General features: G+C 40.7%; 2 protein-coding genes and 1 long non-coding RNA gene across 5 annotated transcripts; 1 reads left to right on the forward strand and 2 right to left on the reverse strand.

The window, feature by feature from the left end:
• Positions 1–2,506: 2,506 nt before the first annotated feature.
• On the reverse strand, positions 2,507–13,693 carry LOC128135702 (uncharacterized). Of its 2 annotated transcripts, none has more exons than XR_008233216.1 (3): positions 13,312–13,693; positions 2,803–2,943; positions 2,507–2,586 (listed from the first exon to the last, which is right to left on the reverse strand). It is a non-coding gene; the product is annotated as an uncharacterized LOC128135702 (long non-coding RNA). The 2 variants fall into 2 exon arrangements; XR_008233215.1 differs by lacking the exon at positions 13,312–13,693 and adding an exon at positions 12,033–12,144.
• A 12,068-nt stretch (positions 13,694–25,761) lies between these two features.
• CSRP2 (cysteine and glycine rich protein 2) lies at positions 25,762–30,916 on the forward strand. The gene is made up of 5 exons (XM_052774214.1): positions 25,762–26,024; positions 27,989–28,157; positions 29,169–29,301; positions 29,973–30,066; positions 30,686–30,916. The coding sequence occupies exons 1-5, from the start codon at positions 25,913–25,915 to the stop codon at positions 30,760–30,762; spliced, it is 585 nt and encodes a 194-aa protein (XP_052630174.1). The 5' UTR covers positions 25,762–25,912; the 3' UTR covers positions 30,763–30,916.
• A 4,135-nt stretch (positions 30,917–35,051) lies between these two features.
• Positions 35,052–112,118, reverse strand: ZDHHC17 (zinc finger DHHC-type palmitoyltransferase 17). 2 transcript variants are annotated; one of them, XR_008233065.1, is made up of 18 exons: positions 111,969–112,118; positions 92,880–92,983; positions 83,772–83,894; positions 77,406–77,483; positions 76,033–76,177; positions 69,552–69,616; positions 68,065–68,227; positions 63,295–63,420; positions 61,893–62,035; positions 59,413–59,515; positions 51,681–51,803; positions 48,282–48,344; positions 46,875–46,968; positions 42,928–43,011; positions 42,382–42,539; positions 40,106–40,200; positions 36,832–38,202; positions 35,052–35,316 (listed from the first exon to the last, which is right to left on the reverse strand). XR_008233065.1 is itself a non-coding variant. In XM_052774213.1 (17 exons), exons 1-17 carry the CDS (start codon positions 112,029–112,031, stop codon positions 38,064–38,066), a joined length of 1,869 nt encoding a protein of 622 aa, XP_052630173.1. In that variant the 5' UTR covers positions 112,032–112,118; the 3' UTR covers positions 35,052–38,063. The 2 variants fall into 2 exon arrangements, 1 of the variants encoding a protein (XP_052630173.1); XM_052774213.1 differs by having other exon boundaries at positions 35,052–38,202.
• Positions 112,119–144,179: the final 32,061 nt, after the last annotated feature.

Raw genomic sequence — 144,179 nt, forward strand, 5'->3', positions numbered from 1 at the left:
TCAAACGTTCGGTCTTTAGCTTGCCTGGTCCCAGGGGTAAGCTACACATCTTTGATCAAATACGTGGAGAGTGTCCACAGCAGATTTTTCAGGTATTTTAGGAAACTTGAGTTATCATTTAATTGAATGTTCAAGTGCACAGTGAAATCCAGCATGTCCGTCTGGTCAGAAGCTTTCAGAAATCAGAGAGACACCCTGGCTCTTCAGCTCTAGCCCACAAACCAGCTTCTGTGACTTAATGCAGAGGGAAAACTCCTGTCCTCTCTTGGTATAGCCTTCTGCTATACCTGGTCGTGTTCTCATCCATAGATAAGTTAGGTCAACACGTCCCAGCTAAGTGTCAGGGCTTTGTTTGGGTACGAGCCATTTTCTTCCATACAAAAGTTCTCGAGGAGGCTTCACTGCATGACAAGTTATTTTTGAGCAAAAATACATCAGTACCTGACATTGCTCAGCATTTCAAATCAGAGTGCATTTAAATTACAAGAAAGAGACTCAAACCTTCAAAGTTTCTCTTTGGTACTTTCAGTCTGACATATTGCTGGACAGAGTGGTGGCCACACCAAAGTCATGAGGTGGAGAGGACACCTTAAAGCAGAGCACAGAAAGAAACCCCTTCCCTACGTGGTTAGCAAGTACAATGTATCATGCAAAGAATCTCATTTGCACTATTTTTTGGCATTTAAACACAAAAAGATAATAGCTGATATTTTTATTTTGAAATAAGAACTCTTGTACTGAAGGCCTTTCTAGATTGTCAGAGTTAGTTGCATTTCTTTCTGTGGCTTTATGTCAGCAATGGATTTTTGCCTAATGAATATCATGCACATCTCCCAATTAAGCAGTATCAGTACCTCCTAATTTAGGCAACTTAAAATATCAACAATTATGTTTTTTAGTGACTTGTGCGTACGTGAGGGGAGATCCCAGCCTTTCAGCAACTGGCAGCTGGGATCCCAGCACAGCTAGGACTGGGATGGCGTAACATCTTCTTAAGAGAACTAGCTATGCAGCAGGATGTGCCTTAAAGCTTGTTCTTAATTTTTTAATATATTTTATTAAATAGGGAATTGGGAAATCAAAGCACATTCATACATTTGTTACTTCCTCTGTCAACAGGACAAAACCAGGCCAGCTACACAGAATAAATTAAACATGAGCCAGTTGAAATATTAACTTAAAATAATATTCTGTATAGACATAGATCTTTCATGATGACCAAATATTCAAAAGACTTTCTAATTGTCTGTGAATTTGCAATATTTGCTGAATAATTTGAACAATTAACTTTCCCACACGGTATTACAAATTGTTTCAACCATCCACCAGAATTCTTGTTTGGCTGGTAAATGAAGTCATCTGGTATTGATTACTGCTATTGGAACTTTAAATGGCAACAAAATAAAGCAAAAACAACCTGTGCCTTGTATAAGTGCTCACAATAATGAACCAGTATTGTTAGTTACAATTGGGAAGCCTTCAGCATAACCTCACAAATAGCTGTTCACCGCGCAGTCCAAATGCTATCACTGCTCATGACCTTGTCCATTGCAAGAAAGTATCTGCTGCACAGACTTAAACCTTTACGTGGGAAGGGGTTTGTGCCCATGCGATCTGTCTACAAATGAAGCCATAAGCTAGAAGATAACTTTTGTACTTTTTAAAGAAGAATCAGATGGGAAAGGTAATCATTGATGCCTTGTGGGCTTCATTTGACCTTCATCTAATGTTTTTCCATGGACATAGAGCTGAGCGAGCCCAAATGTGGCCACACACCATAAATTCTGAAAACACGCATAGAAAAGATGCAGTGCAGCGAAGAATGATATGAACAAATCTGGATGACATTTAACATAAGAGTTAATGGTCATATTGTTCTTGGGTTTTATTGAAAATTACCAGGCGGGCTTTGGAAAATATGCGCTGTTGGGAATCTGTTCAGAGTTTTTATCAAAGCTTCTTTGCAATTAGTGGCAAATTATTGTTCATTCCTCTGGAATTCCTTGAAATAAGATCACCCTGATTTCAGCCCGATACTATTCATAGCCTCGCAATCTGCAGCTCTATGGGAAATATGTTTTAATAATAAATGTAACAGCAAGTATTTGTGCGGCAAGCAGCAGTGATAAAAAGTCAGCGCCGTTGAATAGCATTTTCACCATCAAGGGACTTGACTTGCCAACCTTAATCTTTAGCTCCCTATGAGGAGAGTGTGTGAGCAGTTTATCTCAGTAAATGCAGTGGCGGGAGCGGCTAATCTCTCCATCCCGAGGCTGGTGGGTCACACCCTGATAAGCACAGCCCCGGCGTGGCAGGTCCCAGGGCTGGCTCGGGCATCGCAGAGGTAGGCTCTGCTGGATGGAGGTGCCGTTCAAATATGCTGCTCTTTTCTTGTTCAAGTACGTCACAGCCCTGTGAGTTAATTATTGCTCCCTTTTTTCTGGTGGGACTACAGGCACATACATGGGAGTTGCTTGCCTGAGGCCAGGGCATTGGAGCTGAGCCGGGAGCCAGGATTTTAGGGAGCCTGTCGTCCTCGTCCTCGTCCTCCCAGTGCTTGCAAACACCCCGCTGTGAGCACGGCAGCTTCTGGGCTGCTGTCCCATCGAGCCTCAGAAAGGGGAAATCTTTGACTTCCCAAGTCTGATTTCTCCCACGTGGTCGCCCAAAGTTCCACATGGGACTGGAAGTACGGGCGATGGCTGGTGCAGCCCGGCCAAGCTACAGAGGGTGAAGGTCCTTGCTGGAGATATGGTGGACCCCAGCTGCAGCTCCGCTCCACCCTTGCTCCTTCTTTTCCACTCTCAAGGATGGCAGGTAAAGGTGTGGAGGAAGGAGAGCAGAGACATCTGGCTGGCCTTTCTTCCTAAGGGAAGGTTTCCATCTGCGTGTCATCCAGGGGCTGTGCCACTCTGCTCTTTCCAAGGGGACACTGCAAAGTCGCTGCGGTGTGAGAGAAAATTAGAATTACATGTTCCTCTATTGCAGAGCTGCCCAAAGTCTTGATGCAGCGACATCTACCTCATCTACAAGCATGCTGCTGATGGGCCATAAGGGTACACTAATAGAAAAATAGATTATTATTAGCTACCTCATTGAGAAAAAGGTGGCATTAAAAGTATCACAAATAGCTGGTTTTTTTTTTTCAAAGCCATGAGGTATGAGGCAAAGAAGATTAACCATGAGGGAGATAGTTGGAGCAGTGTCACTATCATGGTTGTTCCTAACAGCATAATTGTCAGTAGCATGAACAATAGAAAAGCATTGTTAATTTAAACTGCAAAACATTTCCAAGTAATTTATGCAGCAAAAAAGCCTCTGACTTTTACAACAGCCAGAGTGTAGGCATGCAATGATTTTAAAAGCAAAGTTGTTGCTAACAGTTCCTTTGAATGGATGGGATGCATGCTGTTTCTTTTCCTCAAATAACAAAAAATGTTACTAATTTGATTAATGATTAACCTTCAGAAATTAAAAAGACAGCATGGAAATCTTGATTAGCAATCATTGCTACCGAAGGTAATGATTAATTAACAATTGCTCAAATGAGTTCCTGCAGCAATTGGATGAAATTATATAGGAAATTACTGTGCCATGATACACGAGACAAATGATTCCCCTGGTGTGTATTTATAGAAGTAAATTGCACAAAGCAAGCAGCAGAACAATTATCAAAACTAATCACTCCTGGAACTTGGGATCTTGTTTATCTTTTATCTGGGGCTGTGAAATGGACAGATAATACCCATGAAAAGCCATATTACCAGTGGCAAACCTTAGCATCTGGTGATGGATGCTCACCCAAAGCGCCAGCCTTACAACAACAATAAATGCTTTTCATGCTCCCTCCTAACCTTCTAGTTTTGAAAGAAAGTATAAAAAATTGCACTCTGTTTTCTTCAGTGAACTCTGTCAGGGAGCGTAATGATGGCTTTGTTTCTCTTTAAGGGCTTTATCTAGCAGAGAAACGCAGACAGGCAACTTTATGTGCAGCTGGGTGACCACTGGTTTCAAGGAGCACTACAGATCTATTTGCATTCATCCCACTGCAGGATCTGTTCTTGGTCATTTATTTTACTTAGGTGTGCTTGCAACAAAGTGAAGATGGAAACTGCTTTATGTTACATTGAAAAGAAAATGGGGGGGAGGGGGGAGCTGTAAAGAGGAAAAATGATGCAATCATCAGAAAATTACTTGAAACAGCAATAAAATGTTAATAGTCTAATGAAAAGGAGAGATGGAATACAAACCTACAAAACTTGTCACATGGTTGTATTTAATAAGAGAATTTATTTTTAAGTGAATGGATGATTCACATGGAAAAATATGTTCTAAGTGTTCATCGTCTGTGGGAGAGTACTGTTACAACATGCATAATGTGGTTTCAGAGAGAACAGTTTGGCTTTGTAATAAAGATGTGGGCTTCAGCGGTAAGAAAAGTCTACGTTACTTTAAAAATCTGTCAAGGTTCCAGAAATAAAACTTTCTTTAATGGAAAAATATAGCATCATTATTCCCAAGCTGTTATTACGACTTGGTCTTGTCATGCAGAGAAATCCGTGGTTAGTTATCCATGCTACTGAATCATTTGATAGTCTCCTTGAAAGATACCATCCCATCCATTTTATAACATTCTAGTAAAACACAGCTACGGTATAATCATCTTCCTTTTCACAATATATGAGGGTCATAACACTGCAGTGGGGAAAAATGTCCACATCCTAAAACTTTCATTGCTCCTTCTGGGCTATAAACCCCTTACCTACATCTGCTGTTGTACTTACTTTCCCTTCTCTCCTGCATTCACTTATTCAACATGGAAATCTACTGGCAAATGAGCTTCTTATTCCAGTTTCCAAAGGCAAAAGCTTGTTTCACGGATGTAAAGGGAAGCCCAAGTTCATTGCCTCCTCCTAAACCAGTTCTGTCGATGATTGCATCTGATGGGAACGCTTGGACTGATGTTTATTCACCACAGGGTGTTCGTACATAGCACGTGGGGAAGGTACGTATGGTCCTGGGCATATATCAACATATTGATGTGAGATAACCCCCAGTGCTTTAGGCTGAGGTGACTTGCTGAGATGGGTAGCAGAGACACAAGTAGGATCCAGCCTCTCCATAACTCAGAACTGAACCCAGATGAGTACTGAATTGAAAATAAATGTATCTAGTCTTTTTTTAATTGCCCTCACTGAGAAAAATTGTAAAAGGATGGCATTTATCACTTTGGTTGCTTATTTGTTTAAAACATTGCTAATGAAGTGATTTGCTGTAGCAGAAGTATAATTACTGCCAGTATAGCATAACTTGGGCCAATGTGAATTTCCATTCCTAGCTATGATACTATCTGGAAACAGAGAACTTTTCAGTATTTGCAATTAAACCTAGTTACAAGTACTTAGAGAAATGGATAGATATACTTGAAACAAACAGGTGAGCTGGAAAAAGGAAAAAAAGAGAGAAAGAATCTGTTACTGAAAAACAGCCATTACCACATCCATCATTCCCGCATTTCAGGTCTGCCAGAGCCCAGGACAAGAGAAAATAACTTGTTTAATTCATTAAGAAACAAAGCAAAAATGAAGCATCATTTCTGTTTCTTGATCCTAACTTCCTGAGGAGTAATGTTTATAGGCAGAGCAAAGATGAAAATGTCCATATGCCTCTCATCCAATCTGAAAAATGTAATAAGTTTCATTTCCCTGCAAAAATAAGATGCTAGAAAATCTTCAAGTAGGAGAATGCATCCATTGTCAGGTACTGTAGGCCAGTAGCTATATTCCTTCAACATTAGTTTCCTGTTAAAAGGTATAAAGAATGCACACTTGCAATCTGGCATGACTTTGACCCAGGCTGTAGCTTTGCTCAATAAACATCACTGACCACACCATAATATATATATATCCAAAAAGGCAACCTATTTAATTTGTGGTTTTTGTAAGTAGTATTCAGGAAAAAAATATGAAACTGAAAAGTCCAGAGCACTAGCAGCCACACTAAAGGAGAAAAATGAACCTTTTAGTAATATTTATATTAGTGACTTGTATCAGCAATCCTGATGCAGGCTGAAGTAAAATCTCAGCAGCCAGCTCTAACACATGCTCCATACAATTTGGAAAGATCAATATTTTGACACCTTTCTTTTGGCTAAACCTCAAATTAAGATCCAAATCCTATGCATTACAGAATGTTCTCATGCACTACAGAGTGCTCCCGGTGGGATGCCGTTTGCCCCTGCTCCCAGTAATTCAAAGCCCCCTTTATGGCAGATGTTTGTGAAGATCTATTTAAGATAAAAGAAACACAGGTTCCAGTTTCCTCTTGGATACCGTTCTAGGCCTGGGGAAATTCAAGTCAGATAGAAAACTTTTCTTCTACAGACAGGAGAAATCCCAGTTCCACAAAAGGAAGCTGCACACAAGTCCCCAGACATGGGACAGCTGCTCCAGATTTGGCGTGCAACTGGAGTGCACAAAATGAGCACTGTCCCTAATGATGAAGTTCAAGGACATGGCCTTAATTGGGCCCTTTGAAAATGCTGAAGAATTGAGTAAAACTGATGAGCCAACGATGACCATGGAAACAAGCCATTATAGCCACTCAGCCAAAAACAAGCAGAGCAACGAGTTGGCCAAAACACCGAATCAAAAAGCAGCTGAGCCTTCTTGTACCCGCAATGCTCTTCTGTGTTAAACCCCATTCTAGCTATAGAGCAACAGACCTGCCTTCCTGTCCAACGCCTCACCCCCCTTTTGCCCTTCAAATTGTTTTTTAAAGCGTATTCTTTTGTAAAGCTTTACAGCTCCCTCCCTCACTATGAGACGTCAAATGCCGATGCTCTCGTTCTGTACAGACCTCGTACAGACAAACCCTCTGACGTTAACAGCCTGTCGGAGCAAATAATAGCGTGAGGACTTCAGGACCTGGCCAGGAATTGGGTACGCACGGACCTCTCGAACCCTCATCGATACGCTGCTCGCCAGCCTGCCTCTTGGCTCCGGGATCAAGGAGTGATACCCGAGGATGGTGGAGCATGTCCTCCCTCTCAGGGCCCCCAAAAGCGGGGGAAGTCAGGAGCCCGTGCCTCAGGAGAACGGGGACGCGGCGGTACTGCAGGTACCCGTGCCATGGCACTACCCCCATCAGCTCCTTCAGCTGAGTTTTCAGGAGACCCAGATGCCTAAGCCTCAAGCAACCACTGATGAAGGACTACCTAGTACAGCCCTACCTTTTAAGCAACACCGCAAGCTGATATTTAGCCATCTAAATTGTACAGAGTGGGCACAGGTTGGATAAAAATTTACCTTTTGCTGAAACATATTTTAACCCACAGCAGAAATTCGGAGCTCGCACTCTTTCTTATCCCTCTCAAAATCATTTAAGCTTTTGTTATCAGAGCACCTGCAGCACAGGGCACCAGCGACACCCACTTGCTGCTCGCATGAGGGCTGGAGCAGGATCCGCGTGCTGCTGGAGTGACATTTCCAAACAAATGCTGTCAAACTGTTATAAATATTTCTGACATCAGGTCTCTGTGTTCAGACTCTTCAAACACATGCTAACGCAAGCCAGAATTGTACTCAGCGAGGCTCCCTTGGGACTTAAGGCAAATTTGTGGGTTTGTGTTTGCTGAGTTGGGCCTTTTGCGGCATAACTTGGTACTCAAGATGAATGAGGAGCCGTCTCCTGGAAAACTGGATTCCTGCAGACATTTTCATTGATTGTTGTTTTAAAAAGTGCTTTGAGAAAATATGGAAGTGCTTCAGCTCAAGAGGCTGGGGAGTGCAAGATATTTTATGAGTCTCAAATGCATAAATGTTCTAAGTCTACCATCTCTGCTGAATTGCCTAGAAAGCATGCCATGGCAGGAGGGTAGAGAAAGGCAGCACAGTGTCATTTCTGTGCTATACATCCAAACGGGTGGTCATGTCTCCCATGAAGAATCAAAGCCTGAAACCCTCACTCAGCTCCAAGACCTGAGCCATGGTGTGGAACACCAGCCTGTTCATCCCACCGACTCCGATGCCTGAGCAGGGGCTGCGAAATCAGGTCCTGAGGTCACAGCCCTGTTCTGCAAAGCTGCTAAGGGGAACCTACTTAAGATTCTTTCAAGCTGATGGGACTTAAGGTATGCCCTTAAGTATGCGTTTTACCAGGGAGCTTACTTCAGCCCTGACCAAACAAAAAACATTCTTGGGAACCTGTTCAATAAAAATACTGTAAGTAGGGAGCCCGAATCCAGCAAACTGCTCCAGACTGTCAGTCAGTGGAGCCCACTGACCTCCTGAGCTGCACAAGGGTCTGTCCCAGCCGGGTAACAGGATGAAAGCCTCAGCTGGGATCAAGCCCACAGACCTGGGACCAGCACGGATACTCGGACCCCTACGGCTCGGCAGTGAAGTTGTACGTATGGTGCACACAGGTGCCTCGGTAAACACCGAGCAGGCAGAGCCCTGCTCAGCTCACACACTTGGTGGGTTACTACAGAGAGGTAGAAACCAGGAGGCAAAAAGCAGCCTTCAGCCTAGCCCCTTGGGACCCCGGCTGCACCTCAGGGGCATCCCTTCCTTTGCCCCCATGGAAGACAATTAACTCTATCCCAGCTGAAACCAGGACACCCCAACACAGGGCATTCGAAAACGGAGCAGGGTGCCTGCTTTTCTTTCAAACCACAGCTGGAAGGGATGGATGACAGTAACCGGTCAGAGCGCTTGCTCAGGACTCCTAGGGCACAAAGTCCCACTTTTCTGGTCGGTACCCGAGGAAATGGGCCAGCCCAGGCTGGGGCACTCCTGGTCCCGCAGAGCAAGTTCATGGGGGAAAGCAGATGGAGGAGCTGTCTGTCTGTCCTGCCCCAGGGCCAAACACCACTGACGGGGAAGCCCTGGGCTCCCTGTTCGCCTGGGTAACTGTGCTCTTACAGGGAGCAGTCCCTGGGTGATGAACTAAAGCAGCCCTGGGCAGAAAGAAGAGCAGGACGGATAACCCCTTGCCCCAACAGCTCTCCCCTCTTCTGCACCCACACGTGGCAGCCCCACTCTCACGGGGCAGCTTGGAGCCTGGTGAGGGGGACAGTCCTCTGGGACCGCTGGTGTCCCCTCCACCTGGAAAGAGTACTAAATCCGGGTTTCCCAGACTTGTCGACTGCCCTAATTGCAAGGTTATCGCTCACAATAGCACCAGAAGTTGCCTTCAGGGAAGCTGGCAATGGTATTTCTGCGAGAACAATCCTGCCTGTGTACTAAGCAGAGCGATGGCTGTGGGGCAGGGACATTTTGCTTAGGTTCCCTTAGGATCCTGGCATCCTCCACGCCCCGAGGTGACATCCATGCAAGAGCTGGGACACCTCTGGGTCTGCGTAAACATGCAGGTCCAGGAACCTTAAAATCGGGAACCGAGGAAGCTTTGCAGTCGGGTATAAACATGCTTCTCCTTTAACTGTCCAAGTCCTCTATTGGATTTGACTCCAAGTTGTACACAATGAGGTAACACTTACACGTGTAAAAAAATATGACTTACCTTCTCCAGGTGCTATGGTATAATATAAAAATCATATCTGACACCTAGTGAACATCAGCAACAGTGACAGCTGCTGGTCTTAGACGAATGCAGGAGTGCTGACACTGCAACCTCCAAGTACAATATGGTACATTATCTGCACGTGTCCCCCTCCCACCCACCTGAAATTAAGCCTTCTGGGAAGACATCCAAGAAAGAGTACACTTAATACTCAGGCCTCTTGTCTCCTGTGACAAAACCCCATAGAATGGAGCAGATTTAAGAGCAACAGAAAACCTAAAGCAAAACAAAGAAAACCATTTTTAAGAGCTATGCTGAGTGCCAGAAGGCTAAACAAAGACTTTATCTACTCCCAAAATAACAAACTGGTCCAGTGCCACGAGTAGTCTAGCAGCTCTGGAAAGCATATCACTTAATGCCAACAATAACAGACACCTTCGGTCAAATATGACCCCTTTACAGAAATTTACCATATATGACTAATTCAGACAGACAGTAATAAATCAAAAGTCTGTTCCTCATCTATACATTAAATTATTTATAACATAGTGAAATTCTAACATTAGAGTGGTATATTGCACAATAATTTTCTTTCATATTTATTTATTTTTCCAACATTTCTTCCCTGAGGTATAGTTGAACTAGGGAGAAAAGAATCAAACTATGAAATACTATATAAATTCAACTGCAAACACGCTGCTAAGACAAACTAAAATAACACTCGAACTTGACATGAGTTATCTGAAAAGGTCAGGGCAATAGATGTGAGACGATGTAAACCATGTTGTCCACCCAGTCCACGTGAAAATAATACATTTGTGTATACATGTGTGCGTGTGTCTGTGCACGTGTGTGCATTCTGTACCCACTTGTGGGCTGCTCTCAGGCAAGGAGGAGTGAAATAAGCCAGATAAGGCTTCGGGGTGGAGGTAGTGAAAAGACTGTCGGGCAAAGGGGAAAATAAAGGATTAGGCAACATGGTACATCCTGCATTTTCTGTACGGCGAGAGCAGGAGGAGTGGGGAGGCAATGAGAGCAAAATGATTATCAGGAAGTGTTTGTATATGCAAGCGAGCAACCCCTAGAACCTACTTCTGTACACATTACTGAGACGATCAGGAAAGGATTATGTTTACACAGATTTGAATAGCATATGAAGTTCCAGAAGCTAAAATAAACAACTCCAAGGATCACTGACTTCCCTCACTCGAGAAGGACTGTGTTTGGTTGTACAAGTCTGGAGCAACAACGGTCAACGCTCTCCTCTTGCAGGGCTGGGCAACCCATCGTTTCCCCAATTATAAAAGTTCATTTCAAACAACAAGGGATTAATGATGTGCTGACCCCCCCGGCCCAAACATCCACATGAAAGTGCAGGGTCTCCATCCTCAGTGGTGAAAGCCTCACTGAGCTGGCATAAAGTTTGCTTGAGCACATACAATCCCGCTCCTGAGCTACCAGCACAATGAACGAAATGTGGGAAAACAGGCTGGAAAATGTCCGGCCGAGTGCCCCGCCAGCCTTGCACTTATTACTTAGCTGTGAACCGGTGGGCTGGAAGCAAGGAAAGAAACTGGTAGAAATTTCCGACACCTCCAAGCCTCCAAGGTGTCCAGGTACCCTACAGTTAATGGGATTTGGTGTCTCATCTGCATGACCGAAAGCTGATTTGGTGTCTAACTGGCCTGCCTGTCATCTCTCCAAACAAGAGCTGTACTTCTGAAGCACACCAGCACTTTGAGAACATTTTCCTGAAATACCAAATGGGTAAGAGCAACCCGAGTGTGGTGAGAGAGGAGGCAATCTGCGCATGAGAGGTCGTCTGCTGCGTGCCCTGAATTTGGCAAGTCCTCCCTGAATGCAAAACAGCTGCAGGCTGGTGGAAACTACCAGCATTCATTATCCTGAATGTGTAATTATCAGTAACTGTCTCACCCAATGGTGAAATCTTCATTTCTCAGCTGATTTCCCTATTGGTTTTGGCACCAGACTCCAAATGCGCCGCAGGCAATGGAATCGCCCCATTCCCTTCTCTAACGTTTAGAGAAGACCATTGAAAGTATCATCGAACAGTAAAAATTGTGCTAACTTCCAAAGCAGTTTTATTTTACCTTATATCTCTTGCAATTTAAAAAAAAAAAAAATCCTTTTCTGTTTTGCATAAAATGACTGCTTTTTAGAAGAGCTAATTACTTTCGATTCCTGTTAACCTTTTTGCTGGGAACATAATGTCAAATTGAAAACAGTATCTGGTTGCATGACAACAATTACATGTAAATAAATCAAAACAAATTTTAGTTGTGAATTTCAGGCCCATGTAATTATTCTTAGGACATTAAAAGCTGGTTTTGGAAGGACGCGTACAATGTCAAGGGGCCTTTAAAAGGCCTAGTTCATACCAAATAACCACAGGCTGGAAACAAAACTCTTCTATTTCTGTTGTAAAGCAAACACAAAGGTTAGATTTTGGTATGCATAATTAATACAAAGGCTTTTTAATGCTGCAATACCTGCTGAAATTTTTCAGTGCTTGTTGCACTTCTGCTCCATTACTGTTTCTTTGGGGTTTGGCCTGAGTCGTGCCGAGACTTTGCTGTTGGAAATACTGACGTGGCTCGCTGCAGGAACAAGACTGAAACCATGTATGGTGAAGGAGAGGCAGACAGAAGGCTGCTTGTTAAATGACATAACATTACCATAACAGTAACGCCTAGCATTTCATCTTCAGACTCGTGTGTTGACCTTCAACTGGTGAGAGGATTACGGCTGCAACCAGCTGTGATGGCGATACGGCTCTCAGTAGTTAAAACTTATTGCCCCCAGCGTTGGCTGCTGTTATCCTCACTTTACAGGTGGGGGAGGAAGGCCAAGGAAAAGGAGCGAAAACCCATTCAGACCTTACCGAAATCCATTGGCCTCTTTTAGCTGTCATTAGTGGGCTCTTGATTTGGCCTCAGCCTTGGCTAGGTGAGGGGCTCACCTACTCTTAGTGTACTCTTGGTGTGTACTTGCACTGAGCTCGAATGTACAGAACAAATAATAGAGAGTAAATAACAATATGTGTAACCAAGGATCAAAAATGACCCAGACATCACTATGGCGATATGTATACTTACATACGTATATATATATGGCTATATACATTTCTGACTTGAAAATCAGTCCTGAAAAAAAAAGCACAAATTATTTTGAGTTAGGGGAATAGCTTTTTGGTGGTAAGGAAAAATCACCATTAAATCCTAAAATTTCAATTAATATATTGTTTATTAAAGCTTTGGAACATCTGGACCGGTACAGGAAAAAAAAATATTAGGACAAAAAAAAATCAAAGATAAATCTTACTGTACAAGCAGTACTATGACTTGCAAGAAATACAGAAAATATACATATTTCTGTATCTAGTAGCCAGCTTGAAGTTAATAAACCTCTGAATTTTAAAATAATTTTTTTCAACCTATTACTAAAACCTCTCTCGTGCTGATGACTGTCTGTCTCCTTTGTTCAGTCTTCATGTCTCAAACAGCATTAAATAGTGGTTCTTTGTCCTCATCAGAGACCTTTTCCACTGGGACCTTGCATATTATCTTCCTACTTATCTCTGTTCCAGTTTTCCTTATTACCACTCATCTTTTTTCCCCCACTTACACATTTACCCTTTTTGCTCTCTTTGCTTCCTTTTCTCACTCGGAGCTTCACGCTTTCTCTTCTGCCTGTCACGGTCTCCCCATTTACGCCTAGAAAACAACCTCCAGAATCTTTTTTTTTTTTAAATCCTTGTTTAATCCTTACCTTTTAGACGATAAATCTCAGCCACCTCCACTTCAGCCTCTGTTTGTATGTCTTCTCCAATATCAACTTTTGGGTTAAGCAGGCTGTCTTTCTGACCTCTATATATGCTATCTCTTTTTATGGTGCAATGTATCTTTTAATTAATTGCATGGAAAAATCTGCATCCGAAGGAAGACCAGAAATCACCCTGTGGAAGACGATGGCAATTTGCTCATTTTTAAAGTTTGTGCAGATAGCTATCTCATCTGTGCTAGAAAAGAAAACAGTTTACTGTTGCCCAACATCTAGAAAGATAAACTGACTTTGGACACAAAGGAGAATCAATAAGAAGCACAACAGCCTTGTTTCATTGCCTTGCTTAATGAAGTGTGAAAAACAAACTGACAGCACAACAAAGAGAAAAGAATAATTGATTTTTAAATGTATTCCAAAGGTGATATTTGTAATCCAATTAACGAGAATACTGTAACTTGTTTGGGCTTTTTCCTGACCATGGAATTTCGCTTTTGTTAAAGCTGGATCTTCCTTTCTGAGTGATAAAATATCTGTAGGAATCTTTTTGCCTCTTGCATTGCTTTTTTACACCTATATTTCTCAGCAAAAGAGACCTGTGTTTTACAGGCACTGCTCTATCTTAGCAGGACCGCGTGTGTGCCATTACAGAGTGCGTGTTACGTGGCCATGGCTGTCATAATTTGAATGCAGCATTAAAAATAATGAATAAGCCAAGCTCTGAAAGCTGACCATCAGCACCACACAGAAGAGGTTCTCACACCCTGTAGCCTCCTAGTGCTTCTGTGTTCGTGCCAAGGAAAAGGGATCATTGCCAAAACTGTGTGATGTGCAATAGCTAGCCAACGTGATCTTCTCAAGCACAGCTTGTTTTCACTCGCAGTGTGTGGAAGGAGGTCATAAATTGCTATCCAAAGAAACCACAGAAAAGCAGAGTGCCTTACAATGATTTGTTGCTGCTGGTGGAGTTATACGATCCGCCAAAGCCAGCATTGCCGCTAGAAATAATTTTTGCACAGTTAGTTTTAACTGGGAACCATTGTGCACCCTGATTAATGCTGTGGCCAACGAGAGGGACAGAGCACAGACAGGGATGGGAATAGGAAAGAGCAGTGGGGCCAAGGGACATGGGGAGCACCCGTGCCAGTGCTGGCTGATGGGTATTTCTGCTGATGGTGGAAGGAAGCATCCGAGATGAGCGGTTTCTGCTGGGCAGCTCACATCAGGAACTCACTGTGCACTACAATGGCTACATTTGCAAATGCAAATGCGCTACAATATTAATACAATCACAGAGACATCTACGAGCTCTCAGTCTTGACATCATCTCCTCGCTGAAGCCCCTGCGTATAATCAGCGTTTCCATGGTACTATTGTTATATGTTTTTACTGGTTCAAATAATTATTGAGTGATAGAGGTAATTAAAATACTCCAGCCAGTGATGATAACTGTATTAATTAATAATCAGCATTATCTGATTTAACTCATGAGGTATTCCTTCCTCCTCAGATGGCACTGAGGTGAGCAGTTCAGCTTCAGTTCTTCCCAAAACACGTAGGAAAATGCAGACGTGAGGTGTTACTGTTGTATCACCCAGCTGCTGCCGTGAATCCTGAACACCAGGGATAGGTCAGAGACAGGAATGGGTCCATCCAGAGCTAATGGAAACTCACGTCAGTGGCAGGAGCTAATGCTGCCTCACCTGTAGCCAGTATCCACTGGAAAAAACCACCGCACGAATGCAGTGCTGCTGCCAGTTCATTGCGGGGGGTCAGACTGACAACTGCTACGCACCAAACCAGGAGCTCTGCAGGGTGGGAAGAGCTCTCAGCCACGGATCTTCCTCGGCAAGCTGCCTGCAGCCAGGACACCCTTGCTTTTTGGTCAGTCTGCTGCAGTTGCTTAGTTTCCAGGCAAAGGAAACAGAGGTGGGCTGTAGCTTATGGCTGGCTCTTGGCGCTGCTGCCACATCCAGTCTTAGAAGCACCACTAATAGGTGCCCAGTGCCACCTATTCCCCTTCAATGGGCTGTTAATGAAGCATAATCACGTTTATGGAGAGTGCTGTCTTTCTCCCACCATGAGACTCAACGTCGGATGAGGTATACCTATCCTTTCCTTTTCTACTGCTGGAAAAAAGAGATTTCACAGCATGCTCAGACACTCCCCAGTGACATGGGTTTGTCATTGGCATTACAGTCAGTTGCAAAGTAGGCGTCCGATGCTCATTTTTTTGTTCAGATGAGAACAGGAGCAATATGTAATCCCACCGAGCCCCTCTGCAGACAGTCAGGGTAATTAAAACACTGCTGGCTGCAAGGAGACATGCAGCCCAACCACACTCAATAGCTTATTCCCCTTGAGGCTGCGTAGGTTTCCTGCCAAAACTTCCACTCCCTCTCCCTAGATCTGACGTTCCCAGCCTGGGAAAGGTGAGGCATCATTGCATCTTACCATGTTGCGCTGCCGGGGGGAGGGACACCAAAGACACGTTTTGTAGCAATGGTTTCCAGCAGGCATCGGCACGTTGCTGGCTTTACTGGGTTGACCAGTAAGGCCAACCACGCTCTAGCTGTTTCTGTGGAGTCTGAAATGCTTTTCCTTTGACGTAAGGATGCAGGAAACTTCATGCAACGGCAACACGATGCAACCTGGAAACCATCCACCCTCTTCTTTCTCACAAGAGCTGGCAGGGAGCCCTGGCCCACGACTGGCAGTGGCTCTGACGAAGGTTGCTCGCAGGCGATGTAAGGGAGCCCGAAGCGGTGCTGCTTGGCAGGCGGGCAGGGAACAGCACCATCGCCGTCCTGCCCTGGCACGACTCGCCTTTGAGCTTCCTCTTCTTATCAGGACAAGAAGCTACACGCAGCAGTGCTGGGGCGGTGGAAAAGGGTTTAGGGTCCAAACCATTACTGGGAAAGGGGCTGTTGGGGGAAAAAAAGAATCACAAGGGCTCTTTTTTCAGCCCAACCACTGCTTTTCGAAGTTATGGATTTAGCAAGGCTGCCATCTGCTATCCGGGCAATGTCTTCCCAGTAACTCCCTTAGCAGCCTGATGGAGCTGGAAGCTTTCCGCAAACAGCAGAGTCAGACCATTTCACCTTGCTATCCCCTCTTTGCCTGCTATCTAATATTAAACACATTTCCCTGCGCTCCTCAAAAATCAGTAACGGTATTATTGGAACAAGCTGTGTGGGTCCTCGAATTTTGTCCTGCGCTAATGAAACCCTGTCAGTCAGCAACAGAGCTTCTACATGGCTGAGATTACTGAAGCTCTTGCCTTGCAGGTTTTTCCATGGCACGATGCGAGGGATAATCTGGCCTTGTGAGTGAATAAATCGAGCTTTACTAAAGAAATCAATACTTTCAGCCTAAATTAATGCCTCCTGCCAGGGAGGTGACATGATTACTAGTCCAGGTATTAGTATTCTGCTGAGCTGGCATCTGAAATAGAGCTCATGTTTTGTTAGGCTTTTCAGAAACCTCCGCTCAAAACCTCAGAACGTGAATGTAGTAACTTCAATGTTTTGCTGGGTTTTTACAGTGCCGTCGCCTGATAACATCAACACCGGCAGCCTACACTGTGCTTTACCTCACTAAATGTATTTAGGATCAGATGCAAACCGTGCGTTTCTTTCATCTTTATGGGGTTTAGATAAACCTCACATCAGGCTGAAGCGTTGCGTGCAAGACCCTGGGAACGAATGGGAGCTCTCTGCAGGAGTCCAGATCCATCTCCCTGGGTGACCAGGAACACGCTGGGTCCAGAAAGCTTTCCTGAGCTGGAGAGGGGTCTGAGAGCCTCTGAGTCAAACCCCACTGCTCAGAGCCCCTAAAGCAAAGCCCACAGGGAAGTGGGACCCTGGAAGACAGATATTGCTCTGCCCCTCGGCCCCGCTGAGGCACGTTCGGGGCACGCCAGGCACGAGAGGACTCGCACGTCTCCATCTCCCGAACAACTTGTTATTTGCAGCACTGGCCACATGAAAACCGGGTTCAACTCCTCGGGCTGCAGCAGGGGTTTGAGCCGCAGCCTCCCGTGCGGTGGGAGACAGCCCTGGCTGTCAGGAGGCCGTCGGATACGGCGCATGGCTCCCTCTCAGCCTCTCCCCGTGACACTCTTATACTGGGAGAAATAGCCTGGATTCATAGCAAGGGGAGGGGACCGTGTGGTCAATGCCCAGCACCCTGCCTCCTCTGCACCCCACTGCCGGACGACTGAACCGGCGAGGGTGGGAAAAAGGCTCAGCTGCTGTTCCCAGGCAGGACCTTTCCAGCCCTAACCTCCGGAGAAGGGGAATTCCGTCAGCATCCCAAAGAGCGAGCAGTGCCTGCCCCCCCCATCAGCCCAGACCCCGAGCGCTGGGTCACGGCCGTCCCCAGGGATGGAGGATGGAGCGTGGCAAAGCGTGGCACTCTCCTGGCGCGTCCGCACAACCCTGCTGCCCTGCTCAGGAGGAACGCGGGTGATTTACTGACCTCGTATCACTACAAATCTTATTGGGGTATGTGGTAGAGCTAACCCGAGCAGTGATGTATCCAGGGGGTGCTGAATCCCCCTCTGCAGCCCTTTTTCTGAGTAATATTGGATGTTTCAGTGCTTAAGGTGGGACCGAGAATTCCTCAGTGTGGGAAACACCTGGGATGCTGCAAAAGCCTAATACCTTTGAGGACCTGTGCTGAAGCAAATACATCTCCCTTGGCCATGACTTAGAACAAAGCAAATTGTTCAAATTAAAAGTTTAAATCTTCTTTATTTCTTAGTTTTAAAAATCTGATAGAAGAGAGCTCTTCATTAGCAGTCCCTACATCTTAGGAATCAAATATCATGAGATATAGTATTAAAAAATGAATGCTCTATAAAAAGGAAGGTCTGGAGAGATTCCCAATAGGGTCACAAATCTGGCTATTGTGTTCTATATTGAGAAGGATCACTGATATGAAGACGTAGGTTAGAAAAGATGAAAATACTTACAGTTTTCTTCAAATTATGCTAGCTTACATCATGTTGTTTATTGGACACCCAAATAGCTACTTCTTATAATCACTAGGCAAATGAGGATTTTGTAATTAACTTTATCCGAGAATTAAAATTTCCTAGAGGTAAAATAATGTATCAATATGACTAATGATAAAGAAATCAGTGAACTTGGAAAGCACAGCCTTCTCATACTGAATGTCTCCAAGATCTGTACTTTGGATTTAAAGAGCTGATTAAAAAAAAATCAAAGCTCTGGTAAACTCTAGAACTGTCTGCTGCATTTTCATTAATTTGTGCAAACTCCACTGATTTATCATTGTTATATTTACAGTAGAATAAATGTATAGCACTCTTGAGATGCATGAATGTTTAGATAAGGAAATTAGCTAAACGCATATTCCCTTCTAGGCTAGGGCAAATCTGGGTAACTCTGGGCATGAATAAATTTTTCACTAGCTGACATTGCATACAGCTCACTTGAAAATCCCTTTTACTAGGGGCAAGTTTGAGGGTTGGCCAGTGAGAAATTAACCAAGGTACCACGGGAACCACTGCAAGGCGGCTAACCTCAATGGTTGGTAAACGATAAGCTCTAATGCTAGCTTTAAACCATCTTTCATAATAGGAAAATTAGCTAAATGATGCTCTTTCGAGAACATAATTAAGGGAGCTCTATCAGTAGTAGCACTATTTGGATAAAAGTAAGTCTGAGAAAAATGATGTCAGAATATGACTAAACCCCCTGCAAAGTAAAATCTGGACTATCTAGAATAAACTTTCATAAAAGAATAGCAAGGATTACCAGCAGAGCAAGCAGATTGACTCTGCCATAAGCAGACATGTGGGACCATGCTTACAAGATCAAACGAGGATAAGATAATCCCAGGTGAGTGGAAGGTATTTAGTGGCTGTAAAAGGCCTGAGGACACTGATGTGTGACAAGTCTTTTGAGAAGTAACTAGGTCAGACAAGCTGATGATTTACTCAGCTCCCTGAAACATGGGAAACAACTTTTACATGAAATTATGGCATAGCTAAAACCTGGAGAATTTTGTTCCGAGGTGATAAACGTGCTTTGGGTCGATTCTACAAGTGAAGGGAGAACTGGTTTTGTGTAGAGCCTGTGGGCTTTCACACGGCCAAGGAAGCAGAAGGGAACCGAGGCACACCTCCCCGCTCGCAGAGCTCTCGAATCAGCAGGGAAAATGAACGGGAGCTGTTAATACACTTGAATGCTGTTTCTCAGAAATGAACTGTCCTAATTATAAGCTGCTGAGCTCAAAATGGCAGAAACCAGTCAAAAAGCTGGCAGGCTGCAGGAGCCCAGGTGCCTGCAGGGACCTGGCGTGGGGGCGAGGTGGGAACTGCTCGCCAGGCCAGTGAGAACAAAGAGGCAACGTCTGAGATTTTGGGCAAGCGAGTTGGAAAGAGGAATTTATGGCAGGTGTTAGGCAGGAACACGGGGGAGGATGGGGTGGTGTCAGGAGGATGGTGAGGAGGGTGAAGGGTGCAGTGGGGCTGCTTAGGCGGTGGGAGGGATGCTCAAGGTAACAGGGTGAAGAGTGCAGGACAGCAAGGAGGAATGCGGCAGGGTCGGATGCAGGCTTTATCTTTAAAAAATTCTGAACTATGCCCTCAGGACAGACAGAGACAGAGAAGAGATCTGCTGAGGAGATAGAGGATGTATGTTTATACATAAAATAAGTGTGTATTTATAGATCATAAATATATATATGCATACTGATATTTATAAAATGTATTGATAGAAATAGTCCTTATCAATGGAAATGAAGTATGTGGTGAAAGTTTTCATTCTTGCTTTTGTTTTCCATCATTACAAGGTATTATTCCCGAGTGTCGCAGCAATGTATTCCTTAATATTTTTCCTACAGTAATGGACTTATTGACATTTATGTCTGTCCCTTATAGTTACTCTGCTTCGGACAGACTGACTAAATATTAGACATGAGAAAATTAATTCTTGGATGTCAGACTGTCTTCTAGCTCACTTAGCAGTACCTCACCCTTGAAGAGTGTTTTATTTCATCCCAGCATGGCCCCTTAGTCACAATGAGAATTTCCTTTCTTTGAGTACAGTCAGACCTCGCTAGAAGTGCGGCGCTCCTCTCCTCCTTTTGGGATCTCTGCTGTTTATTTTTTATAGTCTGTAGGAAATGTTATCAAGAGGGAAAATCTAATAGCTTTGGAGGCTACCTGAGGACACTCGGTAAATAACTTAGCATCATCACATACAGTTCCAGCAGGGCTGGGAGCAGGACAGGTTGGACAAGAGAGCACAGGCATTTCACGCAATAAATGGAGTCAGCCTGCTCTGACTCATACGCCTCTTATTTGTCTGACTTGGAGAGATCGTCTCCCTTCATGTAACCTCCAAGTCGTGAAACAACAGTTGCTAATACTTCTGCTTCTTGTTGTGCTCCCTTCCCTCAAAACCTAGACTAGAATTTTTGCTATGATGCTTGAGGTCAGACTCTTGGTCTTACAGCGAACACCACCTTGTTGCACGGGAACCCATACTGGCTTTGCTTATGGAGCAGAGCTGTGAGATGTGCATAAATCGCGCAAAATCTGGTCATTCACAATCCATTGCAAGTGAAAAAAGGAAATCATAAATGGGAAGGAAAAAACCTCAGTGAGCTGTGGCTGCCATTGCACCGTACAGTGCTTGCGCCGGAGGTTTTGTAAGGAGCTGCCTCCACCTGGCTCGAAAAAGTCATTCCTGTGCTGAAACAGAGCAACCTGGCACTCGTATGGGTAATGAGTGGCTGATTTGGTATTTGGTTAATAAAGAGGAGGAGATAAACCTCCATCTCCCTCTAAGCACACGGGAGCCCTGTGCGTGATCTCGAACTGATCCAGCCAGCGCATGACGGCCCTGTGGACTGGGGAGATGGGGCCGCTTCTAAAAAGCAGCTCAAGCGCTGAGCTGTTTTCTACAGCATGGACTGGCTGGTGTGGACAGGCCTAATTGCTGGCCTTTTGTGAAAACTTCCTAATTAGCCCACGCTGGAGCAATGGTTCGGTGGGGAGCTGTGGTGCCGATTCCTCCCCGTGTGCCTGGGCACCTGCTAATTTATCTGAAAAAGGGCTTAAGGTTGTTATCTTCTCAGGGAACAGAAGGAAAAATACCTTTATTTACAGCATCCCCTTGTCCTTGGGGCTTTAATCCTTTCACTGAACCCTACACACCTTCCTTCCTTCCTCCCCTCTGCTCCCGGTGAAACGCGGCCGTGGTGCCCGCGTCAACCTCACGCGGACGGTGAAGCAGTTTAAAACTTAAAGAAAAATCCTAAAGCTGGGTAAAAACACAAGTTGGGGTGCTGTCAGAGAGCGGAGTCGGGATACCTCCTTCGGGATACCACCCTCGGGGTGCCTGCAGCGGGGTCACCCCCCTTCACTCCCTCACACTGGATGTCCCAAAGAGTGTCACGGTGCTTCACGGACACGGGGGGGGGGGGCACACGGATCCCCCCGGCCTGACTCCAGCAGGGATGGGGGCACGTCCCAGGGATGGGGCCGGGGGGGGGAGAAGCGGTGAAAGCACTGCGGCTCGCCGGGGCGGGGCCGGGGCGGGGCCGGGGCGGGGCCGCCATGGCTCCGCCCACGCTTCTTTAAAAACGCTGCGGGGCCGCGCCGGGCGGAGACGCGACGGGGAGTAAGGAGGTGAGTGGCGGGACGGACGGACGGACGGACGGACGGACGGACGGACGGACGGACGGACGGACGGACGGACGGACGGACGGACGGACGGACGGACGGACGGACGGACGGACGGACGGACGGACGGACGGACGGACGGACGGACGGACGGACGGACGGACGGACGGACGGACGGACGGACGGACGGACCGACCGACCGACCGACCGACCGACCGACCGACCGACCGACCGACCGACCGACCGACCGACCGACCGACCGGGAAGGGGGGGGTGAGCGGCGGGGAAGCAGCCGGGTTTTGAAGGCTGAAGCGGCCGGAGCTGTGGCTGCTTGGCTTGCTGTTGTTGAACCGGGCTGCAACGCACTTGGCTTCTCTGACGGATCGCTGAAAAAGCGATCCAGGATCACTGGATGGCCTGAAATTCCTCAGGGGCTGTCTTGGGGCTGGTTTAGGTTTCTTGTAGTTAAACCTGCTGTTAACAAATGGGTTGGAAAGGGCTTTGCAGTTGCTGTGGCTTGTTGATGGTGTTTTGGGGAACGCTAGCTGAATAACATGCTCTCCTCTTGACTGGGTACAAGCTTAGCAGAAGTCAGGATTTTCTTATTAGCTGCCAACAAACCTGCAATCAGAGTTGTTGGTACTGGTAGTGAGATCATCTGGATGTTTAATTACTGCTCTTGAGCTCCCTGAAGGCCTGCCTGAACTAGCCAAAAAGTCTTGAGGGAGCAGGGAAGGCTTAACGCAGGACTGGAAGTCTGAATCTGCTACTTGTGGAGCTCCCAAAGGAGACCTGGGCAGCATGAAGCTCCAGGGCGGTGCTGGGAGAGCGGCTGGTGGGCAGGAGTACAGGCATGTACGCTGTCCTCCTACGCACAGAGCTTCTTCAAGTCATCAGCCCTTTTCCCCTTGGGTGCCTTCTGGGCACCGCTGCCTCAGGGTAGCCCTTGCTGTTGGGTAACTGAAGAAATATTGCCGTTCTTCCCACGTGAGCTGTCATGAGAATGTTATGGGGAAGATAAATGGAAATATCTTCTGTGGAAGAGACCAAGGTCACCTTGAAGTACTGACTTCAATTCCTTTTTGCTTTTCATTTAATGAATCCTCAGAGCCCTTATCAGAAGATTTGAGTCAGCTAATGGTTGCCAGATTGTCTAATACTTTGTCTCCCTTGGGAAGGAGTGTAGCTGCACCCTGTGTTGCCCAATATTATGTGGGAAATCTGGGGCAAATCCAGATCCTCAGCTCTAGTGTGCATGGAAACTAAATAATTAACAAAATGATTAAAATAACTTCGACTCGTGTAAATGCCCAAAAGAGCATGAGCATGGGGATGGTGAGAGGAAAAGACAGAAGTAGTTCTTGTACCAAATACTGTTTATGTTTTGGAAAGCATACAAAGTGGAAAGGAATCTCTTCTCCCTTTTTTTTTTTTTTTTCCAGTCCATGCATTCCTTTTCCAAAGCTTTGTGCAGCCTATATTCCCTTTAACTAAGGACGCTCTTTGCCATGATTGATGTCAGCTGCTGTGCGGTAGCACAGCCAAGCACTTGAATAAAAGAAATGGAATCTTAATTTTTGGACTCTACAGTTGTGCCAAGAATGACAAAAGCAAAGTGGGAAATGTCATAAAACTAATTTTATGAGCTCGGTCAGGGTATTAGTGCTAAACCATGGAGCAGTAATGGTGCTAATCCTGTGGAAGTATTAAACAAAGGGCTATCTCAGTAATTAGTGTCAGTGTGCAAATGGCACTGCTCAGCCGCTCCGAGGAAGTTTCCTAAGCTTTTGCTTAGGAATGTACCTAAGATGCCCCAATTTAGGTTAATAAACTAATCTTATTTTCCCACATGCCACGAATGGCTGGCTGCTTGTCTTGGACAAAGGTCTTGTAGCAGCCTGTCTTGGCAGCATGTCTTACTCGGGAACCGCACAACCTTCCCTGCATCCCTAAAACTGCTGAACTACTGGTCAGGCTGCTTGGGCAGGAGGCTTGTTCTAGCAGCACTAGCAAGATGGGTCACTGAATTCAGGCTTAGCCAAAACTGCTGCTCTGAGATGTGATTTGCGGGTCTGCTCTGCCTTGCCTGGGGAGTGCGAGGCAGCAGCCGGGCGCCCGCGAGACCCCTCGCTCTGCACCGAGGGCTCTCCCGCACGTCGGTGAGAGCCCCTTAGAGAAAGGGGATCTGGAAGCAAAGTGCTCATCTCTGGTTCCCCGTGTCATGGCAGCGCTTCCAGTTTCTCTCTGTTGGCCGGGGGGACAAGTGGAGGTCGGTAGTCCTTGCTTCTGGCTCGGAGGGATGAGCGGCAAAGCTGAAGGCAGCAGGTTGTGGGTGTTGTGTGGGGATGCTGTCGTGTGTCCCTTCTCCCTGTCTGGCCGACATGGGAGAGCTTCTAAGGGTAACTGAAGGTGAGTTGTGCCGAGAGACGTCGGAAGCTCCCGACAAATTCCTTTCTTCCTTCTCTCCCTGATGGCTGACCCATGCTGCTGTGGGGAGCCTGCTGGGAGGGAATGGTGCTGCTGGAGGGGTAGGGTGGCAGGAGGTGCCCTCCGGGCTTCCAGGGGGCAAACCCGTGGTCCTCAGCCAGAAACCCTCTCTGGAACGAGGGTCGGTAAGGGGGGGGGGGGGGGCGATGGGGCCTGAGCAGCTCCACTGGGTTAGACTCACCGAATCGATAACCCTCTCTCTGGCTGCCGTTGGCCTCCGTGCTTACGAGGGGTGGTCTGCTGGTGATGAGCCGCAGGGGAGCAAACCAGCATTAATGCGAGTCAAGGGCAGGTCCGTGATGACTGGGAGATGAGCCTTCAACAAACACTGCTGTGTTAGCTCGGGGTGGTGGCAGGAGGAGGAAAGCCCCAGAAGAGCCAAAGGTGGCTGGCAGCGCTCTGCTTTGGTGCTTTAACCCAGGGCAGTTAATGGGAGGAGCAGGAGGAGCTCCCAGTCGAGCTGGGTGGGAACTGCTGGTGGGGACAGCATGAGCGCTGGGGAGGAGGCAGTTCGGCTTGAGATGGGACAGTTGCTGCTTCTGGCTTAATGTAGGAGACTGTTCCCAAGGCTGTAGTTTGGCATGGTGAGTGATGGTGCCTGTCCCTCCCCGCTAGCCTTCTGAGCGTCCATTGCAAGTAATGCATGAAAGGGAGTTTTGCTTTATTTTAAAGCAGCTGTGGCTCCTCGAGCACAGTTGGGTTTGGTTCATATACCTGTCTAGTTAAGGCATAGTTCATAATAGCAGTGGAGTGCCCCCAAAATAATCCCCCTTAAACTTCTTTGAAGTGCAGGCGTGATCTCAAAGGAGTGCAGAATGTTCCTACAGCCCTAGTAAGTGGTTCTCCGCTGAGGTGAACTTCGGCTTGTTCTGCATCCCAAACGATAGGCCCTGCAGTAAAACAAAATGCCGTTGTTGGCACAATTGGTTTGCTTCCATCAGATGAGAGGCCCAGTGTTAATGAAGCATAGAAACTGAAATTACATCCATCTGGGGGGGGGTGTTCGCTCAAGGTACAGTAAAGCCCTTGTGCATGAAACTGTAATTTGTGCATATCCAATTTATGTAACTTTCAAAACCCCGGGCAGGGACAGGAGGACACGTCTCGTGAAGACCGTGTCTCTGTGTTTCTTGCGGTGCGGCAGCAGCGGTCTCTGTTCCCCTTGCCAGTCCATCTGCTTTTACAAATAGCCATAGAGAGTCCGCCTAAGCCTTTAAGCCTGGTCTGGGATCTGAAGGGCTGAGAAGTTGATCCGAACACAAAAACTTCTCACGCGGCGGAAGGTCGCTTTTTTAACCAGTTGGCGAAATCGCCGGCTTGCGCTCCGATAGACGAACTTCGCAGGCCTGGTTGAAAGGAGCCTGTAACCCCAACCGTCCTCGAGCCGGGGTGGCGGAGGAGGACGCTGTCGTTAACAAACCTCTCCCCTCCCGCAGAGCCACCATGCCGAACTGGGGAGGCGGCAACAAATGCGGTGCCTGCGGCCGCACCGTCTACCACGCCGAGGAGGTGCAGTGTGACGGGAGGAGCTTCCACCGGTGCTGCTTCCTCTGCAGTGAGTATTGCCCTCCCGCTCCCCTCCGAAACCTCTCCTGGCATAGCTGGCGGGGGGGGGTCACAACAGCAAGGTGCTGGTCCACAGGAGACGTGGACCCGGCTGGCACCTGTGATGCGCGGGGGACGGCAGCGGCCAGAGATGGGTTTGTCCATCACGCGTTGACTCCCGCTTCCCCGCGTTTTTTCTGGGCCTGGAGGTGCCGAAGGGAGAGCTTGTCTCCTGGGGGGACGTTATCCCACGTGGGAGGGGTGGGATGTGCCTCCCAAAGCAGAACACATCATGCTTTTCTCCTCCGTTTGCCTTCTCCTCAGGAGTCTAAGGGGTCTTTGGGATGGAAACCTGGCTTAAGTGTTGCTCGTGCAGAGGAGAAAGCTGGGTGGCAGAGCCCCGTTTGCACTGATCCGAGCTCAGCCGGACCTCTCCCGGTGGTCCCGGCGCCGGCAGCAGCTGAGGGAACGGTTATCAAACCCCAGCCCTGAAGTCCTGCGTGGAGCGGGACGCCGGCATGCCTGAGCACGGCCGAGTTGTCGATGCTTTAGCACAGCCAAAAGCCTAGCCTTTCTTGGCACAGGGGCCTGTGGCTTAATTCAGATGAAAGGAGTCCAAAGCATTATTTTCCAGTCCAACCAACAAGCCCAGCGAGGCATTGAAAATCGCTTTCTCTGCTGAAAAGACCTCTGCTTAGATGAAGGGAACAAAGGGTCACTGTGAATCGGAGGCTCCTACTTTGCAAACAGGCAGCCTGTCTGTCTGAATCGGAGAATTTTACCTTATTACAAGCATGAGGTACTGTTTTGTCCCACTTGCTGGTGTTTAGTACCTACGGGCAGAGCTAGGGTTTAGCCCTCTCCGTAGAAGGCACAGTTACAACCGGCCCCCTCAAACTAGCTCGCTCTTAGTCTGCAGCGTAATGTCAGTGCGCTGCGCTGGCATGTGAGCCTTGGCACACCTACGCTCCTTTCCCTTAGCTCTACAGCAGTCACAAAAAAAGATTAGATGTCTCGGCTGCCTCATTTTCAGCCTTTTATGGGAGTTTCTATTAAAAGAAACCTGGAACTTACAGTCAAACAATGGCTCTAGTGTGTCCGAGTATTTGCTTTTCCTTAGTGCATAGTTCTGTTGGGGTTAAAGCCTGTAGACTTAACAAACATGCATTGGTTGATTTACTTATTGGATATTTGTGTCTTATAAAAAGAACTTTGGAGCTAATGAATGCCGTAAGCAAAGGTCACCCTGTATTTTGAAGACTTTAAAATTCTTTTTAAACAAAAAATTCATAAGGCTTTTTTTTTTTCTTTCTCCACAAATTCTTTATCATGGGCATAATGCTGCTGCAGACGGAAAGAGCATGCCAGTTGGGATACAAAAGAAGGTTTAAGAAGGAAATAGTTCTGCCTTCTACTGTAACCTTGAGCAGCGTGCTTGCATTGTGCTGAAGGACAATGTAGGAATGCCAGAGAAGCACAGCCCCTCCGGTGACAGCTGTGGAACAGTCCCGACTCTGCCCCAAACCAGTACTGAGGCAGGGGGGGAAAATCTTGAAGGGTTTGTGGGTTTGTTGGGGTTTTTTTTCCAGCCCCACCCTGGCCAAAAGGTCAGGACAGGGGCTCTTCTGCACCGATAGCATTTCGCTTCATGCTGTATGGCATCTGTCAAGGGAAACTGCTGACTGCACTATCTGGGTTTCTGAGCAGCCTCATTCATCAAACCACAGCAAGTTTCCAGGCTTTAAATGTCACGGTCATGAAGAGGTGGGAGGGAATAGAGCCCTTTATAGGGCTAAGCATAATTCACTAATTCAAATGACAACTTGCTTCCTCTAATCTCTGGTGGTCCCACAGCCTAACAGGAAGAATTGTGGACAAGGAAACCCGTAACATCACTTCTCACTCGATTCTTGGCTTACTACATGTGCTGATGGGAATGGTCCCTTAAGGCAGTTTAACTTTTCTTTCTTCTAGTGGTCTGCCGGAAAAACTTGGACAGCACAACTGTAGCGATTCATGATGCTGAAGTTTACTGCAAATCTTGCTATGGAAAAAAGTACGGCCCCAAAGGTTACGGATATGGCCAAGGGGCAGGCACGCTGAACATGGACAGGGGAGAGAGACTAGGCATCAAGCCTGAGAGGTGAGTGAACCGAGTTGGCGGGGAGAGGGGTGACCCTTGTCCTTCAGGACTGTTTTCGGAGGAGTCTTTCGGGCTGGATTTTGTTTAGTTCATGTTGTCTGAATAGAAATGCTGCAGAATACCCCGGTATAACCAAACGCAGGGCCTTTAACCTGCAGCGCACAAAGCTTCCACTGGTGACTATGTGAGTAGGCACCATGCGGGCAGGAGTTAGTGCAGGGAAAGGTGCACTACCCCGTGCACGAGCCATAGGGGACTGGATTACGGAGCTGCTTATGGCTCTGCACGAGCCTGCAGAGGTGACTGTGGGTCCCGAGTCGCTCTCCTAAATAAGCTGCAGATGCAAATGTTCAACAGGTTCTGGCAGGGATGGATTTGGAGAGCTGAGAATCTGGGCCCACAAGAAGAATGAATTTTTAACTGGCAAATGAAGAACCATTTGTGCTTAATTATAGCCAAAACCAACAAGCCTATTAAATAGCAAATGTTCCTAGTCTGATTAAGTTCTTGCTGTAAAGCAAAGCATGTGGAAAGAAGCTGAGGTATGCCTCACAACTTGCTTCGTACGAGTTCCCAAGTTATTGCTTGACATTTATATGATGTATGCCCTCCAGCCAGCTTCAGTGATCAGTTTAGGTTCCAGATTATGATCAACGGACAGGAGTTTAACTGAATTATTTGTAGCTTACTATCTGATAAATCCATGTCCTGATACAGAATTCAGCATTTCCAGAGAAGTGAAAAGGTGAAGGCTCCTCAGAAAACTAGCTTTTACAGTAGCTTCTTTTTCTCCTATGAACCATGGCCCTTCTCTTTTTTGTGTGTGTGGGCGGGGGTGTGTGTGGGGGGGGGGGGGGGGTGGCGCACACACGCTGGTAACTTACTTCTCCAGTTTTGCAAAAGTACTGTATTCTGTGTGGTGTGTTGGATGCTGCTCAGTTAGTGATGTTAAGAAGAGCAAGAAGTCATTCAGTAAAAAAGTAAAGACAATGAATGTCCTGTTTCTTCCAGCACACCCTCTCCCCACCGACCCACAACAAATCCAAACACTTCAAAGTTTGCTCAGAAGTTCGGAGGGGCAGAGAAATGCTCTAGGTGTGGTGATTCTGTTTATGCGGCAGAGAAAGTAATAGGAGCTGGAAAGGTAAGGAACTGCGTGTGCTGTTTAATACCTGCTATGTGGACTTTAAAGTGAGCAAAGCAGGTTATGTGGGTTCCAGTAGGGAACCAACTGCGGGGCAGAGTTGCCTTAAAATTGCATTTCTTTGCATTGGAAATAGTCAAATCCATCAACTTAATTGAACAAAAAGCACTTGAAATGCAGGGTGATGAGTGCTCACCTTGGATTTCAGAGGTGAAATTTCAATATTGTCCCGTGCCAGAGACTTGAAGCGGACCACAGGAGCGCTTTGCCCCCCAGAAGAGAGAACGGTCTTGCAGTCTGCGGCTTACCATAGAGGCTGAATGTTTCAGCAGAAAGGGGATGTTCTCTGAAAATACCATGTAAAACTGGGTGTCAGTCTGCCAGCTGTCTGACTCGCTACAGAGAGCCAAGATCTGCTCTGAATTGATTAGAGCAAGCGCAAACCTTTCAAAATGCTGCCCTGAGCAGAATGCTGTGTGGAATTTGGGGCTTTGGGCCATGCGCAGAAATGCAGATGCTCTTGTCTGCTACTGGTGCACTTGAACTGTTTTTTATTGCACCAGTCATCTATAAACAATACTGATGCAGGCATCTCCAGTTAATGCATTTTTTTTTTTTTACCAACTCAGGCATTCTGTGTATTTAAACTATCTTTTTTTTTTCCTCCCCAGCCATGGCACAAAAACTGCTTCCGATGTGCCAAGTGTGGAAAAAGCCTAGAATCTACAACCCTGACTGAAAAAGAGGGAGAAATCTATTGTAAAGGTGAGGAAAGAAACAAAGATCATTTGTTTATGGTTCAAGGTAATGTGTTATGAGGATAGGTGCTGAATGTATTCCTGGAATAAGAAACTTTCAGGCTGCTGTCAAGATGGAGGTGCTCTGTAAGTCATAGGAATAGAGGTGAGAAATGAAATAAATATTACTGAAGGTGCTGATGTAGCTTACGTCTGCATCAGGTAAAACATTGCATCCTGAGAAATGCAGCAGCAGCCTGTGCCCTCTGCCTGGGTCGGAGAGCAGATCCGAGTAAGGAAACAAGCTAGCAAGCGTCCTGCCATGAGTTCTTGCATGCTATCATGGATATAAACTTGAGCCCCCAGTGGTTTGATGACAGCATGTCTTCACAGATACCTAGCCACAGAACCAACGTATGAATTGCTTTCACAGAGTAGGTTGGGAGCTGCATGGATGGAACGGCCACAGCTATTGAGTTCAGTCATGGCAGTTAGCAGCTTAACAAAATGTTTTTAAGCATTGCTTCTTAGGGGGGGTGTTCTGCTGACTAATGGGAAGGGGCTGAGGGGCTTAGCCTAGACAGTGGTGTTCTTAATTAACGAGCCAGAAGCCTCAGCTACTTACTACATGTTCATCTTTCTTGCAGGCTGTTATGCAAAGAACTTTGGCCCCAAGGGATTTGGGTATGGCCAGGGAGCAGGTGCCCTCGTTCATGCCCAGTGAGGGGGATGGATGGCTCAAAACCCCTTATGGCTCTGCTGAGATCCTGCTACAAGAAACAGGAGAGTTTCCTAAACGTTACTAACAACTACTGTGAAACAGACACTAGTTACTGTAGTGCTTGGGCATATGTTCAGCAGATGATTTTTTCTTTTTCTTTTTTGAAAAACAAAAAGCACTGCTTTTTCCTTGCTTTGTGTATCATACTGTAACACTTTTAATACTGAGTATCAATTCAATAAACCTTTGCTTGTTGATATATCCTAAAGCCAAGTGTTATGTGCTTTGTCAGCAGTAAAAGTAAGTAAGGGAAGTGGTGTTGGGGTAATTCAGGGTTGGAGAGATGATGCTATAGACTTGGTGCAGACCAAGTGTGACTAAAAGCTGGACATACATAGCACTGGTCATGGCCTTCAGAGGTGAATGACTGTCTTCCACTATCACACCATTATATGTGAGTGCAAGGCAACTAGCTGCTTGCTGAACAGAAGTAGTAGATCTTAATCTAGCACTCTGTGCAGTGCCACAGCTCTGGAAGTGACAGGTGAGCAGTAGCTAGTGACTGGAAAACAACCCTTTTTTCCTGTAATATTCATTTTGTGGGATTGTACCTGCTGTGGTGTTGAGGGGGTGTAATGCACAGGCCTTAATCTGCAGCTGTTTTGGTAGAGTACACCTTCTGAACAGTAATACCATCCCTACTCAGCAGTTGACCAAGCTCTGGCCTATCAGTCACACCAAACTCAGGTTCAAGAGCAGCTTTTGAGCTTTTCTTGGTAGTGCGAGGACCCTTAGGTGCCTGAAGATGGCAGAGGGTTTCAGCCTCTTGAGGACAGCATCTGAGAAGGTAGCAGCAGTGCAACAAGAGCAGAATAAAATTCTGTCTTCAAACACTCTGGTAGAGAACACGACCTGAACTCAAGTTGATGGGCAAGGAGTAATGGCAATTAAACACATCAAATGCAGTGTAGATCTACCAGTTGGGTGAAAGCCATAATAGTCAGGGGCCTTAAGTCTGCTGCTGTAACTCTTCAGGAACTGCTGCGAATAAAGGTCTACAATTAGGAGACAATTACTTTGGCCTTAGCCAGATCCTGAGTGGAATGCTCACAGAAGAGCTTGGCTTCTTTCAGGGGCTGGAGCAGCACCCAACATGAGCCTGCAAGCCCTGAGCTGATCGATAGCACCTGCAATTGCACTTCTTGGGAGGCAAATGGGAGTTGTCACCTCAACATGAGAACCAGGACCAGCCCACCACCACAGCCTTACATGAGGAGGAGGTACTTAAGCCTAAAACAGTTATGTAAAAATCACCCACTTTAAGGAAACTTGCCTTATTTTTCTGCAAGTAACCAGCATTTACTATGAGCAGCTTAGCTTTTTTTTTTTTTTTTTTAAATCTAGTCCTAAGTTTCTTGAGCACCTGAACCAGACCTTCACTGGTGTGCTCAGGGTCCTCAGCCAAACTCCTTTTGCAAAGCTAATGGCTTCCTCTTGCCTCCTGTAAGGAGGCAGCACATGAGATCTGGGCATCAACACCTCTTAAAAGCACAAACCATGCCTCAGAGGAGCACGGCTGAGCTCCAGACGGTAACAGGGGGTTGTAGGAGTGTCTTTGCAGTGAAGGACATGCGATTGCACAGCAAGGGCTTCACGAGAGGCTAACCACAGCCGTGGGGAGGCACGAGCTCCAGCCCAGTGGCTACAACCCACATGGCGTTCTGGGGTGGAGGGGGAAGTTCAGTTTCAACTCTCACTGTGCCCAACAGGAGTTAGTTAAAGAAAAGAGGAGGTCTGAAACTCTGTCTGGGTTGGGAAGCAGGCTGATACTTTTTTTGGGAAAAAAAAACCTTCACGGAGTGAACTTGTGGAGACACATTCAAGACTGGGAATGCTGCAATAAAATGGTAAGCAAGTGTGTCAGCACAGTCTAAGGCAGAGTTTCAAGCAAGATCTACAACTGCGGTCTGAGGCAGTGAAGCAGTGCAAGCCAAAAGCCTAATTAGAAAAATGCATACTAGTCAAAGTAATACACAAAGAGCATTTTGTACGGGTTACAAAGAAACAATTTGGATACGAGGAAGAACAGACAACCGGCTCAAAATGTGAGCCAAGAGCTTGTACAGTTCACAGAGAGGGAAAGATTACAACTGAAAAAGACAACAGTAAGGCAGAAGCAGCACATATTTCAGGTGGGAGTGAGACAGAAAGCAATGGCACAGCCCAGGAAACCTGGGCAGAAACCTTTGGTCCTGCTACTCACACTGATGATCCTGGTATTTTTCTCCTAAAAAAAATAAAAACATAAACCCCCCACTTTTCTCCTTTGCCAACTGGACAGTTGTGCCGAAAGGGTTGATCCCCTCTGACTCTTCCAACCCAAGCAAGGACAGCTCTAACTTAGAAGCGGTATCCACACCCCAGCAGCTGAGGACATGAAGACAATGACAACATCCCCTTTCCATAGCCTTGTTACCTGATGGAAGTGCTTCCTCTCCTCAGGAAAGGCATTTTACAATGCCAAGTGGCACTGTTCAATAGACAGAAACCAAAATAATGCTCTCAACACACTACTGAGCAGATAAAACCACTCCCCACTAGTTGATGTAGCTACTGCAGCAGATCTAAACCCACCACATCAGAAGAGTTGGCAGGTGAGATTTATGCTGACAAAAACAGGCACCTAACACATTGTTCATTTACCTATTAAAAAAAAAAAAAAAGCTTTCAATTCTTAAAAAAAAAAAGAACTCTAGAAGTGATTTAAACTGCTAAAAATCAAGGGCTTTCCTTTAATTTCCTGGAGGGAGTCCGAGCAGTAACTCACAGCTCCATACAGCTCTACATCCCAACAACTTATTTAACAACAGAAAAACAAAGAAATGAAGGGAAAAAAGAAAACTTGTGAACACAAAGACAATATACCTGTCAAGAGAAATGAATGCCCTACACTGAAGTGCTTTCAATTGGTTACTGTCAACTTTTCAGCTGCAGCAAAGCGCTGATGAATAAAATCTCAGCCCAGGCTGGAGGAATGCTTTGAGTTAGTCTCAGTTTGAAGCCCTAATTCCAGGAGAGATCAGTTCTCAAAAGTACTATGACTTCATGATCTGGAGATCTGAAGGAGTGTGTAGGATTGGAGGCAATGTGAATATGGCACTAAGTTTGTAAGATACAGCACTAAGTCTGCAAGATACTGCAAATAAATTCAACCTGGAATTAGAACGCGCAATTTTTACTGATCTCCATTCAGTAGCCTAAGGTGGATAAAATCCAAATGCAACTGTTCACAAGTAGACATTGCTTTCACAGCAAAAAAATCCAATTTGACTTACAGGCAGCTCATGGGAGGTGCGAGGGAGTGAACTCTAATCAAGCCATAATGAGGGCGCAGAGGGCAGGCTTCTTCCCAAATAAAACAAACCCAGTAACCAGCTTTCAAGTCATCAGGAACCCACTCATACCTCCCAAGAGCACTGCAGGTCTCTGATGGAGATCTTCAGCACAGAATGTCTTCTCTTTTAAAAAAGGAAAGTACCTTCCCTGATCTTCACCAGACAAGTCAAAGGGTGGTCAGCAGAGGCGAGCTTGGGCCCAGCCTCTCCAAAACCATTGCTTGGGGAAGGGGAGGGCAGCACCAACAGTTCTCAACGTCAATATTGAACCCACACCCAGCAGAAAACACAGAGACTTTTTTATCCCCACCAGGTGTGCTCTTAAGTCCTAGCCTTATACTTTAATACATATTGCTGGTTATAAATATCCTGATTAATTTCCAACTTGGATGGTTACCTTGTTTCTACTCTAAATCTAACCTTTAGCATGGACCAGAAGAGTCAAGGTATTCCATCTCCTTCAAGTGCCACCTAGAAGCACACATCTTGGTCATACCTCCTAGCCCTATGTGGATGTCTTCTTTACACTTAGAATATCTCAGATGTCATTCAATATGTACACTTGGCCACCTGAAACGTTTCCTAGAAGAAATTTTCCCTTAAGAAATGTTACTTTGCCAGCATGCTTCGCTCAAAAGAAAGGAGTATCTAATTAGTGAATCCTAACTCTAATTGGCAGTACAAAGGTGTACTTTACCAAAACCCAATGTAGTAGTACACAGGATTTCACATCAGCACAGAACTGGGTGCGTGCTATCTTTAAGACACCCGTAAATCTTTCTGGAAAGACTTTACTAAAATAAGGTGCAAGATAGCAGCTATTTTCTCATGGTATAGCTTCTGAAATTGGACAGAAATAACACTGTTTGAAATCACATCCCAAGTCAAGACAAACACTGCATCTAAGAGTCAATATTTATTTGATTAATAACTTACAAAATTTAACAGATTTAATTTATGTAAGGAGACCTAATTTATTAAACATTTTACAGATTTCTTTTGTTCACAATGTAATACATCAAGATCTCAACAGTATTAAAATAATACTTGGCACAGTTATAAATAAAGAATATACAAAAAAATCCATAGCTTAAAATGTAGTGATGCTGTTTTACACATTAATTGAAAAAAAAATCTGGTGGACATCAAAGAATACAGAAACCTGCAAAGAAACAGCACATGTTTAGGGCCAAGACAAAATTCCCATTTATTCTACCTATGTCAGATTAAGTTGGTCTGATCTGCTGTTGGTCTGGATCAGCTTTGTTAAGTTTCAGAAGCAATGCAGTTTTGGTTCAACAAGTGAATTTAAGTTTGATAACTTGACAGAAAAATGCTGCATAGTTGGCTCCCCCCTGCTTGATTTTATGATTTCACATCAAACAATTCAGTGTTACTCAAGACAAGTTACATTTTGCACTGGAAACTTCATACGTCCCAAATCCATATATGCAAGCTAATTTTCACAACTACCTGCTATTGCTCAAATTCTGCAGGTCTCCACAAAACTGTCACCAGAGAGCTATTAACAAGCAAATAGTGCAGAACTCACTACGTACTACCAAAGATCACCTCTTCTTTTGCAGACGTTTTTGACATGGACTGCATGACACAATTCATGGCAGTTAATGCTACTGGGCAACTAAAACCAAAATTTGTATTGTGTACTGAACTGCTCTTCTGGTGGTAGGCGATATTTAATAAAGTGGATTGGAGTTCTTCAAGTCAACCGACCCCCAATGTGAAAAAAAAAAACCAAACCCAAAACCAAACAAATATGCAGAACATTACTGGTGATTAAAATAAAAATATTGTAAAGTCTTCAAGCTTTTTTCCAATTAGAAAAAAAATATGAATAACTGATAACAACTGTTTTCACTGAAATATAACGTGTCTTCGTTAGGATTACAAATTTTGTCTGACAAAAATAGCAAAAGCTTCTTGTCACCCCTACACCCAAACCTCTCCCATTAAAACTGTGTCCAAGACGATGTTGATTTTTCCAGTATTAAACATTCAAGTACTCTAATGCTGCACTTCTGTAAATCCTGATATCTGGTACTTGCAAACTGTGTGTCTTGAGATCAATGAACAACTACAGAAAAAATGTTTACTTGCAAATACTGAACATCAACTATTTACAGTTTCACTGCTCCTCTTACTAAGGCAAGGGCCGGGAATACCACTAGATTGCTTTATTACCTGTAATCTGCATATTACAGAAAACGCTAATTTTGCCAAGCATCAAACATGCAGTGAATTTGCAGGGCATAATGCCTATTAACAGCAATATTGAACATCACTAAAAGCTCATTAGATATCTTCCTACACTTTTTTTGGTTGAATAAAATGAAAATGAGCAGCTTTAAATACACTAAACACACACTCACAGAGAGAAAACTATTTGATAAATTATTTATATACAGATACACATTCTTTACACTGGTCTCAGACATCTGCTTTCAGGTCCCTCCCCAAACTCCCCTCACAGGTTTCTCGAACCACTGGGTTGCTACAGCACTTAGAAGAGAACTAACCTGATTCTCAGTCTCTCTGTAAACAATAGTTAGGAAGCAGTGAACAATTCACTATGAGTATATGAAAACACCATAACAAAAATCAGTGCATCACATTCAAGAAAAGCCCCTTTGGAATGCAATTTCAGATCATTCCTTACCTTCCAAACATATCTGTAGCATGAGAACTTAAAAAAAGAAATTAAGAGTGATTTTCACGTGCCAATACACCATCATCTTCAGAACGCCGTGTGACATTTTCTGTGTGCGCGTGCTGTTACGGGGATTTTTTAATTTTTTTTTTTTTTTAAAGTTTGGTTTCCATTATTTTACATCCAAACAAAATAAGCATTTCAGACAACTTTGGGTTCTTCTCCAGTTGCATTCAATTTAAAACTATCTTGTCTTTTTATAATTGAGATTTTTGCTTTCACATCTGTGGTTTCCCCCATGCAATTTCTCTTCCAACGTGTCTCCAATTACACTACACTGTACTGTATGAGGACCAAACCTAATGTTAAAACATTGCTAGTTTGTAAGTTGCTTATACAATTACTTCAAAGATAATGAATTTTTTCCACTTTTTTCCCAAACATTATATACTGTAATCTAGTTTTACAGGTCTATCATGCATTTAAGCTGGGCTTGAACTTTGACAGAAGAGCTTTCCTTATTTGCGCAATTTCAGACTACATAATCTCAGAACAGGGTTATTACAAGTATTTAGTTGTACCACTAACTGGTGGCAAAAACAATCACCAAAAAATGTGGGCAACGTATTTTTTTCTCAACATTATCCGACGTGCCCTACTGCTATAACTTAACACGTTACAGGGGATTTCCACCACATGATGTTTATAACAGTATTGAAAAGCACATTTTTCAATGCACATAATACTACAGAAAATCTGTATTAAAAAAATCACATTACAGGAACTACAACATAGCGATCAGTGAACTTTGCATCATGAAATTTAGTTTTATATTCTAGACTGTTGTTTCAGTGGAATTATTCATATTGGGAAATAAATTCTTCTGCTCAGCACAATGTAACTACTTATGTCATTACTTCAATAATCTCATGCTCCATTGTGAAAGACCTTAAATAAAAAACCCAACAACAAATACTGTGAATATGCTGTCGCGAATAATTCTCATGTTAAGAACTGTTAAAATCCCTTTTTTATCTTCCTCCTCTTCCTTATCAGGTTTGGCAGTTTATTCTGTCCATTTTTACTTTTGTTAATAAAATTCTGATGAAGAGAAGGTACCTTATGATTCATCATCAGCCCTACACATAGCATGCTACTCTTCAAGGGATGCGGATTCGAGAGAGAGAGAAAATTTTTCAGGCACCACTCAGATATGATATGCTCACAGGATGAAGGTGGTGCTACACTAGCTGGTAGCCTGATCCTGAAGTTTGGTCATATTCTATTGTATACTGCCTTGTCCAGTCCACGATAACAGGCCGAAAAAGACCACAGCATCTGAATTCAAAGAAGTCTATAATGTTCCTTATGCATCCGTGGCTAAAAACAAAACAAACACACATGTTAGTAAGCAATATCATAGCTCATCTAACAAAGTACAACATTTTTTGTCTACCTACAAACTCGATTCTTCACCCTTTAAGTTCTTAACTGTAGAAAACCAATGCAGTTAAGAATTGTCTTAGTGCTTGCTGACGAGCAAGTTCTGAAACAAGTAGTAGTCACCAGTAGACCACCAGGTAGTCACCGTGGACACAAGCAAGACACTAACTTTCTTCCACTATCTACCAAAACTGTATGGAGAAACGTAACATGTTATTGGCAGTGCACCATCATGTAGCATAGCATGGTAATTCAGATCCCTTTCTAAGAGGAAAGATACATTGTACAGATGGATGCAAGACAAAACATCATGAAGTGAATGTCTTCCTGGAATAATTTACATTTTTATTAACATCTATTTCTGTCATACATACTTGTTCACCAGCTGCAGGTCTAAGATCAATTAAGTCCCTAGACAACACAAAATTAAGAAAGCATTATCTGAATTAAATGAACTATTCAAGTGCTTTCTGCTGCTGAATCAATTAATTGTGAAATATTTAAGATACCTACATCAAAATTCCAACAAATTGGGTTTTGGTAAACTTAATTACACATGGGCTGAATAGATCACCGTTTTCTGGAAGAGAAGCTCATGTTATGATATATGCAAGAGCAGGTCTAAGCAACAAGGAGATGACAACTACTTGATGTCAATGCTTCATCTGACAGGTGATGTCAGTTATTTTAGACATCTGGTGTTATTTCAGGAATCATTTTTATAATAGCAGCTATTTCAGTGAAAATGGTTTGTGAACGTGTCATTAATTTAGGGATAAAACCAGTAGTTTTTTCCCTATCCTGCGCACCACCCTGTGTTCTTCAGGCAAAATAATTATCTGGTTTTGTTGCAACTCTAATCTGTAGGAAGACTGCAACCGTACAGAGATGTTTGTCTGCTTCTCACTAGAAGTTCTGTATGGAGAGATATTAAAAAAAGATCACATATTTCTCTTCTAGCACAAAAATCAAACTGCAACAATAACTCCTATCTCCTGTTCCCCTGGGTGTCACCTGAAAGAGCAGCAGCTCCCACAGGAGACACAGCATATGCAGCAGGATGAGACATGCTTCTGTCCTTTCGCTGCTCCTTTTGTAACATGCCCTCAACCCACCAACATACCAGCCTCACGTCTTCATTTATTTCCTGCTTTGGCTCCACAAGCTGCTCCATGCCACCGTGTTCCCATTCCAGTGCTATTACATCCCCGAGCCCTCCTCTTTCAGCTTGCAGCCTTATCACTACAGAAACCAGAATCCCGACCTACCCTTTACAGACAGATACCACCCACTTTACCTACTGCAACACCCACTTCAGTTCCTGGGACATCCTGCTCCCTTCCCCACAAATAGCTTTGTCCATGGTCTTCCTCCTGAGCAGGCAGTGCTGCCTCTTTTCTCACAGTAAAGAGGGCAAGGGGAGCTACTGCACAGAGCAAACTGAACAGCACATTAAATACCCATCGGGAGAAAGTGCCTGGGGTAGAAGCGAAGATCCAGGTCAACATCAGCACCATGCGATAAGCAACTACCTCTGGTTTGGGCATCTGATTTATAAAGAGGATATTTATTTCCCCATAAACTCTACAGCAAAATATGACCACTGCTGGAAAGCATTCTTTTCTGTGTTTAAGCATCCCTGTCTAGAGTCACTACAAAACGTTTATCACTTCCTTTAACTGGACAGAATGTGTTACTGTAAAAATAGCTGGCAGATTCAGCATTCCAAGTAGTGAAAATACTCTAAAAGTATTTAGCTATGTTCTGTTTCAATAAGCTGCACAATTCAAATATATGCAAGGCTACACAAATAGAAATATGTTTACATTTTAAAACTTACTTGAATGGGCTTTCAATAGATGTGGTTGTAACTTTAAAGTGCTTGTATCTTCTTGCATTCATTCTTTCATTTGTCGTGATACCCAAGCAAGATATCTGAAGACAGGAAAAAGAGTAAGCCATTTAGCTCATGTAAAAACATGCAAACAAGCCCTGCATGAGCCAGACTGAAAAAAAGAAGACCAAATTTACTGTTTTATATTCCTTCTTTTGAAGAAGGAATTTTTGTCTGGGGAAATTAGCAGGTCCCAACATAAAACACCACACAACAGCTGTACCAGATTGTGCAAAAGGTTTAATTTTGAAAGTGATCAGAAATAAATCGTGATCACTGAATAAACTGTGACAACTTAGCTCACAAGAAAGAGATGCCGTTACTATATTGTCAGCTTAAGTGTACTGTAAGTAGTAGATTCAGGAGTTACTTTACACAGCATTTGAATGACTTTCTTCCCCTCCTGACATTCTGTTTATAGCTCCAGTAATGTATTTTTCCCCCATTTATAAATTTGTTGCAGTAACATAACTTTTCTGTCTGCAAGACAAAAAGATGACCAGAAAAAAAGGGGGTTTTTTTGTTGATGTTGCTCGTGTTTTTTCCTTTTTACACAATCATTTGGCCCAACGGCTACAATTTTCTGTAAAAGCTTTCCAACTACATTAGCCTAAAAGGGTATCTTATGTAAAACTGGAGTTTACTGTAACGCGATGTAATCAGAAACAAAAATGAGAGCTCCCTTAGCAGCCTTACACTACAGGACAATAAAATCTTGTAATTCCTAGTGAAATATAAAGTCAACTCTGCTGCACATTACAAAAGCAAGAACATTTAAAAAGGTGAGTTTGGGCTGACTTGCCCCATTTGGATGTGCTTAATATCTCAAGCATTTTCTTTGCCTCCATGAAACCCAGTGAAGTTTCACAGCTATGTATACAAATGGGCTCTCAACGGCCAATTTTTGAAGTAGGAAGTAAAAGTTTTTAATTATTTTTCTAAGATAGTAAGTAGTGATTTGACAACAACTCTGGTCAGTTCATTAAGAAGGACAAGTCCAAACTTTATGATGGAGAGGGAAAAAAAAAAAAGCGGCAAGAGTAGGGGCTATGCAGTTGCAACCCAAAAGAAGCGATTGAGAGAATATCTTTATCCATTTCATCATTATGGCAAACTCCAAAGAGATTTGCCAAGAACAATCTTAAGTTTTCAATGAGTAAAACTCTTAGGAAACTTAGTACTATGACTGTGTGTTCAGTTTTCATTTTTCCAGGATTATTAAAGAAGTCAAATGCTAGAATTATTTTGCTTAATTACACTAATGATACAAAATACTATGAGATGTATTTTTCCAAGTGGCATAATTCAAAGATTCACCTATACACAGATCGTATTAATAGGAATCCTCAATGGGGAACTTAGTGGATCATGACATAAGTATGATGGAAGGCTCTCCGGAAAGTCACACGCTTATTGTGCTAGAAGTCTGGTGGGTTAGACCGCTTTGAAAGCCACCTGAAAAACAAGTAGTTACCTCTGCTCATTTTTCTTGGACAGTAAAGACCTCTGTAAGACTGAAAGGCTCTCGCTCACACATAAAAGATTTTGAAATTGATATAGGTTGTAAATGAATATTGTAGAGAAAGGAGGACAAAACTTAAATTTCCTGAAACGTTTCACCTAAGCCTTAGAGGATTATTTTTGTTTCCAGGATCTCTGGAAAGATTAAATCGGTTAAGTTTCACAGTTCTTTAATGTCAAGTCATACTGAAAGACTTTCAAGTCATACTTAAAGGTTTTCAGTATGACTTGTCTTTCCTTAAAAATGAGAAAGAAAAACTTGGGTTTGGTCAGATTACAGTACAGTAATGTGATCTCAAATCACACTGAAGCAGTGTAAAAAATTATTGCATCCCCTTTGAAGCTACCACCCTCTTTCTGCTAATGACATAGTGCATTATTCCAAGTTTGACCCACAGATCTTATCCTCTATTAGTCTTTATTGCCTTTCCCTGGTCTATTTTGTGTTTTTGCCATTCTAAGAATGGAAAGCAGAAAGTAGGTATTTTAACCTCTTGCAAAAAAAATATAAAAGCACAAGTGAATGAGAAGTGAATGATGCCTAATATCCAGAGACAACAGATGCCTGCCTCCTCCAGCGTGGCTGAGAGACTAAGCACTTGGTCTTGCATAATGAACATTAAAATTTAAGTGACAGAACTATTTGATATTCTCATGTCACTCCCAAGACTCAGCATTACAAATGAAGTGCTCTTCCATACCTGATACATCTGACACATGAGTAACACAGCCACCCACATGAAGTGAAAAACACTGTTCAGAAACATCCAAAACATCCATGGAGAACAGGTAGCAATCTGTGTAATATAGGTCCAAAACCCATCCTTTGCATAACTTGTCTCACAGTGGAAACCCCAATCTAGAGAAAAAACAGTGTTAAAAACCATACAGAAGATTTAAGATGTTTACTATACATCACATAATGCCCACATTAGAATGTATTAAATTAAATAAGAAAATGACAGTGTGCTAAAGCAGTTTTACTTGCTCTCTCTTCCTTTCCCAACTCCTTGAATACATGACATATGCACATACTTGGCTGTGATGAAAAAAAAAAAATCTAGGACAAGAAAAAACAATCTTCTAACTTAAAGTACCCAATATAGTCAATTAATAAAATGCAGTTCAATTCCAGATTAAAAATATCTAAAACTCAGATAAGGCAGAAATCTGTAAAAATCCATACCAGGAGATAAACAAAGTATTTACAAGCAATTAAAAAAAGCCAAACCCACACATTTACTCACAAGAGATACATCCATAAATCATCCAGCAGATCATAAAGAGCAGGAAGAACAGGTATCCCATAAAATAGCGATGGTTTCCTGCTCCTGAAGTTGCACAACAACAGGGATCAAATTACTACACTTTCAGATGACAACACTACACCAGAAAGTTTAATTGCTTGCTTAGAAGTACTGCTTATTATTGTATAGAGAAACATTACTCTCCAATATTAAGCCAATAAAACTTCAAGACAGTGAAATTAGCTGGTTTACTATGATTTTTTTTTTTACTTCTCAAAGCAATGTTTTATTTTCTTCAATTTCTGTCACATTACAGCTGCAATTCACACAAATGCATTTCATTTGTAACATCTTTCATGAGCTAATAAAATTATTGATAGACAATATTTAGAACAATGTTGGTGACAGCTGTTGCAGAGCCCTGAACAGCCAGGAATTACACATCAATAAATAATTTTCAAATTCCACTAAAAAATCATCAGACTGCAGAGTTCACATTCTTAAAAGAAACAGAAATATGAATAAATATACAACCTCCCTTGATAATAAGTTAACTCACAGCTTAGTTGTAAACCTGCTTGACGAAGCCAGCTAAAAATAAAATATCTAATAGAACTTGTAAAACAAATACATGTAACTGAACAGACAAGGACTAACAACCTGGCTAAAGTAATGAATGGGATAAAACCCATTCTGCTTAAGACAGAATTTAAATGCAAGAAAATTCAGTTACTAAAAGACTGATCTATTTTTAATATTAATTGAGCTAAAAAGATGCCTCTTATGCGAGTACATTATAATCCTGAAGTACTTGGCCTTCCTTCTGTTTGTAAAATATGTCCACTGTTGCAACCTTCCAACAGCTCCAGGCTGTAAACTAAACCCACAGAGATGATAACGGGCTACAAAAGATTTGGCTGTCATCATCTACCAGCACAGCATTTACTTCTTCATTATGTCAGATATTTTGCCTGCTAACACAAGAGCATCCTCTGGAGGCAGAAAATAATCAAGTGCTTTTAGCAAGTGAACTGAAAACTATATAAATAACTGATGAGGAAAAATACACATACAACACAAGCTAGACTAAACACAAGACATTTCCTTGAAAATCAAACAAGTTCCTTCAGACATAAAATAGGTTGTAACACGGCCTTCAATCACCTAAGAGCATATAAGAAACAGTGTTGGTAATGTCCCTAAGGTATCACTTTCATTTGTATTCTAAATTTCAGAATTGGTAAGTTTCATAAAATACAACTTTTTAAAAAATGGAAGTTAAATGGTGACCTAGAGGTCTGTCTGAGAGGATCTGATGAGATGCTCCTTTCAGCACAATCTTCAATGATACTAAACCAAATTCTGCTTAACAGGAAATCTCTCTGTATTTAGTAAAAAACATACAGGTAGCATTTAAAACTATAAATGACACAGGTACAATCTTGGTCACAGTTAAAAAAAAAGACTTTGGAAAAAGCAAGTTGAGAAACTGCCTTTCTTCTGTATCTTAAATAAGACTGGACAAAACACAGCACTATTTCTGCAGTTTCACCCTGGACTGGCAGGAACACAGTCAGTTATCCTCCACAGTTAAAACAATGCTGTAAGAATTGTCGCTAATTTCTTTTATATGGTTGTGCTTATATTATACATAAGTAATAACATGGAGTTATATCACATGATTTAGACTATTTGTTCATTTCTTAATTTTTCCTACTGTTAGCTCCTTGGAGAAGAATCTTTATTGGGGGGAAAAAGTGATCATTATTCTAAACCATAAAATAATTTCTCATATACACAAGACCTACCTTCTGAGTCACTGCTATCAGAACAATAATTCAGTACAACGTCATCATGACCCATGTGACGTAACGGTTTAAAATTTGGCTCTAGCTCTGTTCATGCTATTACTTGAAAACTAAATTTCTCTTGCAAGTCTGCAGTTTGATTTTGAAAAGTAATGACAAGTTTCATAAAACCTGTTATTATTCACTTTCAAACAACCAACTGTAAAAAACATAATGCTATTTTGATACTCCATTACAAAGATAAGCATAATCACCTTTAGAGGCTCGCTCACTGTAATTTTAACTAAAATTTTGCAGGTATGATGAAAATAATTTGCCCCTATTGCCAATTTATTTATTTTCCAAATAGTCTGCACTTTTTGTCAGCCTCTTCAGAATGGTAAAAATATTCTCTCAATCTCTTTCTACACCAAGTTTTATCACCAAAGGATTTATTTTGGAGTGTCTGTACACACTCTTACAATATTTCTCAGTCCTATCTTTAGTAAAAGTCTTATCCTTCTAACACATTCAAAGGAAGCCTACATAAAACATTTCCAAATTCCACCTTTCCAGAAAGGCATGATTCATGTTTCCCTTTTTGGCAAACATACCATGAGTGCTGTTTTAAGAACGGATTCTGTTTTGTAATCCTATGCTCAGTCACCACGTACCAATCTGAGAGAGACAGAGAAGCCATATAAGGTCATTTAGACCATCACTCCCTCCAGTTTAGGGCTGTTCCCATAGTGTGATTTCTAATGCTTTTTTCCCAGCATACTTTCAAGTGTCCTAATGTTTACTTTTACCTCCAGTTATCCCAGTCCGCACAAGACCACCACCACCAGTAGGAGGATTCTGCTTTTCCATCACCATTGTTTTTTAAAAAACTTTTCCTTCACCTAACTTAATCCCATTACTCACATGCTCTCTTATTACACACAAACTAAGGTCTTTCCTCCCCCATTTGTTTTTTATGCTTTTCCAGTTACTGATTAAAATACTGGATTCTTTCTGTCCCACGGACAAGTACTCCTCAGCACTCTTGCAAAACAAACTGTCACTAAACACACTCCAAAACCTGAGCCTATGCCCCCCAGCCTGTTGTAGTTGAAAATGTCTTAGTTGTTCATTGTAAAACATCTAAAATATAAATCAAAAGTGGCTCAGGTAGTAACATCAGTAGGAAATATAAAGTAGAATGGACTGATTTAAGTCCACCTCAGTGAGACTTCAGTGATGTTCTATTACAACTCAAATACCAGCATTCACTATTTTACTACTCTTGATCATTAGACCAAACTACTGCGACTATGCATTATTATATATATTTGGAAGGACTACAATGAAGCATTTATTGGCTGCCAGCTGTCAATGAATCCAGGTCCTAACTGCTCCCCAAGATTAAAGTTACCTCTGCTTGTGTCCTAAAAAAATAAACCAGTGAAGCAAGCTGCACTCATTTTCTAGCTGTGAAGCCTTCAGTGCTCCCTGCATAATAATGGCTTTCAAATAAGTTTCTCAAAATGTATGACAGGGAATAGTGGCATTTAGAGACTTTATTCCTGTTCTATAGCTGTTCCTTTCATCATCACTGGGGAGAATAAATGACTACCTGGGGGGTCAAAAAGAGGAGAATACCTCAATAGGAAGTCATTCTGTATCTAACTGCTATAATCATGACATTTCTGAATCGTGTACTTTCCCATTATATTACCAAAAATTATTGGTAAAGATGAAAATTTTTGTCTTATGTAAAGGAAAACAGTCAGCTGTGGAATTGGTACATGCCTTTTCTGCAGACTTTAAAAAGGAATTAAGCTTTGCATCTTTTAATTACTAGAGTTTATGTTAATAAAAATATATAGATAGGAAACTGAATTAGACACAGAACAATTTTGAGGATGGGTATATAATAGACAATACAAGTGAGAATAATGCAGAGAATCACATGTAGAAAAAAAAATAAGCTCAATATTGAAAATGTTTTTCCTTCTACCAAAAGACCTTAACAGTTTTTCTCAGACTTTGGCAGAAGCCAAGTCACTTTCACCATGAAATGAGAACAGAAAAAACCCTGCAAAATACCCAGGGTCAACTTCAGAAGCTTTTCCCTTCTTTATCTGTTAAGACAACATGGTATTTTAGCAAATGACTCACCTACACAGTTACCCACCCACGGGCAGTGGTGATCAAACTTCGCTATACACCGATTGCATACACCACAGTGCTTGGACCTCACTGGCTTCCGTATCTGTAACAGTTATTAACATTTGTTTAGAAAAGCAAAAAACCCTGACATATCATAAAGAGAAAAATACCCCTCAATTTACATTTAATTGTTTTTGATATTGTTAACCCCTTAGAGAACTTCAAACTTGATGCTAATTTTTAAAGCAATCTTAGCTATTAAGCTTCATCTATACACTATTTAATACAAACTTCTATACAACCACATTGAAATCACTTTCACACTATTTTTGTTATATAAAGGATTTTTTTCCATACAAAGTTCTCCCATCACCTCCAGCTATTGAGCTTTGTATAGCAACCAGTTTCATTTCAGCTTTTTAACAAAGAAAACAGAGAATGAGTTTGAGTTCAACAATTCTGTCAGTAACGTTCATAACTGAGCTCTAACATAAACTCTTCCAGCTTATTTTCTAAAGACAAGAATAGGCTCAACAAGTGGAACTCAGTGGGACTTAAAATGCTAAATTACTCCCAACAATTTTTTTTAAAAGTTTATGTTTTGAAAGAAATATAAAATGGCAATAAAGAACTGCTATTAAACTGTTCTGAGATATATATGCATACACACACATAATTTTTAAGGTGCCACATATGTACATAATTTTCCAGATTAAATTTTGGGAATATTAACATCATTCGTGTTCTACATAGGTCAGAGCATTATAGTGTAACACTGATAAACCTGATAATTTTATATTTACTAGTTAACTTTCTAAAAAAGAAATGCATTATATTTACTATGGTTACTTTTTTTTTTCCCCCTTAAGCAGTTATTTCCTTTTAAATTTTCTGTGGTAAAACTAAGTATTAACTAGTCCAAGAAAAGTATTTGCTTGCAATTTGGCAAGCTTTATAAAAATTAAGATTTTCCCCCCTGCCCTGATTACTACCAAATTGAGAAATACACTTGATTTTTGAAAGAAATTTTTTACTAGAAGCATCATGTAACTTTACTGTGAGTTACAGAGGTGGTGGGATGTCACCTGTGATTTTCGTAACTTGTTAGGTGTACAACCAACCATCTTGGTAGGTATATTGGATACTTGGATTTTGACACTGGCAAGTTATTTCCACAGCGATCATTTTTTTCTTCCTCTTATTGTTGCAGGGGTTTTTGTGTACAGATATATTACAGATATATTATTTATTGAAAACACTGCTTAAATTAAAAGATTACAAAATAAAACCTGCCCTTGAAACTGCATTATTAAGGCCAAAAAGGTGTTCAGTACAGGAACATCTAATTTTGGCCTAGCATTTAAAAAAAAAAAAAAAAAAAAAATCAGTGCTGCAATTGATTAAAAAATACACTACCAAGCAGGTACTGCAGAATATACTGAGGTCCAGACTTCCTGTCTCTGCAAGTTCTACTATCGTCTGCAGAAAAAAGAGAAAAGAAAAGAAAGAAATTAGAATTTAGCATATAAACAAATGCTGACAACCATCGTAACAGCTTCTTTTCAGACCCAGGGTTGTGAACGCTATTCATCTCAGGTACTTTCTACACACAGGAACAACTTAAATTCCTCTAAAACTGATTTTAAACCTACTTTATTAAACAAATATGCACATTTACTTCTAAATTAATTCTAGCTTATACTTATTCCTAGTCTATCTAGGTTTAGAGAAAAGGCAAGCTTATATTAATTTTGATACACCTACACAGTGATTAACATCAGTTTGACTAACCTGTTGTTAAACTTATTAAAATTAACGCAGCTGAATTTCCAAACAGGAACATAAATAAAACTAGCTAGCAGGATCGGCCAGTCTAAAACCCAGACTTTCTTTCCAGAGGTATCCCATCAAAACCTTTAAATCTATATTCACCTCTTTCCTCAGATGTTGAAGCTTCAAGAAGGAAAAGAAATAACGCAAACCAAACCTCCTCTTACAGATAATGCTATACTTATGGGTCAAGTGATACACAGAAGTAGGAATCGGTTAAGCATGCCTATACATTCACACTAAATGATGTATTTCCTTTTTTATTTTGTACACTCCTTCAGTACCCACTACATTGTTGGAATAGAAGGAACCTATTACTCCATTAAATGGTTTCCAACAATTTTTAAAATTCAGCAGCTGAAATCATGCCATGTGAGCCTTAAATGACATTTGCAACATATGGAAAATATCATGAAAACATTTTTTTCCAGAATATTCTTCCTTGAACCAGAAGGAGCTTGCTCAGCATAGATAGCCTAATGGTAAATAGATTAATCTGTTCCCTTTCAAACCACGTATATCATTCACATCAAAGTGGTTTCTAACTGCAGAAGCAATAAAATAGTCCTTACAACTATTTTCTCATCACAGTAATATAAACATAACTACCTTAAGTAGATGATGACCACTAAGATGGGCATCTTGACCGAAGCCGCAGAAGTTTTCCTCCAAAATACTACACTTAACTGGTTTGGAAAAATTTATGGAAACTTTTCCTCAAAGTAACCAGTAAAAGCTACAGTCAACAGTCTAGGGGTAAATCAGTGTCTTAATACTTTCCCTGCTGATCTCAAGTAAATGAGGAACAGTCTTCACAGTTTTCCAACACTTCTAAGCCCTGAAAGTTGGACTATTCTCTTCTCCTTGCTTGTTGTATTTCCATTTGCTATTGGCCCAGTACTCTTGCCTCCACCACTGCAACCCTTCAGATCCCCTCTCCGACCATCCACTGCCATTCACAAGCCCTTCCATGTCTCTCTTGCAGCTTGCCAACTTCAGTGCTCAACATCCCTTTCTCATCGCCCTCTGCCATCCCTCACTGCTCTAACATTTCCCACCACAGGACTTAAAATTAAAGGGCCTCCCTCACAAGAGTAACTTTTGTAAATAAACCAGATGAACAGAAAGCAAAAAACCCAACGAGATGTATCTACCGTGATTTCAATGCTGCTGGTGCGGCTTTTGATACCTTAGACAATTTCATACAATACCTTTTGGACAATTTCATACCTAGTTCCTCTGATTTCAGTGGGAGTATACACTACACTACAGACTAACGAAAGGATGCACCAAGGAATGTACATGGTGTGATGCTCAACACTGGAGTTCAGTATTGTCCACAAGCAAGATCCCAAAGCTCTGGAGAACAGAATTGAACAAGAGCAGATAAATCACTTAAATAAAACTCTCATCAGAGCTTATAACACAGAGACCCAGGAGTACTCAAGTTAGAGCCACAATGCTGTGCTTTGTAAACCTTGGGTCTATTTTCTATGCTTTTGAACTATTGGAAAATTTTATTTATTTTTTATTTACTTATTTGAAGAGTGACTTGGGTTATTTTGTAACAGAGAAGAAAGGACATGACATATCAGAAGGATAAACATCTGAAATTGTTGCTTACTACGCACTTCCAAACATACTTAACTTGGTCATCTGGAATTAGAAGAATTTTTTTGGTTGCTTATTCCAAAGCTAAAGGCTAACTCAACATTAAACGTCTGGAGACAAATTATGAAAATGTGAGAAAGCACTACATTGCATGAAGGTAAGACACACACCCTAAGGTGGTTTATACCCCTGATAATAGATCATTTTACAATTTGGGTAGCTGCAATGTAAGAAGTCCAAAACATTCACAGCCATATGCATCTGCCTGAAGACGTTGCATTTTACAATTCTTATCCAGTTCAGCCAAGCTTTTGTAACCACACTTAACTACTTAAGCAAGCAGATCAAATAAATTGCATATTTGTGCAATTTGCCGAATCCAAACCAAAGTGCAGTTACTGACTATTCTATTTAATTTAGTCCAGTTGAAGGAAGAGAATTTAGTCTGGAATTTACTTTGGCAAATTTGCAATAATAGAAAGGGAATTTGCAGAGTAAATCTGCACATTGACTAACAACTCAGTTATAACCTATTGGAGAATACAAAAATTGTTTAAGCTATTGCAACCATCCTTTCAAAGGCTATTACATGTCCATTCCTACATACGGCCATAATTCCAAGTGGTCTGATGTCGATCCATCCACAAAGGTGTTTCCACAAATGACTGTGAAGTAGAAGCTCAAGGATGTGAGCTTCTAGGAAACTTACCCAAAATGAAACAAACAAAATGCTTCTGCTGCTTGTATAATTTTGGCATATTCAATGCTCAGTTTGGCTGCTAAGAACAATGCACTTAATAGAAATCAGAAGTGCTAATAAAATTGTTATAACATCTCAGAAAGGTATCATTAGATCATCCATATTTTCTCTAACATTTATACCAAAACAAAAGCCCACCCCAGATTGCCAGGGGTTTTAGTTGTTTTAGCCTCAAAAATGTTTGTCAGTCTAATACTTTTAGATGTAAAAGTAAGGAAAATTGGAGGTGTTTAAAAGTCTGGGAGGTTTTTATAAAATCAAATTAACTAACACTTTCCCCACAATGGCTTATTTGTTTCAGTAAGGCAAAACTCTGAAACTTCACATTTTCATTTTCACCCAACCGCTTTTTAAACTTTTTATCTTGAAAATTTAAGTTACAATTTTATTTTATTACTCAAAAAGACCAAAATGCAACTTTGGACCAGTAAGACTTGAACATATATTCCAAATGCAAAAAAAAAAAAAGAAACCTGGAAGACAAGACTTTTCAACATTTTAGACCTTTTGTTATAAAACAATTTATTGAAATTTCATGTACTGAACAGCAAACTACTCTGACCAACTGGTGGAAGGCTACTGAAGAACAAGTTTCACATAGCTCTTGGCTTTACCTTTTTCTTTTGTTCTTCCGTGGCTTTGATGATTCCTGGATCAGATTTCCAGGATTTTCCAAAATTGTAGAAAAGTGCAATGCTATTAGCGAGGAATGGAAGATGTATAAAGAAAAAATTGAGATGTGTTTAAAGTCAAGGAATCTAAAGTTTAAAGCCAAATTTCCTCTTGAAAACACCCACTGATAATTCTGAAATAAAATTTGAATAAATTTAATTTTTACAAATGCCCTTGAGTCACTGTATTCTGAAATTAACAAAATTCAGCGCTGCTGTAAGAACTAGCTTAGTACTCAGTATTTTCTATTGCTTAAACTTGAAAATTTACTTTTTAACATGTCGTTCTCCATGATGCATTTCTAAAGCACTTATCCTTCTAAAGAATGAATAACAATAGTTCAGTTTTTGTAATTATTTTCCCTTTTAAATAAATAAAATTCCATGAAATTTATCTTCTTAAAAGTATTTCCTGTTTTCAAAATAAACATTTCAGAGCTCTATTTATGAGATAGACATTTGACTGCCTATGTCTTCAGTGGCTTGACATTCCCATTAGATCACAGACAGGACTGTTTCTAGCCATAGAAGGAACTGTGCTGCAACAACCATTGGTGCATGGCAATCATGTCTCAACACTTATCTCCAAGAAAGGTACTGTCTGAAACCTGGTCCTATTATAAGGCAATACCCTTATTTTACATCAAAGTTATTTTTAACATACTAATACATCTAATACTTACAAAACCACAGGGTTTAGTATTCTCTGGAAGTGCTTATAAAATCAATTACCATAAAAAGACAAAAAACAACCATTAGTTTTAAAATATATTTCCTGTGTTGAATGACTTGCCATATAACATGCCTAGTCTTACAACACTTGACATTTCTTCACCGAATTAAAACAATTTGAAAAACCAAATACTTCAGATATGCCGCTTCCACAAAAAGCAGAAAATTATTTACTCTGATAAACCTACAAAAGACTTGACCAACCTGACTAAAGATACCTGTCAGCTGTCAGTCATAACTGTAAGGACATGCCATATTTGACAAAGCTGTGGTGGCAGAAGCCTCTACAGCATTATCCAGGCAAAAAGGACACTTATTACTCAAGCTTAGTCATTAGAACTTCTACTGTATGTAAGTTTTATATAAGTTTAGTATATTGTGTGTTGACATTACAAAACCCTGCATATAAGACTTAAAAACAAGCATTATGTGGCAATCTGTAGTGAACTGCTATGTAACACTTTAAAGACAACAACAAAAAGCCATTTTTTCAATGCTTTGAAAAAATCTGATTTTGAAATTAGAACAGATGCTCAAGTATGTTCTGCTATATATCTACAAGTATATTCTATTCTGTTTGACTCTATTGGAAAAAATGTTTGTTGAAGGCATTAAGCAGTATTAAGAAAAAAATTACATAAACCATTGATAAATCTACCTGGTATAGCTACAAGCAAATATTAAATGAAAAAACCCACGATTTCTATAGAATAACTACTACACTGCTCTTGTGATGTGAAAGAACCCTGAAATATGAATGAATACAAGTAAGGCCTCTTTTTGACTTCTGAAATACTAACAAAGCCTCATTGTTCATGTGAAGTGTATCCCAAATAACTTTTGTTTTCCTTCTGTTGGGGGGAAGAATTGGCTGTGAATTTCTAATTAAGAAATATTGGCAAGTTAAGTTAAAATTTTAATCATGTACCTTATACAATAGAATATTACTATTAACTCACTAAAGGCTGATTAATCTTTCCTCTAGCAAGCTGTTTCCAGCAAGTTTATAATAGGGAGAAAAAAACACCAGCTATACTATAACCTAAACACTCACAGTTCTATTTGATACATTACAGATGAAGAGTTCTGACTTTAATATTTACACAATCTAATTTCTTCCTATTTTTTTTCTAAAACTACCTGCTGCCAAGTATAAGCTGGTTCAACTTACTTGTACAGCTACAGAGAGATTACATTTTCTTCAGAATGCTAAAAGTATCACTGGGGGTTTTGCCACAACAGTGAAAACTGTTTTTTCATTGAAAATACCTCAATCAGACATCTGTTACAAACAATTAAGGCACAACTGAAAAAAATTATATGACCTATTCCTAATTACTATACATCATGTCTAGACTGTTGAAGATAGGGGGAAAGAATTTATCTTCTATCCAGTAGAAGGGGTTTTATAATCTTAAAGTTTTGGAATTGGTTTTTTACTGACTAAAATTTGGACAACCTGTGTGATAAAGAAGCCGTCCTTTTTCTGAACTTACCCTTCCCCCATTTTACTCCACAAAATACAGAGAGAGCATAAGAGACTCCCCACAGAGTCTAAGTTTTGTCATTCCTTTTATCATGGTGGTGTCAGATGAGTGCAACACTGACGGTATAAACGGTGGCAGGTAAGGTACTTCCGTGCTGAGGATGGGAGATGTCAGGAGACTACATGAGAAAGTAGAGCAGTAACTATGTTAATGGGGAAATACAAAGTCAGCAGTATTTTTCATTAGTATCTTCAAAACCCCATTTCTCATAAGTTTTAAGCAAAACTGAGGAGAAGGGATGAAAACCAACAAGACTTTTAAGGAGGAAGGGAAGTTAGAATTGTCTCCTCCGGGATATTTCTGGCATATTATGTAAACAACTCCAACTGTGGGATTCATCTCACCTACCTTAAATCACTCATACACAACAGAAAAGAAAAAGGCACATCCAATCTATCTTCAGTATCAAGATATTTAAATTAAGTCAGAAGAGCAGTGCCCTCCAAGTGGCTTATATCTCTCTGCTGGCTACAGAGAGAGCTTAAACAACTAACTTAGATATGGATGTCCACACTTAGAGGTATCTCAAGTTATGTTGAACTCCCCTTTGAAGTTTACTTCCAAAGAGATCTTAGCAACTTGTATCACAGACATCTCTCAAAACTCTCTATAGGCGAGAAACCTGTGTAGGTTTGCATTAGCTACAGAGTAGGAAATCGGTTCTCCAGACAGTGTGCCTTGTTTTGTCCTAACATCCTCCATTACAACTACACAAGGAAAAACGTTACCATATTATTAAAGGCTGCAAAATGCATGATATAGCAGGCATTCACCTTCTGCCCTGCCACCAATTTGCTGCCTTTTATGAAGTTTCCCCAGTTTTCATTGTGAGAGACAAAGCAGAAACACCCATGAAACACTTCCTACTTTTAGTCCTAATCAATATCCTCTAATTATTAGAAAAAGTACAACAGGCTGCAAATTATTCCAGGAAACCACTTGGAACCAAAAAGACCAACTCATTAAAAAGAAAATTAAAAGCCAACAAGCACCCCACAACCCATGAGTGAGGTAGACATGTGATGAGCTAATTTTTCATCCTGAACTGCAGACTATTTAAACGGGTGCAAACACATGCAGCTTCCTGCTATCACAGCAACACGTCATACAAGAGTCTGAAACCAAGTAAAAAAATGCACATTACACACCAAGATGCTCCCTTCCACTAACTACAAATCCAGTAATAAAGTCCTTTGCTCCTAAAGAGAAAAATCTGCAGCCACTGTAAGCTGTCAAAGATCAATACATGCTAATGAACCTGCCAATTCATAACAGCTGTACATCTGGATCCAAGAGTCCAGGTAGATAACAGCAGACAGTTACACAAGAAGCCTCATTTGTCTAGGCATTTATTAGACAAAACCATTTTTCATCAACTGAAGCTCTGCAAAAGCTTTCTACCTCTATCTTCTAACATTAAAAAAAACCCTTAGCTTGCAAAAACAATTCATTCACTGCCATCTCCCCCAGCCCAGATTTTTATTTTTTTTTTAATTTTAATTTAGAAAAAGTATTTAGAAGTTCTGGATAGCTGGGTCTGGGGTTTAGCTTTTTTGAGTCTTTCATTCCTCTAGAAACATGGCTGCGTGCAAGGAAACGAATGGCTGCATTTCTTCTTGCATGCAAGGCTTTTTGCTGTTTTCCTGAAGCTAACTTTGGTAATATGAATGGGGTTTTTTTGTTGTTTTAACTGCTTAACTGCACCAGTTGGCTTGTTACAGTTTTTAAAACACTATGCTATTGTAACAGCTTTGTGAAAGCATGAAAAATCATCACGAATTCTCTTATACCCAGTTTTTAAAATGATCCCTAATTGAAAAAGTATGCAGTGTTTGTTTTCTTTCACCTAAACCCCATCAATACACGAAATATATTTGAAATAAGATAATCAATACAGTATTAGTCAATGATAAATTATTTTAAAAATTATAAATTGGCTTATATCATCTCATCATCTCAGCATTGCAAGTAGTGTGCTCTACCAAAAAAGTTTAATTAACGAAAACTGCACACTCCCATTTGCACCAAATGGAAGTGGTAGAACCAAAAAACCTGCCTGCAAATATTTTGGGTTACAGCAAACCCTGACATCTTAGAAAAACAGAGCAGTATAAGAACCTTCTGCCATAACAGACACTATTTGTTCAGCTGGAACTGAAAATGCTGCGTGAACAACTGAGATATGAACTCAGTGCATGTGCCCTGAACTTTTACAGGACACAGGAGAATGTTCTACCTATAAGTGCTGATGAAAAAGAATGAAATGTGAAATTCTAGTCTCAAGTTATTAAAACTACTTTTAAATCCTTTTTTTTTCTTTTAAAAATAAAAATAAATTAAAATATAGTGATTTAGTGTGTAGGATTTTTGAGGGTTCTTTTCCCCCTGCTCTGCAAACAGTAGAAGATTAGACTACACTAACAGAGCAAGACATAACTATCCCTTGTTATGGGCAAAATACAGTTAAAGGGAAGCAGCAAAATAGCAGCAAAACAGTGGCAGGGAAGCATAGCACCATAGACTCACATGATCTGTGTATTTATGGATATAACTTCCTCATTCCCAGCAGGAATAGGATTTCTGTTTTAACAAATATAGCAGACTCAGAAGCTGCTGAGAAAAATCCAATAGAACGGAAATATTTACAAAAATTCAGTACACTAGATTCATCTAAACTGTTTGAATTTACTTTCAAGATTGGTCTTTTAGAAGACACATCATTAAGCCTTAGCATTTATAGGCTTATTTGTCATGTGACCACCCTGAAATTCAAGAAAACGCACTGCTAATCTTTGGTTTTGTTTGTTCTTTATGATACATTGTTTCAACTGCCCTTTTCTGTCTTGTTAGGACTAAACCCAGAAGACCTGATCATCCTCCAGACACCTTCAACATATCTACAAGAAAAGAATATTCTTACCAAACACCCAAATATTAAAGTAATAGTTGCAGCAATTAAGACCTTGAAATTATTTGTAATACAAAGTTCCAGTAAGGCAATTTGTGATAGTTGTTTAAGGTTAGAAACTTTTTTCCTGCGCAAAAGATGGTCAGAACTTGTGAAAACTACCAGGATAGGTTTTATCACTTGAACGTTACAGACTATAAAGTAGTACTTTGGTCTGCTGTAAGTAATCAAATAAAGCTGTAAAAATACAAGAATCCTTTCTCCAACCACAGTGCTGTGCCTCATGCCATAAAAATAGAGCAGGCATGCAATTTCTTTTTTCCAATAAAGCTACAAGGCAATTTTCCAGAAGAAGAATGAATCTGGAATCTTATTACAAAGACTTCCAATTAAAAATCACCAATTAAAGGAAGATGGCCTCAAGCACTAAGTCTCTAAAACTGCTTGTCAGAGAATTGTGTCAGCTCTAATGAAAGCAATTAGGAACTAAAGTTTTTAGACTACTACTTCTGTGTACAAAAAGACTGTTGCAAAGGTTTTGAGGCACCTACCTTAAATTACAGCAGCAGTACAGTATTTTATTGACATTCTGAAGTCAGACTTTATTAGGGTAATTAATTGTCTATGGTTACTACTTCTAGTGGGCAAGGAACATTATTCTGTCACCAAAAAAACCCCAAACTTCAAGTTACATTAATCAGAATGGCTAACAAATAAAAATCTAAGCAAGTTGGTACAAATATGAAGAAAATACAAGCTTTAGGATAAAAATCTCACAATTTGCCAGCCTGAAGGGACAGCTTTCTACCATCATCAAGTTGTGTTGTCTGTGCAGCCATGTTAATATGGTCAAGGATTTGATTTAAAGTTGCACACATTCTTAGATTTGGTTCGAGTTTATGTTATGTTAGCACAAGAAAGCATTTCACTGTAGCTCAACATTTGCAACCCAAAACATGTAGTAGCATTAGCAAACGTGAGTTTCTAAAGAAACCCTATGGGTATGGAGAGCTGAGATTCAGAAGTGAGATGGTATAGTTATAATTGCCTCAGAAACTTGTATTTTACTATTTGCCAAAAGTCAGGTTTTCTTAACAAGAAGAAGAGAAAAGCAACTTCACTCTAGAGGCATGACATATTTAGACAGTTCTACTCCATTCCATAAAACCTGAAAAAGTATACCTCCATTTTTAACTACTGCTTTTTAAAATGTTTTTCATATTCATTTTGTACTCGCTTTCCTCATTCTGCAGTTACTAGTAATTTTAATTGAGTAAAAACATAGAATATCAGGCCAGAGAGACTGGTAGCAGGACCAGCATTTCTAAATAACTATTTCGAGACATAGTCATGCTAATACTGGTAGAATTACTTTTTTTTTTTTTTTTTAACTTAACAGCTACTAGATTTTCATTTTTAGGTTTTTAAAACGTGAAATAGCAGTCATCTCCAGTCCCATGGGACTGCTATTATTCACAGAAGCACCTTTGCAAACACCATCAGCGTAGAAGCCAAGGGCAGCATGGAAGCAGGGTCTCCTCTCTGTTCTCAACCCAAAAATGCGAGGCTCATTTAGCTAAGGTTGGAAAACATATTAACAAGATGATAAAAGGGTTGCACTGCTACTATCCTATTTCATGGTAATCCCTTTGAGGAGGAAAAGAAAACCAGTTTCTAGAAAAGCCAAGCCAACACCCATCACAAATATTAAGTTCACTTCAACTATTTACAACTGTAAGAACTATATTAAACATTTAATAAAACATTAGATCTCTATTTTCGTTTCTTGGTTATTGTAATTACAATACCCAAGGAAGTTGTTTAAAAATTTGAATATATTTCCTTAAGGTGGGGAACTGACGTTCTTCAGTGAACTCAATCATTTTCTACCCCGGTGAGTACAAAAAGTTCCTATCTAGGCAGACCGTAAAAAACATAAAAAGATGGGCATATGCTGAATCTCCGTAATCTAGTGTTGTTAATACATACATCTTCAAAAACTGAAAATACAGTTAATAAATGTATCTAAAGTCTGTACGAAATGGAATTTGCAAAATCTTTAGGAAGAACTAACTATAAAGCTAATTCCACTGGAATTGGTATATACCATGAAATTACCTACTGCTTTGCAGAAAAGCAGTGTGTAAAAATGCAGTCAATTCCACCTTGTCACCTCACAGCCAGAGTATATTTTATAGAGTTGCTTACATTTTCCCCACTTAAGAAACTGGTAAAGCACAGGAAGTTTTGCAGACTCCTGTAAGCCAATTTTGAGGAAAATCTTTCACATACTGAAGCAAAGCAATAGAGTACACATTTTTAAAGCAGTAAAATAATTACCATCAATATAGAAAACAATGTTTAATAGAGATAGCCATTTTAAAATTTTAATTCATTTACTTACTCTTATATATAGGATATATCTAGGTATTACCTCATACTACTAACATGGAAAAGGATTACTTATTGCTGTACACAAAAAAAGGATATCATTCCAAAACCAGAAGAACCACGTCACGTACATCCAGAATTTTGTTGCCAAGTATATTCCAAGAGGCAGTGCACTGTGCATGGAGTGATCAAAGAATGACCTGTAAAGTAGGAGCAATGTCACATGATAAGTTTCAACTTATAAAACATAAATCCTGAGCTATTGCTTCTGAAAAACACTTCCCGTTAAAATATGTACTATATGGGATATTGCAAAATAAACCATAAAAACATTTTCCCTCTCTTTTACCTTCAAAGCTCATGAGAAATTCCCATCTTCAACCTGTCCAGGTGAAGGGTCATGACTGAAAATTATTTAACTAAATTTATACATTTGTTTTTGAAGTGAATGTCAAGAACTGGACAAGAAAGGCAGAATGAGTAAATACTCATGCTAAAACAACACTGTGAAAGCAGTTAGAAACCTGTCAGATTCCTAGCCTACACAGATAGTGGTTGCAAACTACATTTAGTTATGAGATTTCAGTGCTAAAGATATTTTGGAAACCCATGCGATGAAAATTACACATTAAAATTACTTCAGTAAGAAAAAAAAGCTTAGGAGACCTTGGTGTTATCAGCCTACATACTTGAAATATTTCAGATTCTTGAATCTTTTGCCAATAGAAAGTCGGAAGAAAACCCAGATTAATTTACTTCCAACATCACTAGATTTGCCAAGTTCTAAGATAGAATGCTGCTACTTTAATTAAAAAAAAAAATTAAGCCATCAGAGTTATTTTCACCTTCTTATACTCTTGCATTTCAAAGACTGTTCTGAATGCAGTTGAACATAGTGGAGACAAACTAGACGAGTGTCTAGGTTACTCCATATTCAAGAAAAAAATTGCTAAACATATCAAAGGTCACACTGAACTGCTAAACTCCTCGAAATAAAACTTCTTCCATCATCTGCCTAAACTTCCTTACATTGATGCATTTTGCTTTTTGTCCTGGTGGTGCCCTCAGGTCTGCCACAGACAAACACGTGTGCACCGAGTAGTTTCCATTTCACTCCTTTACTCCCTTGCAGTAACCTGTCTCTTCTCTAATGGAAGTTTCTTAGGCCTTTTGAGAAAATCCTATAAGGAAAATGGGCTAAGATGATGACTAATAAGTGAATATACATTTGGACACACAGTAGTTACTCAGCAGTAATCTTTCAGCAATTTTTGCACATTTTTTGTGTGTGTGAAAGGAGTAGGGAGGAAAATACAGCTAGGCAGATTAGCTAAAAATTCAACAGGGAAAGGAAATCCTACTAGAATAATAGCAAAAGTTTCAATCAAACCTGGGCTTTGTGAAAAACACTTCAAAGTATTTATACTAAACATTAAGCAAAGGATAAGAGAAAGTAAGAATGTTAATCCTGAATACGTGTCAGGTAGGTAAAAATATAAAACCTGACAAAACATAGATCTTGAGAAACTTGAAGAAATCTTGTCCTTGCTTCATGCAGGAGGCATGGTTGAGGATCTGCATTGCCAAATAAATTATTTGTAGGAGGAGGTCAGCAAATTGCACAGCCGCAGAGATGACAAAGAGACTAAACAGATCATCCTGAAGATCCTGGAGAGATAACAGCTTGATGCCCCCTCACACCCTTCCTGGTGTACTAAGTTCACTAAGATTCTATGAACTTGCTTTACAGAACAGATACATTTTCTTTTCCTCTTTAAAAGGAAAGGAAGAAGCAGCAACTGTTTCTAATAAGCATGATATTCAATACCAGAAAAGCAGAAAGCTCGTAAGTATGAAATAGTAAGTCCTTCTATACACGCCACACATGACAATGAAAAGCAAAGCATAGATGAAGTAGTCTACAGATCTTGAAAATCTGTTGGAGCATGCCTGTGTGTGTATATGCACATGCATTTACAGGTAATTAAAGCAATCACAAACACAACTAAAATTCTTTATGATCAGGTAACAAATGAAAAACATTATTAGAAAGCAGCCTTTTTCTTTAGTCACCCGTTTCCACAACAACAGAAGCTATAAAACCTGACTCTAACTTCATTTATCTCTAAAAATCTCTTCAGATGCCTTTAGGTATTTAAATTCTAAAAAAAATTGGTTTTAAAAGCAAACTCATACATGCATTTTTTCTATTTCTTTCTAGTAACTTTTTCCTTGACTGTTTTCTTCAAAATTCATACTGATTACTGTAAACAGACATTCAGCACCCTCCGCTGGAGAATGACTGAACTTCTGTTCTGCTCTTGGCTTCTATTACCTTAGTGGTATTCACCCAAGGCAATTCCATGGTTATTTGCAAAACAACAGAGCATTACAAGAGCTAAAGTTCCACAAGATCTTTCCCAGAAATAGTAATAAAAAGAATTCCAACAAAAAATAAATGTTGCATGTCAAAAAACCCACGCAAAAAATAGAAAGTTAAGATTACTTATCCAATAAAGATGCCAGCAAAACACTTGTGCACACACTGAACAGACAGCATCCTAGTAAAACACTTACTTTGAAAGAAACTGCACCATAGCCCAAACGCCACCATACATCAGCCCTTTAATGAGCCAAGAATCAATGTCTAGGTCTGCTATAAACCCAACCAGCCAAATTACTAGGAAAGGAGTTCCCAGCATCACCTTCTGACGGAATTCCTATATAGAAACAAATATCAGTAAGTGATTCTATTTTTAGGAACAGGTTGTATAATAATATTCTACAATAAATAGGACAGTCACAAAAACTTAAATAAATTTTCAGGAAGCTTGGCATAGGGGGAGGAATCTTCATAAATTTTTGTTGTTTCCTATTTTTACATATCTCCAATGTATGGACAAGAAAGAATCCTCCTAAAATTTTATAACAAATCAATAATTTTATTTATTTTTAAAAGAACTGCCTTTTAGAGACTTTACTGTTAATCCAGAATAAAGGCAACAGTACCTCTTTTTTAAGAATGTGTCAAAGTGTATAAACTACTACACAGCACATGGCAATCTCAGTGAACTTTAAAGACTGAAGTTACGGAACAAAGTCATACTGAAGTGTCTGTGAAGACAAAACCTTTTTTGTCTTGTACTGTGTGGGTACAATTCCTGATTAAGGCACTGAACCCTTTCCAGATATTCAAAGCACAGTCACAATGCACATGTACACATAACACAATGCACAAATCACTTAAAGTCAATAATCACTGCATTATTATATTACCATGAGGTTAAAGCACAGTGCTTTAATCATCAAGATGCAATGTATCTTTAAATCAAGAAGTTATAAGAAATCAGTGATAGTAATACTTAATATCCAGCACAACACTCTGCATGGTAAGAAAATATTAACTCTATGCAAGTTCTCAAACTATAGGCAGGTAGACAGGTCTTCGTGCTAGAGCAACACATTACCCTTTATACCCTCATTTCTTGTCTCCTCCTATCTACAGTGTTAAATAATGACATGAGAAGAACAAGGCCTCCACATTAGAGATTCATATATTACATCATACTGCCAAGATTGACTGCTGCTTTCATTCAACTCAAAACACTGCATAATTAGAGAGGAGATCAGAGTTCAGGATATCTAAAATGCTTCTTTCCTGAGACACTTGAGAGTCAGCTTTGTAAAAGTCTTGGCTATCCCCAACAATACCAGACCACTTGGTACTTTCCTAACATTTAGTTAGAACAAAAGCTAAAGGTAACTGTGTGGAGGCTTAGGGTTTTCTTTCCTCCTGCCTTGAACAAAGATTTTTTTTTTTTTTTTTCTTTTGCAATTACTTTTGTCATAACAAAAAGCCGTTTCCCAAAACTGAAATGTGGGGAAACCACAGTACTGAACTGCTTACCTTAAACAAACACACAGGCCCCCAAACCAACAGCAGCAGTAATATTGATTTACGTGTTATACTACTTCTTACCTTATCAGCTTTTAGTTTTCTCAGAAAGGATGGACTGTCATATCCCTTTGCCTGTCTTGCTTCCTGTAGGTGATTGATCATCCAAACGTTTTTCCGCTGCTTTGCTAGATCAAGTGGTGATTCTCCCTGCCAAGAGTATAAAAGTGGGAAATATCCAATTTAAAAATAAAATGCATTCAGAGCACTTTTGAAACAGAATATTGGCAGGTAAAAATAATACATTTTAAATCAGATTAAGCTACGTTCTTGCATACTTTTTGCTCTGCAGCTTACTTGACACCAAACATCATTCATTCCTTTTGGTCTTTTTCACTCTCTCATAACTATACATGCGTGGACAAGTAGTAGAATATTAAATGTGTGATCCTGACAATATGTATGTCCTGACATAGCAATAATTGTTGCCTTTGGCATAACACATCTACGTTTCACTGTTCTACACAGTCTACTAGTCTGTAAATGAAAGACTGTGCTTCCCCCTCAGCTATTGACAGGCAGCAGAAATCAAGCAAAGAATAAGAACTTGTGACCCACTGGATCATGGAAACTCTCCCAGTCTAAAGCCTGACTTCTCAGATAATCCTTTGCCTTTTTGGCAGAGTGAAGTTACTAATATCATGGAACGTTTCTATAAGGAACTTTTTCCACAAGCTTAATGTTTTTATATTCATCTCAGTTACGGAAGTCCTAGGAAGAAAACAGGAAAGAATAAACTGATTGCTCATGTCCAACTTATTCCAAAACTCTGAGCTTTTATGCTTAGCTTGTGCTTCACATACTTTGGCTGCTAAGCCAGCAACGGTCCATGCCTTCTCTTTCCCTACTTTCAGAGAGGACTGACAGACAAAGCAAAAGAGAGAGGGATACAGGGGCCAAAGGTGCCTGCCAAACTGATTTGATTTTATTGCTTTCTAAACATTTAGGAAGAGAGCTAAGTGAAAGTTATTGACTGGGTCTAAAATTATAGAGGAGGCAAGAGACAACCAATTGCAGGTACCTCCAGCTTCAGTTTTGCATTTGACTCCTCCTCTCTTCTACTGGAGTTAACTCCCCTCCTAAACAAACCATTCATGGAGGCTTGAAAAATGGCTGAATCCTCCATCGCTCGGCCCCCTCCTAAAAAAAAAGTGAGACAGGTACCAGAAACTGAAATTACCCAGAAAGGGCAATAATTACTATAGACAGAAGAGATTTCAAAGATTAAAGAGTACAGTTAGCTACCTATATCCCATAGAAAGACAATGGGAATTGAGTACTTAACTGTCATTTTTGCCTTTGAAATCTTGCTCTAAACCTCTTAAAGGAGACTAAATAGCACAGACTACAGATTATGAAGTGAAGCTTTTTGCTGCTTAACAGGATCTTGTGCTCCTGTGCGAGAAGTTTAACTAGCAAAATCAGTTAAAAAAAAGAATAACCTTTTGACTTAACTTGGATTCAAAACTGTTTAGCCAGATATTTAAGAAACAGATTAAGTTAACTCCATCCTCAACAGAAACGCCTGAAATCAAACTACGGTGCCTGCTTCATCACAAATTTAATAGCACCTTGAACTGCTAATATCTGGAAAACTCCAGAGATGATGCTGTTTTAATATCACCTTATATATCCAGACTGTAAAGATTACCTGTGGACAAGCAATCCCCTCTGGGAGTTGATCTCCCAAGTAAATCCTGAAGTTGTCTTGGGGTCCAGCTGAGCATCCCTTCCACTAGAGGGCCATGAGACACCTAGGAACTGCCTAGATAAAAAGATTGAGGGAGCTTTAAAGAAGTCTTTGACTACGCTTCTCATCATCTGGCCATTTTAATATTTTCCTTGTATTCACAGGGGTGATGGATGGCTGACTTGCTTAGAAAGAAAAAAAAAAAAATCAGGGAACTTAATCTAGTAACACACTTAGTTTGCCAGCAAGCAATAAGGCTTCAGTAGTATATATTTAAAGTGTTTAGATAGAAAAAATAATCTGAAGAGTAATTACCATAGGGAACTTTACATGTAGACTTCCACAGACAAGCCTACAGATAACACTGCATAATCAAGAAACTACATCTAAAGTTCATTCAATGATTTGTTAACAGATTTAAAAAAAAAAAAACAAAACCAAAACTCTTCCTTAAACCATAAAAGCTCTTCTAGGTCTCTATCACTCTAGAAAAAAGGAGCTTCTCCTTATATTTAAATAAAATTTAAAGGTTTCCCCCCCAACCCCCCAGTGATAAGCTGACTCTCTGTGAAATCCTGTCCTCATCTGCCCAATCTGTCTACTGGTATGGCAAGACAATTTCCTTAACAAAAAAAACCCAAACAAACAAAAAAAACACTCTATTTTGACTACTAAAAAGCAGCTTCCAACTCCAACTGTAATCCAGTTCTCAATAAGGAAAAAGAAAGTATCTTACTACCAAAAGAAAAGTATTATTTTCTTGTACAGCATAATATAAAGAGGATAAATAACACAAACCAGGACAAACCCCACTGCTTGTATCAAGATTTATTCTAGAATAAGAGTGCTATTGTTCATATACTTCTCAAACTATCATGCAAAGTAAAAAGAGCACCTTACTGAGATGACTGGTTCCAATTTGTTCCAAACCTAGGCAGCCAGCAGCATGCGCATTTCTAACACAGACTGCCTAGAGCTGGTAACAACAAGGTCAAAGCTCGCACCTAATGTTTCAGCCACTTCATAATTTGAAAAAGATGAATGGCTTTCAGCCAATGTATTTCTTTAACCTGAGCTGTCTTACCACCATTCTTGGTCAATTCCATGGGCTAAGAAAAGGACCTCACTAGATAGTGCTGCAGAAATCTGGAAGTGACTGCATCAAGAAAGGAGCCTTTCACGATTCCTGTTATTTCTGAAGAAACATGAGCCAGGCACTTAACCACCAGGTTTTGGCTCAAAGAAAACTTTTTTGCTGAACAGTCAAAGGAGAAGCACAAAACTGAGTTTCTATATACCTATAAAAAAATCAACCAAATTCTTATGTTTCCTGTATGTTTACTATCACCCAAATCAGTATCTGTTATAAAGCCACTGGCAGGATGGCAAAATTGCCACTGCTAGAATGATTTTGATCCTCTGAAGATCCTAGAAACTTGGGATGGCATGCAAGAAACGTAGACTCCACCGCAGAAGGCAGGCAGTGGTTAATGAAACCAAGCACACATCTTCTGGCATGACTGGAAAGATATCATGATCCAGCAGGTTCAAAAACCTATTTTTCTACTGACTGCTGCCGTCTGTCAATAAAGAAGGAGAGACCATAAACTGCTTCAGGCTAGCAGATACTTTTTCATTTGGCCAAACATATGAATTTTTATTATGGATTTCATAAGAGTTCAGAAATATAGGTAAGGTGATGACTTTAAAACTCTAGTCACACTAATCAGTCTGCCAAGAGAAGCAGGGTATAACACACTGATTTTTTTTCCACAAAAATGCTTTAATTTTTAACACTAGGTGGCATAGAAAAAAGCTTTTCAACCGTTTACAAGAAGCGATACTAGAAGCATAATTCATCCACACGACTGACCTTACAGACCAGGAATAATTATTATATATTCACACCAGTACATGCAAGAGGCTAGTTGATTTGTTTTAAACACGTGAAAAGCCATGTGAGTTTTCTAATGAGTTTTCATTCATGATCATCAGTATTTCTGATATTCTGTTGTGGATGTAGGACCGAGAAAGCTACTAGCAAAATTTGACTGCACCCTTAAAAAGGCTGTTCCATGCTGTTCAAGAAAATGAAAGTGTATATATGTATTTTTTTAGCATATTTCTATCACTTGTGGCCAAGCAAAATAGGCCCTGGCCATCTTAATCAGTAGGAAAAATAGTGAAAGGTCAAATAAATTTAATTAAGTGTTAAATATTTATAAAATGTAGATTTACAGCTGTATTTTCCAGTGTAACCACTCCATCTGTAACACTCATTAAGTGGAAAATACAAATATTTGCATAGAACTTGAGCAGAGAATTCTTTTTCTAAAAGTGAATTCTTCTCTGACACCACAGAAGAAACAGCTTGGGTGGTAAAGTGCATCTAATTTGACATATAGAATAGTCTGGAGGCAATGGACAAAACCACATTCACTAGGTGCACCTTCCACTCCTGGAGAAGCTCTTATAGACTCCAAGTCTGTGGCATAAATTCTAACAGCTGCTTGGCCGGCCTAACATATGCTAGGGAGGGGCTCTGTTACTGCTGAACCTAGCTCCATTGTTAAGAGGTTCTGGGAGAGTAATCAGGCAACTTAAAAGTTCTGATGCAAAAAAGAGCCCATTTTCTTATTTTATTCCTACTGGTATTTTTAGGCCTTCAACTTCCTTACTGCCACTGGGAGATACACTAGAGCATTTATCATCTCTCTGGAAGAGGACAGAAATGTCTCACTTCTCACTCCAACAAACAGACAGTCACCCCAGAACTTAACTAGAAGACATCCAGTCAGATTTCCAGTTTTGCATCCAAATGCACAGGTCTTCACGCAGGCAGTCTAATTGCACACCCCACTCCCATATATTTGCACATAACCGTTGGTAAATTATTTACATGAGTGCTTTTGAAGGTGCAGATTTAGTGGTTATGCATCACTGTTAAGAAAAACTGATTCCCAAAGTAAACATTAGTGGCATGGCTTTTGCTTCATCTTCATGATCCCACCATACCCATAATAATAATCTATTCTTGAGATTTATCATAGGCTCTGTTATTTCTGCCTCAAACCACTTACAGTAAAAACAGACCAAGTGTTTACCTTTATATTTTGAGCATCAACATTAGCTCCAGCTTCTAACAGAAGGCTAATAACTGTAGTATTTCCTGCTAGCACAGCCCAATGCAATGCTGTGTTTTTGTGATATTTGTCTCCAAGATTAACAGAAACATTAAATGTAAGTAGTAATCGGGTTGGATCCACACTAGAAAAGAAAATTCTTGTTAGATCTACAGAAGATGAACTCAAATACATACCAACTTAATTGTTAATGAGTTCAATTTCTACAAAGACCATTGATCAGCAACACTATGTAGTAGCAAAGTGACATTTTTTGCCCACGATTATGAATGGCTCGACTTCTTTCACCCCAAACAGCAACCACAATTCTGTTGACTTTTAAAGGAGCTCAGTAAGACAGCTTGTTCTGGGATGCCATGAAACATTGATTATACAATTCTATTTTCACGTTTACCAAAACCTAACAGTATTAACAGATTTGTAAAAGCATGCACATGATTATATACTTGGCAGATAATAATCAAAGTTCAAAACATGTTATATTTCCACTTTACATTCCAAAAGATGAAAATAAAATAGGATGATAATGCTCATAATGGTAGGTATTTGTTAAAGCTAGTCTATGTTCCTCTCAACAATCAATGGAGATAGGCTCTTCCGAGCAGGAATCTAATTCAGACAAATTTGCTCTTTGGAGAAGTGTTATTTTACACCAACTTTTCCCAGTCATCCCCATAGGAAGATTTACTTTGTAAACTAGAAGTTCATATTATTGAGTACTTCTGCATAACCCCCTTCTCTCTTGAAGAGGTCATTGTACTGGTTTTGGCTGGGATCAAGTTAATCTTCTTCATAGTAGCTCCTATGGTGCTGTGTTTTGGATTTGTGACCAAAATGGTGTTGATAACACACCCATGTTCTAGCTATTGCTGAGCAGTGCTTACACAGCATCAAGGCCTTTTCCATTTCTCACGCTGTCCTGCAGCTGACCCCAAGTGACCAAAAGGAAATTCTGCACCAAATAATGGCATGCTAGGCAATAAAAGCTGGGGGAAAGGAGGAGGAAGGGAGGACATTTGGAGTTATGGCATCTGCCTTCCCAAGTAACCGTTACAGGTGATAGAGCCCTGCTGTCCTGGAAATGGCTGAACACCTGCCTGCGATGGGAAGCAGTGAATGAATTCCTTACTCTACTTTGCTTGGGTGCATGGGTTTTGCTTTATCTATTAAACTGTCTTTATCTCAACCCACGAGTTCTCTCACTTTTACCCTCCTGATTCTCCTCCTCCCCATCCCGCTGAGCAGGAGTGAGCAAGTGGCTGCATGGGGCTGAGCTGCTTACTGGGGTTAACACACAACAATCATAAATGAAGAAAGATAAAGTGGCAATTGTGGAAAGAACACTGACAAGTTAAATGAGAAAAAACTTTCAAAACATCAAAACCAGTCACTACTATATGCTGCTTAGTTAACATCAACAGAAAGTCAAAACTGCAGTGAGATATTACCTATGCGTTCTGTAAGCTGCCCACATTAAAGGTGTCATTCCATTTTGATCCATCATATCTACATCCTAAAAAAGGAAAAGAAAAAAAAAGTTGGTGACATAAGTAATCATGCTCAAGATCTAGTAGATACAAGGTTTGCAATGAGAAGCAGTATTTTAAGACTAACCAACTGAATTGGAAAAAAGCTAGCAAGCTTTCAGTGCATAATAAAGTAGTATTTAAAAAATGGAAACAGACATTAACACCACCATTGCAAAAATATAACCATTCCAATCTATTTTGGAAACTAGGGAACAGTCATGCTGTATAAGACTAATAGTAAGATAGAAATGACTAGTCTTCAACATAAAAGACATATAGAGATGGTGTACTATTGCACTAAAAAGCAGGAGAAAACTAAAATAATGCGCCAATATTTAATAAAATACTTGATAAATTAACATAAATAACATAGCCTGAATCCTACATCCTACTGAATGCCAGCTGCATCTATTCTTCCACTTGCAAAGCAATTTGCCTTAGTTCACTCAGTTCCAAAGGTATTTACACATCTGGATAGCAAGTTAATGGATGCCAAAAAATTTTTAAGTTTAAACAAAAGCCATTAATAAAGACAACCTACCCAGAAACAAAACTGATTTATAATCAAGTGGTGACTGAATGATGGCTAAAAATAAAAAAAAAAAAAAAAAAAAATTTACATTTAACAGAACATAGCCACAGAATGACAAAACAGCACCATCCAGACAATTCTCTTAGATCCATCAGAAAGGATCTAATACCTACAGAATTTTTTGATGTTATAGATCCCTGCCTCACTAACACAGAAGTTGGTAATTCCCTAAATACATCGAGGCATATTAGATTCTCACGCACATTTGGGTAAGTTCCACAGACCACTACTAACAAAATTACTCTAAGCTAACTTAATGCAAGACCTGAACAGTTTTCCTTAGGAGGCAATAGAGCTATGTCAGTATCACCTACGCTACTCCACTCAGTCCTCACTAGGAAAATTAGGTTGAAAGTGTTTCAATACGTCTTTTTGCTACAGAAACTACTGACAGACCCAAAAAGTGGCTGATGTTGCTTTATCACTCCCAGAACTTTCTTCTCTGCTTCAGTAGTCTGCCAAATGCCCAGCAGCCTGGGATCCACTCACAGTGGTGCTAGCATGACCCAGGCAAAAATTTTCCAGAAAATCCAATTTAGTTCTTCCAAATAATTGCTTTTAAAGCACCTCTAGCCTGCAGATAACTTTACATTTCTGAGGTTTTATTCTGTTGTTTAATTAAAAAAAAAAAAAAAAAAGCCAAAATTTAAAAAATAGTTGATGGAGAGGAAAGAGAACTTTATTGTATTGTTTGTTCAGAAAAGAGTTACATGCATTGAGACCGGGATCCAAGCCTGTTTGCCCACAGTACTTGTGTAGATTAGATCCTTTTGAGCCTACTAGGACTTTGCAACCATTGACACTCCTTTTAACCTCCCGTTGTTGAGGTCGTGAAGAAAATTAGAACTGCAGCCTAACCTCAAGTTCATTCATCCTTGAGAAGCACGACTTTGATTCACAGGTCTCACTGTGTGAACAACATATTTTGAAGATTGTACAAATTACTGTAACATGAACAATCACTCTTTCATCTTTAGATTTCACATAGAAAAGCAATTCTTTGTGACAGCAGGGACCTGATTGCCCGGACGTAAGTAAAATGATTTCTTCAGTGATTCTACCTGACAAATCAAAAGTACACTTTGCACACTAGGTGACACTCAGCTAAAAGAAAAACAACAACAAAAAAAAAGCAGCCATGAGCTCCAGACTATTCCCTGCACATAAATTACCTAGTCAGGCTACTGCTATTGCTCATATTAAGCTACATCGTGGGCTGAGGCAGATCCCTTTTCAAAGGAACTTTAACAAGAGGCAAAGCAACTAAGATTGACTTACATACTGTTATACAGACCCAACAAAGATGACATAGTTGTGGATAACAGACACATGCTCTAACAAACCTCTCATCAAAAATTCTTTGTTATTTTGCCAGATCATTACCACAACCACACGATGAGTGGGACATTTCACAATGGAGTTTCTTTGTTGCTGCTTTTTACCAAAGGGCTGAGGCAAAAAAAGTAAACTTTCAGCAACAGGTATGTATTAGGAGACTGTTCTTCTGTTCTGATGTGTACCAACAGGCATTTTAGCATTAATTTCTTGTTTAACATTCAGTGACAGGTCAATCTGATAATACTCATGAAGGCATATACCTATGCTGTTAGGACACAGTAAGAGTACTGCAAGAACCAAAGATTTCAACAATAAGTGAACACAAGGATCAAAAATTGTACATACTGCTACCCCCTGCATGTATTCGAGTGTGAACTCTGTGAACTACAACAGGCAAATTTTTCACTTGTTTCTGAAATAGAACAACTCTGGTTCCAAAAGAGAACAGCTTTACATTTGCAAAGATAACCAGACTTAATCCTAGGACACTAATGTAAGATTCCACAAAAAGCTTTTGGAAAGGCAAAAATATAGGGGAGAAAGAGCTTCCTGCATGTAAAGGAGCTGTAGCAACTATTCTGCTACTTAACAGTACTTTCTGAAAGCAATATAGCTGACAAAGTAGGATTCTGAATAGCAGCTAAAGATCAGTACAGCATTTAGGTTTACCAGGACATTTAACAAGCAATGGCCAAACCAGTGCTGTGATACAATACGGCCTTTTCAAAAGCACAAAAAGCATCAAGAGATTCCACTTAGAAGTGTGTTAAATTGCACAGAAAGGGACCAGGAATTTGATCCTCTTTAGAACCATTACTGGTTGTTTCGCAAAACACAGACCTTCATAGAAAGACTCATCACACCCTTGTTCAGAATTCTGTTCTCCATAAGGAAAAGATCTCTTTCACATGGACTGCTGCCCAGGGAAAGGGAAACGGGCTTCTAAAGAGATGACATATTTAAAAGCATATAGTAAAAAAGATTTATCAGGAAGGGAGATGTAAGGCTGAAAACATTTCCTAATTTAGGACACGTGCTAGTTATCCACTGGAAGCAGAAATTTTGTAGGATTCTTGTGGAATGAAGCAAGTGTGGATTGACAGGCAGCTCATCAAGCAAGGTAACACACAGAACTGAACCTACCTTGTTCTTTCAAAAAACAAACACTCTATTCTGAAATACTCTAGCCCATCAAATGCAGAATCAGTTTTGACAATCATGAGGAAGAAACACGACCAGACTTATAATTCTGTAAGTAATGTGCTGCAGGTTGAGTCTAGGAAATAAAGACTTGGTTCAGTGTCTTACACTGACCTGAGCCCGGTAGAGAATATGATCCACAGCACCAGCAGTAACAGTGCTTAGGAGCACTGCTCACGGACTGCAGCACCAAAGCAACCAAGGCTGCTGGTACCACAGTGGCATCTCTCAACCTAGATGCCAACTACTCCTAGACCATAGCCCAGAAGGCAGCCCTATATAGCTTGGGACATTGGTTGACACATAAAATTGCAACTCTTGAGAATAAAAAAAAAAAAAAACATACTTGATGAATAAGTGATAGTTAAACTATGAAAGTGATAGTTAAACTATGAGTGTGAAATAGTTAAAGTATCATTTTAGCTCCAGAATATTTCTTACAACGTGATTTTACCCTACTAGCAACTTTATAGTCACTCATTACCTGTGACTGAATTAAGTTCTCACACATGCCACAGGATGAGAACACATTATTCAACCATCCGATATACCGTATCCATATCTTATTACGGGGTGACATGTTTGTGTATGCTAGGCCCTGATATGCCTTTGGCATTTTAAGTAGTGTAAGCACAGCGTCAAGCAGTCAAGTAGTACAAATATCAATTTTGAACATTATTAAGTGCCTTCAAGCTCTATTCAGGTTTGGTTTTTTTCTTGTATTTTTTTTTATAATAATGATCTTACCTAAACTTGAACTGTGCTACAGATTCTGTTACTTGCTATCTGATTATATTTAGATCGTGTGCTTGTCCCAGGCTTGATTTTGACCCAGGCAACCTACTGACACAAACAACATGAGCAAGTTATGATACAGTCAGGTATTAATCTCTCAAAACTCAGTAAGAGACATGACTAAATAAAAAGCAACAGCTATCAGCCGCTGCTGCCTCTTGGCCAAGTAGCACTTGCTGGCATGAAAGTGGGTTCACTTCCAACCAAGGTTAGAGGGCATCTGGCCAAGAGTTCTTCCCCTACAATACACTCCAGTAGCTAGAGGACTGGACTCGAGCCTCAAATTAGAAATTTTACCGTTGGCTGCTGCAGCCCAGGAAGAGAGTGAAGCAGCAACACTGAAGTTAGGTTCCAGCTCTGTCTCAAAAAGGGACAAGAAGCAATCAGGAGCAACTTCTTAATCTACCTGTCAGTTCTCTACACAGTTTTGAAAGCTAGCTCTCCTCTGATCATGCAGGTCCACAATGGCATCAGGATCAGAACTAACAAAGCACAACAGCCTACACTGACCTGTATTTTGACACTTATTTAGTTGTCATTTACCACACAGATACTACAATTAGGTTCAGAACAAGGGCAAGCCTATTCTTTGGATATAAGAGAACCTCATCTGTGTAAAGACAATAGGCAAAAACAATTTGCAAGTAGTATATAGGGTAAGCCCACATAAGCAAAAGCAGTTCAAGTTTCCAAACCAAAATCATGGCATCACAAAGGAGGTACAAAGTAAAAAAGGGATTAATGACCTCATATGTACTCATTAAAGGAGAATAAAAAGTGGAATCATGTATTTCCCATAGCTTCTACAGAAACCATGTAGCTTCTGTAGTTGTACATAGTATGGCTAGAAAACTATAAGTTTAGGGATTGTTATTACAATGCTATTGATATTACTGTATTTTAAACATACTATAGTTTAAATGTACAAATTAGTACATAATTTTAAAGTTGAACTTTTTGAAGTGCTTCCAAAAATTACTGTTAAAAGTAATTTGAACTTACAGCACAGAACGGATGCCAAAAGCGCACTTGGTAACATTTAGGGGATTTAATAAGAATCATCCTTTTAAAAAGCTATTGATAAGCAGAGCTGTTTCCAAGATGGTAAGTTTTAAATTTTAAAGCAAGTTTTGTGCATTTATGTATGTACACATGTAAAGACGCACAGCTTCTTTTGGACTGAAGTATTACATGCTCAGATAAATAGGAGAAGTCTGTGTATATAAACATGAAAACAAACATTTACAGGGAGATTACATACTCATAGTAGAACATTTTAAAGGCCATTTATACTTCACTAATGCTATGCTTTAAACAAGTTCACACTTGTGTAACATATGCAAGATTTTTCTAGTAACATAAAATCCACATACAATTACACATAATTTGTGAACAAAATACAAAACTTGCTCCTGATGAAAAAGTATTTCTCTTCATTCTCTCTTACAAAATCGCAATTATAGATGATCAGCCTCTTCTTGTGCCTAGCTTACTCTTTGATACACCAAATACTGCTTTACCAAACAGTTCTCAGATACAAACAGAATACTGCATGGAGCAGTAGTTTATTTTTTTACATGTATAGGCACAAACCATTTTCTGCAGTAAATTTAGTATTTGTTTTACACAGACCAAACCCACTGATTTTGTAGTCGTGTTCTACCTGACCATTGATTGGATCATATCCCACTTGCTATTTGAAAGAATAAGCAGAATACAGAAGTGTGAACAGCATTAGCAAGACTGTAAAATGAGAAGCAGGCTTTGACTTGTCTATATGGTTTACAAAGTAAGTCAAATTTGTGCTTCAGGCACATATCTGTGGCTGAGTAAATCTACAAATTATAATGCAGGGTGAGTAGCAAAAAGGTAAATATGTTTTTGATCATACAGAATGAAGGATGGGAGACAATGAGAACAGTAATGAATACACATGCTATATATACACTTTACAGATCCAGTAGTAATGCAAGAGGCTAGCAAGAAGGTTTTGGGTTGGTTTGGGTTTTTTTATTTACACATGTATGTAATTAGTAACAGCAATAAATAAAAGTTGTGGACTGAGGTGTAAAAAAGAGATGACCTATGACAGCTCTTTGTCATTAGATTCTTTACCCACGTATAACCTGATGATTCTGTGAAGAATTCTAAATATTTGCTATCATTATCACTCTTAACATTTAAAGATTAAATTCATTAGAAATAAAGAATGGTAAAAGAATAAGTCCTGGAATTTCCATATACTACACTAGGCAGGTATGAATTAAAGCCAAAGTATTCAGACTACTGTTAGAGAAAATTAAGTTAGCAGGTGGCACGTCAATACTGTAATCTACAATAAAAGAATTTGAGTTATTTTTATGTTTAGTCAGGCAAATATTCTGCATTTCCCAAATGATAGGTATAGGTTTCAATTGTTTTCCTACTCTGATTTTGAGTAGATTATATTTAAATATGGTATTACTTAAAATTTACCTGTCCCTTTGCTATCAGGTAAGCAACAATCGAAGTATGTCCAAACTGGGCAGCCAAATGAATACAGCTACATCCTTCTCCATCAATTAGCGACGGATCTGCCCCATATTTCATCAGCTGTACAACCATGGATAAGTGGCCCTGTCTAAATGTAACAAAACACAAAAACCAAACTGAATAACTATATACAGAAAAAATATTAAAATGTGAATATTTGAATACGACAAATATGTTTAGCAGTTTATCACACTACCAGAGCTTCCACACTTTGACTCATACTTTGAAAACAACAACTGTCATGACCTGATTCTGCAACTGAGTAAGCAAACTCATTCATATGAGCAAATTCTGTGCAGCCAATGCACTCATCCCATGCAATTCGCTTAAGCATGTCGTATAACAAAAAGCCAGTCAACAACAAAACCCAAGTTACTAGTTTAGAAATCTAGTCTACTGTGACTTCTTCCAATCCACATATGAAACCTGCTATTTTAAGAGATGTCAGACTGGCTATATACTCTCACTTTTTGTGGGGCATATGGTTTATCTTTCTACTATTAAAAACAGCAGTGAAATAAAAATAGATAGAAAAAAAGGAAAACTGAAGGTCTACACTTCCTCCACTCTACATTAAAAGCTTAAGCATCTTTTTGGCATAATGAGCATAGGCATATCCTTCTTGTAGACAGGGTGCCTGTCTACAGGGTGCCAGGAAGCAACTCCTCATCTTCAGTAAACAAATTATTTTGATACATTAAATGTTCCAAAAGCTGATTTTCTAAGTCTCCTTTTGCAGTCTACAGTTTAAAACATTAATATGGACAGTGTTCCATTCACGCCTATTTCTAGGCGGTTGTCTGAAGGAGCAGCTACTACTCAAAGGCTCTCTTCAATTTTCGCAGCCATTCACCATTCTCGGAGCATCTTCTACAGCATAAATCTGATTTTAAGTGCATCTTTAAAAAAATTCACACATGTAATAGAACACTGCAAGGACAATGTCACACAAAATCATCCCAAGCCCCATCTGCACAAATGTTGCTGAACTTCAGAAGACTGACAAAAATAAGATCTTCAAAGTAAGAGTAAACCAAGGTGACTATAGACTCTAATTTTACTTTACTCCTTTTCCTATCATAGCAATCATCTTCCTCTACATCAGAAAGAGGTAAGACAGAAACTGAACTATATGCTGAAAGCTCCTGTAGCTCAAACATACCACATTCACAGTGTGCCCAGTTACCAATGACTGAATTAATTCTTGTACAAAGTATTGCCATAAAATACAGCAATTTCATAAATCAGTCGGTAGCAGATTCCAAGTTAAGCAAAAAAACCACAGGAAAACAAAATTCCAGAAGACTTTTCCCCACCTTGTTGCCCAGTGAAGTGGAGTAGAATTTAAATCTCCTCCAAGCTGATCAACGATAGCACCTTTTGATATATAGTATCTGGAATAACAGAAATAGTAAACATTATTGCTTGCCTTGGTTAAATATAAAGGACACACAGTAAGCATGTTTGATGTTATGCAAAACAGGCAGTTACAGACCAGAAGACCAGAACCTTTCCTTGCCTTCCTTTTTAGAGGTCATGCATATACATTCAATTTTTTGCCTTTCTGGTGTGGGCTGGGAGAGTAGGGATGCTTCCTACTCTGTTTTAAACATGCCGCTATTTGCTAGTTTGGTTCTAAAGTAAAACAGAATAATTGCTATATATATTAGTACAAACTGTGCTACCTCAGAAGTATTTAATCAAATGGATTCTTCTGAAATATTTAGGGGTTGCTGCATTAAAAAGAATGCAGAATTAATGGTAAAATAATATGCTGCTAGAAGACCAGCATATTTAGAGAATTTTGGCTAAATGGCAAAATTATATACAATTCAACTTGCAGCATGTATTATCACTGGAATGGCCCTGCTGAAGTCACTGTTCCAAGAGCTCATGCTTAAGTTACGCATTTAATCAAGTACTAAGATTTTTACATACTTCTCAATTGTTACTAATCAAAGGACAAACACATCTGAGTATTTAAAAAAAAATTCTAAATGATGGGCTAGAAATTAGTTTTCCCTCAAGAACAGTTATAAAAAGACAAGCTACCTGTAGGAACAAAACAAGTTACCCTTATTTAACTGCAGCGATTCATATTCATAGTCATTTGTACCGTTTCTGTGAACTGTTTTCCTTGCTGTTTTATATGGGATACTGAACTGGCAATATTACTTCTCCTTTGTGAAAGAAAATGCACACCTTACAAAGAAATTAATGTTTTTAAAAAACAAGCCTTCCCAGAAGGCTTCTAGTTCTTCATTCACTAGTGTGTAAGCCAATGAAAAAAAAGTTATTACTGACAGACCTTTGAAAAGTACTATCTAGCCATAGATTCCTAAGTGCTTGCACATTTCGAGTACCTGTGCCTGCAGACTTTTTGCTTTCAAAATACTTGTCAAGTATATATGAATGCTGCGCTCCCGCCCACACAAACTGTCCTTCAAATCCTCAGCACTGAGTTTCTGGCACCTCAATTTCCTTTAAGTGTTTCATGACATGGCAAGAAGAAGGGCAACAAACAGAACAATTCGAAAAACATTACTGTGAGTAACTACCTTCTATTTCTTTCGTGCTTATTGATTCAGAGTGAAACTTCAAAAACAGCCCAAAAGTTACCATTAGGAACAGAAACTGAAAAATGCATTAGCTGTACATGTCCACACTAAAAACATCTAAAGGAAAAGTCCTTTTATACAGTTGCTTTAGAGCCATCAGACACAATGAAGTATTTCAGCAGACTTTCCAAAGTCATACAAACTCTGGTTTGTATGACAAACAAGATCTGCTCTGATTGATGTGGGACAGTCCACTCCACTGGTCTCCAACACCAAAGGAACAGAAATGCAACATCTCTGCTACAGTTAAGCTTTGAGATTTCTCAGTGGAAAAACCAAAGAAATTTTGTGAAAGTCTTGGTGCCATGTAGGTGAAAAGACAAGGTGTATATAAGGTAAAGGGACGACAACAACAATTTTTTTATTGTGAAGCAAAGTATCAGCTACCAAAGAACAAATTTGAAAAAGACACTGAGAAGCTATTTAGTCCCCCTTGGGAAGGAGTTCCGAAGGAAATCTTGTCTAAATAAAAGACAGCACAGAGAAATTCACAGTCAAAGCTTGGATCTATCTCACTGATGTGACAGCCACTCATGGGGAGGTGAACATTAAACAGATTGTCTTCATTCAAACACTGGTCCCCGCAGAAACACAATATATTCAGATTCTACTGAGCAGCAGCACTGCCTACTGGTTAGTACGTTTTATTTAGAAGGAAGAACTTGCAGTTTGACAACTCAGAAAAGACAAGGCGGCGATCTCCTGCCAGATGGCACATTGAAATATAATGTTTTATGTTTCCTTAAGCGTGTTCTTAGGCTAAGTTGAGAATTATCACTGCATTTCCGTTTCAGTACACATAAATGGCGAGATTTCTCTGCAAAACCAGACTGAGAACTTAATCTCCTTGCCTAGGTAGACCTTGCAGAAGGAATTTTGTGCATGTTGAGAACGTCCCTGGAAAAAGGACAAACTGGGTGATTCTACTCTCAGTAAGTCATCTAAGCTTCCACGCTAGAAGGTGCCTGGTGTGCAAGTCCTATTTGAGCAATCTACTTACATTCAAAGCAAGCCGATATGATAAGAGGTTGCCTTAGGAAGAAAATACTTCCACTCATCTCCACAGTAGGATCACTAAGTCTTTGCCAGGCATTTGAAAACTGCCCCAGCTAGCATTCAGTGCTTGTGGGATCAAAGTGCACGCAGTCACTGTTGCTAGAAGGAGGAAAAGTAGAAGAGAAATCCTTGTCTGGAGAAAGTTTGACACAGGGAATAGGGAAAAGCTGGCAGTAGGTAACTGTAGAGATATGGCAAATTTTTGCATTTTTACAAAATTGAGTTGGACAGACCAATAGATCAGTGTCATGATGAAAAAAGAATTATGTTTTGGATGTCTAACACTTATCCCTGATCCTACAGAAATAATAAATGGTTCCGTAGTTTTCCTTATAAAATATCAATGGGTTTCACTGTTATCTACACTGAATCTCAAGTCTCACAATAGACAGGATGAGGAAATACTAAAAATAAAAGAAGTCTAATTATAAGCCTGCACTCTTCACAGATGAGCTGCTAACCTACTTCATTGGGAAGACCTTATATAGTCAATACCCAGTAAGCATGACACTGAGATCTGGTATCATGAGAGCAGACCACTTACACTTAGACTCTGTGATATCAAGCCTACTAGCTAACATATTTAATGAAATTATCCATTGCACAGAATAGGCATGAACAGCAGAGACTTGGGGAAAGATATGCCCATCAAACAGAAAGAAAAAACACAGAACAATCTCATTCTAAGGAAATAGAATAAACCAGTGTCTCACAAAAGAGAGAGTGAGAGAGCACACAATATGCTGGGTGATATAAAGTAAAATAAATCAAGACCTCCTAAAGACAGAGGAACTTGAAGTGTAAGAACTGCATCAGGAGGAATGAATTTTAAATAGTTAAACACATTAGTAGTCACATGCACTCTAGTAGATAGCAGGAAAAAAATGCAATGCAGTATGTCACAGTGGTAGAGATGTATCAAGAAGGGACAAGACCTTTGACATACTGTTGAGGAAAAAGGAAGAATCAGACATATTAGATTTAAGAACATTCAATTGTCAGGGCTCACACTAAAATAACTTGAAAGAGATATGGCTGATACAACTGAAGTTATGTTGATTTAAAATTCTCAGAACAAGTTTCCAGCACTCAAATATAGGTGGAGAGATCTCCCTAACATATAATAAAGAACTAACTGGAAATTCAGATAGAGATTTAAGCACAGACTTCCATCTATCTGAATCTGACATTTTGATTTTGAACCACCTCTGTGTCCAATATAATTGCTATAGCAGGAAATTGTTAGCAACACACTTGGAGGAGGAAAAAAATGGTAAAATACACCACGAAATACTCACATGTTAAAGTACTTCTTTCACAAACTTAGCTTCAAAAGAGGACTCATGGGGAATTTAAAATTTGGTCCAGTTTTACTCTGTGAATGGCAGAAAGTCCCAAACAAATATTCTGGGGCAGTGGTTTTTTTGTTTGCTTTGGTTTTGTTGGTTTGTTTTGTTTTGTTTTTTTAAGAAAAAGCTGTAGAATATATAAAATGCTAGTGAACTAAAGCATTAAGTCATAATCAAGTATCACAGAGGTAGATTCACTGCACTGAGAAGCTAATACAGAAACTATACATAAGTTAATAAAGAAACATCCACAATATAGGCCTATGTTTTCAAATGCCTCATGACATACTGATGTTTTTAAATGATGATAGTTGTCTCAATGCCACTCACTTTTCAGACCTTATAAAGACATACCAAATGAGATGGAATATCTGAAATACAAATATGTCTTCCAACAGCTCAAAAGATGAACAATTCATTGCACATAATTCATTATGCATTCAAGATGGATAAAAAGTGAGCTCAAAATATAACAACTGTTTTTAGATGCTGTACTTTTCTTAAAGAAAAACAGCTATCTGAAAAATTTTATGCATTTCAGCTGTTTCACAGCAAGCTGTAAGATGCTAGCCATAAAGACTCAGCACAACCCAGAGGGAAAATGGAATGAAAAGGAAGAAAACAATAGAGTCTAAAATGCACTTTCACAAAAAACATTATTTAGGTAAACCAGGGTCCTGCATCACTTTTGCAAGGGGCTCTCTTTCAGTGTGCCAGAAAGCACATTGGTTACCTATCTTATAATGAAAGGAAGATACCAAATGCACAATTATGATTTCCATGATAAACTTCTACCCACAACAAAGACATAAAACCTGTTGTGCTATCTATTGCATATAATAAAAATTTCTTTCAGAAACACTGAATTACTTCACAGAATTGTTTAGTTTGGAAGGGACTTTTGGAGATATATCTAGTCTAACCATCCCTGATCAAAGCATCTAGATCATGCTGCCTAGGATCGTGTCCAGTGGGGTTTTGAATATCTTCATGGGTGGAGAGTTCACAACCTCTCTGAGCATCCTGTGCCAGCGCTCAGTCACCCACACAGTAAAATAAGTGTTTCCTGATGTTCAGATGGAATTTCATGTGTGTTTTAATTTGTGCCCTCTGCACTACTGAGAAAAGTCTGGCTCTGTCTCCTTTACTCGATCCCATCAGGTATTTACATACATTGATAAGATTCCAGGTATTATCTATTACCAGGTATCTCAGGTACTTAGATACATTGATAAGATCCTCAAGGAGGATCTTATATACATTGACAAGACAAGCCTTCTCTTCTGTAGGCTAAGAAGTCCAAGCTCTCCCCTCCTCATGTCAGATGTTCCAGTCCCTTTATCATCTTTGCGACACTGTACTGGACTCTCCGCAGTAAGTTCATATCTTTCTTGCAAAGGGGAACCCACAACTTCACACAGATGTCCAGCTGCAACAGCTGACTAGAGAGGAAGGATCACCTCCATCAACATGCTGGCAATACTTTTGCTAATGAGGCCCAGTATACCATTGACCTTTTTTGCCGCAAGGCTGCATTGCTGCTTCACAGTCAGCTTCCTGTCCACCAGGACCCCAAAGTCCTTCTCATCAGATCTAAATCTTTATCTATATACCTATCTTTATCTATTTAACCTTCTTTTAAGAGACCTGCATCAGAACTCAAAGTCCTTTAAATACAGGATGAGAAATGTGAACCTGAGATCTTCTAGAAACTCAAAATCTGGTCCGAGGAAGGTGCTGGTGATGGACATACATGGGGAGAACGTGCTTAAATAAAGATGTTTTGCATTTGTTCTTATGTGTAAGTAGACACATTAGAAAGAACGGTTTTGAAAAGTGGACTGATTGAAGATGTGCAGTTTATGCCAAATATTCTAGAAACCTGCTGATTCAATAATATTTTGTGTATTTAGATTTAATTGCATGTACTTAATTCATTGTTTTGTTACTGGTAGAGAAAAAACAACATGTTCTATACACACTTATGTTTGTAGAACAGCAAGTACTAAGAATTATCCCTTCAGGATTTAAGCTATCCGTGTGCTGAAAGATTATAATAGGTTTTAAAACCTAGTCCCAAGTATTACGCTCCAGATTTTATAAACTGAAAAGCAAAAAAACCCACAGCTCCCACTATTAAAGATTTTTTATTACTTGCAAGAAGTGCTGCAGTGTTACCTTTTGTAACAGCTGTGTTTTTAAAATACAAAGAAGTTATTTAAGTTAGAACTCCTTGAAATGCTGAATGAAGTAGGAATTGCCCCTTGCATCATATTAATCTTGCTCATTCAAAAACATTCACTACCATCTAGCATCAAACTTCCCCCCCTCGAAAAAGAAATTTGGTATTTCAACAAGTATACCATAGTATAAAGAAATTGCATGCACAGCTGAATGGCTGTTCCACGGGTTTATCTCATCTGAGGAGAGTCTGAGCTTGACTTCTGGACATATAGCGGGTTTTATTTCTGTTAACTGTCACCAAAACATTGCTGCCAAAATGCAAATTAGGTCTTCTAACTTCTTCCCCCTCTCCCAAATTTCAAGACCAAAAATTGAGATTTTAAGAGACTTAAGATTATTTAACACCTTAAAAAAAAAAGAAATCAACATTTTTAAGGACATGATTAGTTTATGTTTAACAAAGTGTAATACATACTTCACCAGATCTATCCTGTTGTTGATTGCAGCCCAGTGGAGAAGCGTTACGTTTTCTTTGTCTGGTTGTCGTACATCATAACCTGCTTCCACCAACTCTCTACATCGTTCGTATATTCCATACCTTGAAGAAGAAAACAAGATTTTTTCAAAGTTGTTACCTTAGATAAAAATGCATTTGGCAAACGCCAGACTTACAGTCACAATACAAAAGTTTAAACAGAAGAGAAATTAAGAAGAAACTTTACTTTCTGTTTCTGTATGATTACAGATCTCTTGCAACAAGTTTCCACTGGCAGAAGTCATATTAATCAATTCAAGATTTTACGGAAAACCTGTCTCCGCAGCAAACCATACAGCAGAGCAAGGCAAAATATCAATCAGTAGTATACCAAGTATAAATAAAACTCTTCCCAGGAACTCCACTACATTTGTTTCTCGCACCTCTGTTCTCCTTCCTTTCCGTCTCTTGACAACCAAAAGAGCTTAGCCAACTGATTTGACAGTATCTTCAATATGAAATTAATTCTTTCGTTAAAGATGACTCTTAAATGTGAGCTATCTTCATTTGAAAAAAAAAAAAAATCTACATATATTTTAAAAGTTGAAACAAATCAGGAAGCATAAACATCACTTGGGCATCTAATGTATGACTAACTCCACCATTAAATAATGTTTGTCTTGATGCTTACACTGGTTTACCACCTATTTTTAGTGGCAATAAAAACAATGCAGAGAGGCAAGTAAAGATTACATCTCAATATCTGTACAACCCATAGGGATTTCTCAAGTCTCAAGAGGAGATTGATACGTGGGCACACCTTGAAATCAAGATCAATGCCTTGTGACATCCAACTTCTGCTAGAGCAGAATTTTAACAGTCTCTCAAAGTGGGACTCTAAGTAAGTTTTCCTTATGCTGCTTCTATGTTCTACTTTCTGCAGAAGAGACAGCCTTAGACAACTTAAGGCGCTTTTGCTCCACTTGATCAGCTTACGTAACTGATGCAGAGACCTTTTTTCTGGGGTAGTTAGCATTCTTACTTTTTCATTCATATATTTCAATGGATCCTCAATCTGGACAGTGCTCCCATAGTGAAGCCTCAAATGATTCAAGTCAACAAACCTCAGGAATGCTCTCCCAGCCTACCACAGGTTTGAAGCACATAAATTAGTTGGACACTATTAAAAAAGAAGTACTAGACACAAAAGCCTACTTACATTATGTTGTTGTCAATTTTCTGGGAAAGTTGCGCTAGAAATTATGAAAAATGCTAGAAATTGCTGTCATACCTATAATCTTCACAAAAGATCAGAACAAAGACTATTGCATGCAATACATACCAATTTGCAACAAGCCTGTAGAATTTGGTCCCTCAGACTGAGTAAAAAAGCAGCAGTCATGAACAATCTTGATGACAAAGCTTTGTTTTTAATCAGCTGGGGGCAGCGGGGGAGAAAAGCAGTTTGGTTTATGAAGACTTAAAAATACGCAGCCAGCTAGACAAGAGAAACATACTCAGACACACATAACTGCCAGGAAAACTGATAAGATTCTGAGTCTGGCCAATCTTGAGGCACACTATCTCCAAGTCCCAGTCTAGATCAGCAGTGTGGCCTGACGAGTGCTCGCTCAAATGGCTAAACACATACCATTCCTGACTTTCCACCACCCCAGCTGGAAGGGCCACTGAAACAGGTTACAACTACTAAAGGCAGGTCAGCCAAGAACAAGGAGTGAGAAGAGACAGTAGAAGAGATGGGAGAAAGAAAGACTTCTGAAAGCAAGACAGCAAATTCTAATCTTACTGCAGTACAATATCACACTAGCATATTACAACATCTGGAGGTAACCTGGAAAGTGATTCATATAGAATAGCAAAACACCCTTTTGTTGACAAGCTGTTCTACTCCAGTCAACTGTTATGACAACCCTTCCTACCGTAGACAAACCTGCTGCCTACGTTTAAACAACTGAAGCCATAATGTAAGAAATTCACCTAAAGCCCCGCTATTAGGTATAACTATCACCAGCTAAAAAAAACTGTACTGCCTATGGCTGAATTTAGCTGACTCTCATCCTGCTTAAATAAGTAGTACTACACAACAAGCAGGAATTATATTAATAAAATATTCTATTAGAAGGATACAAAGAACACAAGAACGCTAACTTCTGTGAAGTATAAGAAGCAATCATGTAAACCTTTCGTGCAATGGATTAGGATTTTCCTTACACGTACCTGTTTTGGCTGGGATCAAGTTAATTTTCTCCATAGTGGCTCCTATGAGGCTACGTTTTGGATTTGTGAGCAAAACACTTTTGATAACACACCAATATTTTAGCTATTGCTGAGCAGTGCTTACACAGCACCAAGGCCTTTTCTGTTTCTCACGCTGCCCCACCAGCAAGTAGGCTGGGAGTGGGGAAGAAGCTGAGAGTGGACTCAACTGTGACAGCTGACCCCAACTGATCAAAAGAGATATCCCATTTCAGATAACACTGTGCCCCCAGCAATAAAAGCTGGGGGATGAAGGAGGAAATTTGGCATCATGGCATTTGTCCTTCCAAGTCACCATTACACATGATGGTGCCTTGCTGCCCTGGAGATGGCTGAACACCTGCCTGCTGATGGGAAGCAGTGAATGAATTCCTTGTTTTGCTTTGTTTGTGTGTGCGGTGGCTTTTGCTTTCCCTATTAAACTGTCTTTATCTCAACCCATGAGTTCTCACTTTTACCCTTCTGATTCATTTCCCCATCACACTGGAAGGGAGCGAGCGAGCAGCTGCGTGGGGCTCAGCTGCCTACCAGGGTTAAACCACAACATTACTATTGGTCACCTATGGTAAACCGTACAAATGATTTAGATGAGTGTCCTATCAAGTTAAATACACAACACAGAATGAACCTCCTTGAAAGTAAACTCTGATACCTAGCCAAGTTTTTGTTAGACCATGCTACCAAGATAGGTATAACCAAGCAGCACTGTTACAGTCTTTGGGGGGGTGTGGCAGGGGGGTGTTTGTTCTTTGAGGTTTTGGTGGGGTTTTTTATTTTACTTAAAGCAAATCTCTAGTCTTACAGAAAATGTGACACTGCTTTCTGAAGAACTTTGCTCAAGAGATATGAAAATGAAGGAGAGCTGTGGCAAGCATGTGAATCAATTCTGCAGCCTGTTGAGGCAGAATGCTGTCACCAATACCCCTGCAGAAGCCCTGATAGGATGCTCTAATTACACTCCACTGATATCTACAAATACCACCCTCTAGAATCCGCCCATACACTACTGTGAGGCCCTGGGCAAAGACTACTGTATGGGTTCAGATAAACAAGGAGTAGTAGGAATGGATTCCTCCTCCAGGCTTCGCATCATAGACTTCCCCTCCTCCCCACTGGAGGGCAAACTGCAAGTCACAGGTACTTCCTACCACTTCACCACAAAACAAATCATGAAATTCTGCAATACATCAGAAGAGCCTTCCCAGGAAAACAAAACACATTCCAAAAACTACACTGAGAATGAGGTATATAGCAATTTATTTAAGTCACCATCAGTTTGTCTGTTCCTAGCAACTTATTTTGGTATCTTAAACTCAATCATAACTGATTATAGAAGATGTAACACACAAGGTATAATTTAATAATGCTTCAATTTATTAAATTGTCACAAGAGGACCTAAGGATCTAGACAGACAAAATCTGCCTGGCAAAAAAGGTTACAAATTTACAACAATTTGCTCCTCTTCCTGGAAAACAGCAGGCTCTCTACTATGAAATAAAACACTGAATCTGATGCAGTCATGGTTTCTTGAGCTCTGGCCTAGAAATGCAGCATTCTTCTCTCACATACTACCTACAGTCTTCTTCCATCAATTTGCTGCAGCTGACTTCACCTTGCCTTCTCCAAAGGTCCATGACGCAGTTCGATTACAAAATGAGGAAGTCACCTATTTCAGACACTCAGCATAAACGTATTTATAATATTGTTATAAACGGCTCTATGCCCTTCAGGAAAGAGGAATGGAGGAAAAGATTCAAATCCTCAGAAGAGACTGATGTATTAACCTAACAAATTTTCAGCATCTGGGTCAATTCTAGAGGGTGATGCTGTAAACATCAATATGGAGCACAATTAAAGCATACTATTGAGCTTGCCTTGTTCTGAAAGAAATGGGACTGGTTATTCCAGGGCAAAAAGACCATTGTGCAAGCTCATTTCACTATCACAGTCTCTAAGGCATTTTGGTAACTAACATGTAACATTTTATTTGTCATTGCAGCTTAAAGATATTCTGAATTTAATACTTCTGAAAAGAGTATCCTAGAAGCCTTTTGCATTTTAAATATGTAGTCCATTTTTTAATCTTTTGTCTGCAAGCACATCGACTCTTGGAAATAGACACTGCCAGCTTTGCTGCATGATTAACACAAAATTTGGCCACAATGCTAGGAAGGAATCTCTCTTCAGTGAGCACATCGCCATGCCAACAAACAGTAGGTAAGCCAGGAGCTCATTCCCTCATCTTGCTATCATTGTAACTCCAATCAAAGCTGTTTTAACTGGAAATGCAATTAGTAGAAAAACAATCTTTTTTATCTTTTGAAGACTCATTCCCATGAATGATGGTGGTTAAATAGTAACAAAGCCTTTCATACGTTCTCATGTTTTTTGTGTTAAACAGCTAGTTTTGTTTTCAAGAGCAAAGGGATAACTCAAGAGCTGCTTAATGAACCGTTAACAGTGATGTTGAGAGACAAAAGAAATTCAGCTCTTGCATATGTTCCAAAGCCTCAAATTGTCTAGACAGTTGTGGCTATATTGCTAGTGTGGTTAAAAAAATCCCACCCTTCCATGTGAACTTCAGATACATTTCACTTTCAGCAATATAATCAAACTCCACAGGCACAAACAACCAGGCATAAAGAATGTGTACCTGTGTCACCGTCTGCCCATCCTCTCCTGCAAATAAGCCAGGAGTAATTGTCACTTTGGCCAACCCTCACCAATTTGAATTATTCCATATGTATCCTATTTTTTTCTTATCAGTCACCCTATGAAAGATGAGAAATAGTGAGGAAAAAAGCATATTCTCAAATGTATCCAACAATTTTTTTCCTGAGCAAGACTCAGCATATTTCATATTTCGTGCTTCACTATTTCACAACACACGACTTCATTTTGAATTATCTCAGTGAATAAAACTAACAGAAAAGTTAATCTTGCAATAATGAAATTGTAACATTTGAGCACAAGGAATCAATCTTCCAGATGTCACAAAAGCACTTGTTAATATCATTAATGTTTAATACCCATGTTCATAATGGTTATTTAAGATACTTTCAGCATAGCTGGAATTTGCTCAAGTTCACTACAAGCAGAAGGTGCCTATTCACTCTCCGCAGAACTGAAAAACACGACACAAAGATTAATGTGTCTCAGATTTTGTCCCCCTAGCCATAACCCATCATATGCTTCTCTACCTGTGAACAGTAGCTGCTTTTCCTTAGTTTCATGGCTTAAAAGATTTAAAACAAAACAAAGCCAGCAACTTGAAGTTATTATGTTAACACAGTACCCTTCCCAAGACATCATATTCAAAGTTATAACTCCAGCCTTGGATGACACAGGGCTACTGGTGCCAGAAGAGATAGAAATAAACATGCCCAACATATCTCCCTTAAATTTCACTTTTAAATCACTTACAACTTTTTTTCCAAGACTCCATTCCCTTGCAGCTCCGGTGAGAGCACTGAATGATATCACATAGGAACAAAAACAGTTCACAGCCCACCCTCTGATTCTATAGAGGCAGAAGAAATTCAAAGACTTTCTCTGCAGTTACAAGTGAAGTACTTCTATAGTATGCAATGTTCTTCCACTGCAATAGCAAAGGCAAGAATAGATGATTTTTCTACTATGGCTTTGACAACAGATTTTCCAATATACGAGTGGCCTGCTTCTGCTTTCAGAAACACAGTGGAAACCTTTTATGAACCAAACAATTTTGCTATAACTGAATACAAGATGCCAAGAGATTACACACATTTTAACACCTGCAAGATGAAGGGCTAAGACGCTACGACTTTTAACACTACCTAGATGCCCTTGGATATGTTTATAACAAAGCCAGTGAAAAGTGTCCTTTATAACAATAGATATTAAACCCAAACACTATCATTTTCAGTCCAGCACAAGTTTCTGCAAAATAAACACAGAGAGAGACTATTTTTGGTATAAAGCATGGCTAGGCCCCCATGTCTGTGGGAGAATTTATCAGGAACATAACGGGTAAAAAATACAAATACTGATAAACTCTTTGCAATGAGAATATCAGCTGAACTGCTCCTTTCTATACAAAGTCTTAATTTGATTGCAAGAGGTTATTAGATTTGTAGCTCATAGTGTATGAACATCTTAATTTAATAAGTGTTCAATCTACAGACTAAGATGATAAAGCACACAAACAGTTCGACAAGATATGAAACAACGAACAAATACTTCTGGAAAAATGTGTGGAGCTCGCAAGCTCTTATTTTCCCTTGCTGAAAAACATAAAAGCAAATGCATTATTTTACTTACATTGTTTTATTTCTCTGTAATCAAGTGCCAATAAACTCAACATCTTAAAATAGAATTCTACAGTCAAACAGCATATATGAAATATAGATGAGTTTGAAACCTCTTCATCCCATTTTTCATCATCATCTTCAAAGTTTAAGGAACTATGTTCCCCATTTTCATGTATGTTGCAACAATAATATAACTAGTTACTTTCACAGGAGAAACTTTTAATAATGCAGCACAAATACTGTAAGAATAACAATCATTATGAAAAAAATTAAATGACTGACTAGCTACTTATATGATGTGACTAACCGATTCCTGCTTGCATTATCACAAATTTAATAGCAAACAGTTCTATGCTATCGCAAAATGCACCTTCTACTTGTCAAGAAGCCTGCAATTTAAGTGGTCTTACATGAAATGCCAAACCATTTTGGATGACAGATCAGTTTGACTTTTTTTTTTTAAACAGAGGAAGATACACAACCTTATTATTATGATTAGCTATCAGACCTTTCTCGAGACCAACAGAATTTCATTTAACTAATGGTAAGCACCCAGCTACCATTTGACTGTATCACACTAAAAAAACCTGTTATATTCTCTTGGGGAAGTTTTCAAGTGTTCTGAAAAAAACCTGTGCTGCCAATCACATGCTGAATGCTACGTGTCTGGTCTTGGAAAAAAACCACCAAAACTAACAGACTGAAAATAATTCTTATTCTATTTTGTAATGTTTTGCTTGAACTTACTGAACTACTTGGGGAGGGGAATGCTAGAAGACAGAGTGGCCCTTTTTTACAGAACTTTTTGTGGCATCTTACATTAGCACTGAACTAAAAAGTAACTAAACTCAGCAGATATTTTAATCTAAGTGAATACTGATTTTTGAGGACAAGTGGTAAAGATCACCTATTTTTCTTATATATAAAAAGGCTATGTTTCTACAAAAGTGAATAACTACATTTTAATAGGAACTGTATATCTTTTTAACACCACCAAATTAATATATTAGCAGCATTATTTATTTTATTGCAAGCCTTATGATATTTGGTGGTTTATTTTCTGCCTTAAAGGGAAAAATCTCTGAAAATTAAGACAGCTGTTTTATATAACATGGCCTTCAAATCCTAGTAAATACTTAAAATAAAGGTGAGTTCTCCCTCTAGTCAGGGAGGTGCTACCTGGATACCACAACTTGATCATATACCCATGCTGAAAGTCCCCCCTCCCTGTGATATTAACTATTAGGGCTATCATATGAAACGGCATCTCACCAGAGAGGACTGCAATCCTCTCTGTAAGTCATATCTCACCATGACTGGGAAGGAAAACAGCAGATAACTCACAGCCTTGTCAATTCTTATTTGAGGAGACCAGAAAGGAATTAACAACTCAGCTAAAAGCATAGATCAGCCTAAATTTGAGGGCTAACAGGAACAAATGTGTTTTAGGGTTTCAAACATGCAATACGCATCTAAGAATGGAAACAAATAACTTGTAAAACCACTTCTGTCATATTTCCGTGCTTTTAAGCAGCAGCTAGTTTGATGCTATGCCAATATTTTCATTTCTAAAAATGCCCTAATATGAGGATTATAGGTTTTAGTATTACTATTAAAGTATTTAGGGCAACAATTGCAGACTCAGTCAACATCTATTTCAGGAAGTTAAACTCCTCAGAACCTAAAACAAGAAGTGAAGGGAAGTACATACTTCCTAAACCTAAATGGGCCCTGTGTCACATGCAGAGCCGCAAAGCTGCTTTCAGCTGGAGGAGATGCCTTTTAGGAAAAAATGGCAATAGCTCAACAAGATACATAATAGCTTAAGCATTCAAATTAACAATACAAGAAAAAAAAAAATCTTACAAAACTATCATCTCAGCTCACTGAAGAAAAGTGGCAGTGGTCGTGGTTTCTGAATGGTAAAAAATAGCAAGCTAAAAAGCAGTGTCATGACAATTCTTCAGAAAGTCTTGTGAGTTAGTATGTGCTATAGGACTGTGTGGAAGACAAATTTATGTAATTCATCTGCATTAAGAATGCAATTATTAAATTTGCACACAGTTTACTCCTACAGTCCTTTCTCAGCAATAAACTCCATTTCATAGCAGCACTGAAACTGCAGAATCAGAGACAATGAAGGAAGTTACACAGAGACACATTCCTTCTAACCTATAAATTATGTCAACAAATCAAGGAAACCCTCATGTTTGCCTATCAGTGTTGCCCACTTACCTCTTAATCATCACCTACAGAAAATAAACATCAGTACCAGCTGGAAGAAAACTGTACGTTCTCTTCCAGCAGTCTGTCCAGCAACCACCTATATTTACAACTTACCATAATTCCTCCGACATATTTTCATACAACGCTCAAAAATTTGTCTTAACAGTAATTTTGTAGAGTTCACTTCTGAAATCTTCCACTGCTGTATCTACAAATACAGTTCACCTTCCTCTTTATGCAAATAAAAAAAATCCATTTTACTGGTTTTTAACTAATACAGACACAGACAAATCTAACACTCAAAAATAAACTTACTGTGTGGCTTTCACAATGTCCCAAGTGCTGTAATCATCAATGTGGCTTTTCCGTCCAAGAGATTCACTGTATCCATGGTTGTAATGGCTTTGAGGCTTTATTTCCTAAAAAAGACAAACTTGCTATTAGAACACCAGAACCAGCATTACTGAAGTTTCTCAGAAAAAAAAAATTCTATAAGCAAAACTAAAAACAGTACCCAGTTCAATATACTATAAAGCTACCTAAATCTGAGGGTGGTAAGCTAACTGGTCCCATTTCTACATTTTGCAAAGCAGACCACTGTATTCCCTGGTATAGATTCCAAACACCTTCCAGAAAACACCACTTATAATAACAGAGTTCTGCCAAATCCTACACTGGGGTATTTTTATAGAATATTAACAAAAAGTAACAGCAATTTTTTTGTTGTTTTTTTTTGTTTTGTTTTTATAAATGCAACATGGCATCGCTAAAAAAAACTATCAGCCATAAACTGACAAAGTCTCACTCTGCTACTACAAATAAATGTTATACTTCAAATAGCATAGTCAAATACCTTCTAGAAAAAAAATAATTGGGAATGATTAATACCAATTATTAGAACCTACTGACACTTTATTGATTCTTCAGCTCCAGTCCCATCTTCAGAGGTGATCTATGTATGTTTAACCAATGGGTCTCAGAAACAAATGGCATGACCATGATATGCTCTTCACCAGATACAGCTCCCTACAAACTTAATTCTTTTGATGAAGGGCAACACTTCAACCCTTAATGCTTTCCTTGGTGGAATTTATATTAAAACACTGTATTGACAGATCACTAGCGCAGCAACATACCATTTTTCTTTACAAACTGCATGCATGTGAAAGTCAGCTCAGCAAGCTGAAATTGAACGATGTATTTTATACAACTTCTAGACAATTTTCCATTTGTTACAAGTACTGTAGCTGATTGCCTGTGTATCAACCATGCAATTCAGCATAGCCGCATAAAAAAGTGAGAACTGCAACAGTGAAGCACAGAAAAAAGCTGACAATTCTAAAAATGCATTTCAATTGATTTTATTAAAATGTGTTTTTTACTTTTACTCAGTTTTCCCCAACAAAGTTTCATGAGCAGAAATTTTGTTTCTTTAATCTGTACCTGAAAACACTTTTAAACACCTTATGAAAGGTGTTTAATTAAGATTCTAACTTCCACTCAGTTATTAAAATGAGTGATCAACCTTGTCGTTAATATACTAGAGATTTTTATTTTTTTGAATAAAGACATCCTGAGTCAAGACAACCATGATAATACACCTAACCTTAACAAGGATAACACCTAACCCCACCACCTTCTCTCCCAAGAGGCACATGTTGCCCTGCTAGCTCAAGTGACTAAGAGACATGCTAGGGCCAGGGAGACTTCCTATTGCCAAGATGAGCAGGTCTCCCCATTTCTCATGTTCTCTCAGCTGTGCAATAATTTCTGCAAAAGGAGCTGTTGGTCACAATGAGAAGTAACTTCTTACTGTGTCCAGTTGTGGCTAGTCAGCCAAAGTGTTTTCTAGCTTCCTGCAACAACATTAACAAGCTCTCTGTTGACTGCAATGGGAGTTTAAATACTGAGCTTGCAGGCAGATAAGTAAACTGCCCTCTGACTCTCTTAATCTGGGGCTTACTCATCTCAGCTGTATAAACACAATGCCTTCCCAATAACTGGATGCTAGTAATCAAATCAGTCATTACAAATTTTTCTCATTAAAGTTATTTTAAATGTGTTTCTACCCTAAAATTATTACATGCATTTTTATCTCTCTAAAAGAGATAAAGACAACTTAAGTCTGAAAACCACATTTTAAATACCTATTTCCAGGTTTCAACATATTGAAGTGCCACTTAAGCAGAAGTCTAAAAACTTATACTAGTTATAACCTCGGAGTAAACTATCAAGAAGGTAGTCCGGTTGCAAATCCCAAAACTCTCAGTATTAATTTCAAAACCAAGTAACTTCAGTTGAGCATGTTTGTATTTGTTACATACAATGTACCTATTTCAGACAGGAAAAAAAAAAATCAAATTAGGAGAAATTCTATTGCATTAAGTACATGTTGTAGTACTAAATTAATATAGTCATTTATATAGTTAGAACATTTATGATATTTTGTACATTAAAAAAATCTTTCTTAGAAGTCAGGTGTTTATAGCTTTAAAACCAGAACATAGTAACACTGAGAACTAGTGCAGCAAAAGTCTTCATTTTCAAAATAGATTTGTTCTTATGCATAGACTTTGCTTCAGAAAAAGAAATTTTTTAATTTCACACAGTACCCAAATGATCAGCAGAGTACATCCTTTCTTGACCACAATGTGATTTTGTGGCATTCAATTTTTCTTTCTAAGCCTGAAAAACTAACTAGATTAACCAATTAAGCATTGCCAGCCCAGCAGGAAAGTTGCTCTCTTGACACCTCTACAGGAGAGACAACCTAAAAGTGTAACAGGGCATCTGCTGTCATCCAAATCGCATGTTACAACCAATTCTCTTACTATCCAGAAACACAGCTTCACTTTGTACTTGAAGGTGGCAACAGCTTAACCAAACCTTTTCTCTCCCCAGCTACTAGATAAGCCAGAGTGTTATCTGGAATAAAGATGCTGAAAAAGATACCAGAGAACATTACAATTTCAAATAAAGTAAAAATACAAGAGAAAGCTAAATTCATTATTTTGTCCCACATGATTTTCTCTTTTCCATCATATTAGAAAAAAAGCAGGATTTATACCATCTCTGTTCACCTATTATTACACCACACAATTGAAGCAGGATTTTACATATCAAATTGTAATGTTCAGACCCTGAAAAGCTAAAGGATAAGTTAAGTGGGCAGAGGCCAGAACAAAAGAAATTCACTGTCCTGGAGCAGCTTGATGGGGTGCCTTCCACAGCTGCTAGAAGGAGAACAAGTTTCTCTTCTTGTTATCTAACAATTATTAAAAGAAAACTGAGAAACCTGGGTTATTTTTCAGGCAGATGTTAATTTACCAAGGAATACTATTTCTCTTAAGCTGCATTTTCCCAACCACTTCAAGCACACAAACCAGGCTTCTGTTCCCTTGAGCTCACACTGGCCAGTCAAGAGAGCTGCCCATTTACAAGCAGTGTAAATTTATGTCAGCCTAAAGTGACCATGAAACCACAGCCTTATGATACTAATGCTTTCATAAAAAGGTTTATGGGAATACAGCAAAATCTTAAGCATTAACTATTAACCATGTAAATTCAAAAAAGTGAGAGATGATATTCCTTAGCCCCTCCTACAGCTTATCTACTACTTTTACTAAGGACTTGAAGGTAATATAACAGGACCCTTAACTTTTAAAAAAATATATAATTGTTAATCTCCTTTTGTACTGATAGTGTCTCTGAACTACTCTTTTTATGATGACACTTTCAAATTTTGTTATATTAATGCAAAATAGCCAAAGCGATTAAGAAGTTAGATTTGAGGTGATGGCAAGTATGACTGCCTGATGCAAAATGAGTAAACAAGAAACAGTTCTCTCTCTCTTTTCCCCCAGTACCCACATTAGCAGTTACAATCCATTTGTTTAATATAAAGACTCACAACAAATATAAACTTAAAGTGAACCCTATGTTTCCCAATTTACTGAGAGAGTTGAGTTTATATTTTACATTTAAGAACAGTTGAAACAAGCCGTAAAATCCTGAAAGGTATATGAACATCACAGCCTCCATCATCATCATACAACAGAGTCTTCTAACCACAGTGTGAACTGTGGAAAAAGGATTACTTTGTATTTGCCTGAAAAGAAGATGCAAATACCACCCATCTTGGATATAAATCATTTAAGACAAATGCCAGGAAAGCACATCAAATCTGAATCCTCACCCAATACAGTCAGTTCTCTGCAGCCTAGATGCAAATTCCCAAGCTTAGAGTCAAAATTTATCACTTAGTATTATCTATGCAACTTGACAGTTGCCTGTTGGCTCATAGTAGCATGCTGGCTACTATCGGTGCCATAACTCTTACCTGGCATTGTAAGTGCCTGGTTTATGACTGATCTGCAGTCATAACTTTTGGGTTCCTAAGTCAACAAGCTGCCGGGAATCAAGATAAAACAGAACCTGGATTTTGTGAGTCACAGTAATACTTGTTTCAGCTGGTCATAGGCAATTTGGACCAAGTCACTGCAAACAATGCTGTTACACACTATGCTTGGCTGACAAGGCAAAATTTAAGAGAGGCAACGCAGCAGCTAGGAACAGAAAAGAGCCTCTTCATTCCTAAAGAATTTTTTTCAGGGTTCTGAAAATCCTGTGCAGGGCTAGGGCATAGCCCTATAAATGCAGAAAAGTAATTTCTCCTAGCTATGCTAGAAAGAATGATTTAGAAAGAAATAATGAAAGACTAACATTAAGAGAATCTATATATGTATGGGTCTACACCATTCTAGCTGGGCAACTTAGCAGTAAACAGGAAATCAGCTGATAGCCTGAAGTAAGAGACCATTATAAGACTACAAGTGAATCCAAAACAGATATCTGCTCAAGGTGTTATCTCAGAGTCTACTGAACACAGCTAACAAACACCTTCCTTGAACCTTCAGCTTTTGATTTTGCAGTCCCCATCAGCCCTACGCATTTCAGAGAACAATTTGGTTATTTATGTCTCTGCTTACAAAGCCTACTAGTTCGATTAAACATCGACTTTGCAGGAAACTAAAATTGTTGTATTCAACACAATTAACCTTCACAGATGTCCTGGCTTGTGATATACCATATCTAGTCAACACAACTCAACTGCTAACTACCTCTGCTTTTACAGAGGCTAGATATACACCAATGGAAAAAAATAGAAATTATCAGATTTCAAATTACTTCAGCCAAACTAGTACAACCTCACACCTGACACGTATTTGGTCCTATCAATACAGTCACTTCAAACTGAATGGCAAAGCTCTCCTTAGTTATTCAATGCACAGCACTGAAACCCAAAAGCACATTCTTAAAACTCACCAAGTTCAAATTATGTCCCTTTTAAAGGAAAAAAAAAATCTTTAATTAAAAACCATAATTTCTAATACTGCAGTACAGACAAATAAATGTTTTCTGAAGCATCTGTTGCTCAAATGAGAAAAGAGTAAACATAAATTCTTTTTTGTATCTATCCAGCCAGTGGTCAAGTTCTGTCACGTGTCTCTAGTTACTTGGAAAGTAAAAATCAGAAAAACAGAGCATGGTGATTGTTTCATTTGACTACACTACATTGTTGCAAACATAACCTGAAAGTAGACAAGATATTCAAATGCCATTATGGTAAGTAATTCTTCCGTCTCAAGGACTGCAACAGTATATTTAAACTATTAAGTTTGCAACAAGGACTCAGTAGTAAGACAACCCAACCTTTAAAAGTGAAAAAGCCAAGCCTAAATATGCAAGGATTTTAAGCCAGTCACTTAATAAAACTTGTATAGACACCAAAACTCCTCATGAGCCGATGCATGCTTGCACATACTCACCCATTATAAGCTATGTAAAAGACGTGGCTTTAAACAAAACCATGCCAAAGCTTAAGAACTAGCAAACACTTAACCTTTCCACCACCTTCTTTGGCAAGTTTTATATTTTTAAATGTTTAGCATAGCAATTTAAAAGACTGCTATTTAAAAAGCTGTGGATATTAAACACAATCTCTCTCTATAAGCATTGCTACCAAATATAATGGTTTCAACGCAGCCACAACCATCAAATGCTGCCATAATACGTGCAGGCGTGGCTCTAAGTCAGCAGCACAAACTACCTGAACAAAGCCGCCTGCGCCCTGGGATCACGCGTCCTGCTCAGCCCCGGGAGGACCAACTACAGTGGTGTTACATCAGGGGTGGTTTGCCCAACGGTAGTCATTCTGCATCAGCAGCTAAGCTAGAAAGAAATCCCATGTTCGATGTTCAGACAGCATCTATTTTTGGTGTTTAACAGAAGATTAAAACACACAAAATACAGATTACATCCTCCAACCTGTTGGACAGAAGAGAAAGCTCTGCTTAAAAAATCCTATAGTGATCTAGATTACTTGCCCACCACTATTAAGGGAACAGGAATAAGCATAAAAAAAAAGTGAAAAATAATGATTTATCATGTTTATATCATGCCTTTCACAGAACTTTGTGTATTACCAGGTTTCACTGTCACCATTTGGCTTTTAAGTTCTCACCTAAAATAGGAAAGAATCCCTCTCCCCTAAATTCACATACCCTCACACAAACTGTAGGAAAACAGTTAAAATTCTTGAAACTACTATGATTTTTTTAAACATACGACAGATTGACAATAAAGTAACAACATAACTTTTTGAGCCTAGAACATGTACCACATTCACAAATGGCTTCAACAATATTCCTAAGTGTTAAAAATATTTTTCCTTTTATGATGAAAATATTTATTCCAGGAAAATTTAATTTTACAATGATGATCCACTGTTGAAAATCACTAATAGCTAATTCAAAGATGAAAAAGTAACTGAAATCCTAACACATTTATTTTTTGATATTTTGATCTCTACTGACAATGGTTCCTCCCCAGCTGAAAGTCAGGAAAACTAAATAGAAGGTAGTAGAGCAGAGGCCTGATTTCACTGATTTACAATAAGCAGGTTGCAAACACTAAATCTCTACCTCATCGTGTTTCAAGGAGCCATTTCTAAGCATGACTTGAGCCAAATTAGCAGTTTACCATTGCTAAAAGAGAAAGATCATTTCTCTGCCCACTCTCCCCCACTGCTCTTGGCTCCATGCTCCTGCTCTCTAACTCAAGCTAGCTTTGGTACTCAGAGCTGTGGTCACAGTGAGCCCACTGAATTCAGCAGAGGGGGAAAAAAATTAAACAAGAAACAGAAAAACCTGATTCTTTTACTAGGACAGCAAGTTGAATCTGTTTCTGTGAAAAGACAGGCTCCAGAGCCACTGGTAGATGGAAAGCAGGTAAAGAGAAGGTAGCAGGAACATTTTGCCAGCTGCCAATTGTTAATTTGACTAAGTAATCATGGAACAACACACTCCAGCTTTTAAATATTCAAGGAAGTTAGGCTGACAGAATGAAGAAAATTATGCTACTTCTAGAAACCGGTAGAGTTGGTTGGCTTAAAAGGTTGCAAGAGAGATGGATTTTATTTTTTTTTATAAATCAAATTTGGTTCCCCAATTACTGCCAGGGGTAGTAACTCTTTCTAGATGAGCTTCCCACTTCAGTGACTACCCTTTGACAGTGCCCTAATCACTCATATGCATCTGTGACTAGTTCGTCATTACTCATTAGTCACAAAACATGCAGATTGCTTGCACAGATGCGTAAGTAATACAGCATAGGAAAAAACTCACAAGTGTGAGAATAAGGCTAAAAAAAAAAAAAAGGTGTTTTGGAAAAAAGAAACAACACAGTAGAGGAGAAAAGGGAACCTCCTCTGGAAAACAGGACCAATAAGACAGGGTAATGGAAGATAAAGCAAAATATGAAAAATAACTCCGAAGGAAAAAGGAAGAAGTACAGAGAAGAGGGGGAAAAAAGCAAGCACAGCTCCCAAGATTGAGCACTAGCAATACCAGCATTCCCAATCAGTTCTCATAACCAAATGCACAAGTTACACTCATTTCCCCTCAGTACTCAAATCTTTTAATCTTTTCCAATAAAAAAGCCAAAATGAAATAAGCTTAAGAATTCTGAGAACAGTATTAATAGAAAAAAAAATTAAGAAGTTATGCATGAAAGAGTAAGATGACCAAGACTGTATTCTTCCGAGATAGCAATTTCATAATTTGCAATTATATATAGCAGGAGGATATGAGTAGGTCAATATGCCTGCTTGGACATAAGGAAGGGAGGAAAATACTGCTGCTTACAGCTGCTACACATGGCTCTGGTAGGCATTAACAGATGGCTAGGACTGCTTTTCCTTTAACGTTATGCAATATTGCTGCAAGGAAACAATACCATGATGAAAGTCAGACACTCAAATTCTGAATGGTGACCAAGACAATTGACACTTAAGGAGAAAATACTAACAAGTTCTAAAATAAAAATGTAGAAATAAAAGCATTACCTTCCATAAAATATTGCATACTATTGCCTTTGTTTCTTAATGAAAACAGAAGAAATCATAATACTCTTCTTTTATTGATGACTATACTATTTCCATATCTGGCTGCAGTTGAAAGAATCATGATAAAATTGGAAGTGACTGCAACTATTTAAGGGAAGCTAAATAATAAAATAATCCTCATATATGTGTGCTATATTTAAAAGGGACTGTTGGAGGTTAATATTAAAGAATTCCTTCCCCTGTATTTGTGTTCAATCTCTTCTTCATTTGTTAGAATATGGTGCTTTTTAGTAAGCTTTCCCAGTTTTCCTCCTACTTTTTTAAAAGTGCAAGAATCTATATAGACAAATTTATTTATAGTAGTTTGCATATTAGAAACACCCACATTAGTTTATATACACATAAAAACTAGCCACTCATGCACTAGCATTAATAGAAAAAAGTTCACAAAATAAGTACAAGCAAATCAACTTATCGCATTCCTAAAATAAATACCAGCAGTATTTAACATTTTTAATGCAAGTTCCTCTTCTAAAGTTTATAACTTCCCTGTCCCTACTCCTTCACCTAATTCTGCAACACAGAAAGTCACAGAAACAGAGGCTAAAGTGATCATGTCTTCACTTCAGAAACAATCGCCTTTAATTCTTTACAAAAGTCATAAGAGCAACAGCTTTTTTCTTCTCTAGAAACAGCAGCAAAATTTAGGGTGAAACAAGTAACAGCTAATCTGACTAACTGTTGACTGTCATCAAGTAGGAGCAGTCTGAGCCTTCTCATATTCACATGAAGTCCTAGACAGAAAAAAAAAAAGAATTCTGCAGGGCTGGATAGGTTCATCAGTTTGAAGAGCCAGAGCCTTCAGCAGCCTACGAGCTGTTAGATTGTCTGAACCAGGACGATGGGTATACACCTTCAGTTTAACTAACAAATGCTAGAAAACTTCCACCGAAACCAGATTACATTCTTCACAAAAAAACCCATGTGCAATACCTACTTCCCACCCCCCCAATCTTAACTGGTCATATTATATATCAAAAAAACCAGTTCAGTGCTTGGCTTGCAAATATATACTATCAGCCTCGCCTTACTTAGACCCTTACAATTTATGCCGGGATTCTCCCTGGCCCCTACTATGGCATTAAATTACACAAAATGAGTATGACATGACAAAAAACCCCTTCCACTCAATGCCAATCCTGTCACTGGTTTCCATTACTTTTCATATTTGACAGCATCCTCTGAAGTTTGTTTGGTTTCCCTCCTAAATTTTTGGCCTATTTGCAGTTTCTTGACACACCAATAGAAAAGATGCATTTATGAAAACCCTTGGAGAAGCTAATGATAGAATGCACACACAATGAGAAAAAAACCCTGTACCTAATACTCTATTGTGTTTTTTTAAAGGAAGTTACAGTTTAAGTTGACAATGCTTTCTTTAAAAAGCAGCGAAATAGATTGAGAAAAGCCTCATCTCAAACACAATAAAGTAGTCCTTTTGCTGATAGAGAGTTCCACCCACAAGCAAGTCAGCCATCACACACAGAGAATAATCCCGCATACTCTCCAATGTAGATCTGATTTTTTACGTAACAACAAGTTAGAGATGCTCAACTAGAGCCTTTAATCCAACCACTCTATGCAGAGGTCAAAGATCATGTGATTTAAGGCACAGCTGGTAAGGAGCAAGTTTTGTTTCTTCAAAGCAAGTGTCCATAACCAATTGACTGCTTTCTAGTCATTTACTTACAGATGCTCCTAAATTGAACAGTGTTATGCTTTAGGAAGTAATAGCTTCACAAGGCAGCTTTTCAGAAGGCCTTGTATTTGCACACATAGCATCGTTAGCGAGTGTTATTTAAAACAGCTGCGTTTACTAGCATTTGTAAAGGTTAAAAAATTTAAAAGCTTAAAATACTATGGTTTAGAGCTTACTTTAAAGTTTTGGTTTAGTCAGCAACTTACATTAACGTATACATACATCTTTTTTGGCTTTCTTTTCAAGGAGTGTTGCATTGTGTTCTCAGCCAAAATCTCAGATTTCAACAGAAATAAAACTGTATTTTTTTCCCTAAGTGATTTAAACTGGTCTAGGTCTCTGAGTATATGAGCTTCCAGACCTCCCAACATAAAAAAAAAATCCCTGAGAACTAGCATTAGTAGTCAGTCATCATGACGGTAACTTAAAACCAATTATGCATTTCACTCTTTTAAAGTGCTAAACTTCAAAAATGCACCTAAGTATGTATCTAGCTCAATCCTGATCCTCAACTACATGGAGAAAAAAAAACAACTTTTTTTAAAATTCCCAGAAAAGGATAGCCTGAAAATTCTTTTTCAAAGATCAAGATTCTTCATTCAATTTTTAAGCCTGGTAACATTACATATTAAAAAAAAAAAAAAAAAAAAAGCATACTGAAGGTTCTGCTTTATTCAGCAAGTATTTGCCAAAGCCACACTCAAATGTAAATTATGCTGCTTAGTGAGTTTATAGCTAACTCGTCTCTGAGGAACAGTGAAAAAATTAAATCAAGAATTGGAGCACTGGCAAGTGCACATGGCAGAATGAGCAGTCAGTCTAGCTACGGACCCTCTTTTCTCCTTGGCACATACTGAAAAAAAAGTAAGTTAGTACAAGTTGCGCTCAGTCCTCGTGGAAAACTTCAATTCAGCATTCCCACCACAATCTTGAACCAGCAAATGGAGCTTCAAATCAATAGCCAACTAAGCAAACTCATTCCCACTTATGATAAACACAGGCTGGTTCATCTACCACAATGAGGAAATGCATGAAACGTGCTTCTAGTCATGCCAAAAGTCAATTTTCTGCAGCGTATGAGAGACAGCTTAGTACATCTGTGGTCTGACAGTTAAGAGTCATCACACACTATCCAACTCCTAACCTTCCAAAGTGGTCACACCAGCTCACTCTCTACCTTCGGTCAGTACTGTAGTGCACTTGATCCTACAATGAGTAGGTTTAGTGAACTGGCATAAAGTTATTCACAACATTCACAATTTTTGTGGGGGACGAATTTTCTACTGATTTACTTCCCCGAAATGGCTCATCCTGGGACCAAGCATCACTGGCAGATGCGTGCAGCTGGAAGTGTTTAAAGGTAGGTTTCACAATCGACTTACTCAAGCTAAAACTGCCCTGCCATCAGAAGGCATGGTTGCACTAAAAGTCCTGGCTTCACATTCACCACTACCTCTTACCAGTTCTCACAACAGAGCAGTAATGGTTTCAGTTAGATCAGGTCACAGACTCACAAAGAAGTATCCCAATTCACCTACTTGCCACTCAATTGCAAGAGCTAACCCCTGGGAGGGCAAGGGACTGTGTCTGGGTTCCACCAGAACGAGCTTAAACTTAAGCTTAAAACCTGCTTAAACTCAGTTGCAAAACCACATCCTTCAAAGCCAGCAATACAAGTGCAAATACAAATACAAAGAACACTCTGATGTCCTCCCTTCTCTTGCTACTGTGCTCCCTCACTATTGAGTCCTCTTCATCTTCCCCTGGTCTTGAGCAGCCTTCCAAGCTCTGACCACAGCATTCCCACTACCCTCCGTTTTTGGTACCTCCCCCCTCACAGAGAAAATCAAGGAAACACTTCTGAGGACCTCAGGGCATCCTACAAGTGTAGGAAGAAATTACTAGATTTCAAAATTGCACAAGACAAATTGTAGTCTAATGTTACACCATGTACTGGGCATGACAGGCCTGAGGGTTCAATTCAGACAGACTCCCTCTGACTTCAGAAAAAGCTTTCAACTTTGTTCTACAGTCTCATTTGCAACAGACCCCAGTGTTTCTCTCAACTTCAGGGATGCTATGAAAGTCAAATCTTTATCTCCTATTGTCTGTGAAAAGCAGCAGAGAACAGTATGCATGCCGATATACCAATTACTGAGGCTGCTCCCATCTAAACATGTCAGTATCAATGACAATATTAGCAACTTTTCAAGCAAACAGCAAACAAACATTTTCCTCTAATTCCATGAACTGGATTCTGCAAAGTTAAAATGTAACCCTCTTCCACATTTATAATGTCTCATTACTTTCCTGAGCAAACAAGTAAACACAGTGAAACAAATGCTGTTCAAAGACTAAGGTTCTGTGAAATCTCAGAGAAATAAAGTCTGTGCTTAACAAGTAAAGGCAAACTGAGTCAACACAAATTTAGGTCAAATCAGACATTTATCACTGATGCTTTAAGAGGGCCTGTTCCAGAAAGTTAAAAATCAGTTACTGTCCAAATCAGAAGAAAATATGTAGAAGAAAAACTGTAAATAGTTGAAATCTATTTTTAAGTGTTTTACTAGATGCCTGAGAAGCCACAAAGTTACCCCTGAGAAAAGTCCAGAGTGGTGAAAAACCGTATAGTTTACAAGGGAAGTGAGAACAACTGTAAAAAACAAATCTTGTAAAAATGGCAAGAGAAGCATTGACAATGAGCGTGACAAATCAGAAAAATATGGAAGATTGAAAGGCAAGCAAAAGGATACAAGACATCCCTATCCATAGAAGGGCAAGCAGCATCCTAACAACACAAGAAATAGACAAAAGTTGTCAAGATTACAAAGTAAGAATGATAGAACTGTCAATAAAAACACAAACCCACAAAATTTGAAGATGTTCAATAAGCACAGAACAAAAACAGCGAAGGAAAAAGCCAGAAAATTTGAATCACATCCTGTTGCCATGATAAAATGCTTTCTAATATAACAACAAGTATCATTAAACTTCTTTAAAGTACAGGTCGTTTAGGTCAACCATATAGACCAAAAGATGTAAATACTGTTTACCATTTTAAGTTATTGCTGGCTTTTCTAGGCTTGATACAGAATTAACAAAAAAGCAAAGACTAGTAATGCTAAGTACCATGGCTTCACAGAAAAATAAACCCAGCGCTTTAAGTCGATAAAGAAGTAATGGTCAAACACAGTTAATGTCTAAAGTGTTTGATCTAATATTGTCTGATATTTTGATTAAGAAATTAGAATATAAAGAAAGTTAATGTGGTCTGTCTTGCACACATTAAAAACTAGAGATGAACAAGCTTTATTCTTATGATTCATTTTATGACTATTACTGTCCTAATTAAGGACTAGGCTGGCCAAAAAAAGGCTCTTGCTCTTTTCAGTAGTTCACATTTTTAAAACCTCAGGGGAGTGTTAACATGAAAATACTACTGAGGACACTAAGCATCCTACAGAGCTTGTATTTTGACCCCACCCTGTTCCATGGTTGTCTGCAACCTAGGAGTAAACAACAGTTAGAGGTAAGTTATATAGTGGGGGAGAAAGAGAGATAAATAATACTCCATTTCTGATACAGTGTAGCTTATATTACTTGGGAAGGTTGGGACAGGCCAGAATAAGGTTTTTTAAATCCCAGCAAAAGCAAAGTCATATCTAAAATGAAGACCCATCCTGGAAACTATCCAGAAAGCATTGAAAAGACTTGGAGGTGGGTAGTTATCTGGGCACAAGCTTCCAGTGAGATACAGTTCCCAACAAGACCAGTACAATAGGGAATGCCGAGTAAGAATGTGGAAGTTGCTTTACTACCCCAACTGGCCCTGGTGTGACTACTAGAATAGTGCTTTGTTCTCACGTTCACTACTACAACAGCTATTGCACTCAGAGCAATGGCATGAAAACACTGAAAGAACGAAGAACACATCTTAATGAGAGACTCAAAAGGGTCAGTAGGACTGCAGACCGTAACACCAGTGGAGGGATCTGATAATCATCAGCATATCAAATAAATGCAGACAGATGGGTATTTGGATAGGTCTCTCTCAAGATGTAACGAACAGAAACAAATTAAATTCAGACTAGAAACAGGTTTAAGTCTTAAACAGACTAATTAAATTTGGGGGCAACTTTCCCAGCTATACAACATTATCTGTTACTGTAGGACTTTATTTATTTTCTTTTTTACTTTGTAAGTAGTATCCTGGCTATAAAAAGAATTAGTTCATTAAAAAACCCTCAACGCCTGCATTAGAATGTTGGATTAGATCTGCAGTCCCCTCTGGCTTCAAACCATGAAGCTAACCCCGATACATGAAGCAAGACTCAAACCTTCAATACCAAGCATGCTAATTTGTCTGAGACTTCATGGTTCCGTCCTCCTTTTTAAGTAATACAATAAACAATAACTGATCTTTGAATGAGCTCACAAATATAAGCTTAGCCTCTGGAGTGATCCCGACTAAACTACAGAGTAAGTCCCATACCTTTACAGGACAATTAAGAACAATCTGCATGCCAATACAACCCCAACAATATCAACAGAATCCCACAGGGAATAGAGTCAGACTGTAAAATCAGGCCTTTCACTGATACTTTAAACAGAAGAAATTAGAGTCAAAGCTATCTACGATAAGTTTACCTATTTTCTTCATACCGCCACCAAGGAATACAAGGAGATACCGTGCTTCTAACTTCCCAGGTAGTTACAAATTGAACCACAGGGAAAGAAATAAAGATAAAAATGAAGGCTTCCAGCTGGGATAATTCCTGCCAGAGCCTGTAACTCTTTAAAATTTTCTTCCAACTTTGCAGGAAGATTTTTCTCTGACTTCAGAGTAAGCCAAAAATAAAGACACCCCATCTTTCACAGCTGAGACTTTTCTAACGCCAAAAGAGATCTGCAATAACCAATAACTTCCATCTCTCTCAAACATATCCCCCAAAACCTAATGACACTGGTGAACGCACTACATAGCAGTAACAAAACAGATCTTCCTCCCCAGTAATAGTTCTTACAATTTAGGAAGAGATGCAGCCCTGAAGAGCTGAAATACCTTCGGCAGTTCAGGCCATATTAGGCTACACACCAAGAATATTTTCCAAACAAAAAGGAGCAATACAAACCAAATCCATTTCCTAAAGCTTCCCTCCCCTTCCATTCGTGGATTTCAAAATAAATATCCAAGCCTATCATCACCTACCACAGAAGAACCAGGAAGTTGTTCTTGTTTAGAAGATGCAAAGAATTTAAAGCCAGAAGGCCTATTAAAATCATTTAGTCGGAGGATAACAAGTACAAACAGTATGAGTAGCATTCCCACACTAGGGTTACACTGTACAAATGGAAGCAGAGCTTGCCTTTGTAACTGTCACCAGAAACCTGAAGGTTGCGAGAAGGAAACAAACAAGCAGGGACTACTCAGCCCAGTGTTACTGTGCCATCCTAGGGTGCTCTGCATCTCTTATAATGGAGCTACCATACCACACACTGTAGGGCAGCCAACGCCACGTCCACTCCGAGATCTACACCCACAGAACTCCCTTTCTTTGGTCATCCATGCACTTCACAATCCTGCTGAAAAATTCATGTGTATGAAAGAGGTGGTATATCACTCACAGAATCAGAGTCACCCCACCACAGTCTACTCTCCTCTGTATTCACCAGTGTGAAATGCCACCCAGTTATCCATTTGCAGAATTCAAAAGCTTGCATTTGCTCTCTAGAAAGACATCCAAACTCAAGCTGAAGACATCAAGAGCTGGATAATCCACCATTGCCCTCCTTTCTTTGTTACAATGATTACTCACCCTCACCGTTTACCACTTGTGCCTTTCAATTTGATCCCATTCAGCTTCACTTTCCAGCCACTGTATCTTGTTAAGTATGAACTGAATCATAACTGAAGCACTGCATCTCAGTAAGAAAGTATTTACATGGGGAAAAAAAGGCGCTTCTCACTATTTCTGGTAATGTGAACAGCGTTTTTTCCAGCCTTTCACTGTAAGGCATTACTAAAATAATTCTTAACTCTTTTCCAGTCTTCATTGTTTAACAATGACTTTTAGACAAAATTTCATCGTTAGTATTACCACATGCTCAGCCAAAAATCATCTCCTTGTTCCTAATCAGTAAGCCACCTTTATAAAAAAATAAATAAATCAAGGAATACATTACTTTTTTTTTTTTTTTATCAAACCATTATATTGGGAGCTTCTGCTGAACTGCTTGTTCACATTCATAACCTACCAGTCAATAAATTTCAGGATACAATCCCATGCCTATGTTCCTTATCATCAATGCATTACTTCGAATAGGGCTGCACTAAGGTGCACTTTGTTTTACTAGCATAATTTCACATGAATTCTGGATGGTTTTGTACAGTTGTTCTGTCCTCCCTGCTGAGTACCTATCCATCTTGTTCATCTGCAAGTTTTATTAATGACAATTTTGTTACTACTTCCAAATCATTCATGAAAAAAGTCTCAAGTCTAGTAGATTAACTCCTCTTAAGGCTTTCAGGAACAATGACATTCAGGAATAATTCTCTCTAGCAGCTATTCCCAAGGTATATCAGTTAGCCAGCAGTTCTTCATCCATTTATCATATACTATAAGATCATTCTATGAGTATTACATGAGCAATTGATGTTATTTGATGTACTTCACCACTATATGCTTTGCTGTTCCACTAGTGATCTTGCAACAATCCTAGTAGAAAATGGTGGGATCTACACTGTTACACTAAACTGAACTTGTGTTAAGCAGAATAAATATCCTTTGAAACAAGAATCTATTATATGTTTGGCTTGCTTTCACATGGGAGGGAGGGAGGCCCATGAACTCAGTCAGCAAGATACCACACAAAACCCACCAAAAGCAGTCCCATCATCAATTTCCTAGAGCATTCACATTTTCAGCAGTGTTTCTACCTCTTCTTACCAAAATTACTTTAATCACTTTAAGTTGAGCCTTTCACAAATAAATAGATCTTCCAGCACTCCAGTATTTAACCAATTTTTCGCTATTCCCAAGACCATCTTTCCTACAACTTTAATACTGTGTTCATAATATCTCATGGCAAAATGCGAAGCCATAGAGCCCATATAAAAACAAACACTACCCTTCCAAAAAGCTCCTCAAAAAACTTTGAAAGTAATCCAAATTAGTCAAAAAAAAAAAAAAAACAAAACCCAAAACCCAGTAAGAAGCAAAAGTCTCATTTTTAAAAAAAAAGGCACAGAAAAAAATATCTAAAAAAAGATGCATGACAGATAACAGTAGCACGAAACATAAGAAACTGGGAAAGATTTTGACAGTCCTATAAAAAGCATCAGTTTCATAGGTATACAAATGTAAGAACTGATTATATGCTCCAACGTCACTATTTACATAAGGACATGGTGCTATTTTCTTAAAAAGTGGAAATCACTGAGTATTAAGGCCCCTGACCTTCAAAAATTACTGAACACAGATGCACTACATTGTTCAGTGGGCAGGTCTGTGGCAATACAGCTCTGCTACAGTACGGAATCCTCAAGCTTTTAACAGACACTCCAGAAATGCTCTTTTAACTGCGAGTCTCACCACCAACATTAAAAACATCCTTCTCTTTTAAAGCTTGTCTGCACAAAGGGATTTTATGGACTAAGGGAACACCCACTGAAATCCATGTAAATACTACCCTGTGAATAAGACATAGTCAGATACTCAGCATTTTCAGAAAAATCAAATAAAATACCCTCAAGACTAGTTAGACAAGTGATATTTATTGCATATGAAAAGCTTCAGGTTGGTGTTACAGCACACAAATTAACTTCCTTCCTTTTGTACACATGCTCAACTTCATACACCAAAGGACCAGTATAAAATTCTACCAGATTGCTTAACTAGTGAAAATCACCAATTTAAATTAAGACATTTGTGTTCGCTATGTAGTAATTACTCAAAGTTGATTTAACAAATACTAATTTTCAATCTTTAAAACACAATGGTTTTCTAACAGCCTGTAGATGCTTTTTATTCCACTTTATAGTTTTAGACTGCCCATCTAAAGTTTCCACAAGTTAAGAACATTTTCTTTCAAAGAACATCAACATCCAACAGTCTGGATCGTTACTGAAAACTTCTGTCACTTCTGAAAAAACATCAGACACTGCAAATGAGGGTATTTCTCCAGTTAGTCTGAATTAACATGTAGCATCAGTCTTTGCACATCACTTAGAAAAACAATAACAAAACAAAAAAATCAAGACACTTATTTGGGGTGCATTGCTTCACTACTTAACCTTCAGAAAAGACGGGTCTATTTTAAAGTCGTAAGTGAGCACAGTTTGGAGAGGTGGAGAAGAGTGGGTAGCGTACACAATCTCATATAGAGGCCTATGGAGCCTCTCCAGTCACCAAGAAAACTAAAAGTGTCTTTAAGATGTTGTTTAAGGAAAAAGAGTGCCATCTGTTTAGCAAAAACTGGAGCCTGGCATATGCACTAGTCTTTTTCGTAGGCTGCAAAATCAATTCTCACAACCCTTCATGTATCAGGTGACAAGCCCGCATGTAAAAGGTTTTCTAAACTGTTTTAAAATACATTTCAAAACAATCATACTAGTCCTCGAGAACGCACGCATGCTGTTGACAGAGGCGGGTGGCACACAAGAAAAGTAAAAATACGACACCCATCGACCTCTACGTGTTACCTGTAAACACTCCTCCCACCCCGGCCCGGCCCACCCCGCGGGACACACGGACCGTTTCCTTTCCAAAATAAAACCCCACGCCACCCAGGCAGCGCCGGGCCGGATCGGACCAGGCCCGACCTGCGGGCCAGTACCAGCAAAACGCAAGAGAAAAACATTTATTCTTCCTCCTCCTCCCCCCGAACCGCTTCCACCCCCCGGGGCTGCCGGGCCGCAGCCGCCCCCCCCCCCCCCCCGCCTGCCTCAGCCCCCGACCCGGTGCCGGGCGGGACCACCACCACCGGGAAGAAGGACACGGGAAGGCCGCCGGCGGCCCCTGCCCCCCTCCTCCTCCTCCTCCCCCTCCTCCTCCCCGCCGCGCACACCCAGGCCGGCAGCGGGGGGCGGCGGCGCACCTCCCGCCCTCCGCGCACCCCGCCCGCTCGCTCTCCTCGCCTCTCCCCCCCCACACACACACACACACACCCCACCCCGCCCTCCCCCGGCGGGGCACCGTCTTGACCGCGCCCCGCCGCCGCCGCCCGGCGAGTTAACCCTCACCTCCGGGTGCAGGATGGGGACGCAACCCGCTTCTTTCTCGTACTCCTCCAGAGGCGCCGCCATCTTGGTTGCGAGCCCGCCGCCCGCTGCATGCCGGGTAACGCGCGCGCGCGCGCCCCCCCTTCCCCCTTCCCCCTCTCCCCTCACGCCCCGCTCTGGCGCGCGCACCGCGCCCTGGCGTCGTCCGTCCGTCCCCCCGTCCCCGCGCAACGGCGGGGCGGCTGAGGGGAGGTGGGCGGGGCGAGGCGGCTGAGGGGCGGGGCCAGGCTCCTCCGCCCTCCGGCCGCCCCCTCAGCGCCTCAGGGCGCCGGAGCCCGCTCGGTGCCCGCTCGGTTCCCGCTCGGTGCTCGGCGGGCTTCGGTAGGAGCGGTGCCGGGGAGCCGGAGCTCCGCTGTGGAGCGGCGGCATAACGGGCTCTGACGGGTCCGCGGGCGGGTTTGAAAGCAGCGGGGCCGCAGCTGGCCGGGCGAGGGGCTCTTTTGCCTCATCTCCGGGGGAGAGCGCGCTGATTCCCCGCCCGTTTGCCCCCCCCGGCTTCCCACAGACCGGGCTGTGCCCGCCTCAGCCGGGTAGCCCGGCCCCACACGGCCCCGGCCCCTTCCTGCGGGAGCCGCCGGCTTCTCGGGGCCCGGAGGGCCGCTCCGAGGCGGGCAGCCGCCCACCGAGGAGAACGCGCATTATTTTGCCTGTAGGTTAGTTGTCTGGAGGAGCATGTCGCTTTTTGGAGGTACCAGCGCTCCTGAGAGGAGTGTTTAGTACAACTGAGGTTTCGGGAGGTACTTCGGCTTAGTAAAGTCCATGATAATTTGGAATGAGAGCAAAAGGAGAGCTCCCCCGTACGTTTAATGTCGATTTGCTTCCAGGCTACGTAATGTCTGTCCAGTTTTCTCTGGAAGTTACCGTCATGCCTACTAGAGAGCATGGGAAGAAACCAAGAGTCTTTACAAGGTTTTTGCTCTCAGCTGCGAGGGTGTTTGAAACCCCCTAACAGTTGTGAGGACGTCTGGAAGGGATTCCTTCCAACCGTTTGTACCCAGCTGAACTGGTCATTTCTTGCATCCCGTCACACACGCTGTCCAGACGGCCAAGCGACCTGCTGCGGGTTAGGGGGTCACGTTACATCGTGCGGGATAATAGGTTTGGTTCCGTTTGGTTTGACATTTCTGTTCTTACAAGCTGTGTAATACACATACAGCCAAGATTAGAAGTCCTAAAGCTCTTTATTTCAAACTTTTTTTTGTAAATTACATTTTTATAAAAAAATGTTTCTGCAATTACAGAATGTTATCGCTGGCTTGACTGCTACTTTATGTTGTCGTATCTATGGTGCTCTCATTTGCTTTTATGAGAATGGGACCTTTAGGTAATACATTTTGTTGTAGCATAATACATTAAGCTCATAAGCCTAAAACCCCAGAATGATATTCTCTTCATTACTCTCTCCTATCATCTCATACAAAATGTAACAGAGAAGCACTAATAAAATCTGACTACAGCATTATTAAAATGTTAAACCATAAATATCTTTTTGCTGTATAAATATATTTAATTTTTAAATTGTCAAGAAGAAGAATGACATAGGATTTAGAAACTGGGGGTGTGAAGCAGGTCTAAAAGCGCAGACCTGAAACCATGAGGTACTGAAGTGCTAAAAGAGCAGAACAAGACACAGAGTATACAGGAGAGGATCTTTTTTTAACTCTGTATATTATTAAATGTACCAGGGCTTAGATATAATTTGCAATCCGATTTGCCTGAAGAAGAGGGTTTTCAACCCCCTGCAAACCCCAGAAATAGAAATCCTATCAGTCACGACAGTTCTTCACTCGTATCTTTAATAAAAGTAAGGGAGATAAAATAACCAAAAATCTTTATAGTATTTTTACTATGCAGATTATTTTTCCTTGCAAGTCTAAAGAATCTATGCTTCGTCCCCTGGGTCTGAACTGGATTGTAAACGCATACCCTGACATCTGTCTGGGTATTTATACCCTGTTCTTCACAGGTCTACACATTTTGAAACCAGTTCTGCTCTCAGAGACATCCGTACAGAGAATTTTTGCCATTAAACTTGAGGCCCCGTCTGTGTATATAGTTCATGTGCCGCCTATTATATCCTTCTTAGAACCAAGTGTCCCTTTTACCACCAAGTAACAGCAGAACTAGAATACAGAAATGAGCTAAGATGTCTCTGAATTAGAGCTCTTCCTTCAAAAGCTAGCGGTGATTCAGAAGTTAAAAAAATCTTCCACACTTCAAGCATTCCCTGTCCTCCTCTAATCTGTAACACGATGGCTTGGAAACATGGTTCTTCACTGTCTTACATTGTCATTACAGGGAGGTTAACATCTGTGCAGAGTAAGTGAACAGCAGATACAAACCTAACAATCTGCTTCAGTAGCAAAGTTTACACCTATTTTCACAGATCTAAAAGGCTGTAAGGTTAGATCTTTTTCTGGACTCTGCCAAAAATTCACTATATCTGACCTTGAACAGTTATCTTACTCCTCTATGTTTTACTTTGCTCGTTTGTAAATCAAATACTATGTCATCTAATTCAGAGGGGTACTCTGAGAATTTATTATCGTTGCAGAGCAATTTAAGGCTTTCAGATTAAAGATGCCTCGTAAATGCCAGGAATTATTGTTGATCAATGGCAGAAAATGCTCTTCTGCATGGTTGCACTGAATGGTCAATAGCTGATGTGTGAAGTGTTTTCCATATTGACCAAAGAGGTTTTATCCAGTGCTACTTACTAGGCACACAATAGGGACAGGTCTGTAATATTGGCTAAACGTGGCATGCGCTGGAAAATTATTTTAGATTCTAGTCTGACTTAAGGAAAACACAATTCACCAACACCACAGATGAACAGATTTTCTTCCCTTTGTTTTGCTTTACATTAATCACTGAAAATGGACACAAAGTCTAGACACCTTTTAATTTGCAAGTGAACTAAAATACAGCTTAACTGGGAAGTAAGTAGCATGAAGTCTTATGATTCACTATTCTGCAGCATGAATTTTACCTTTTTTAATGAAAAAAACCACCTTTGGCAGAGACAAGGCATATTTATAGAATACACATCCATATACACAGTTCAGTACTAGGGATGACTGTGCAGCTATTTTAGCTTCTGTCTTCCACCAAACTGTGAAATGTGACAGTGAAATAAAAAACGTTTAACAACATACATGTCTTTCTTAGTAGTAGTTTTGTATTATCGTGTCATCACTTAACTAAAAATGCAATTAAACAAAAAAGGTTTACCTTTGCAATGAAAAGGTTGCAAAGGTAAAATATTGAAATACTGTAATTAAAGCTAAGTATTTGCACTCATGGTAGGCCAAAACTTAAGGTGAAAATACTGGAAAGTCTTAGTACAAAAATAGGTGCTAAGTAAAAAATACCCTACCCAACCCTACAAGAGTGAATATCTTTAGAGGAACTGTGTTTGTCCTTCACTTTTCATGCATACTTTTCATAAATCCTGTTCTAATTAATACATCATGAGATGGATTTGCCACCATACTGAGGCGTCTCTGAAATTTTCCCTTGCACAGTCACTCAAAAAAACAGCTTCACTGTCAGGGGCTAAAATATCTGGGGAAGCCGTATCATGTTCCTGTTCTCTGAATATGTCTGCAGAGGGGCTATGATCAGAATGAGTAATTGTCTTTATTATTCGCTATCTACACTGCATTTTCTAATCGCATTACTGTTTGAGCCTTGTATTTTCTGTATTGGAAATGACATCCATCCATCTAGATGTGTGTATGAAAACGAACATATATTCTGCTTGGGTTTATCCAAGTCTACGCTTTCTCTCTGCACTCACTCCTAGATGGAGAGCACCCAGTTCTCACACAGTTTGGACCAGTTTGGGTGACTGAAAGCCTGTGGGTACAGCCCCCCCCGGGTGGCCTCCCCTCCAGTCTGTTCCTGCTTCTGGTTCTTGGGAGCATTTCCATAACATGGTTCTGCAGGGCAAAGTACTGCAGCTTTACCATATTCCTGAGTGTTTAAGTATGTGCTGGGCTCAGAAACATACACTTCTTTACAGGCCGTGTAGGTTTTCCTTCTCTGTGAGGGCCAGCATCTTTTCACTGTCCTAACATCTGCCTGGTTGAAGCTCACTCCCTAAGCTACGACAGCACACCTCATATACTGCACTTCCATCAATGTGTCTCATTTCTGGTTTGGCTGTTGGAGGGCAAGCCTAGCAGCGACAGTGAAACTTGCTTCAGTAATTTCATTTTAATGAAATTAATGAAATTAAATTTAATTCAATCCCATGCTGTATGCCCTCAGCATTTTTAGGACCTTACTCACTAGGTCTTGTCTCAGCATAACAGGAAACAACCAGAGGGAGAATTCAGGTGAAACTAGTGAGCCACTTTCAATAACAGGGAGAGGTTCACAAATGACCTTTTTCCATCCAATGTGAACAAAACTGTGGAGAAAAAAACTATGCTGGTATGAATGACCATTTTTCTTTTTGAAGAGAGGTGTCTCTATCGTATATGACTGTAGCTGAGACGGGATCATGACACCATTACTGGGTTTCCTTTCATACCTTCTTATGGTTAAGATAGGCTGTGATGCCCCAACATGCACAGTTTAACAACTCAGAGGGAAATCTTTAAACTGATGACAAACAGCTCCTCCCCTACGCTGGGCAGGGGATGATACCTAAAGTCAAACTAGAACTAGTTTTTATAAGGACAATCCAAGTCATTTATCCTCAGTGAAAACCACAGTTGGTGGGAAAATGGGGATAGTTTATTTTGTGTCATTCTGCCCAAACAGCTCCATGGAATTTGTCTTTAAAAATATAATCCAGCTGACAATGCTCTCAAAGCAAACGCATTGGGAGAATATTAAATATGCAGGATTGATACCAGAAAACAAAGATAGTGTATTTGGTCAATACAGTGCCTCCTGTAGCTGCAGTCACTGCTTCTGTGATAATACTTCAGGGCTCTGACCGTTGTGTGGATATGAATAAACCCAAGGGACTAAACCCGGGTTTGCTCCCAACCATTTGCCTCATGCTCTTGAGAGCCATCTGATCTCATCAGATCTGTGGGTCAGATCCAGAACCACGGCAGGCTTCAGCCCACTCTTCTAACGTAACGTGAGTCTTCAGCGTCCTGGGCTGGAAGCCGTAGACGTTCAGGAGAGGATTCGCGAGGGGATCGGGTGTCCTTACTCGGAGGTGGAGGTTCAGGAGAGGATTCACGAGGGGATCGGGTGTCCTTACTCGGAGGTGGCAGCATCCATCAGCCGGGATGGCTGGGGACAGGAGCAACTTGACTGTGTGACGGTGTAATGTGCCACCGCACGTCAGTCAGCGCTGGCGGTACCAGAGAGCAGTGGGTGACGTGATTTGCCTCACCACTGAGCACGGTCAGGCTCCTCTTCTCTGCACAGCCGGTGAAGAGGAATAGCCACAGTAGCTACATTAGGCAGTTTGCTTCTGTGGATCGTGTCAGAGAGCCTGACAGTGCTCTTACACTAGTTTCATGGTGGTGTGTTTCTGAATTTCAGTGGTGGTCATCTTGATTTACATTGTTGTGAAAAGAGGAAGGTCAGACACAGTCTCTATTTAGACCATCCCTTACTATTTCTCAAATACTGCTGTATATCATACCAGGTAGTTTCAGATACCATACAGTGTCAGCGATCCTCCTAGAACAGGGAAAAAAATGGTGGAGAAATCCCAGCTGAACTATTATCTGATGTCTAGGTGCTCCCTCAACCACTGTAATTTGGAGTGTATGCAGCATGGATGGGGGTACTAAAAGGGAAAACCACCTTCTTCCCCACTCCTCCTGAGTAAATTGGGGGGGGCAAGCTTCTTTTGATGGGATAGCAATCCATAATATTGTCTGCTGGTCTGCAGATGATAGGCGTTTTGCAGGACTATTAGTATGGAACAGGATGAATCTGCCCAAGGAATTCTGCTCTTTCCCTACACAGCCTCTTGCTCCCATGGAAACACTTCAGGAGGCTGCAAGTCTTAAAAGAGGCCCAACGATGATGTTTGATAGGAAGCATCAGAAAAATAATATATTTGTGCTATTTCACCCTCACTTTCCTAGGGTGAACAAACTCCCCATTTGGCCATTGGAAGCTGGAAATGCCCTTGCAGTGGTGAAAGATGTCACCCATTTAATTCAAAGGGAGCCTTTTCTACAGGTAGTTTTCCACAGGGTAATTGGACCCCAAATCTTTACATTAAATTAAGTGCAGGGAGCTTTTCCCATAAAGTTATTAAAATATAATGCTGATGAAATAAACATATATAGAAAACAGTGACAAACTGCAAGATGCTAAACATGTATTAAAAAAAAAAAAAAAAGTTGTACTTGTGGAATCCTAAATGGCTTAATTAATATTGGGATTTCAAAAGCTCTGGAGCCCCCAACAAAAAAAGGACATGGACCTGTTGGAGCGAGTCCAGAGGAGGGCCACGAAGATGATCAACGGGCTGGAGCACCTCTCCTGTGAGGACAGGCTGAGAGAGTTGGGGTTGTTCAGCCTGGAGAAGAGAAGGCTCCGGGGAGACCTTACAGCAGCCTGCCAGTACCTAAAGGGGACCTACAGGAAAGCCAAAGAGGGACTTTTTACAAGGGCATGTAGTGATAGGATGAGGGGTAACAGTTTTAAACTGAAAGAGGGTAGATTTAGATTAGATGCAAGGAAGAAGTTCTTCACTGTGAGGGTGGTGAGACACTGGAACAGGTTGCCCAGAGAGGTTGTGGCTGCCCCATCCCTGGCAGTGTTCAAGGCCAGGCTGGATGGGGCTTTGAGCAACCTGGTCTAGTGGAAGGTGTCCCTGCCCATGGCAGGGGGGTGGGAACTAGGTGATCTCTAAGGTCCCTTCCAGCCCAAACCATTCTATGATTCTATGATATTATTTCCCTAGGTGATTACCTTTCCTGATGAAATTCCACATGCTGACAAATATCTGCACTTATTCGTAGAGTTAAAGGTACAGAAAATGAATGGATTTATCTAACTTGACTTTTTATGCCCACTTTTGTCCCTTTAAGATGATGCATTTCTATTTCCCACTCACCGTGTTCTGAATATTGATCTTGATACCATATCATACTCATGGATGGCTTTGCTGCTATCTTTAATGTCAAAGCACCATCTCTTCTTTCTTTGTTCATTAGAGTCAAAGTTGCTATTACTTAGTGTTCTCACTACTTAGACTGAATATATCTAATAGGTCTGCTAAAACATTTTTTAACTTACCTGAGTCTGTTAGTCTCCTTTGAGTTTCCCCCTAGAGCTCTTTCATTAGCACATCCAGGAACATGCCACATGTACCAGTTTGTTCTGCTAACACGTCTGCCTGTGCTCATTTTTGGGGGAAACCTGGGACTACTGTGGTGCAGCCCTGTACCACAGCTGATACTGGATTATGCTCATATTTGTAAGGGAAGATGAACAGACTTGAAACTGAAGACTGGATTACACTTTATGAACTTTTTTTTTTTTCCTATTTTTGTTTTCATTGTCCATTTGTTCTCCCAGACCTCTCTTTGCATCCATTGGGCTGATTATTCCAGCTGCCTTTGGAGAAGGTGCAGAATGTGTCAAAAAATGGATTTTTGAAACATAGGCAGCTGCTGAGTTAGAAGCTCACTGCCAAAATGAAAACCAATAAAATAAAATTAATAGTCATTCCACTACTTTAAAAAGATATTGATGAGAATGAAGCAATAAATATTCAACTGTGGTGTCCTTTTATGGAAATAATGCCTCCTCAGAATTGAGGTTGAAGCGGGTTGAATGATAAAATAAGGAAAAAAATCACAGTTAGGAGTTTAAGTTACCATCTTTGGATGAAAGCCAATAAATGAATTTTTTTTTCGTACTTTATATCAAATTATGTAAATATTTTCCCTGCTCAGTTCTATATCAAGCTCAGAGGAGCATGATAGACTAACACCCTTCCCCATTATAAACAAAAATTTGCTAGCTGAATTCAAATAATTTTCAGTAATTAAGGTGATGTCCAAACATACAATAATAAGACACTCTTATAAATAGCATGATCATAGAATACTTTTGTATTATAACCCTCTTCAGGAACTGTAGTTAAAATGGTCATGATAGTGGACATTTAGAGACCATTGTCAGGGGCAGCATATTGCCAGAGATGGACCTGCTTGTTCATTGAGCATGAAAGGTTGTTTGCATTCATGTAAGAGGAGAAAAAAGGAATAGCACAGGAACAAAATATAAAACAAGGAAACTTTTATCAAAAGTAGTAAGAAAGAAAATAAAATATTAAACCAGAAAGCTTCTGATATTGAGAAGAGAAGAGAAAAGAGAAGAGAAGAGAAGAGGAAGAGGAAGAGGAAGAGGAAGAGGAAGAGGAAGAGGAAGAGGAAGAGGAAGAGGAGAGGAGAGAAGAGGAGAGGAGAGGAGAGGAGAGGAGAGGAGAGGAGAGGAGAGGAGAGGAGAGGAGAGGAGAGGAGAGGAGAGGAGAGGAGAGAAGAGAAGAGAAGAGAAGAGAAGAGAAGAGAAGAGAAGAGAAGAGAAGAGAAGAGAAGAGAAGAGAAGAGTTGGAAGGGACCTACAACGATCATCCAGTCCAACTGCCTGACCACTTTGGGGCTGGCCATTTGCTTTTCATGGGAGATGTTTTATTTCTCTGTGGGGTTTTTTTGGTAGAAAACAATTAATTGACTGTTTGAAGTACTTAAAGCATGCCATGCAGGTCTTTGAGATTTATTATATTATTGGAATTAAGGACAGGCAAAATAAGCCAACACCACTCATGATAAGCTTCAAAATTGTGGCGGAAAACGTTGCATGAATTACCATCTTATTTAGGTTTTTGCTGAATTTATAATGAATTAATAATGGTTGCACACAGGCAAGTACTCTATCCATAGGTTCTGATATAAACTAGGCTGTGCTTCAACAGGAAAGAGTGGTAGCACCAACAGTTATCTGCCCTTGACTAAGCAAGGATACATTGGAAGCAGCAATCTCTTTTACTGACCCACTGATACAGTTGACATCATTTTTGGATTGGATTTCCTTTATTAGATTCATATAATGACTGCCAGAACACTGAAGCTACTAAATGAAGAAATAATCCCCACAATTAGGCTTTAAAATAATAAAGTAAGTAAAATATAGCAAACAATCAGGAGGCTTGGGTGAAAATGGCCAATCATCTGAACTGCAAACTCAAACATGCATCACTAATATTCAGTACAAGATGTTAAACGCTATGCTGCATGATGAAATTGTAATCCTTTTAAAAAAGAAAACTGGGGTTCAAAAAGTTGTGTGTTTAGATGGTGTGCTTGGGAATCACTAACGACATTGAAATATATAGAAGGTGTATAGCTAGTATAATCAAGTCTAGAGCTGTAGGAAATGAACCAGTGGCACAGTTTTTAGAATAAATGCAGGAGAACTGAGCTGTCACATTAAAGCTGACAGCCCTGTTATGCAGCTCTAATCTGCTGTGCAAAGATCTGGGTTAGGAGAGGATGGAAATCTACAGATGCACTATTCCAAGTCTGCCCTTCTGAGCTTGCAGGTGAAAATCAAAAAAACAAGCCTGATCAGAAACATCACAAAACACGGGTGATGTAGAGAATTCCAGAAGCAGGTGGATGATTTAACCCTCCTTCATGATTCTGTTCTGAAAAAAAACCGTCTCTAGATGCTAAGACATTTCAATGCACCGACTGTTATCTCCCTTCATATGCTGAGGTTAACACATTCAAAATAGCGTTGATGATTCCTACAGCTTGATGAGGCAGACTTCTCTTGAATTGCTGCAAAGTTTAAGACTCTTTCAGCCCCTGTTCTCAAAAGTGCCACCACTTGAGAGATTTCAGAGCGCTCTAACTGCACGTCTTGAAGGTAATGGGAAGTGGCAACCCTTGGGAACTTGCAGGATCAGGACCTTGGTCACCTTGGGCTTCATTTACTGCTGATGCTTTTAGCGGTCCTAAAAAAAAAAGAAAAAAGGCTCACTCACACTTTAATACAGTGGAACTAAAAGGTTTGGCACACAGAATGGTGTTTAATAGATGAGTATATAGCCAGGCTCTGAAGCTGTTACAAATGGTCACATAGTATATGGTAACAAAAAAGTAAGCAGTTTATTATACTATAACCTGCTGCTGCTAATTTATAAGCTATTTCTCTTAGGTTTCAGCATTTGCTAGAAGCACACACATGCTTCCAGCATGTCTAGGAAACAAATGACAAAACATGTCCGTAGGGAATGTTGCACCACAAAATTGAATTTTAATAGACCAGGAGGGGGCTGACAGCAAAAATAATCAATTTCATCTGTGAAGTTGCAGGTTGGCATATCGCAACTGAGAATATTCTGGCTGTTGCGTAGATGTGAGCTCCCCTGTGTAACACTAACCCAGTCCCTGTCAGTCTCCGAGGGAGAGGGGGTAATTCCATGAAGGTGAAATGAAACGTAATACAGACCTAGTAGCCATATGCTTAGTTTCTTATGAACATCTCCATTTTTCCTAACAGCCCATGTCTGGCGTTCTCAGTTTTTAACCCAGTAGTCCTTCCGAGCACCGTGCCCCACAGCTCCCACAGCTCCCAGTGAAGGAGCAAAGCCGCTGCTGCCTGGGCACCCGGGGGACCAGGGCAGGGGGGCAGCCGGGGGGCACCGGGATAGCGTAGCCCCGGCATCGCGGACCACCCTGGGGTTGGGAAGAGGATGGACAGGGCAGGGCTGTGAGGAGCTGGAGCCCGGCCCTGCTGCAGTATCGCTGGGGCAGGCGCTGACGGTCCTGGGGGCTGCCGTGGGGTGGGCAGGGTGAGCCGAGCCCCGGGAGGGTGGGCAGGGACAGTGACGGCTGGTGGTGCCCGTGGGCTCCTCATTTACTGAATAGATCTGTTAAATCCTCTCTTCTCACTTCACGGTTCCTTTTCCCTCACAGTTGTATTGTCCTACCGTTCCTGCCCAAGGTAGTCTACTGAAGCAGACCAAGAAACAGACACACGCAGTCTAAATGATAATCTGCACCTTCCGCAGACAATTATCAGTTATCACGAGGTTGGTTCTGCATCTCGCACAATATTAAAAGAAAAAAAAAAGAGAACCAAACCCAACAAAACCACCTAAAACCCTCTCTGTCTGTTACTGTGGCGAGAAGGCACAGGAGGTGCTCTGCGGGATGGAGCAGAGCACAGAGAGCCCCGGCAAAAAAAACCCAGTGAATTTGAAACATGAAATATTTTACTGTTGACTGTGAATATTTATCTCCTTCTCAAATTTGTTACCTGGCAAGAATGAAGCCTCTCAGTGTTTTACTGGGGAGAAAAGTGGTTAACGGAGGAGCTGGCCCAACTTTTCCCATGCGCCCTAAGTAGCTAAAAGCCGCTTTCTATGGCTGGTGGGAAACAGCCTGCATCCTGCCTGTGAAAGGTATTGCACCGTGCAGACACCAGCTCAGCGGGCACCGCGTTGGGATGGGAGAGGATGTGAGTGACCCCAACAGAGGCTACTGCCCGTGGCGTTCCCCTGGGGAGGGATATCACTCCACCCTCTCATTCCTCTGAGTGCCATTTTTAAAAATTGCCTTGGCTCCAAAATAACCTAGGTGCTTCTGAAGATAATACATTTGTGCAAAAGGATGCTGGCTTGAATTCGTGTGCATTTCTTTTGTAGTAGTATTTCAAGTGTGTGTCAAATGCATGGGGGAGAAGGCATTCAGAATGACAGAATCAATAAATGAAATAAACTTGGTAGCAATAGCCTCAAATTGTGGGACTTTTGCAGATAGAAACCCAACATTTTTTCACCAAAATAAAAAAAAAACCAACAGTGTAGTGTTTAACCATTTAGTAAAAAACCTAATGCTACTCTCTTACATGCTTGAGTAAGGACCCACTGGAATTATGTTAAGAAAGTCTATTGTGATAGTCTTGCCGTTTAATTTCTCAAACTGTTGTTGTCTTCCAGGTTCTCCATCTTCTCCTTTGATCCCAAAGTGTGTCAGCAGCCTATAGTCTTGGCAAGTTGGCTACTTCATAGCAGCCAGCTGGTAGGACATCTCCCAAATACTGAAACTGAGAAATCTAGCCCAATTCCTTCACATGCTGTCCATTTAATTCATTAATACATGTATTCCTTAAAATATCTATTTGAAAATGCCCACTATATGAATGAAATACGTGCAATGGTTCTAAGAAGTCTCATATATCTGTGACACTGCTACTGAGATGACTGGAGGAAAGACAATTTTTTCCTGCCATATTTTCAGGATCCCCATTTTCAAGTACAGTCTTAAGAAGAATAGAAAGTCAAGGCTGAAATGGAAGGTTAGACTTAATATTAATTAGAAAGATAATTAATGAATCTGAGACCTTTATCTGAAAGCTGGGAATATATTCCTGTGTTCTTTTGCTGCGGAAAATGCAGAGCACAACAGACAGAGCTGAAGTATCATATTCTGGGGACAGCATTAACATGATTTTTCATTTGTGATCTTTTGGGTGGTTAAGACCACCTACGGTGGGTGAAGTATTTCAGTATATGAAGAGGACAATGTAATAGGCATGGGCAGAAAAAACAGTCAAAATATGAAAGCTTGCAAAACTATCTCCTGTCCCGTAGCCTGTAACTCTGCAGTAAAGAGGCTGTATAAGAGATGAGCCTGGCCTCTCTGATGCATCATAACAGAGGAAAAAAGAGAGAGATGTTCTGTTTATCTGCCATGAATCAAGAAGAAGGAGGTCAGCAGGAACATGAAATGAATTTTTATGAGAATTTTGGACATCAAAACCTGCTCTCTTTCTCGCCTGGATTATCACTCCAGCTTTTCTTTCTGTATTTATGTTTTTGACTTCTAGTGGGAACAATTAAGAAGAAACAATGAGCCTCTGCTGTCCTGACATAAAATCTGCAATAAAATCTAGCCTCTGGAAGAAAAGCTTAGAATCCATCAGGGAGAAAATACATCCTCCTGATAATTGTTTAGCAATGGCAGAACTGAGGACACTCTGAGGATATGAGGCATGAGATTATAGATCTAATAAAAATGTCTGTAAAATAGAAAGTAATTGAGATGTTTTAGAATACATTCAGGAACCATGAACTGACACAATAGGACAAAAAACTATCAGTCTGCTTGAAAGAACAGAACCAGCAGCCTTGCAGTGTTCCCTTCAAGGACAATAGCGGGTTTTATTTTTTCTGTGCTATACCTTGGAGGAGTTTCCAGTTTTTAAAGCACAATAGTGCCGGAGCAGATTCTGTCAAACATGAATAATTGAATTTGAACAGAAATGCAGGGACCTTCAAAATACAACTGAAGACTTTGGAAAGCACTCAGAGAAAATACATGAGCTAGGTTCACTACTCCTGGTCTCATTTATATGACTAAACTTGGCCTTTCTCCACTGATATCAGTGAAGTTCTGCTGGTGCAAAACTTCAGCAAAAATAGCTGTGAATCAGGTCCAGTATTTGCAGGGGTCATCTCTTAAGAGAAAGGAGCAGTGGGTATCTTTGCAAGCACCGATGTAGACAGTATGATTCCATGAATATCAATGGAATCACTTAAGACTTCCATCAGTCAATGCTCTGAGATCAGAATCTGCTCTTCCCTTTTGCTCCAGTAACACGTTATCACTCTGTGTTTGTGCTTATTGCATTAGACACTAATGAACCTCAGCACTGGCTCCAAGGGCATAGTGCAGATTACTGAAGCCTGATGACTTCCCAAATTGTTCGTTCCTTGAAGAGCTCATCTCAAGCGAAGACGAGCAAAGCCAGGTCCTGCTCTTTGCTAGTAGCCTTGTCTTAAGTTGGCAGCAGTCTCAATAAATAGGTAGAGAAATAAAAAGAGAAACAAACTAAGACAAGATGCAAAATGAAGGGGTGGACTACAGGGGGTGGGGGGATATGAGAAACCAGAAAAAGACCCTTGAGTAGAAAGGAAATAATATGAGTCCCTAAAGCATTGGAGAAAAGAGAGAAAACAACAAAGAAACCATTAAAACAGGCAGTAAAAGATCGAGAAAGGAGGGTACTAAAGAAGCAAAAGAAGGATCACTGGGGAAAGAATAGGGGCATTTCTTACTCATCACCTCTTGAAACAAATTTTTCTTTTTCATCAAGTGTTTGTTAATAAGGGCACTGCTCTTTAATTTTTGCATTGTACTAAATCTTCTCCCGTGGGATGTATACAGCCTACGGGCTGGGGCAAGGGAACAAGGAAGCCATGGGGTCTCATGCATCTGGAGTGGAATACTAGCCATAATCCTTACTTTCTCTGTGATTAAGCAGTATTTGACTTTTAGCTTAGCTGACACTGAAATGTCATGAATAACATCAAGGCTTTGGCCTGTTTCTAGTGTTCACAAATCCAGGCACTCAAAAATGGAAAAGAATTTACTTTGTTCCCCAGGGCTTTGCACAGAAAGGATATTTCCCAAAACAATGCATACAGAATTAGAAAATCAGGCAACAGAACCTCCTTTCTACCCAAGCAGCTGCTATTAAAACCGAAGACTGTGCACAGTGTGCCATTGGTGCCATTGCCCGAGAAGTGCATGTTTAAGAGCAGCTTTATGCTCCCCATGTAAGCCTTTGAAAAGAAAGCCTCATGCAGACAATTCCTCTTATATAGCTATGTCTGCATTTCTTACTCTCCCACACCAGGAGAACAAAAACTATTTAAAGTTCTGTTTACTCCTGCTGGCTAGTCCTTATTTCACCAGGGCTGGATGTTATTCAGTAAGTGGTTCAAGACACTTGAGATGCAGAAAACATCCTGTCCTGTCCAGAAAAATGCCTGTGTGTTTGCCTGATTTGAAAAGCCATTGACTATTGATGCCTCAGGATCACCAAGAACCGAAATCAATGCTGCATGCCACTAGAAGGCTAATCATCCAGTCCAGCCTTGCAAAGATGTACAGCAGTTTGTTTCCTAGGCTCAGTGGTTCATGAGATTTTGAAGATAAAAATCACATTACTTTCACTAACATCCTCTCTGCTTGCATTGAGTCACTGGTTCTGACCCAATTTAAATGGCTGCTGCCTTCAAGTGATTTATGTTTGCAGCAATGCCATGTTTCATCTGAAAACATATAATCCCAGCTTCCAAGCTATATGAAGCACTCATCTCCAACTCTGGCACTTTATGGAAATATTGGCTCCAAAGCTAATGCGGGAATTGAAAGATATAGGTGAGAATTATCAGAATAGTATAGTTTCAAAGGATGGTATTGTTAACCATATTCAATTATTTTGGAAATGTTCTGTTTAGACTGTTAGGTAGTCTCATAAGCAGATAGAAAAGCATATATCTAAAGAAGAGAAAATTAAGACCAGCAGATAAACAGGAAAATGCAACAGAAAAGGGGACACAAGATCTCTCCGAGCTTGCAGGGCACCATGGGACTGGAAAGGAGCCTCTGGGTCATTGAATTCAACTCCCTGCGATCGCACTGTGATGGCGTCGACATTAGGCTCAGATGGATCCTCAGAGTATCTGCTCCCCCACCTAAATCTCATACCATAAAGCAGTCTCTGAGACCATGTAACAGTTGCAAGACCATTAGCACAAAAGGCAAAAAGCCTCAAAAATTACACCATGGCATCACTTTAGAGAGAACAGAAGAGATGCACAGCACTGCCATTAGCTGAAACATCCCTGGAGAATTTGTAGCAGATGGACCCTGCACCATGCCCTGCAGGAAAGCTAAAGCTGCTCAGCCTCTGCCAATCTGATGTGAAGGAAAAACTTAATCCTCAAATAAACCCCATATCTGGCAATTAGTTTAGCCCTGGGAATGTGAGCAAGATATGGCAGCCAACAACCTGAGAAGTTCGTCAGATTGTGGTCCTGACCTAGCTCTAATTGTAGCCAATCTATTACATGTCAGAGAAAGCAGATCCACAGACCTTTCTCTCTGCCCATCCCTGGCAGTGCACTTACCAAATATCCCCTGGAATAGAGGACATCAGGAATAAGGAGCTCAAATTTTGTGACATATACAAGATATTGCTTTCCCTCATTTGTCCCCTGCTTTCCTGCTCAAGGTCAGACCCGAGAGCTGCAGCCCTCCCAGAAGCCTGGCAAGAGAGCGGGAGATTTGTGCATCCCTCCCCAAATCCTGGCCTAGTCCCATGATCGATGCAGCGACTGCCGCACCATCCCTACGCCTGACCCAGAGCCTGTATCCCTTCCCCCATCACCTAAGTGGCCATTTTGGGGCAGGGAAGCTTCCTGCGAGAGCCCTCTGCAACCTATATTTTAACAATAAAGCGTGCCAACTCTACCCAGGAGTTTTCTAATGTCAGGTATCAAAACCTACCTTGCATACGAACCCCAGGCAACTGAGGCAGGGCTGTACAGAAACCCAGTGAAATGAAGCCAGCCCAGACCTTGTTTACCCTCTCCTTCGATGTACAGCTGCAGCCTTTGGCCTTCAACGTCTAACGCTGCATTATAAACTTAACCCCTATCCTCACCTTGGCCACCACACCTTGTCAGTCTGAGTCTCAAATCCGTCCAAGTAGCCCATCCCGGTGTTCACCCAAAACCAGTCCAAAGACCATCTGGCTCAAAGGCTACTCTCCTCTCTTACTGGCAACACCCCTCCTCCAACAGCTCTAGCTCCAACTCCAGCCAAATTCTAGGCAGATAACCTTCAACAGTAGCTAAAAAGGCCAGAGTCCCTTCCCAGTTCCCTAAATTTGAAAACAGGAAAGTTTAAGACTCAAACAGTCCAGCCTGATTCTAGGCTACTTTCTGCTTCCCTAACCGGCGGTGTTCAAAGAAGGCCAAGAGAGATGAGGTCATTGGTCATAAGTAAAGAGAAACAGGAGCAGGGCACAAACAATCCATTTTTCCAACTGCACCTCCAGTGAAATGGCAGCCCTCTTCAACGGAGCCAATATTTTCACTTGTAAGGAATAGCTCAAGCAAGTCTATCTTAGACTTACGTTGCGGTCACAACCGAAGGTGAAGTATTACTCCGGTAACTGAACCACAGGCAAGGATAATGCTGTAGAAGAGGTTGGTTTTACTATAAAGACTTCAGAAGTTCATTTTTTATCTCAAAAATGTCAAAGAATGTCAAGATATAATTTCATTTAACTTTGTGTGTTCAGTTTTGAACAATTTCACCATCTTTTCTCCAAGTCACTTGCTTGTCATTAAATGAATGTACTTGGTCTCTTTTCATTGTTTGCTTCATCAAATTCACCAAGTAAATTTACTGAGTAGTCTTGACATAGCCATAGGGGAGTCAGTACTGTGTTATCCCATTGGGGAGCTGTATATAACACAGCAGATATTTAATACCAGTTGTGAATCTAATAAATCTCATCGTCCCAGTTGGAGGTAGCCCAGTTCCACCAGTTCTGAGTTTTAGAGAGACATGTATGTTTGCTTAGGGGAAGGGGAGTAAGGGGTAATTGATGGGACGGACAAAGAAGCCGATGCCACACTTCCTCAAGGACTTTTGTGCCTGAGTCCCCCCAGACAATGACTTTACTCAGAAGAACCAGAGGAAGAAATCTACGTTGAAAAGCCGGCTAGATATACTGCCTTGTCGCTGAATGAAGAAGAAAATCTTAGCAGTACAAGAGGAAAAGAATGGGGCTGAATATGAAAGGGGTAAGTTGTAGCCTGAAAGTGAAACTCTCCATCTTAATACACTCTGGAGGACTAGAATAAGTGCTTTCTAATTAGCTTGCATTTCACTTGGCATATTTATGGCTGTCACTGCACAAGTAGACCAATATACGAGGCTTTTTATTAAAGGGTCTCCAGAGAGAAGCATCCGAACTTGCCAGCAACCATGTTTCAGAGGTTTAACCTCTCTAACCTTTATGGTTCAGTTAAAGTTCTTCCTCCACACGTGCCGAATACATCATTCTGCCGAGCGAACTGTAAGCTCGACTTAGGCAAATACCTGCTCTATTTAACATGCAATTGCCTTACTTTTTATTTGTGGTTACTTTTTATCTGATTTGCTCATAAAAGTTGCCTAATTATTTAAAGACATGGTAACAGAAATGCTAAACCTAGCTATTGAGTTACAGAAATCAGACGCAGCAAGCAGGTGCCGTGTTCATGACCACAAGACGGTTGTACCTCAAGGTGCGAGTGATCCACGCAGCAGCTAACCCGAGCGGGCGTGCTGCACTACGGCGTGGTCTCCTGGCCCGTGCTGTGCCGCACAGAGCCCTTGGCCGACGGGACAACTTAGGTGGTGGATTGCAACGGAGGAGCCTGCCGGCAGCTCCCACTCGGTACCCGCGATTACACCGCTTGCGCGTCCTTGCCTTGATCTAAAACTGCAGCAACAAGTTCTCCTGTGAACATCCTTCCTATCTGGCAGTAGTAATGATGCATAGAGTTGTTTTCTTTTAAGAAAATCCTGAAAGAGCTCAAATTAACAAAAATAAAGGGGTGTAACTCCTCTGTGGATGGGATCTGGAGGCCTGTCTGAAGCCGCACAATTCTGTTACCAGCATCTGAAGGGACATAAGGTTATATATACCACCCTCTCTTTCTCTATAAAGTTGGTGCTAATAAACAGCATTTAAACAGTACTTGTCAGAGTCTGAGTGCCTTTCTTACCAGGATCAAAACAAACCAGCACCTCCTGGTGCAAAACAGCAGTTAAGCAAGCAGTATCCAAGTCTCTTCTTTATGTACAGGACCGGTGTCATTGTTCTGTTAGGTTTCCTCTCAAAGGGTGCTTAATCAGACTGGAAAAGCTGTACCTCACTTGAAATTCTTCTTTCTCATCAACTGGGAGAACCGCCCAGTTTGACTTCCATACTTCTAATTTTGGTGGCTTTTGTTTGCCTTGTTCCCTCCAATATAGACGATTGAGACTGCCAATACAACCCTATCAATCTCTTTTTTTTTTTTTTTTTTTCCCCTTAAGGTTTAGTGTCACTTGAGTCTAACAAAGAATTTTCAGGTCGCAAACCTCCGTGTCACCGACCTCCTGGCCACCCAGCCCAGCGCTTTCCTGACAGACCCTCGCTTCTCCATGGATGTTCATCTTGGTCACTCAAAAGCTTCTTGAGCATTGCCCAGCTGCTAAGCAAATGAGCCAGCTGCATGTTTTACCCTTAGAGTGAACACTTTTCAGCCTGTTTCTTCTCCTATTCTCCACTGAACTGGAATACGCAGATGTTAGATATTTGTATCTGGCACTAATTAACAAGTACCACCCACCAGAGTTGCTAAACATAACCTTGTTTTTACCCTGTGGAGGGACTCAGTGATTTTGTTCCGGGTAGGTGCTGTGCCTTCGTTCCAGATTGTTCCTTCATTTTCTCCTTTGGCAGAGCATCATCTTTTTTATCATTTGCTTTCAGCCAGAGATTCCCTAAGGGAATCCCTCAGATGTTTCTCCAGACGTCTCCCTTGTGTCTATAAAGCACAATGGAGCGTGATGTACCGGTGCTGACTTGGCATCAGCTGAACGGAGCACAGCTCCCTTCCTGACGGTGCTCGCTCGGCTAATTAGCTCTGCTGAGAAACCAGAAACACTGAATCCCAGGCCAACGGCACAGTGATGCCGCTACCTTGTTTCCAACACCTAAACTGTGCATTTTTTTTCCCTGGGCTCCTACCCTTTTTCTGCTTGCACATCCAGTTTGAGCGACCACATATGAAAGCATGTTTTTGATATTGTCACTATGCTAATTAATCCCAAATCTGTCTCTCTGCATTGGACATCTCTTATCTTGCTTTTTTCTTGGTTTGGGTTGTGGTTTTCTTCTCTGTATCTCTTCATGGACTGTCCACAGTAAAACCTTACCCAACGCAGAATACACTCTTCCTCTCTTGCATGTGTATTGGTTTTGTGTGGCAAGGTTTTGGTAGCGGGGGGGGTTACAGGGGCGGCTTCTCTAAGAAGCTGCTGGAAGCTTCCCCTGTGTTCGAGAGAGCCCATACCAGCCGGCTCTAAGATGGACCCGCCGCCGGCCAAGGCCGAGCCAATCAGCGATAGTGGTAACGCCTCTGTGATAACATTTTTAAGAAGGAAAAAAAGTTGGGACGGCGGGATTCGGCAGCCGGAGAGAGGAGTGAGAACATGTAAGAGAAACAACCCTGCGGACACCAAGGTCAGTGCAGGAGGAGGGGGAGGAGATGCTCCAGGCGCCGGAGCAGAGATTCCCCTGCAGCCCGTGGGGAAGACCACGGTGAGGCAGGCTGTCCCCCTGCAGCCCAGGGAGGTCCACGGTGGAGCAGATATCCACCTGCAGCCCGGGGAGGACCCCACGCCGGAGCAGGTGGGTTCCCGAAGGAGGCTGTGACCCCGTGGGAACCCCGCGCTGGAGCAGGCTCCTGGCAGGACCTGCGGATCTGTGGAGAGAGGAGCCCACGGAGCAGGTTTTCTGGCAGGACTTGTGACCCCGTGGGGGGCTCACGCTGGAGCAGTCTGTGCCTGAAGGACTGCACACCGTGGAAAGGACCCATGCTGGAGCAGTTCGTGAAGAACTGCAGCCCGTGGGAAGGACCCACGTTGGAGAAGTTTGTGGAGGACTGTCTCCCGTGGGAGGGACCCCACGCTGGAGCAGGGGAAGAGTGTGATGAGTCCTCCCCCTGAGGAGGATGAAGCGGCAGAAAATAACGTGTGATGAACTGACCGTAAACCCCATCCCCGTCCCCCTGTGCCGCTGGGGGGTTGGCAGAGAATCCAGGAGTGAAGTTGTGCCCGGGAAGAAGGGAGGGGTGGAGGGAAGGTGTTCTGAGATTTGGTTTAATTTCTCATTACCCTACTCCGGTTGATTTGTAATAAATCGAGTTAAGTTTCCCCAAACTGAGTCTGTTTTGCCCGTGACGGTAATTGGTGAGTGATCTCTCCTGTCCTTATCTCGACCCACAAGCTCTTTGTTATATTTTCTCTCCCCTGTCCAGCTGAGAAGGAGGGGGAGTGATAGAACGGCTTTGGTGGGCACCTGGCGTCCAGCCAGGGTTAACCCATCACAGCATGTCCTCATGATGAACATCCTGAGTTATCTGACAAGAAAATTAAGGAAGATCATTAACTTTGTTTCCACTGCATACGTTCAAGCAAAGGGGAAATGAAAATGCTATAACATTAACATAAACAATAAACTCAAAAGATAGCTTTGTTCAGTGGTGACTCAACAAAAAAGAAATTATAATAGATGTATGATATGTAGATAAGAAAAAAAATATCCTTAAGCTGCAGAAGAAAATTAATGTAATCAAAACGAGCATGCTTGGAATCCATACGTAATTAATATACCACTATTTGTACAGGGTAAATATATTTCAGTTAAACAAGAAGTTTCAGCATTTCATTGCAAAAATTGGGCAAAATCCAAATTGCTTATTGACAAGCTGTAGTAACTGTGTACAAACAAGAGATGAAAGATTTTAGCTTGTCATTCATGATATATTCTGAAAACATATCATGAATCATTCTCAAGTAAGCCCTACACTGACTAAAGCAAAAAGGGGAATCTAGCCCGAATTTCCATAAAATAATAATAAAAAAAAATGTAAGACTTTTCTCTTTTGCACTGGTTGAGTGCTTAATACTAGTTCTGGAGGTCTTAGAGATTAAGGGTTGCTTCTCTGCAACAAGGAATAATTAGGGGAGCATGAAGATTATTTTTTGGGGGGGGGAAGGACGGGAAATGGGTTTCAGGAAAGATCATTTGTTTTGTAAAGTGAAACAAGCAATGAAAAGGTTGAGTAAATTTTGGATCTCAGTATCTAAAATGTGTCTGTTTGTACGCAGTTTGGGAAATAACTTAGCAATTGAAGTTAAATTCGATGAATAGTTCCGGCAAAACTGGATGAGTGAAACAGATCCGTGAGACGCGTAAGCAGAGAGAGAAGGACGTGGGTGACACAGGGCAGCCCCAGGGTCAGGCTGTCCGGTGGTGAAGCCCCCGTACGCAGGGGAACTGCTGGGTGAGGGATTGTGTTGCTGCTGCCTTCCTCGGCAGTACAAAAACGGGACCAAAGAAAGGAATTGCTCTTCGTATCAGTGGGGCTACGCCATTTTACGCTACTTAAATCTTATCATGACTGTGTATCTGCTTGCAATAGCCAGTAGTTTCCCTTTGGTTTTGCTGTCAAAAACCAGGCTGCAGCTATCAGATATCCCTTAGAGTGATATTGAAGGACCATTAGTAATAGCTTTACCAAATAATTTACTTTTTTCTTTCTTAAATGAGATAGAACACAGGGATTTGGCCATGCTGTTGCACATAAAAGCCTGGTGTGATTGTGTGCATACATACACACACACATACATACATAAGTTTGTGCACACACGCTTAACACACACACACAAAAACACACACACAGACTTCTCTGTATTTTGATAATGCTCTGGCTACTGTAGTAAGGGTGAGCCAGAGACACCTGGGCATATTAAAGGTAGCATCTGTATCAATTCTAGCCTTCCAGTCCTCCACTTTACTAATTATGATCTTCTAAATTGCACATTTGAGGTGAATTGCCTTAAAAGTACTTACTGGATGTTGGGAAGAAAAAAAAAGTAATGTTCCATTAAAGCTATTATCTCAAGTCTTGGAGTAATTTTTTTTTTTTGTAAAATGTTTCATTGTAACTCAGAAGCAATTGTCTGCCCCAGTTATGGTAATTATGTTGATTGTCATTAACCACACAATACAGAACTGTATTGCAGACATAGGGCATGAATACCGTATACTTAACTGGGGTCTTGCTTTGAGATATTCCCCAGCTGACAGTGAAAGATGGACAACATTATCCTAGATGTAACCCCACTGAAGTAATGTACCACAAATATCTTACTCTTTCATGTATTTAAGGAAATTGGAAATAGTTTACTGAAACTGATATAAAGAATATGCAAGTCCAAAAAACTGACAGGCTTTCAAAGCTGAGTCATTGATTCTCATAATGGTCTTGGACTCCAAATAATTTTCAGTGTATGATCTAAAGCATTTCCAGTCTGACTACTGTTGTTAAAATGCCAAGAATTTCTTCAGAAACTCATTTGTTGTTTTGATTGTTGTGTTAGACTAGGACATAAACACTTGCATGCCCTGGTAAAGAGAAAATTGGAAAAGCTAGCACCATCCTGCAGAGCATCTGCAACACAGGGTTTAAATTAAACAATATATACGGGTGCTCTTTCTCAGACACCTCTGTCAGCTCCTCATTGGGGCCAGACGAAATAGATAGGTTGTTGAGAGTTACAGTTATAAGAAACCAACTGTATTTCCAACAAATAAGGCAATAAAAGCATCTTTCATTAGCTACGTACAAATAATCTAAACCTCTATATATGTTCAAGATGACCTAGTAGAGAGGGACTTTCTGCCAACATCATAAAATCATAGAATAATTCAGGCTAGAAGGGACTTCTGGAGGTCACCCGGTCCAGTTGCCTGCTCAGAGAAGGTACGGCTCGAGCAGATTGCTCAGAGTCCCATCAAGTTTTGACCATCCAGGGATGGAGAGTCCCTAACCTCCGAGGACAGCGCGTTCCAGTGCCTGACTACCCTCACCCCCAGCCGCAGAGTCAAGCTTTTCAAAGCCTCTGCGTGACTTTCTATGATACTGGGCTAGCGTGAAGAACTTCGAACGTCTTCTTACACCCAGTGGTGTCTGCAAAACCAGAGAAGTCCCCAGGGATGCAGTGAGTGGGGCCGGTTTGATCCTGCACCGCCTGCCTCAGCAGAGCTCCAGCTGCTGGTGTAGCACTGGGAGGCTCTCGGTAGCTGCTGTGGTTTAGGTTAGTGGCAGAGACTGTTCCCGAGGAAGGCAGATGCAGATACAATGCAAACCCACCATTGTTCCCGCACTGACGTTTTTGCTAACGAAATTAAGAGTATAAAAATGAAGCCAGACATTTTTAATGGAGATTTTAAAAAAAGAAAGCTTTAAGAAAAACGTTGCTTTGCAACCGTCTTTGTAGCACAAAAACGTATCTGTATAAGCTTTGGAAACGGCTCAATATTTACATTTATGCAGTGCCTTAATATTAAAATACAAACACAGGGTTTATAAATACATAAATACAAATACATAAATACATAAATACATAAATACAATACAAATACAATATAAAAAATATAAAGATATAAATACGGTGTTCAATAATTATATGGTGTACTTATATGGTGTTTTTCATTCTCAAGACTTTCAGCTTGGCTCTTTTGCCTTAGTACATACAGACAAGGAAAACCTTCATAAAGTGAACCGAACTCCTAACCAATCATTTCTGCTAAGGATGTGAGTTTGTGGGCACTCGTTTCCGTGTGGGCATCATGAAAGTCTCAAGAGTTATCATGGCCCTTTACAGCTGAGGAATCCTTTCTGTTCTGGTATACATTTCACCAGGAACATGGCAGACACTGATCGTGCAGGGGCAGAGGACCTGTAGAAGGGCTTCCAGAGACTTCACTCCTCTCTGCCTACAGCAAACCCGTTGACTCCAAAATTGCTTTTCAGCAGCTGATAAGAGTCGATCTTTGCACGGCTTCACATAGCAGCCCTTTTCCTCTTGGGCCTGGGTGCTGACAAGAAAATTCACTGATTCTGGAGAGTAACTCAGCTCCTGGCACAAGGATTTGAACATGGTTCTCTCTACTGGTTATCCCATGCGGCTGAGTGACGTGGTCTCACCAGCTGATATCGGTCTCCCAGTCCCAAACCCTCCTCTTGACAAGACAGCCTGCGTTACGGCTTAAATCTGGGGAATGGGAGTGGTGCAAACAATCTCACGCTTTCCCTCTGTATTAAGCAACTCCATCCATCCCTCGGGATGGTTTGTACCCAGCACGGATCTATCTGGCTCCACCTCAGGGGATGCAGATGGACTGTGGCAGGCCGCGGTATCATCACTGCTGAGCAACAGCACGAACTGTAGCAGCAGCTGAGCGTCGAGCAGCCGCTGCCCTGGGCATTCGCCTTGTCCCCTACGCAGCGTGTGCTGCTCCGGTCGCTCGATGTGCGCCAGTCAGGCAAGACACGAGCGCGGCGCCTGCCGAAGAGGCCAAGGGCGAGAAAGAGCAAAGGGCTACGGCAAATTATTGCACTGCGGCAGCGGTGGGGAACTGCGCCCGGCAGGAACGGGCAGCCTGTCCCACGCAGAACACAAACCCCAGCCTCGGTGTGTGGGCACAAGCCAGTCCACACCGCCCGGCTCAGGAACGAAGGCTTGCCTGGCTGGTGTGGGTACCAAAACCTATCTAGACAAGAATCTAGTCGCCTTGATTCTTTCCTTCCTTCTGCTACCCTGCACTGTTTTATTATCGCATCCCACCGCCCTGCTAGACTTTTCCAAACGGCTGCTCTTCTGCTGTGCTGAACCAGCACCGCTAACAGCCTTGTGTCAGTCCCTCCGAAAGAGCTGCTCTCCTGCCCGCCCAGTCAGGACAGACGGCGGGAGGGAACACAGCAAAGAAGCTAATGAGACTGGGGAGCAGAGGGAGGACAAAATACCCAGTGGCTTAAAAAATATCCAATTAATATTTTAAGAAAGGAAAACAGTGTTTGTGAATTGGAGAGGGCTAGTTTACTTCTCCCAGCTTTCCCACTGATTTCACTTGCAGAGATACCTTTGACAGGCATGTCTCTGTTCCAGGCAGCCGGACCGGGCTGGCAGAGCAGTTCTCCTGACGTGTACAGCACTGTCATACTCCTGCTGGCATTGGTCTCTCGAGCATCTCTTCCCTAATTGCCCATGACTCTTGCCTTTTCCTTCCTTTTTTGTCTCACCTGCGGTCATACACGGAGCTCAGCAGCTAGCTGGAGAGGGGTCCCCCAGCCTGCCGGCATTCTCAGCCACAGTGAGCATTTCTTGGCTTTTATCCGCCCGAGAAAGTTCTTCAGTTGATATTATATCATCAACTCTGGAAGGAGCAATAACATTCGGCAGGTTACTGACAAAACTAAGCCTGACAGTTCATCCCACCTGCCCTGCAGTTCCCATAGGGTGAGATTTAAACAAGTTCAGTGAGCCATTTTATCGCTGTTCACTTGTTTCATTTCTTGGGGGACAGCGGTAAAAATCCCCCATCCCTTGCTCTCATTCCCCACATTTCTTCCTGGGTTGAAGTTTGTTTAAGAAACCAGCTACTTACTCCAGGCTTACCTGGTTCTCTGGGACCCTAGATACTGTTCTCACAGAGATTTCCAGGGGGAGATAAACACTGCTTAATAGCAGTTAAGCCAAGGCCACAGTTTTAAACCCAGCACGGTCGTTTTTTGAGCGTGCAGGTTGCAACACCGAGAGAAAGGAAGCTTCAGCTTCTGCACTAGAATTTGCCGTCTCCTGGTGACCGCCTGCCAGGTGCGTGCAGGGCTCCCTACCTCGTCTGCCATCTCCGTCTCACCCCTCCATAGAAAAGAAGGGAAGAGAACGAGAGAGGTTACAACCACCACAAAACAAGGTCACCTCACCCGAGTCCGTCCTGGCACAAACCGGCTCTGAGAGAACTTCTCACGCTCTTCCCCTGCTTCCACACTGGGCTTCGGGCAGACCCCTCTCCCCTCTGTGTACCCCACGTAACCCCTTTTCTGCCTGGGGAGCTTTTTTCCTGGGGTCTCCCACCACAACCTCTCCCTTTGGTACCTTCTTTTTCCTGCTGCTGGAGGCTGACGTGGCCCCTGGTAGGGAGCGGAGAACACGGCCCTCCTCTTACAAGCACAACGAGCCGTTTTCATCCCGCTGTTCCTGCAGGATAACGTCCCTGCGTTTTCCTCTGCTCTTTGGCACAAGTGAGCATCTGGTCCTTTTCTGTAAGTGATGCTTTCCAGAAAGTTAGAGAAACTTTTCTTGCACAGATCTAGCGGCCAAAGGGCTGGAGGGGGCAGCTGAAATGCGGCACGGGAACATCCCCTGGTGAAAAGAAGTGCCTACGGGCACTCTATTTAAAGCTGCGTTTTAGCTGACTGAGTTATCAGATTGTGCTTAACAGCAACAGTGACATTTGTGGTAGACAGGAGGTTTTTGAGTAGATACTGTTGTAGCAGAACAATTTGCATGGGATACTGTGTGAATGAATACAAAGTCTACATTCAGTTCTCCACCAGTTAAAAGAGTGGATCAAGACTAAAAGCCATCACTATTAAGACCGCTGTCTCCCAGGCTGTCTTTAGAAATATTCCAGCAAGAGGCTCAGGAGTCACCTCATACAGTGTGACTTCTCTGCTAGGTTAGCCACCTAATATTTCATTAATGGCTTTTCCTTCTCCAGTCTCTTTGTCTTCTCTTCCTATTTGTTTAATACTAATTCAATTTCTCCACTCTCACCTTCATCACAGCTTTGCTCCTTTAGGAAGAAGGGGTCACCATGAGGTTCTTAACAAATACGGTGATCTGGCATTTTGTTTGAGATCAATAGTTACTTCTGTGAACTGTTCTTCGTGGGATTTCTATGGTGCTAAGGATGTCCTGTCTGCCAAATGCTCTACTTGTAACATAGGCCAAGATGCATCCCAAATAAGCCAAAATTATCCATTTATTAAGAATTAATCAGTAATGAAATATTTGACAGCACAAATTTAAAGTTGCCTAAATAGTATTTTGTACCCTTCCAGAAAGATAAAGCAAAACTCAAACTTTCAGAAAATCAGGAAATCAAGAACTAAACGTGAAGCCCTAAATCTGATAACTCACCCAGACTCCTGCTTCAACATAGGAGGAACGTATGGAATACTAGAAAAATACAGAGGCCCCAATTTTTTATATAGTTACATCGATAGCTTATACTAGCTCCCTTCAAACAAGAGCATCATGCTGTCATAAAACCAGCATCACGTTGGTTGGTTTGATAAATATCCTTTGTTTCAAGTAAATTTGCAATTCAACTTCACTGTATATAATCTTTGCTAGGTAAATACCATTAAGTTTTGCTCTTTGTTGAGCACAAACTTGATTTTACCTGTTGAACTACAAACTGGCCCAGCTGAGCCCCAGCTTGCAATGACCAGCAAACTGGACTTGACGCTCCCATCAAAGCCATAGGCTGCCATAGGAGATCCTGCCAAGCTCCCATTATCTCTCTGTGTAATTACAGCTTTTTAGTTCAGTGGGGTGTGATTAGCTCAAGCTGTAACTCATTTAGTGCACTATAATTACAGCGCACTCAGCTTCACAGTTGGTTTTGACCTAGAAAGGGTGTGTTCCTGGGGTTATTTTTAACAATCTGTTGGCAGTGCTTATAGGTATTACCAAGCCTCACAACAAAAACAGCTGAAATTCGACAGGCACTTGACAGTCTCGTTAGTGGCTGCCAGTGTCAAACGTGTCTAGATATTCCTGAGTATTCTGCATGTTGCTCTCATTTGTGTGTCTTTACACGTCATTTTAAGACTGTCTCTTCTTTTAGCAACAGACACCCAGTGAAATGAATCTCGGGTAAGTGGTCTGACGGAAGTGACTGGAAAGGTTTCTGCTTTAAAAAAAAAAAAAAAGAAAGAAAAAAATGGGTTATTTATTAACTATAAGATTGCTAGTTTCTTAATTTCTGATTAGAATTATCAAAAAGATAAACATGCAGTAAGTGCTGGAGATACGAAAGGCAGTAAAAAATACAAGCTGTGCACAGGAAAAGCCTCATTTTATGATGGGGAATTATACCTTAGCACAATTAGGGCAGTAGATGCTTAATGACTGGCCTAAAAAAAAAAACAATACAGCTTCCACTAAAAATCTTTTATGACAATTTACCATTACAGATGTTTATAAAATAAAGAGTGGCAGTAAAGCCACCCTCAAAGGATTGTCCTCCATTTTTTGCATGTTCTTTTTAAAAACAGTTTATTTGAATTAACACTACTAGGTATTATTGCATCAATTTTACCATCCCTGTGTAGAAAAGCTGCCAATTCATTTACGTTATGGTGGTGGCTCAGTGACGCAAAACCTTGCCTGCCGGTCACATAGAATAATCTCTCTTTTGCCTCTGTGTTACAAAGAGTCTTCCTGAAATCTCTCTCCTCTGTTACTTTCACCAGGTATTTCTGGACATATGAATGCTGATAAATTACTTCTGCAGGACCAGAATTGCTTTTCACCTACTAGGAAGGAGGAATTGGTTACTTGAACTACAGAGGAAAAACAAAACTAAATTGGATATTTCTTTGATCAGTAGGGAAAGAGTAGTCTCCTTTCAAAGTAGTCTGGAGGACTGGCCAATGTTTTTAAATCGCACATAAATAAGCACAATGGCCTGCAATATTGTGAAAGCTTGGTATAACCTCCTCTTGGTATTTTGTACCTTCAGGTGGCAGAGAGGGATGCAGAAAAGCAGCGCTGGTACAGATGTAACTGAGAACAGCCTGTAGCATAGTGTATAATAGATAGACTATACTATTGTTGCAGAAAACAAACTTTTCAACCTCGATGACATCAAAAATATCCTTGCTCTGCAAGAACTGATGCTGATAATCAGCTTTATTAAGGGTCACCCTGATATGACAGGATGCTCCTGACACGGAGGAGCAGGGGAAGAGCTCAGAAGTACGCCCGCTTGCCAGGAGAAGTGGCTGCCGTGGCCGTAACAGGCGGATTTTTCTCAACAGCGAGTTAACTTCAGGCTTTTATGTGCAAGGCTGAGCTCTCTGAATCGCTGTGAAGTTCCCCCGCCACTTACGCCTTGCTGATCTGGTCTTTTCGTCCTCCAAGGCACCCCCAGCCAAAGCGTGAGGAAACGTGTCCCCCCCCGGATGACGGAGGTGTCCCAGCGGGTTAGCAGAGCTCTGCCTGCAGCAGGCGGCATCTGTGTGAACCGTGGATCACAAAGCCAAGCCGCGGCACTTTCTTGCACGGAGGAATTGAAAGAAAACTATCGGGCAGGCCTGCCGAGGGAAGCTGAAAGAGATGAAACCCAAGGACCTTCAAGAACTCCTTTTCTTTAGGCTCTGCATGCCCGTGCGTGTTGTACAGCCTCTGCAGCTAACGAACATGAATGATGCTGGTTAAAAGCGACAGGAGACTAATGTAATCCTTCTAAAGTGACATTATTATAGATGGCGACTGTGGGAAAGGGATTCATTTACCATCCATGATAAATACAGTGGCTACTCTTTACACATAATGGCGCTATTCTTACATGTCCCAAAGGGTTGCGTAATTGTAACAAAAGCTTCTGTTGCTGTAGCCCAGGGTGGTTGGGATTTGAGAAAGTTTTCCCAAGGCCTCTTGTGGTTTAATGTGCATATTATTAAAAGCCCAAGTCTGCCACTGTTTGCCATGCTGAGAAATGTTGTGGGCAGTCAGGACAACGGAAAATGGTAATGGAACCCTTATAACTTGACAGACTTGACTCAAAGTAAAAATATATTAGCCCCCTTTTTTTTGTCCTCTCTGCATACTGAGTGCCTTTCATTTTTCCCATGTTACTTTTCTAAGCCATTATTTCACAAATTCAATTTCTACAACCAGGACAGAAAACTCTGATTAAAGAAGCAGTTACTTCTTCATGAAACATTGCCCAGCTGATTTTATTACTAGGGGTCCTGCTAAAATAAATAAATAATTGTACAGAGAAGGAGCATTTCCTTCCAAGCAGAGGGTAGAGCATATGTCATAAGGTACTTATTGAAACAACAATGTGCATTAATACAGACAGATTCACCCATTAGCTGACATTTCGATGATGGTGGCATTTCAATAACTTTATTAAAACTTAATTTATTATTATTTTTTTTAATTTTGTAGTGGTATTTCAACTGTTCCAGCTACCGCATTAAAAAAAAAAAAATTGACCTTTTGTATTAGAATTCCAAAGATGTACTCTTTAAAGAAAACTGATTTAAATACGAGTTGTATCTTTGTATTAGGTGGTGCACTAAAGTCAGCAGAAGTTTTGCTAGAGTGAGGTCAGCTTCTCAAATGTTTAGGACATTTCTAGAGAAGTGGTTTCTGCAGTTCAGCTGCTGGGGTAGCAGAGTAGGATGTATGTAACTTGACTCAACTCTCTGTTTTGGACAAGTTGTCTAGAGTAAATAGCCCTTCTTCTCTAGCAGTGTTCACATACCTGTCTACCAGGACACTGACAGCAAAGACGGCAAGAAGAAAAAAGGATACTTCAGTCTGCCTGTTGAAGCTGGACCAGCACGCAGCAAAAAGATGAACATTTCCAGGGCAGGGAAACCAGAGAACAAGAGACAACATGAACCTGCAGCCCAGTGAAAAGAGGACTTGATTTGACTGGGAACAAGGGTGGGAACCCATTTCCCACCCTGCCTTTCTCTTCTACCGGGCTGTGTGCGAGCTCTTCCTTGTCCCCAAAAGGTTGAATTTCCTTCTGGGCTGCGCCCCTCTAAAAGGCAGAGTGGGGAATGGGGGTACCCAAAAGTCAGGCTAGATGCCTAAGAAAAAAGGGAGTCCACCCTGGCATTAGGAGAGAGCTGGGGTTCAGGAACACCTCCTGCAGTATCCTTTCTTCGTGGCTATGTTCCCCTCAGCCCATTTTATCAGCACACAGGCTTGTTTTCATCCCGTTTCTGACTCATCACACAGAGAGAAGAGGTTCCTAACTCCTGGGTATGGATTTGAGGATCTGGCTCCAGCAATAAAGTTTTGTGGATCCAAATCAGTAAGAAGTAGTACATCAAAGATGACATGCTGCTTAGTTACTGGGGTATCAGGAGCAATTTTCATGCCCTTTGGCCATCTGCCATATGTAACACTGCATCAAGGCCCCCTTAACATACGGCAATTACTGACAGCAACTCTTGCCCACCTGAGAACAGAGAATCATCTCAGACGATCCCAGTCTGTTCTATTTCCCACATTTCTTTTTCTTTGTGTGAATATATATGTATGTATTGTGCTTTTGAGGGAGGCAAGAGCCCGGCACATCTGCTCTCATGCTCGTTCCTTTGTCACTCTTCTGGAATACATTCCAGCTCCTCACCCCGCTTGAACTGACTGGAGTAATGAGCAGTCTTATTCAACATCTCGGCTGTTCTCTGTCTTGCGTTTTGCTTCTTAATGAGCTAAAAGGGTGAAATTATTAGCATGAGCTTGCTCCAGTAGCTGGTCTGACTATCTGTACTTTCAAGCACTGCTACTTTACCGGTGCCAATTACAGACATTATCCTAATTTGCTTTTCCTTGCCAGTCAGTGTCCCGCTGCCTGATGGCTTCTTACACAGTTTCCGTGAATATTTCCCTCTCCAGCAGTTCTGACCCAAATGTGCCCTCCTCTTTAGGAGGATTCAAA

The sequence above is a fragment of the Harpia harpyja genome, chromosome 23, assembly GCF_026419915.1.
Source record: "Harpia harpyja isolate bHarHar1 chromosome 23, bHarHar1 primary haplotype, whole genome shotgun sequence".
In the NCBI taxonomy this organism is placed as follows: Eukaryota; Metazoa; Chordata; class Aves; order Accipitriformes; family Accipitridae; genus Harpia; species Harpia harpyja.

What these genes read in the sequence shown, in the direction of transcription:
- CSRP2 (XM_052774214.1), top strand. Translation starts at nt 25,913, where the DNA reads ATGCCGAACTGGGGAGGCGGCAACAAATGCGGTGCCTGCGGCCGCACC. An exon ending in CCGGTGCTGCTTCCTCTGCA is followed by an intron (nt 26,025 to 27,988) that starts GTGAGTATTGCC and finishes TCTTTCTTCTAG; the next exon opens with TGGTCTGCCGGAAAAACTTG. An exon ending in GGGAGAAATCTATTGTAAAG is followed by an intron (nt 30,067 to 30,685) that starts GTGAGGAAAGAA and finishes TCTTTCTTGCAG; the next exon opens with GCTGTTATGCAAAGAACTTT.
- ZDHHC17 (XM_052774213.1), bottom strand. Translation starts at nt 112,031, where the DNA reads ATGGCGGCGCCTCTGGAGGAGTACGAGAAAGAAGCGGGTTGCGTCCCC. An exon ending in TCTTCTGGTTTTGGAATGAT is followed by an intron (nt 51,804 to 59,412) that starts ATCCTTTTTTTG and finishes CTTTAAACACAT; the next exon opens with CTCAATTTTTTCTTTATACA. An exon ending in CGGAAGAACAAAAGAAAAAG is followed by an intron (nt 48,345 to 51,680) that starts GTAAAGCCAAGA and finishes TTTTTTCTGCAG; the next exon opens with ACGATAGTAGAACTTGCAGA.